The sequence below is a fragment of the Centruroides vittatus genome, unplaced genomic scaffold (assembly GCF_030686945.1).
Source record: "Centruroides vittatus isolate TY-2023 unplaced genomic scaffold, ASM3068694v2 contig_1743, whole genome shotgun sequence".
Taxonomy (NCBI): domain Eukaryota; kingdom Metazoa; phylum Arthropoda; class Arachnida; order Scorpiones; family Buthidae; genus Centruroides; species Centruroides vittatus.
In genome coordinates this window covers 101,377-208,742 of record NW_027121062.1, presented here as the reverse complement: position 1 = coordinate 208,742, position 107,366 = coordinate 101,377, and the positions used below count along the sequence as shown (strand labels likewise).

At 30.8% G+C, this 107,366-nt stretch overlaps 8 protein-coding genes and 1 long non-coding RNA gene across 13 annotated transcripts; 4 read left to right on the top strand and 5 right to left on the bottom strand.

Annotated features, from left to right (window-relative positions):
• Positions 1-1,490: 1,490 nt before the first annotated feature.
• Positions 1,491-7,979, bottom strand: LOC136969152 (uncharacterized). 2 transcript variants are annotated; one of them, XR_010879777.1, is made up of 5 exons: positions 7,857-7,979; positions 7,640-7,779; positions 1,892-1,991; positions 1,713-1,795; positions 1,491-1,637 (listed from the first exon to the last, which is right to left on the bottom strand). It is a non-coding gene; the product is annotated as an uncharacterized lncRNA (long non-coding RNA). The 2 variants fall into 2 exon arrangements; XR_010879776.1 differs by having other exon boundaries at positions 7,640-7,927.
• A 1,722-nt stretch (positions 7,980-9,701) lies between these two features.
• LOC136969148 (galactosylceramide sulfotransferase-like) lies at positions 9,702-32,694 on the top strand. 2 transcript variants are annotated; one of them, XM_067263242.1, is made up of 7 exons: positions 9,702-9,796; positions 17,329-17,494; positions 21,013-21,108; positions 25,437-25,608; positions 28,736-28,791; positions 30,623-30,770; positions 31,054-32,694. In XM_067263242.1, exons 6-7 carry the CDS (start codon positions 30,646-30,648, stop codon positions 32,126-32,128), a joined length of 1,200 nt encoding a protein of 399 aa, XP_067119343.1. In that variant the 5' UTR covers positions 9,702-9,796; positions 17,329-17,494; positions 21,013-21,108; positions 25,437-25,608; positions 28,736-28,791; positions 30,623-30,645; the 3' UTR covers positions 32,129-32,694. The 2 variants fall into 2 exon arrangements, with proteins under 2 accessions (XP_067119343.1, XP_067119342.1); XM_067263241.1 differs by lacking the exons at positions 9,702-9,796; positions 17,329-17,494; positions 21,013-21,108 and adding an exon at positions 21,277-21,489.
• Positions 32,695-33,559: 865 nt separating this feature from the next.
• On the bottom strand, positions 33,560-46,383 carry Rcd-1 (Required for cell differentiation 1). The gene is made up of 9 exons (XM_067263244.1): positions 46,160-46,383; positions 37,618-37,736; positions 37,373-37,493; positions 37,208-37,295; positions 37,032-37,138; positions 36,563-36,658; positions 36,392-36,490; positions 36,129-36,220; positions 33,560-35,019 (listed from the first exon to the last, which is right to left on the bottom strand). Exons 1-9 carry the CDS (start codon positions 46,181-46,183, stop codon positions 34,845-34,847), a joined length of 921 nt encoding a protein of 306 aa, XP_067119345.1. The 5' UTR covers positions 46,184-46,383; the 3' UTR covers positions 33,560-34,844.
• Positions 46,384-48,826: 2,443 nt separating this feature from the next.
• Positions 48,827-63,966, bottom strand: LOC136969160 (4-trimethylaminobutyraldehyde dehydrogenase A-like). The gene is made up of 9 exons (XM_067263256.1): positions 63,947-63,966; positions 60,273-60,465; positions 60,045-60,190; positions 59,786-59,915; positions 59,473-59,717; positions 57,525-57,752; positions 53,472-53,660; positions 53,159-53,388; positions 48,827-49,334 (listed from the first exon to the last, which is right to left on the bottom strand). The coding sequence occupies exons 2-9, from the start codon at positions 60,430-60,432 to the stop codon at positions 49,118-49,120; spliced, it is 1,545 nt and encodes a 514-aa protein (XP_067119357.1). The 5' UTR covers positions 60,433-60,465; positions 63,947-63,966; the 3' UTR covers positions 48,827-49,117.
• A 4,867-nt stretch (positions 63,967-68,833) lies between these two features.
• Cul2 (cullin 2) lies at positions 68,834-87,870 on the top strand. The gene is made up of 20 exons (XM_067263240.1): positions 68,834-68,996; positions 75,689-75,823; positions 75,908-76,010; positions 76,078-76,272; positions 76,500-76,582; positions 78,413-78,509; positions 82,727-82,837; positions 82,929-83,091; positions 83,334-83,458; positions 83,536-83,643; positions 83,752-83,814; positions 83,887-84,015; positions 84,105-84,191; positions 84,256-84,402; positions 84,478-84,555; positions 84,627-84,693; positions 84,775-84,971; positions 85,049-85,153; positions 85,229-85,348; positions 85,419-87,870. The coding sequence occupies exons 2-20, from the start codon at positions 75,705-75,707 to the stop codon at positions 85,548-85,550; spliced, it is 2,229 nt and encodes a 742-aa protein (XP_067119341.1). The 5' UTR covers positions 68,834-68,996; positions 75,689-75,704; the 3' UTR covers positions 85,551-87,870.
• Positions 86,770-91,191, bottom strand: LOC136969146 (patched domain-containing protein 3-like). 3 transcript variants are annotated; one of them, XM_067263239.1, is made up of 4 exons: positions 90,523-91,191; positions 88,919-89,903; positions 88,026-88,340; positions 86,770-87,962 (listed from the first exon to the last, which is right to left on the bottom strand). In XM_067263239.1, exons 2-4 carry the CDS (start codon positions 89,901-89,903, stop codon positions 86,770-86,772), a joined length of 2,493 nt encoding a protein of 830 aa, XP_067119340.1. In that variant the 5' UTR covers positions 90,523-91,191. The 3 variants fall into 3 exon arrangements, with proteins under 3 accessions (XP_067119340.1, XP_067119338.1, XP_067119339.1); XM_067263237.1 differs by having other exon boundaries at positions 86,770-88,340; XM_067263238.1 differs by lacking the exon at positions 90,523-91,191 and having other exon boundaries at positions 86,770-88,340; positions 88,919-89,974.
• Positions 91,192-92,176: 985 nt separating this feature from the next.
• Positions 92,177-95,395, top strand: LOC136969142 (patched domain-containing protein 3-like). The gene is made up of 4 exons (XM_067263234.1): positions 92,177-92,312; positions 92,672-93,663; positions 93,724-94,038; positions 94,114-95,395. The coding sequence occupies exons 1-4, from the start codon at positions 92,296-92,298 to the stop codon at positions 95,337-95,339; spliced, it is 2,550 nt and encodes an 849-aa protein (XP_067119335.1). The 5' UTR covers positions 92,177-92,295; the 3' UTR covers positions 95,340-95,395.
• A 94-nt stretch (positions 95,396-95,489) lies between these two features.
• Positions 95,490-98,214, top strand: LOC136969144 (probable phytanoyl-CoA dioxygenase). The gene is made up of 5 exons (XM_067263235.1): positions 95,490-95,892; positions 97,350-97,454; positions 97,535-97,753; positions 97,835-97,934; positions 98,003-98,214. Exons 1-5 carry the CDS (start codon positions 95,614-95,616, stop codon positions 98,116-98,118), a joined length of 819 nt encoding a protein of 272 aa, XP_067119336.1. The 5' UTR covers positions 95,490-95,613; the 3' UTR covers positions 98,119-98,214.
• Positions 98,215-98,253: 39 nt separating this feature from the next.
• LOC136969137 (ankyrin repeat domain-containing protein 23-like) lies at positions 98,254-99,424 on the bottom strand. Its single transcript, XM_067263229.1, has 7 exons — positions 99,321-99,424; positions 99,100-99,158; positions 98,915-99,019; positions 98,763-98,814; positions 98,596-98,709; positions 98,420-98,517; positions 98,254-98,319 (listed from the first exon to the last, which is right to left on the bottom strand). Exons 1-7 carry the CDS (start codon positions 99,415-99,417, stop codon positions 98,254-98,256), a joined length of 591 nt encoding a protein of 196 aa, XP_067119330.1. The 5' UTR covers positions 99,418-99,424.
• Positions 99,425-107,366: the final 7,942 nt, after the last annotated feature.

The window sequence follows — 107,366 nt, the reverse complement described above, 5'->3', positions numbered from 1 at the left end:
ACATCGTCACAATGCCCGGCTGCAATTTTTAAGCATATTTTTAATTTATTTAATTTAATATATATGCTCTCCACTCAATTTATTAATGGGTTGTTCCTGTACATCATACTTTTCCTTTAACAAAAGAGTTGTATCAGTCATCTATTAACTGCTTTCAGGGGAAGTTTTGAATTGAAATGATGTGATTTTTGGTTTGTATTGGGAGTTCATATATAGTTAATTGGGGCCTTGTGCCCCTAAGGTTTCCCTTGCTCCTATCCGGTCTCAAATTTCATCTAACTCAGTTCTCAAGATTAAGGAAAGACAGACGACAGTGAGAATTTATAGGTCTACAATTTTTTAAAATTGCAGCCCCAAAAACATATAAAACAAAAATTGAAATTTATTTATATTTACTTAGGATATGAAATTTACTTTTACTTTCCCAGCTGATATACAAGATGGTTCTCTCACTAGAAAATCAAGACATTCCTCGGTAGCTTTTCTATAAAGCAATAGGAGCTATTTTCAACATTGCTTTAGGAAAACCTCGTTTTGCAAGATACAAGATAAATTTTCTGGTAAAAAAGTCATGTCAATTTTCGTAAGAAACCATGAAGCAAGAAAACAGTTATTGAGGAATGATTTAGATTCCTCAGTGTCTTTGCACTTTGCAACATTTTGACACTCCAGGAACAAAAAAGAAAAAAAAGGATACAAAAGTTTGTGTATCCTGAGATTTATACACAAAAGACAATTGTCTTTTGTGTATAAATCTCAGGAGTGGATGAACCAAGAATTTTGAAACTTGGCAGATTTATTTCTATACATGAGGCATTGATGCTATTAAATTTTGGTAGTAAAGATCAAGGGGGTAGGGAGATAGAAGAGGGGTCATGTCATATTTCAAGTGAGATCAGACCTAACAAAAGTTTACTTTTCTTAATTGGAAACCATGTCTTTCTATTTGGTTTATATCACACAATCAAGTGTAGTACAATTGACACAAGAAAAGCCTTGTGTCAACTGTGCTACGCTTCATTGTGTGATATAAACCAAACAGAAAGTTTACTTGTTATATACAATTTCTTTATAAATTCATTCCTATCCCAAAAAATAAGCCATTGACCTTTTTGTAATAATCAATAATATAAAAATTATTATTTAATAATATCTCGTAATAGATGACAATACACATAACTTTATAATTTATCAGTGTTGAGAAAGTCAAAGCAAGAGCCCTTGCCAGCTTTTTTATCTGTATCTTTTTAAAAAGTATTTAAAAGTAAATTTCAGAACAAATAAATAAAACAAATTATTTATTGTTTCTAATTTGAAACAAACTCTGTGGAGAAAATTGAAGTTAACATTACTTAAAATAAATAAATAATTGTGTTTTAAATAACTACATAAAAGATTTTATAATTTTTGTAACCTAGATAAGTATTATTACAAAAACTTTTCTTATCTACTGGTATTATTTTACTAATTAGTAATATTTCATAGAAACATAATATATCAGCTTATTTAATTTCTTATTAATAAAACAAATATTGCATCATAGATATATGGAGGAAGAAATGTTCATTTAAGTCAACCTTTCTGTTTAAGGACATATCCAGGTACCTTTTCCTATATTTGATTTCTGTTCTTTCTTCCTAAAAAAAACATTAAAAAATAAACCCACTCATTATGATTATTAAAATTTAAGAATTTCAAACTTAGACAAATACAGCAGGACATGCAACTTAATGGAATAATTGTAGAAAAGGGATGTCTTCTATCAGTGGCAGATCCAGGAGTACCCAAAGAAGAGCTAAAAAATAAATAAATAAATATTTGAATAATCAGTAAATACCTTTCATTAACATATTCCCAATGATTGCATTTCAAAAAACAGTCCAATATTTACCATCATTATAAGTGTTTTTAAAACTTTTTTCATCAATGGAGAGGGCTTAATCCCCTGTATCCCTCCCTATGTATCCACCATAGTCTACTGTTGCCAAAGTCTGTTAAATCAAATGTATTTTTTTAAGGAATATTAATAACAAACTTAATGTATAGAATATATTAAAATGTTATAATATATCACTATTGATAAATTATTATAATAATTTAAATGGAGTAATTTATATTCATTGACATGATGACTCAACCTTTTATGTTTTCTACTCATGAATTAAATTTTTCCTTTAAGATAAAAAATTTTTGTCTGTTAAATAGGGATCCATTAAAATGAGAGCCTGCTGTAATATTAATTATTTTTGTTCCACTATCAGAATTATTGATGAACAAACTTTTCCTTTAATTTTAGTTGTAGCCAAAAACTATTTTATCAACTATTTATTTTCTATTATCATTTACATATAATTGAATTAACTTGTATCATTTATGCCCGAAGACAAGTTATTCTTAAAAAGTTCAATAGCAGAGTGTTATTTTATATTAGGCTTTTTATTTCATTTAATTATTAATGAGCAAATGCAGCAGTATAATGATATTACAATGTAAATTATAATTAAAGTTTGACAAATTAGTTATAATAAATTCTCCTTAAAAGATAGACTTTAGAAACTTTAAACTTGTTTATATGTAAATTTTGTAGCTACAACTCTAAATAATCAAGAATCCAGTAACAGTCTTAGAACGGCAACTTTAATCTAATTTATTCCGCAATGCTTTTCGATCTCTTGTATATGAACGCATTTAAATTCTTAATTACTTCATTTATTCAAAGAAGAAATCTATTATATTTAAATAATTTTTTGTTAGATAATTATCAACATTTTTAAACTTTTATTTAAATTACTCTTTTGATCTTATACTGATAAATAAATAAATTTCGTAAAACTTTACAATTTTATCATTAAGAAATTATCTACAAAATAGTTTTAAAATTTATTTTTATATGTAATTCTGTTTATAATATGAAGTCAGTTGATTAAAAATTTACTAAAGCCTACTGAGAACTTTAAATCTGATTTACTATTTTTAATCTTTCAGTTAATTAATTATTTAATTAAAAAATATACAGGGTGACCCAGACTACCCTACATCCATTTTTAAAATGGAATCGAGAGTTTCTTCAAAAATCCTAAAAGTTTTGATGAGTAAATTGTGTACACTATCAAATTGTAATATTTCAACTGGTACTGGCTGCAAGACAAATTTTTAAATGAAACTTGGTAATTTTTGATTTAAATTTGGATTAAACTCGAAAAAATAAGTTCATTTAGTCTCAAACATTTTCTCTGAAAATACCTCCATTACCCTTAAAACAATTGAAATTATGATGCATAGAGAAAAATGACACTGTGAAAATAAGAAAATATCTTATGTAGTCAAAAGATAATAAAAATGTTGGCACAATAATCATATGTAACTGATGCTGAACTACGATAATAAAAGTCGTCATTACTGCTATGTAGGATTTTTCTTTGTTTAAACTCTTCTGGCATAACCAACTTGGCATTGATATTCATTGTTGTTCAATCAAAATATCCAAACTGAGCACTGTTCTTACCTATACAAGCATCTACTCTGCTTGGAAAAGAATTTATTAGTTGAAGAATGACTACATAGATCACTATGGCAAATCTGATAGGTGAGTAATGAAAACTTGCTTCAAGTGAAAAAGTAAACATGAGTGTAATGTTTACATTTGTCAACCCTAAATATTCAGCTGGCTGAAAAATATTGCAACAAAATGGTTTATAATAAGGTCGTGCCAAGAAGAGTTCATTGTGTTTTCAAGATATATAATAATTGATAAAAGAATTTTCAGAAAAAATGTTTGTTAAAATCATCATCTGATAGTGTACCCCAGTGTTTCTCAAACTTTTTGGTCCGCAACCCCCTTTTGCACTAAAAAATTTCAAAGAACCCCGAAGAATGAGTATGTGTAGAAAAACATCTAAGAGGTAGGGGGTCAATTTAAATTCAGGAGTTAATTTCTTTTGTTTAATTAATCTATCCCATGTTGAAATTTCTCTCTGTTGCATGTTGCTTTGCTAGAATTTTTGTCAATGTTAAAAAAAAATTTTGTTAGTCTTAATTATTTCTTTATTTTTCACAAACAAAATAAATATATTGAAAAATATAAAAACAAAAATAAAGTTATATTTCAGAAGTTAATCTAGTCTCAAAACGTTCTGATTCAGCACAACAAAGTCTTCAGAAAAACAAGCAAAACTTACCACTCACAGTGGGAAAAAATTCTCGTTCAAATACTGGCGCATCCTTAAGTACCCTCTCATGGTCGCGCCAGTACTGCCAGCTAAAAATGCATATCAACTAAAATAATATCGGAGTATCCCAAGACATAGCCAAATATTATAGCACCACAGCACTAACAAAAATTCGAATTTGCTGACTGAAACGCTTTTGGTTGATCAGTTTTCGGATAATAGACGCTCTACTGTATTTCTAACTTGACTTGCCTACAGATGCAATGCTGCTAGCAAACGCCGTTCCAAATGACAATGTTGTTCTACGATAGTTTAGGCGGAGAGTGGAACTCTGGAGATTCCCCAATAGCGCACAAATTTATGAATGTTATATTTAGGCTTGTATTAAAATATTTATATTGTTTTTATTGTTTATATGTGCAATTTATTTAAGTAAAAATTATTTTATGTATATATTTTTTCTATTATTTCTAAACATGAATCCATAGTAAATTTATAAAATATTTGAAAAAAAAGTGACCTGGAATCAATTTTTCAGCAACCCCCCCAAATATTTTTCACAACCCCCACTTTGAGAATCACTGGTGTACCCAATTTACTTATCGACATTTTTAGAATTTTTGATATCATTCACTTCCATTCATTTTAAAAGGGGTGTACAGGTGGTCTGGGTCACTCTGTATATTTATTTTATATTACAAATCTCTATCTAAGTTTTAATCTTAAAATAAATTTAATTTTTGCTCTGTTCCAAGAGTGCAATATTGATTCATGATTTAAAAATCTGCTGAATTATATTTAAGAGTAGGGTAGATGTACCAGTTTTGGCCAGTGTACCAGTTCTGGCCAGAAAACAAACTTAACTTAAAAATATAATCACCACATATTCAAATCTGTCCAATGAAACAAACTTTTATTGTTAACTGTTCACACAGTTAACAATAAAAGTTTGTTTCATTTGTGATTATATTTTTAAGTTAAATTTGTTTTCTGGCCAGAACTGGTACTACACTGGCCAAAACTGGTACATCTACCCTAAATTGTAAATTATAAAAAAAAAATTAAACTCATATCACTCAGTAGTGAATAGGAAATTTTTATAACTTGAAATAGCTTCTATACCTTGATGGAAGATTAAGATTCTTCCCTAATATTATTTTACATAAGTGATTGCTTAGAAGTGGAAGAAAAATAAATATCTTCTTAAATTTGATTATTTCATATATCATCTTTCCAAAAATTACCATGATTCTAAAATAAACTAAAAAATAAAATCAGATCATCATACATTTCTTTCTGTATAAAAATTAATATTATAATCCAATTAAACAAGTCAGCAACAACAAAAAATAATCATCGGCTACTTTAAAAATTTACATCTTATTTGTATATTTGAAACAAGAGAATCAAGTATAATATTGTCAATAAAATTAATTCAATTAGAGAATATTTTCACAGATAAAACATAATTCAACATGAAATAAAGACAATTAACCTTTGAAATTAAATTCATGAATCATTTGTCATAATACAAGCTACATATATATTTTAAAGTATAACTTATTCAAGATCGTAGACCAAATGATGCTGTAGTCCTCTTCTTGTCTACAGCCTTGAATATCTAAACAAATATTTTAAATTATTTAACAATTATATTAATTTATAATATTGTAAAACCATCCAAAATGGAACGAGATTGCATAAATAAGAAAAATTTTTGATAGTGCAGCAATTTTCTGTATTAAAAAAAATTGTTTGAAATGGAAACCTGCCAAACTGGAAAAAATATTCAGTAACGTATAAGTCCATTTACACAGGTTTTTCTGTAATTACTAAACATCACTAATTATCAAATTGTTTTTATTGTACCGAATATTCATTATACAATTGTATGTATAAATAGATTAATTTCTCTTCTTCCACTTCAATATTAATCTTGCATAAAAATACTAACTGTTGCTGTTGCATAAAAATACTATGGTTAATCAGTTGTATGTAAACTACTTTTTGTGTGCTAATATGTAATAGTAATGTGTGCACTGATAGCATATCATGTTAAGTCAAACTAAATATTGATAATAAATCTCATAATTTTGATGAGTCGCTTTGATAAAAATTTTTAAAACAAAAAAACTAAATATCCAATTCACACCACTTTCCTTTGACTTTCCTTTGAATATAACTTTTCTAGAAAACTCAAGCACTTTTAAGTATATATCCATTATCAGGAGTAAACAAAGAAAAGAGTTTACCCTGACAAAATAGAGTGAATTCTTGAATTAATTTACAAAGCAATTGAATTCAAAAACATAAAAAATAAAATTATAAGTTGTACTTCTTTCAGACTTAGATTCATTATACAGACTGATTATAATGGAAATTAAATTGTTAAACAAATATTATCATTGTTTTTTAAATTTGAGATAGCTTATGTATTGGATTTACATTTGAGTAGTTTCCTTATGAATATTCACTTCTTTATATATATAATTAGCAGCCATTTGTTAATTACATGTATAGTAAGGGAGAGAAAAGAAGGCACAAAGAATAATATCAATATATACAATGGAGAGGGAGACCAGAGGAAGTTATAACTTCACGGGTTCCGGGCAATTTTAATTATGAGCCACATGTAAAGCGACGACTACATATATTTTTCTTAGAAAGAACGTTCTTATAAAAGATCAGTTTGTGACCCCAAGCAATTGCCCTTTTTTGCCATCCAGGGAAGATGTTCAATGTACTATTTATGTGGACTCTTTTAATAGTATAAGTGGCATACAAATTTATTTTTATAAGCCCACTTACTAGTAGCAGTCACATGTATAAACTGTTAGTTAGAGGATTTTTCCAAAACTTTTTAAAGTCATTTCTTCAGTTTGTATGTATACACAGTGTGGTATGTGTAATGTAAGCACAAGGTCTGCAGAAAGACTACCATAGTATACAACAGAGGAAAGGGCCAGAAGTGTTTGTTTGTATGTTTATTTTGTTAAGCTACAGCAACACAACACTGGGCGATCTGCCTAAGGGCCTACCGGGAGGTCTTTTTAAGGATAACTGACCCCTATTCAGATATTACAGACGTGGAAAAAACCTGGAAAACTCCACGTGGCCAGACCATCCTGGTGAGGTGCAAACCCATGACCAAACTCTCAGCGTTCAGGAAATGGAACCACTTGGCTGGGTCAGAAATGGCTCAAAAACTGTACACATAATTAATACATACACGTGAATAATAGGAAGGAATAATTATATATAATTGATAAAGCTCTGTTTTTATTGTATTATTATTAATAATAAATAAACAATGTTGATATAAATATAAACATTACATAGATAGAGTTACAATGGAAAACTATGAATCTGTCATGGTAATTACCATCAACTAAATATGTAGAGAGCTTAATAATGGAGGTGTGGATTAAGGCCTTTTTTTCGAATTAAGTTATAAATTGATTACTAATTACCGTTATAATATTAAAACGTAAAGTTCACGGTCTCGTTACCATGGTAATAAACAACGTCACGTTTGATGCAGACGACATCACGCACCTTCTACTGTATATAGCCATTACGTGTACGAATTAAAAATACATGTATACGTTTCCTCTAATCATTATTAAACTTCCCGTTATAGTAAAATTATTGGAAATTAAAAAACAATTAAAAATAATAAACTCTAACTCTTACGAATTATATACGAGTATAAATCTTTACGCTTGAAGTTACAGAAATTTCAGTAGACGTCGGTGTAAAACATCAGTAAATAAAATTTACTACACCTTGACTCATCTCAATTAAATCGTATTATTACTTACAGATATTAATAATGATAATAAAATTTAGTAATAATTATTAAATTCTTTGCTAAATTTCGAATTTATTCGTTTATTTTTAATGGATTTCCAGAAATTTCAGTAGATTTAAAATTTTGACAGAATTTTAATTTCTTTCTTTCCTACAGTACTTCATTATTTATACTTTTTTTGTGTAAATTATGAGAGATTTCCTGTAATAAGAAATTATACAATAAATTAATTCAAATTTTAATCCTCAATTCATTTGTGTAATTAATTTAAAATTAAAATACTGAACCCATTTTTTTCTTTTTGTCATAATGTCTTTCGGGTAATTATGAAGTTGAATTCATTTGAATTAATTAGTGTATACAATTAATTAAAATTTATTTACATGTAAAATTCTATAACGTTGGAAAGAGATAAACGATTATTTTTATTAATAAAAGAAATTATTTCACTGCTAACAGAGGGCACAATATGTAATATATATATATATATATTTCTCATTATGTTTATAAAATAACAAAAAATAATAAATAAATATACAAGTAAATAATCACGTTTTTCTATTTACAAAAATATCGAAAATTATCTATCATTAAACCAATGTTATTATTTACGTTATTACGTACGGTTAATGTTATTACTCGAGACGAAAAAATATTTTATTTAAAAAATTAATTCGAATTATTTATAAGCAATAATAAGAAATTTAAAATAAGATTTAACAAATGATTATTTATATTCAAAAATTTTGTTTATATACGTAACCATAGCAACAGATTGTTTATATTGATTTGGCCCTAATTGTACGACGAAAAACAAAACAAAAAAAACGAAACTGTCAGATGATATCAGTAAGATAATAGAGTTTATTTTTATTATTTTTATTTCATTAAATGTACAGTACAAACTTAATTAACAGTTTGGAAGCAAAGTTTTCGATTTGTAAATTATAAATCAGGTAAAACAAAGATCATTTTAAATTTGGCGCCATGTTAGCAATGGTCATTAGGCCTAATTTATATAGTTTCTATCACATCAAGCTTAATGAGTATTAATGAATAATGCTTATCAGTGGTGGATTAAGACCTTCCGGGGTACCTAGGCATAGAAGATTGCAGGCTCCCTCTACATAATATTACATTATAAAGTAATTATGGCCTACATCTAATTGTTATCTATAGAATTATTTATAAATTATGATAACAATTGCTATATATTTTCCAATTTGTGGTCCCCAGAGAGCCAGGTCTTCTAGGCACAGAAGATTGGTGCCTCTCTACATAATATTACATATTATATATAATTGTAGCTATTGAATTATTTATAAATTTATGATATACAATTGCTTTATTTTTTTTATTAAATTTCGAAGCCCCACAGACCCAGGTCCCCTAGACACCGGGCAATCCGGCATTGATGCTTTTAATAAACTTATAACAAATAAAACAACAGGTTAATGCTTTTAAGGAATGAAATATTAAGTATAATTTTAAAAAACAGCGTGAAATTCAAACACTTTATATTAATATTTCATAAAAATACGTTCACATATAACATTAATTTTAAAGCAAATTAAATATAAATTTTATAGATTGAAGTTTGAAAATATTTTACCCTTTATAAATTGCTAGTTAAAACAACTAATTTTATTTATTTATTTATTTATAAAACTGTGTATTATTATTAGAAAAATTTTTAACTTTGAATATTTTTATTATTTTAGGTCTTTTTTAATGCTTGTTAGAACATGTTTCTAGAGCTGCTGCATACCTTGAAGACCTGTAAATAGAACTAACGAAGGGGGAGACTGGAGGTGTGGTACGAATCTTTCAGCGTATTTTCCACTTCTTACTTTCTCTCCCTCTTTTTTTTTTTCCTTTAATAAATCGTTAACGTTTTTATATTTAAGAGTCTAAATTTGTATCAATTAGTGATAAAGTATTCAGATATTATGTTTCCAACTCTTAGAATGGTTAAAGATATTCATACAAATCGCTGAAGGAAAAGTAATTTGGAATGAGTGTAGAAAATTTATTGTGTGGACGAAATTTTTAGGTTTATCATCTATAAAATATATTAATAATATGCTTAAATCATGTTTATTGACTAATATTGAGTAGGTTTCTTGTATTTAACACATAATTAGAATTAATTTAGTTGAAATTGTTAGAGTAAGATAATTTATACAGTTAAAAAATACATCACAGTAGAAAGACCTCTTTGCAAAATTAAAGAATAATTTTGTAATTCATATGTTAGTCCATTATCTTAATCTGTAACACATTTAAAAATATTAATAATATCATTAAACAGATAAATAATCATTTAGGGTGGATTTAAAGAGGACAAAATTAAATTTAAAAATTTTAATGGCTATTTTTGAACAGATATAATCACTACAACGTTAGTAAATGCTTTCTAAGTACTAAATAAACGTATAAATAATTTTAAGTATAGTTTTTTACATTGTAATACAATAAAGCTTTAGCTGAAGCTATGTATTTATTTTATAAAACTAACAAATTTAAAGATGACAGCAGGTGTTAAAATAAGCAGTTTGAATTGATTACAACAGAAGTAGCATGAGTCATAAGCGGAAGGGAAGGAGTGGCAGTAAAAATAAAAAATAAAAAAAAAATATTTAAGGAGAACGTGCATGTTACTGTACATCTTTATAAAGCTTGACTGTTAATGGATGGAATTTTTAGTTTATATATTTGTAAACTGTAGAGACATATAAAAAGTTCAGTTGAAAGATCTCGTCACATACCTATTGGCTAGTTCTATTTACAGGTTTCTTTAACTACATACTGTTTATAAGGAAAATCCTTCATTGGTCAAAATATATGAAAGAAAAAATGGTTAAATTTTAGCAAAAATAATTTACATTTTGGAATATTTTATTATTTACTTTACCTGTTTAAATTACTGTATTTAAAGAATTATTTTAAATCTACTGATTTAGACACTGCTACTTTTATTATTAATACATATCTGTTTTTATCGCTTTATTACTTTCTCTGCTTTGTTATATATAACAGAGGAAAAGTATGCGACTGGTCAGAAATGACTCCCAAAATTTCTACATTTTTGGGCTCAGGAGACCTCGAAATGTCGACAAATGCAAAAAGCGGGTTTTTTTCCCTGTGTGTGTGTATGTGGGGGCACGATTTCGTTCGCCCTGTTTGAAGTTTAATAACTCCCGTGCTTTTTGTCAAAAATTTCTGAAATTTTGCAGGGATGTTTGGGTGTTAAGGGATCGATGCTGATAAATTTTAGGGGTTAAAGGTCAAAAGAGAGTTAGAGGGGTATCTCGAGTAGGGTCGAAGTTAATGACGATTTTACTCGTTATTAACATTTACAGTTTTTTTAAATAAAACCCATCCCTACTCTCAAAATCAAGCTTTTTGCCATTTTATAACAATTAAAAATTTAAAAAGTTTCTAATAAAATATCGTAACAGATGACACAGTTTTAAATGTTGCCGGAAAAGTTAAGTAACTCGTTGCTGGATTTTATTATTATTATTATTTTGTTGAATTAAGTGAGATATACTCGGTTAACACCGGTGGCTGTGTACTATGCCGGACCAAAGTCAAGGCATAGTAACCAAAACAGAAATTAAAGAAGTGTATCAGTGTGTGTGTCTGTATTCAGGAATTTTCTCACAATATGACATGTATTCAATATAGTGGCCTTCTGTAGTGTGATGTATGTGTTTCTATTCAATTCTAATGTGCCCAGGCTTTTGTGTAGTGTGTGTGGTATGACACCTGTAGAGGAGAGAACAACAGGTACAATAAGCACCTATCCATCCTCCACAGATGCCTTATTTCCTGGGCGAGTTCTGTGTACTTGCTAATTTTTTCAGTGCATGCGTTTTGTATATTGTGAGTGTTTGGAATGGATATGTCTATAATGTATGTGATTTTATTGTGTTTGTCAATGAGTGTGATGTCTGGTCTGTTGTGGTAAATTGTTTTATCTGTGATTATGGCTCTGTCGTAGTACATTTTGTGCGTGTTGTTTTCCAATACTGTCTGTGGAATGTATTTGTAATATGGTTTGTGGATGTCTGCTAATTTGTGTTTCTTTGCAAGCTCTTGGTGTATTATATTTGCTACTTGGTTATGTCTGTGTAAATAATCTGTCTGTGCCAAGAGCTTGCAACCAGATGTGATGTGTTGTATAGTTTCTGGCATGATGTGACATTTTCTACATGTGTCATTTGTGAGTGTTGCATCTTTGACTATGTGTTTTCTGTAGTTTTTAGTATTTATGACCTGATCCTGTATGGCAATCATGAATCCTTCCGTCTCCCCAAAGAGGCATCCCCGAGCTAACCAGCTGTTTGACGCAGTTTTGTCAACAAAATCCTGGGCCAGATCGTAAGGATGCCTGCCATGGAGTGCCTTTCGAGCCCACGATTGCTTAATGGTGTCTATGCTTTTTATATGTTGTGTTGTGTCCATATGATGTGAGTGTAAGTTTAATGGTGTGTTATTCGAGTCTGCTAGAGTTACTGCTTTATGTAATTGTGATGTTTCTTGTTTTTTGTAGAAAAACTCTCGCAGTGACTGTATTTGTTTGTAGTGAAGGTTAACTATGTCAATCAGGCCACGTCCGCCATCTTTACGTGGAAGGGTTAATCTTTCTGTGGCAGATTTAGGATGATGTTGTTTATGCTTAGTAAGTGTTGTTCTTGTTTTCCTTTGGAGTTGCTCAAGATCAGTGTGAGTCCAATGTATAACTCCAAAAGAATATGTGAAGTACTGGAATGACATATGTGTTTATTGCTTTAACTGTGTGTTTTGCATTTAATTGTGTTCTGAGAATAGCATTTAACCTACTTTGGTATTCTTTAATTAATCTTTGCTTTATTTGTGCATGTTCTGTTAGTTTGGCCTGTTGGAATCCTAAATACTTGTAGAACTCGCCCTCTTCCATGGATTCAATAACGTCTCCATTTCCAAGTGCAAATCTTCTTTCTTCAGGATTCCTTTTTCTATGTGAAGTGTTTTGCATTTATCTAGGCCAAATTCCATTTGTATGTCCTTGGTGTATGAATGTGTGATTTGTAGGAGTTGATGAAGTTGTTTTTGTGTGAATGCATAAAGTTTTATGTCATCCATGTACATGAGATGTGACAGTGTATACTGTGTTGTTTTTTCGTGTCTGATATTGTAACCATATTGCGTGTTGTTTAACATGTTGGATAATGGGTTCAGGGCTAAGCAGAACCAGAGAGGACTCAAGGAATCTCCTTGAAAAATTCCTCGCCTAATAAAAATTTGGTTTGTTTGTATGGAAGTGTTATGGGCCCTGAGATGTATTGTTGTTCTCCAGTGCTGCATAGTGTTTTGAAAGAATGCAATGAGTGATGGATGTATTTTGTACATGTGTAGGATATGTAGCAGCCAACTGTGTGGAACACTGTCGAATGCTTTTCTGTAGTCTATATATGCCATGTGTATGTTTCTGTGTTGTCTGTGTGCTTGCCGTAGAATGACTGAATCTATGAGTAACTGTTCTTTGCATCCCCTGTGGTTTCTACGACAACCTTTTTGTTGTTCTGTTAGAATGTCGTGTTCTTCAACATGTTTGTATATTTTGTTTGCAATACAAGATGTCAATAATTTGTAGAGTGTTGGAAGACATGTAATTGGTCTGTATTGTGTGGGGTCTGTGGTATTGTTGTTTTTAGGTTTCATGTAGGTGATGCCCTGAGTAAGAAAATTTGGCATGTCTTGTGGATTGATGATGATGTGTGTTAGATGTTTAGCTAGTTCCTGGTGCAGTGATGTAAACTTTTTGTACCAGAAATTGTGAATGTTGTCTACACCAGGTGTCTTCCAGTTGTGTGTTCTGTTAACAGTGTATTGGAAATCATGTATGTTTATTTCAACACAGGGCATAGTTGGTATGTTGTGCAAGTTTCTGTTCTCCTCCTCGATCCAGCCTGCATCAGCATTGTGCGTGACAGCACTGGACCAAAGAGAAGACCAATATGTTGTGAGTTCTTCTTCTGTTGGTGTGCCACTGTGCTGTGTATCAGTGTTTGCTTTGTTATTAATTTGTCTGTAAAAGAGTTTTTCATTGTTTGTAAATAATTTATTTTGTTGTTTTCGTAGTGTACATGTTTTGTATCGTTTGAGTCTACGTGCTTTGGCAGCAAGTTTTTGTTTTAGTGTATCAATGTATTCTGTAATGCTGTGTGTTGTGATGTTCATGTTTTGTGTGTGTTTTTATTTTCTTGAAAATGTTTTTGAGCTGTTTCCTTAATTTGGGTGTTATGTTGTTTTTAGTGTATTGTGTCAGCCTGCCTAATTGCTGTCTAATGTCATTTATTTGTATTTCTATTCTTCTCTGCCAGGCAGGCTTGTGATAGTATTGTGTTTTCTGTGTATTTGTCTGTGACTGTACTTTCAGTCCATGGTGTGTCACTACTGTGACTGCCCCAGCATAAACTAATGTATGAATGTCTGCGAGTGTAGAAATTGAATGAATGTAGTGTGGTAGTAAGTGAGTGTTTACATAATTTAGTGTTTTTCCTACTTCCTTTGACGTGTTGATTTTTGGTATTCGTGGTCGTTGTGTGGGATCTGTGCCTGTATATTTAGTGAGTGTTTCCTGAAATATAAGTGAGAGCGTATTAACTAAATCCAAGTCTATGTTATCAGTGATGGATGAGGAAGTGTCTGTAGTATCGTTAGTGGTAATTGTTGTATGTGTGTTATTATCAATGCTTGTTCCTGGATTATCCTGACAGGTTACATGATCTTCATTAATGTTAGATGTTTCTGTCTGTTGATGTATTTGATCAGCAACCTGTTGTTTGATAAGTTCAAGTGTTGTTTGTGGAATAAGGTTGTTGTGTATAATTGTTCTTTTTTGATCAACAACCCTTTGTTCGGTGACAGTGAGATGAGGATACTGTTGTGTGAATCTATGGTGTAGTTGTTGTCTGTATGCTGTCATGTTTGTTTCGAGTTTTGTGATGGTGTAATAAGTACGGATGATAAACTCGTTCATTTCTACTGTCCATTTCATCCGTTGGCGTGGTTTTCCAGCCTTTGTGGTCTGTGGATGCATTGCCACAGAAACACCAAGGCTGGGTTGGTTCCTCACATCTGTTGAGGGCATTGCAGTAGCCATGCTTGGGCCGGTGCTGCTTTCGCCACCGGTAACCAAGAGAGACTGTGACCTATTTTTCGAACGTGAGCCTCTGCCTAACCCACGAACGCGGACCTTGTTAACCCGGGCGACGTCCGAGCCGGTATCACACTTTGATCTAGTTATCACCATAATAAATATCTCCACTGAATGTGGGTGTGGTCACTCTTAGCTTCATTTCTCCCCATAGACCTTACTGGCATGGGTGTCCCTACCAGGAGCTTGTGCTCCAGCCTGCATTGCCCTATGGATCAGTAAAATTACTGGGCTCTCCCACCACGACCAGGTGGTGACCACGGGAGAGTTATTATTATTATTATTATTATTATTATTATTATTATTAATTCTTAGATGTAAAATTTGAATTATACTCTTTATTTCTAAGTGCACGAACATATATTTAATTAATAATTAATGCTAAAAACATAAATACTAATTACAAAGTTAATATTGATTAAATACATAAAAAACTGAAAAAAAGTAAAATTCACGGAAGTTTAGAATTCAGTGCAGTTCTGTCTTTACCATAAATCTCAATTTTATTTTCAAAAATAAAATAAAACTTTGAATTTAATCTTGTCAGTGGCACGTGACTCTCGTTTATGATCAAATGACTAAATTTTAAAATTAAATGGGGGGGGAAAATGTGAATATATTCAATGTATAAGCCTTATTGATCCAAGTACGAACACGAAATGAATGGTAAATATTTTATATCCGATTTCCTCGAGAAAAATAATAATAAATCAATATTTAAAAGAAAAATATATATTTTTCTAAAATACTTTCGTATAAATTTCTATGAAAAGACGTGTAAAAAATGTAAGAAATTCACTTTAGAAGATTGTTTTTTACATTATTCATTTCTTTTATAAGTTAATAATTTTTAGAGAAAATTAATATATATATATATATTTCTTTAAAATTTTTAAAATTACTTTCATAACTGTAAATTAAAAAGTAAAAATGAATCTATCAACGAGTTGCCTAACTTTCCCGGAAAAAAGTTAAGATTGCGTGTTGCGCCATCTACTAAGAAGCTATCTATAATAGTAATTATTATAAAATGATGAAAAAAAGCTTAATTTTCAGGGTAGAGACGAGTTTTATAAAATATTGTGAATGCTAATAACCACCCCACTTGAGATACGGCACGTGACTCCGTCTATCTCCCCATCACTTTGACCTTTAACCACCAAATTTTAATAGCATCAATGCCCCTAATACACAAACCTCCATACAAAATTTCAGGAATTTTCGACAAAAGGAACAGGGGTTATTAAGCTTCAAAGAGGATGAATAAAATCGTACTAACATTTATATCAATACACAAAAGAAAAAAACCCAATTTTTTTGTATTTTTCGACGTTCTAAGGTTTCCTGAAACAAACAAACAAAACAAAAAAAAATGTAAAAATCTTGTGGGAAGGTTAATTTTTGATTGATCGTCATACTTTTTCTCTGTTATATACAGTATAACAGTCAGGAAACTAAAAATAATAGAACTATTAATATGATTAAAATGACTTAATTATTAATTATTTTGTTCTGTATTTTCTCTAATTTATTTAAAATTATTTTAAATAATTTAGGAAATATGAGAGAATTAATGATTATAATTAGCTGTTTTACAATATTTATATGAATTTCAAAAAATAAATAACTATAGGCTAAATAAAATATCTGAAAACATTTAAAATTTAATATTTTCTATGATCGAGTAATTAAAATTGTCTCGTTTTTATTGTTGCTATTATTGTTTTTATAATAAAAATAAAATTTATACCGGAATAAATTTTCTTGTTGTTATATTAAAATATTTATGAAAAATAATTATCATTATCCTAACATTTTCAATTCTTTTCAACCACCTAAACCATTATTTAACTAATTAAAACTTTTACATTTTTAATAGGGGTTTTTCTTTTTTATTTTTTAAATGAAATTTTTATGTCTGAATTTATTCTGTCACGACAAAAATCATTAGTTTAACTCTCCTCAAACATATCAGAAGAATTTTTGTTATATTACAAAAAATTTCACTACGAAAAAAACAGCATGAGACTAATGACATGATTCTTCTTGACAGGTTGAATATAAGAGAACAAAAGATGACACATTTGTTAAGATAGAAATCAATTGAAGACATGAATTTTTCTTTTTTTTTTCATCAGTAGAAAGAAAGGACAGATTGGATTTTGAAAATCTTGATAAAGAAGACAAACTGATAACTTATTGATTTGGAAGTAATTGAACCTGATAGAAAAATTTGTACTGTAACTAAGCCTGTGCCTGATACAAGTCTATGCTTTCTATATTAATTAAACACGAGGAATTTTATAGGTAAATCTTATTTTAATTATTTTAAAGTATTATTAATTCTTTCTTAGTTATAATGTTATATTACACGAAAACTTGCGTATGAATAAACATAATAATGTACACAAGAAGACCTTTCAGGAGAGCAAATATACTCCAATTTATACAATAAAAAGTTTATTTACATAGTAAAGTTATTAGTATTAATATTATCAGCTGTCGAATAAAATTAGGTCAGTATGCAGATTACTTTTTAATTATTTCTGTCTGTCGTAAATTCCTTGCCAAATGCATTCGTTATCCCTATGACATTCGGCCCGCATTAAATATGTAAAAATATTTTTCATGTTTTGATGCGGGACAACTTTTCCTACGAGTTACTATTCAAAATTTAATAATAATCAAATTTTTTAATATTAAGTTTTTCAAGAAGGTGCCAAAATAAACTTTTTTTTTTTTTTTTTTTTTTTTTGCTATATTTATATCTTAATTGCTTTAATTAAGGTTCATTTTATAAATTCGTAATTTTCATCTTTGGAAATAAGTTTGGTGTGTTGAAAGGCCTATCAGAGGTCAAAAGTGACTTATTTTGACCTCTAGGAGGCCTTCTTATGCCAAATTGCTCTTCTAGTTTTTCTGTTAGGAGTCGATTAGTTTACAAACTTATTTTATAATTTAGCCTACCTTTCAGAACAGAATTTTACTATAATTTTCTCTTTTAATTAACATAATGAAATATTTCTGTATATCCTGTGCAAAGAGCTTGTAAGAGCGAGTCCCTTTTTTGAGAGCGGGTTAGAATTGACCTATTTTTTTAAATGAAATAAGTAGACTGTTCCTTTATTAATAAAGAGCAATCTTAAAGATATTATTTTTTTGTTAGTAAAAATAAGGTTAATTTATAGGAGTAGGACCCACTAAGGGCCGCTAAGTTTTCTCCTAGCTTCTCCTCTCAACGGCTCTGTGTATGTCTTTATCTTTATCTAGTTACATCCAATGATTTTCTAAGCGGTTTTAAGGTTCCAAATTTGTGATATTTAAGTATAGATTTCTATTTTTCTTCTTTTTTGTTGGAGTAGCTCCATATTCGCATCGCAGAACGTATCCAAAGTTGAAAGTTTTGAAGGCTAAATGATTCAGTCAATCAAATGAGACAGCATTGAGAAACAAGAAGGAAAGTAAGACATGCATGAAATATATAGAGATGCTTGTTTCTTTCATACCGACCGAAATTATTTGAAAATGATATATTGCCTGCATTATTTACAGCGATCAATAAACAATAGAAATAAACATTATAAATTGTATTTTCAATCGATGAAAATATATTTATCAGAGGAAGAAAAATAAAGATATATATCATTTAATTTCCTAACGTTTGTATGTATTTAGACTATGCTTATGACAGATTACTATAGTTCACACCGTGAAAGAATTGCTGTATTTAAAATATGTTACCGTCAAATTAAAAGTAATAAAACTGTGTGTTTATTATAATATTATTTTAATAAACATCCATCCAATTTGATCGAATGGACATAGAAACTGTATATAAGAATACTGTACAGCTTATTATCAGATTAAAAATATATGCGTAATAAAATTTTATTACATACAACTGTATCTAGACATAGTATTATTAAGAATTCAAGAATTGCTATTCAACTTCATGAAAAAAGAGAGAAAAAATTATGATTGATTCTATATCCATTCGCTTGAAATACATGGAACTACAAAATTTTATTTTTTAAAATAATAATAAATACTATAAAAGCCTTTTTTTAAAAATGGGTCAATTAAATACTCGTAAATTATATCTGACTCATAATGTAGAAGGTCAAAAAATAATTCTATCATACATTACTTTCTGCTTCGACTTTTTTTTTAGCATTTTCACATTAATCTCTTTAAATAACACATTTGTAAAAACCGTATGCAACATAATTCTGACATTTAGTGTTTATAGGTTTATACTTATAAGAAATACAAACTTCTCCCATTTCTTTAAATTTTATATATATTTTCTACGTTAATTTTTTCAACGAATTTCAATCTTTTCTAAGAAAAAATCAAGCAACAAGTTGCGTAACTTTCCCTGCAAAAAGCTTAATTTTGAAGTTTGAGATAAATTTTATTTAAAGAAAAGAAAAGAAAAGAAAATGCCAATGAAGAGTAAAAACCTTTATTAAGTCCGATCCCACTCGAGATATGACACGCGAACCCTCTAACTCGCCACCCCGTTGACCTTTAACCCCTAAAATTTACTAGTATTGATCCCCTAATACTCAAACCTTTTTATAAAATTTCAAAAACTTGACAAAAGGCATGGGAGTTATTGGGCTTTAGAGGGAGAACAAAATTGTGCCCCTCACACATACTAACTTCCGTACACACAGAAAAAAAACACCCAATTTTTTTCACTTCTCAATATTTTAACGTCCCCAAGTCCAAAAATGCAAAAATCTTCTGGAGGGAGGTCATTTTTTGATCGATCGTCATACTTTTCCTCTGTTACATATAACAGCCAAGAAAGTAATTGCTATGGGCATTACATTATGTCATATTAGTGTTTTATTTTCTCTTCCTATTCTTTCCAGTTGTAGGTAGGACTTTGTTTTATTGTAGAGAACGCTGTCCGACCACGAAAAATACTTTAAAATTTTCTAAAATAATAATTTCAACATTTATTTTCATATAATTTAGTAATTTTCCTTGTGTACTTCCCACAATTTATTTCAAATACATACAGAATGGCACATGCGTGATCCATTTGCTTCTCTTCATTGGAAGGTAAATTAATCACGAATGATAACATGCAGCTGTTAAAAGCTGGTTTTAACCAAAATTAATGCTAAAATAACTCTGGTTAATAAATTTTTGGGCCACTCTTTATGTTTAATACTTAAACAAAAATCATAATTTTTTACAAAGAGTTTTTAAGTTATTGCGCATTAATTGTAGACGTTAATAGAGAAATGCATAATTTATGAATATAGATATTTATTTCACAAATGAAAGTAATTTCATCTGCCTCTTGTATGCTCTAGGACTACAGGTTAAATATTTAATAAATGCAATCATAGTGATTTAAAAATTTAAGATAACGAGGAATTTTTACCTTTAAACTAGTTTCTGGAAGCATTAAATAGTATTTTGTGCTTTTAAATTGTCTTATCTTTAATAATTTATTTAGTTTTTGAGTGCAACATTTTTTAAAACCGAGATTAAATTACTTCCTGTAGATAAAATAGTTGTAAATAATTGTACTATTATAAAGATTTTTAATAAATTCAAGGATTTACCTTGATACAATGTAAATAAAAATAATGCTTTTATCATTTATTAAAAGCTTAAAATATTTATAAAATTCTAAATCAATCAATATATATTATTATAATTCCATTTTTTAAGTAAGAATATATAAAAATTTAATCCATTAATCAAATTTTCTAAAAAAACCATGTATATTTTAATCTATGAAATTACTACTAAAATTACTTTTAAGCAGAACAATATTAAATTTTCTTTTGATATTTTAACAGGTTAATTTTATGGGAAAGATAATTAGAACATAGAATGGGAATTACGTTCAAGCCAATAATGGGAGGAGAAACAGAATTCAGTCGTCCTTGAATAGGGTATGTTTAGACTGATCATAGCGATTGTATTGGTCATAGAACAATGATTTAGCCCCTTTTTATCTTATTGAACTTTCGATAAAAAATTTATATAGATTATTTTAATTTTGCGATATTTTATTATTATTATTAAGACATCAACACTTTTCATCCAATGTTTTTTAATATTAAACACTTTCCATATACATTCTATGAAAGTTTTACACTTAAAATGTAACGTCGTTTTTATGTTAATTACCTAATTATCTGCATTATAGATTAAATTATAAGTTAATTATCCATAACATAACATTTTTGAAGGTCAAAATGAAATGAAGCTTTCCGTTAACAGTTTTTATTTTTGAAATTTACAAAGGAAAGGTCGTGGTTTCGACGATAAAAGTAAGTCAAAAACTTAATGAATATGTACTTAACAATAAAATTATAAAATACGTAAGTAGTTAGCACTTTCTAGATTGTAAATTTTTCACACTATGTGAGTGAAACTTTCATTAGAACATATAGATTTAATTCTAATATCATCGCATGAAAACCGCTAAAAAACCTGTCCAACTTTCCTCATTTTTAGTAAATTTAAGCATGTTACACCGAATAAATGTGCAGAAATGTACATGAAATTGAACCCATTCGAAGGAGGATTTTATTAAATCTCAACAAAATTTTCATCTCTTTTCAGTTGAAGTGTATCAGTGTTGTTTATATGAAAAATAATTAAGTGTACACGTGTCTCAGATAAGTAAGTAATAATCTGAGGTGTTTAAGTAAACATTGAAGTTTTGAAATATTTAACAAAACTAATAATTGTGATGGCACTTCCACAGCCCAATTAATATTAAGAGTCTCAAATATCAAATTTTAATAGATAAATGACAAAATATTACTCAATTAAGAGAATCAATTTAAAAAAAAAAAAAATTAAGTTTGCACTCGGATTACTCGTAGTTTCAACTAACAATTACACAAAATTGCTTCAAACAGTCACGATGTTCGAATTTGTCACAGTGTAAGCAATTTTACGTGATTGTTTAGCCAAAGATGGCCCTAATGTGATTGAAAACGTTTCCATCATTAATTAAATTTTTTGAACAAGTACTTTAAATCGAGCAACAGTTAACTTATTTATCAAAACGATGCCAAATTTTACTTGATTTTTTTAAATTAAAAATTGATTTACTTTTCCAGTTTTTAAACAATTTACATGTTTGTTGTTTGTTTCTTATGAGTTAAAATAATTAAGAAAGTTTGAATTCATGCTCTACGGGCAATATAATATTTAAGAATTATTTGTACAAGAACATTGCTTATAAACGACCTTTCATAAGTTTCTTATTTGTAATACAGTAATAACAGAAATGTCATTAGAAATAACTTTTCTATCAACATTAACTTAACTTGGCAAAAACAGATTAGAGAATCGAGATTGAATTTTTATTAAACAAACAAAACTTGCAAACTCAAAAGTTGTAAGTTTCATTTGTTTAATAAAAGTAGACAGTTGTACCGAACAATATCGATCAATATTCATTTGTAACCATTCTTATAATACAAAGGATTGATTAAACTTTCTTAATAACATTTCACGTAAGTCTTTCAAATAGCTTTTTTTTTTTTTTTTTTTTTTTTGTTTCGTTTATATGTTTATTGAAGGATGTGAATTCAATTGATATTTGAAACAACTTGATATTGTGCTTATAATAATAGAAGTAATTACTTTTATAGGAGGGAATGCATTTAAATGCAAATTTCTCATTCCCGCAGAGAATTCTAGTGACATTAATGAAGATATTTCGTTTCGTTCCACCCTATTCGACACGTTAGAACTATTTCGTTATAACATATCTTTTTCTGGAGCTACGTATTTTTCTTATAGCGTAAAAGTTTGCTTTTCGTGCTTAGTGTTTTTCAGACTCCACCCGAAAAACATAACTCCTAAAATTGAAATCAATTTTCTGTAGAACTATTCTTTAATTTTACTAATGTACTGAAGCAGTATTTTTCTGCAGACTCCAGTTTAAATTTATTTGTTTATTTTTCCTTTTTATAACAGAATAAACCTTCATAATTTAGTTTTCTAGTGTAATATATTGTCAAATATACATTTTAACGACGCTGTGTAGCATAAACATAACGTTGACTTCTCTATTATAGCTCAAATGTTAGTTACATGTTTACATCCCACTTAATCACTTCCTATACACTTCACCCTATTCGTATCGTCCCCTTGAGGTCAGGATGCTCCACCCTAATTGTAGAGCTCCCACAATAAACACAATAAGTTATACACATTCCATTTATCTCTAGAATTTAAATACTTGTCACAAACTGAAATAATATAATAGTAATTGTTATTTTTTAATTATAATTTTAAGCTCGGTTTTAATAGGCAAAATCTGCAATTAATTTATCGTAAAATTATTTAAATAATAAATAAAATATTGCAATTTACATATCCTAAAATTGATCTCATCAAAAATTCTGTTCGAGCAAATTATAACTGGTTAATTAAATTGCTGTATAATTATATTATGTTTCGATTATAGTTTAATTATTTAAAAGTTTAAAGATATTTTTAAATTAATTTATGAAATAAATACACTTTTGTGACTTCTAGTGACATATAAAAGATCTTGAACCGTCAAAATATCTTTCTCTCTCCATAGAAACCAATGTCAAACAAATCATTGAAGCGAGTTTACATGTTACACATCACGTAAAAATATTCTAGTCGCACATAAAATATTTATCATAATTAATTTTGATCGTGATATACTAGATACCAATATTATTATCTCCGTGGAGCTGCATTTATGCTTTAAGAAAAAGCCAACATTACAGGCATCGAAAGGGAGGAAACATTACATTACTTAAGAAAAAAAGAAATTAATTCTTGACAGAACAATTCATAATTTAAATACAAGCCAAAAATCTTTTTTATTTTACTCGGTTGGTTGGAATAAATTTGAATATTTTTGCAAAAAAAACGAAATTCTTTGTTACTGTTTAAGCATTAATTAAAATTTAATAAAAATTTAATATTAACAGAAGGTTTAAGATTTCGTTTATAATTTCAAATATTTTAAAGTGACTCGAAAATCTGGCAGGAAATTAAATTCTTAAGGATCTAAAAAAATTCATTTGTAGTCATTTTATCTTAAAACTATTATCTGACTTGGATGAAATATTCTCGAAATCGATGTTTTTCTATAATCCTTAGTAGAAAGATTTTATTTTATCCTAAATTTTAAATAAAATATTTGCACATTTGTCAAGTAGTTAAGGTATATTTTATAAAAAAGAATTGTTTAAAATATATTTAAATATAGATACAAGCTTTCAACAAAAATGAAATTATTCAGGAGAAAAATTGTCAGACACTTAACAAATTTGTACAATTTATATAATATATACATTTTAAAAGAACATTTTAAATAATTTACATGAAATAACTAATTTTTAGGGCAGAAAATATTTAGATAATTTACATATTTAAAATAGCAAAGCATAAAATCAATCAATAATAGAATGTGATATATAGAGATGAGGATGCTATAAATTCTACCAGTAGTTATATATATATATACATAAATTCCAACAGATTGGATTAAATTAATTTTTAATTAATTTTCTGTTGTTATTTATAGCGAACAAACTTCTAAAATTATTTCCATAATTTAAAAATTTGATTTTTCACGAATTATCCCATTAAATATACATAAAACCAGTGTCGTCGCCTTAAACTGTAGTGTACAAGGGGCTCTTTCTTTCCACTAAATAATAATTAATTTAAAAGGATGAGGCTGTACACTGTAGCATATGTAAGACTGATCGTATATAAGACTATTATGTAGTACAGGGATTATGTACACACTAGATGTTTTAATTACGGACATGGTACTTGATAATATTAATTTAAAAATCTATTTAATGATGCGAATTAAGTTAATTCATATTATCTATTTTAACTACATTTATACAGTCCACAAATTAATTTATTAGACATAATAACTCCTTTATTCGCTTGTAAATTCCCAGACATTTTATATATAGAAATACATCATAAAATAAATTAATATACGTATATTTATATATGACTAATTCTAGTAATACAAAAAGAAAATTGTTTAGTAATGCCAGGAACTTTTTATTAATATGTTTAACTTTGATTTACGTTTATGTTTATCTCCGACGTTATTTCTCATTGATAGTGAACGAATTTATGTTTATTTTAAGATAAAATATCGTTAGAATATTGCATAAATAGTAATATATTTAAGTATAATATATAATGATATAAGTATTTCTAACCAATGATTTTCGTATATTCTTAGTTCTCCCTCGACAGATGTCTCCAGTCGATATATACCGTGCACATGCGCTTTGAATTGGTTGTGTAGTAAATGAGGAAAGACAGGGTAGTCAGTAAGCACGTGCGAGACTGGACTGGATCAGAGGCGTATAAATGTATCTAAGACCATGAAGTGTCCGTTCACATCCGTTCTGGTAAGTGTTCTCGTATTACTAGGACCTAAGACATTTTAAAGGGTCAGGGGTAGATGGGAGAGAAAATTGTTCGATACATGATGGCTGCTTTATCAAATCTTCTTGTGTTGGTATTTGGGTTGCGCAGAGATGAGAATTCTCCAATTTTTTTTCCATCCAGTTTTATCTGGATCCACTAATTTAGGGGAAATAATATTCGAACATTAACAGCTTAAGTTTAAAATACTCGAGTAATAGAGTGTCTGGAATTAGTGGTCTGCAATTTTTTTTTTTTTTTTTTTCATTTATAACTTAGTCATTTACCGTTAAATTTTTAGTACAACAATTTTACTATTGCTTTCTAAATAGTTCCATGAAAATGGATTCTTTAAACGCAATTAAACGGATATTAAGGGAATTTCTGTTAAAGGTTTTCCACAACTCCACCCTAATAACGTGATTAAAAATGGAAAAATGTTTTCTAGGCTGGAATTAGTTAGATTTTAAATGAGAACACTTAAAATTTTACATGTTTTTAAAGTAAAATTTCCAGTAAAATCCACTACTAAACTCTAACGGATATCTGAGCCTTCTGAAATAATAAATTTCCTCTTATCTTGATATACTTGTGGAACGTAAACTGTAATATTTTATTTTTTACTTCTAGAAAATTTTAGATAATTTATTATTTTTTTCCTCTTGCAAAGTTTTTTTTAGCTGTATTATAATTTTTGTAAACGATCACGTATAGTTTATGACAAATTGATGAATAATTTACTTGACATTTACTTTTTTAAGCTTTTAAAGAACGTTTTACAGATTCTACAATTTCTCTATAATATCTAATTCGGAAGCATATAAATTTAATTTTCCATCTGCAAAATTATAACATTTTAATTCCTTATGAAACATTTTACTCACGCGATATGAATGTTTGCCTAGTTTATATACATTAATAAATAATTGATATTTTTTTTACAAAACTACATTTATATAAACTGGAATTTATCCTAAACTTAGTTTAAACATTTTTAACTACACTTTAAACTTTAAATAAGCTCTTTAAACTATACATTATAGATTTTTAAGAATTTTTATAGCTACACGATAAAATTTAATTTCTCATATAATTCCAGAAATTAACTGAAACCACACGAGAAATTCCTATAGTTTCATCCTCCGCATATATATTTTTTTAAACGTAGTAAAAAATCATTCTTGGAAGTACAAACTTCATACGTTAATTTGTAACGTCTGGAGTTCTAGATGATAAAATTAACAAATTAGTCCTCTAAAATAGTGTAGTGGTGGGTCGCGAGAAAATTTTTCGGGGTCGCCAATTTCAAAGAAATTTATTTAACAATAAAAATTATAAGGCTTTTCCTCAACAAGTATCAGGTAACAGTAAAATAGTGAAATGAAATTATATTATTTATAAAAACTATAAGAAACTATTTATAAGAACTATATTTTTTTTACGAAAACAATTGCCTGTAATAGTATAGGCATTAGGTACAGACCTAATGCCTATACTTCGGCAACCAGCAGGCGAACAGACATAGTGATACTGATGACGTTGCGGCAACAGAAACAGAACAAGCTGCAACAGAAATACGTTGACACACGCATGTATTTCTATGACTATACAGTTGCAGTGCAACAGTATAGTCACAGCACAGTAAACGTCTACCGTCTATCCAGGGATCGTGACAAAATTTTATACAAAATGGGGGGTCAGAAATGAAAGTAATTTGCGCACCATTGCTCTAAAAGAGTGTAGATGCGATGTACACCAAACCGAAATAATTATCAGAATAATTTGATAGAAATTACATGATCTATATGAACTTATTGTAAATTATAACTCAAACATTAATTATGATTGATATAATTTGTTTTTGTTTTGTTTCTTCAAGTTAAACGAAACAGATGATAATTACATATGAACTATTATAATCACTCACAAGCTCTCATTTGCTAAATGAATCGTGCTAAAAAGACTCATACCAAACAGCTGCACTTGACTGATTAGTCTGCCAGTTTGAATGAAGCAAATAATGATTATTACAAACCAGAATAATAATTACAAACATATTTAAAAAGGATACTAGACGTTCGAAAATCACTTCTTATCCATTCATTGGCTCTTGTACAGATAATTTTTTCTTACACAACAAATTTCGAAACTGTAGTGATTCAGCATACACTCCATATAATAATTTATAAGACCTTTAACACAAGTGGATTACTAATAAACACATTGGCATGCATCGTCTCTCACGATGACGACGATGATTTTCGAACCGTACAATTTTCCACTCCTTAAAGCTTCGTTTATACAGTTTATTTATCCTTAGTACAATCAAATTTGTGTCCTTAATCTTTATAACAAATCGTTTTTTTCCCTTTTAATTTAAAGTATCGATGACGTTGAAGATAAATAACGTCAGCGTGATAAGACAGAATTGTGCAATTTTTATATACAAATATGTATTCGTTATACATTATTAATTGGCAATATTTTTTATATTTATATACAAATTCTTCGTGTAACAAAGAACATTTAAATTAGAATTTTAAAACAAATGGAACAGTAAATTTGAATTTACTTCTCTATTTAGTTTTATAATAAAATTATAAGGTATTGTAGTTATTATTTTTTTAATTGAAACTATTAATTAATTAAGATAAAAACTTTTAAATTAAATAAAAGTAAAAGAAAATTTAATCAGATTTGCAGATTTTCAAGCTGAGGTATACATTTAAAATTAATTTATATCATTATTTAAACATGGGATTAGTCTGTAATTGTAAAACAAAACCACTTTTGGTCAGCACCAACAGAAATTGTTATTCCAGAACATCTCTTTTGTCAAGTGCTGAACTTAAAAAATATCGAATTTCCAATCTCGATTTTTAGGTACAGTAAAAAACGGGGGTGTAAAGAAATTTCTGAACAAGCCAAGGCGCCATTATATTGATCTGTCAGAAGATAATTCGATAATTTTAGAGTAACAATTTTCAAATTGAACACGCGACGTCTTCGTCTACTTTTCCACTAGAAATTCTTGTTATTTAAGCTTAAAATTGTCTGCCTTTTCTTATATATATATACGGTATATACGCACACATTTTTTTTGTTTCCTAGGAATGAATGCATCGAACAAGTAAATCTATTATTCTGGAATCATGTAATTGAATTTGGTAAGTTATCGATTATTCTTTAATTAAGAAATAGAATTATAGTATTATTACAGACACATCAGCACATGAAATTCGTAATTAAGCGTTAAACCTATGGATAATAAGTCATTTTTCTGCTTATTTTGCTTTACAAAATTATTATTATTTTCATAAATTCTTACCCGTCCGTGCGTATATCCGCATATGAGTTTGTATATTTTACATCCACATTATCACTCATAATTGTATATCCCCTTTTATTGCATTAACTAGTACTGTAGTATTCATTCTGTTAGATATGGCAAACCTTCGTAGCTCATTCATAAGTGGTAATTATTAAAATATAAATATTATATTCCTGCGATCATCATCTCGTCTAAATAATATAATACCAAACCAGATTATCATCGTGCGATCGTGGTTTATATGTATAAGCTTCATTTATTATTATTTATGTAGCAACAAATATTCAAATAACCCATCCATTCGAGAAAATTATATTTCAATTCCACGTTTTTTTCGTCAATGGAAGGAAGAAAATGTTAAATTGAACATCTGTAGTCTTCTCAAAATCCTCTTCTTGGAAGGATCCCAGTGAATTATTTTCTTATTATATCGAGTGACGACAAATCTATGATGTAAAAAATGATGTAGCTGTTATTAATCACATGGTATGGCTAACATATGGATGAGATTACAAGGGAAGAAAGCCTAAAATTTAAAGTGATCGTTAGTTCTTCATTATCGGGACAGTATAAATCATACTGTAGCGTATGCACATCGTTTCTTAATGGATACCAACCCTTAATAAATGAATTTCGGTGCATTGACTTTTATCCTGGCCAGTTCCTATCACTCTCTGCGGAAGTTCAAGTCGCATGAGTGGAGTTAAATAGCTCTAATGACTGTTTCCTGCTAAAATTCTAACATCAAAGCTGCACAGTACTACCAGGCTATACACACTCACGATCAAAGTATGTATCCTTAAATATTTATAGAATATATGTATCTGTCTCTCTCTCACTTCAGAAAAATACAGTTTCGTATCATTTACGTAATTATAAGAGGAAATTTATCACCTGGAATTATATATAAAGTCAGTGGCGAGTTCCATTTTCTCTAATCGAAACGTGTTTGGCTGTAACGATTTTGCTTCCGAAGGGACAAACTGTATCGATTTTGTAAGGTTGCAGTTTTGAGTGACGATATTGTAATTTTCAATTATACGTATTTACTTTGTTAAGATTATATCCTAGCACGTACCGTACAAATTAATTGAAACTTCCCCCATTTAAAAAATATATATTATAGTACATACATAACGTATCATGCTGACGTAACGTGATTTATCACTTTCTTCCGAAAAGTGCTGTTAAGATGTCAGCTAATCAGTACATAACAGATTTATGAATTAATCGAAAAGTGCGGTGCGTTGTCTGATGATAAAATGGGACTACAAGATGCCATTTTTCTTACTTGCATTTCTTTTAAAATATTCTCTGTTGATTGAAGTTTGTGTATTTTAATAGTTACTCGCACCCTGAATCCTGTCTGTTTTTTTTTTAGAATTTCATGACCTTAACTCGCCATTAAAATGTGCGAAGTAGAAATGTACTTTAGTTTTCAATATTTGCTTAATTTCCCCATGCACATACGTTATAGTTACAGTATCATTTTTAACAATTGAGTTCGTTGGTGTCCTTGATGCAATGGCACGCTATCTTCTTATATTAGGAAGTGGATTATTTTATCTCTCACATCCAGACGTTCCTTTCCTTTTTTTGCCCCCCTCTCGTTTGTTACAGTGAGAGCGTTCAATATTTTACATAATTACATTTTTCTTTCATTTCAGATCAATAAAAGAAGAATGTGGAGATGACTTTCAATTTTGCGTTTAGAATGTGGGTTAAAACTTTTCATCGTTGTTATCGCAAACCCACTGTTTTAGTTCCTCTGTGCCTTATCACTGCCTTAGGATTAGTTTTCAATTCTAAAATGATGTAAGTATAATTTTTATTTTTGTAATTTAAGAATTTTTAACAATATTTAAATATCCAAGACTGTTTCCCTCTCTCGTCCATCATATTTTGTCAAAAAATAAAAGGTTAATTGTATGAGTAACGCCTATTTTTAAGTGTTTGTTTTTCGTTTAAAATCCTTGAACCATATAAGAGGGCTATTCTATATTCTCGTGTTTGTTTACACTAGCTGCTTCATTTTCAATTATAACTTTTGATAATTGTGATTTTATTATTTTACTAAATATCCAACGTGCTTTTACAGATCTTTAGTTATTCCACCAAATCTCCAAAATTTAAGAAAACCCGAAATAGAAACAATGAAGTGCGTACCGAAAACGAACGTGGTTTTCATGAAAACCCATAAATGTGCCAGTTCAACTATACAGAACATATTCATGAGATACGGAGACCTACACAATTTAACTTTCGTCCTTCCGGCTAGTAGAAACTATTTAGGACATCCCGCGCCGTTTAAGAAGACTATGGTCCCGGATCCATCCAGGTATCACGTGACTTACAACATCCTGACTCATCATTCCAGATTTAATTATAAAGAAATGAAATTACTAATGCCAAACGACACCGTATTCGTCACCATAGTAAGAAATCCCGTCGACTTATATGAGTCACTTTATTCTTACTACAATTTAAACAATGTTTACAAGAAAACATTATTAGAAGCCATAGACAAATTGAGCCACAATGTACTAAACAGACGAGTTTACGGTCGAGTGGGAGCTAATCAGATGCTCTTCGATTTGGGGTTCGAGTCCCACAGAAACATCAACAGCACTCACGTTAAATCCTACGTTAAAAGCCTGGATGCAATCTTTGATTTGGTGATGGTAGCCGAAAGAATGGACGAATCTCTAGTGCTGTTACGTCATCTGTTATGCTGGGACCTGGATGACGTAGTGGCATTTAAAGTGAACGCACGAAGCAAAAAATCGAGCAATATAACGAACGAAGTACGCGACAAATTGAAGAAATTAAACTGGAAAGATCAACTATTATACAACTACTTTCTCCAACGTTTCGAGGAAAGAGTTGCGAAATTCGGTGCGTCGTCGCTAGCGGAAGAAGTGACGCTGCTGAACGAAAAGAGATCTTCCTGGTATAATCATTGCGTCAAACGTAGTAAACGCGCCAATATCATCACCTACGAACAAAAACGAGATTCGAACTCAACGTGTGCTGCATTGACACGATCGGAACTAAACTACACAGATTACCTCCGTAAGAGGCAGAAATATATGTTCCCTATTCTGAAACAGGGACCACACCGGAAGGGGTTAAAGATTCGTAGGAGAACGCCTTTCAAAAGAGGTATAGGATAAGGTAGCGTGTATCTGTGATAAGTTTGTTTAAAAGCTCAAAAAACAGAACATTTCCTCCGTCCCTCCAAGTGCACTTGTCTGACGAACGCGGTTGTGAGTTTTTCATGTTAAAGAGTGCCTTTTTATATCATCTCGAGTAATTCTTCCTTTCATTTTCAAACACTAGCCATTTCTTTATGTAAACATGTTGCGGAAATGTAAACAAAAACTGGTAATTTGTATATATTTACCCCATTGTACATATATTTACAGCATACATATATATACATATATATATATATATATACACATACACACACACGACTTTTGTTCTTATTTATTATGTAAATAGCGGATAGGCGACGATGGAAATTTTTTGCACCTGTTTTTTGTATTTGTACTAGTCAGCTTATATTGTAATCATAAAAAAATGGCTTGTGCTACAAGATTTAAACAAGTTCCGGCATTGTTGCAATCGTATAATAGGTTTTAAATGCAACACGTGGAAAAATCTAGTCTGAAAAAAACATGTATAATAAATGTTTCACTAGTCTGAAAAATTTTAAATAAACGACTTTTATACTCAGGCCCCCTGGTTTTTATTTTAAACACAAGGACATGACGTTCCATTTTACGACTTGTGACGTCATGCAAAATGGAGTACACTGTTTATTAATTAACTTAAATTCCCATCTAGGGAAGCAATTTATGATAATTAACAAGTAGGGATGCTCCAATCAAGCTTATATTTTGAACAAAAGAGAGATTCGTTGTAAACAATGAGATTTCGAGTAAAGGATAAAGGTATCTTCTGAGGAACGTGTTTATTCAACAAAACAATAGAAAGTTGGATAAAGGAATTGTATTTTAAGATCATAGAAGGAAAACAATTGTTTAATACGTTGTTTATCTCAAAAATTGATATCGAACGGTTCCTTTAAAAGACATTTGGAGGAGAATACAATACATTTTTAAATAATAGTTTGTATAAATGATACAAATAACGATATACCCTTTTTCCGTATTTTTTTAACCTTCACGCTATTCTCTCGTTTGTTGAGAACAAAAAACGTTTCATCTGTTCAAAAATGGAGTCGTTTGCGTGATTCTAGAAAATTGTCTCGTTCTGAAATTGTTTCATTTCACGACTAGATCCTTCAAAAGTTTTCGTATTTCGTATACGAAGCTGTAAGAACTTTTAAACGTCCCCTCCGTAAATGTCAAGAAATAAATATAATCTCGTCTCTGTGCAAGGAAGAACGTGACTGATATTTCTAAATATGTAAAAATCGTCATATCCGAGTTTGCACGCGAAAACACGGTGCTGAATTATTCCACGAATAAATTTTTTTGTATATTAATGGAAATAAGAAATTCTCTAGATGGCGCCACTGAAAACGTAGACATTTGTGACTGTCCTTGCGAACAGGGGTGAAATAATAATCCTTAGAATATAACATGAAAATTCCTTTATTTGTAAGGACTGTTTAAAACTACATCCTTAGCGACGGAAGAGTCCTTAGAAATTATCTAATGACTCCCCCTACCAGGCTATGGAAATCTATACATTGTTACAGGTAATGTCCAACATGACAAGTAAGGACCACCTCAATAACAAAAGAACAATGCAGTACTAAACTTCGTATTGCATTTCAAAACACCAGTACGATTTCTAGTCTCCATGTAGAATCCCCATTAATTTGGGGGAGGGAGGGGCATTCCAGTTAACATTGCGCGCGCTGGAAATTTAAATACCTCCAGTGGGCACACAAAGCGGTCATTTTATGGTTTATGTTTCCGCTCAATTACTTTTGAACATGAATACACTTCCCGATTATTCTATTCATAAATTTACTGGGCATTTTATATTTTTATTGATGTTTGTTCGTGAGTTATTCCTCAGTAAAACATACATAATTTACATATCTATTGTAAATACATGTATTGAATATACAGTATAAAGCGCTTCTTTAAATTCACGCATTATCCGTAACAAATGGCTTTAAACAATTTGTTTTTCTTGAAAAGCCATTTTCAAAAATAGTGGCACTGGTTCAATTTCATGGCTTTCAATTTTGTCATACAGCGCCATCTGTTATGTAACAAGCCAACTTAAATTCAGCGGTTTGCAAACGACGCGTGGGCCATCTGCGGGAAGACTTTACGAGAAACTGGCCCTTTTTAGGTGAAGAAAACCAGGAAAATTCCATGTGGCCGGGCGCGAAGCCACGACCGACCACTGGTGTTTAGTTTTATTTAATCGACCACTAGAGGGTAACTCGGCACTAAGAGACAAAAGTGCTTTAATTTGTCAATATTTAAAACAGTTTTTCACTAATCAACATTTATTTTTCGTACGAATTTTTTTTAAAACAATATAATATACAATTTTACTAATTACATGCGGCCGTAATATAACGGAAAATAGTAAACTACTTCAGCTATATGTATATATATATAATGTTTGTGTATATTTTTTTTGATTTTTGTTTTTTAAAAAGAAAAGCTCTTGTAGTTTTTTCTCTTTATACCAAAAAATATAGTTAAGCATATACAAAGCTGAATCTATCCCGATGATTTATACATTGTAACGGTAGTACATAAATATTATAATAACTTTTCTTTTTATGAACCATACAAAGTTTGTTTTATGTCAAAAATTTTACACTAAAAATGATTATTTACATGTTTCTTTTCTTCGCACGTGTACAAGATTAGAAGTCGGCGGTCCTCGGTCCTACTGCTGCTGTAGGGTAGACTGGTAGGGAAGACGCGGAGAGACTGAGACGGGCTCCAGGTTCTTCAGAAGCTGGCTTAGCCAGTGTTTGGTGGATTTGTCGTCTTTCAGACAGTTGGCAAATGTATTGTCTTTTAATTGGTCCGGCAGACACTGGCGGAGAGCCTCTCTGGCTCTACAGTAAAAAAAAAAAAAATAAAAAAGTGGAAACAGTACACATTAACCTTTAAATCCCTCATGAAATACAACAAAAACCGGCATACAAATTTAGACTGGTATCTCAGATTGGTGGTTCTCAACCTTTTGAGGTGACAGAATGCCATTCATAGATTGAACACACATGTTAATGTTCCACATAATAAATTCAAAGACCTACATGCAATTCAACATTTAATATTCTTGCAAAATGGCAAGGCAATAAACTAATAAAACTATTGAGTTGAATAAAATAGCAAACGTGGAATTGTCCGTGAATAAAGTAATATGTTGGGATACATTGAAATAAATTTGCAATAAAAGCTTTAAAATATTTTTATTTTGCAAAACACTTGGAGAAGGTTTGTGAAATGCCAAGTTCTGCATAACATGAGTTGAAAACCACCGTAATAGATCCACAGAATGAAATATAGTGTTACATGATAGATTATATCAATTTTTTAATGTTAAGTGTCATACAACATATATATGAACACAATTTTTTAAAATTCTAAAAGATTACAATACATTTGACATATTCAAACAAGGCTTCAAGCTATGTAAAGCTTTCAAGCTCCATGTTCTGTTTTTATACAGTTCATTGTTTAAATATTATGTTGACTTTGTAAAAGGAAACATACTACTGTTTTATATTACTGTGTTAAACCAACATGAACTGTAAGAATGAAAGATCAAAAATACTTGTCATATAAAGTTGTATGCTGGTGTAGAAGGTTAGTTATCTATATTAATTCATTATTAAATTTATTTTGGCAGAACACTCAAGAAAAATCTGACTCTCTGCAAAACAATCTACTTTATTCGATCCAGAAATAAAAATATACAAGGTAGAGATCTACCAAAGTCAGATCTACTAAGAGCCAATCAAATCCATCTTTGCAAGAACTTTGCATTATGGAACAACATTCTCGGAACCAAATTTAAAACGTTCAAGTTCTAAGAACTTTCTGAATAATAAATTTTTCACTAAACCAATCTAAATATATCTGGACAGAGCCAATTTCAGATGCCATTAAAGTAGATTGTTTTGAAATTTTAATTACTCTTTAGTTAAAACAAGTAAAATACCTTGGATTGTCAGATAGACGGAGATAACATCGAATGACATGCTTTAACAGGCGTGCAGATTGTTCCTTTGCAAGAGATAATACCATTTTCCCCTAGAAGAATAAACTATGTTCAATATGGTAGAGACAACAAAAGAAATTTATAAAAAACTAGTTTTAAATCTTTACGAATCTCGACCATAGAACATTCGTCGATCTTCTGATTAGAAAATACTGGAATTAAAAATTTTAAAAATACAAAGAAAAACATTTTAGTAAACTTGCCAATATCATAGCAACGTGAGAGAATCGTTCATAAGTTTGACAGATGTATGACAATCCGGTTTCGTCCAGCAGTATTTTCTGAAGAATAAATGTGGCAACCTACAATAAAAATTAAAAAGTTTAGATGTTACGAAGCTACGGCCAAATGCCATAACTTGTAAATATTTTTACCGTTTTTGACAATTCGCTTCCAGATTCCATTATTCTTAAACACAAAGGAATAATCTCTGTTGTTAAAAGGAAATTAATCACTTCTTGTTCATCTGTCTGAAAATATGAAACCACCATCTGTATTATCATCATATGCAAGTATTAGATTGGTGATTCCCAATGTTTTGTACCATTATTCCTTTTATTAAGAACCATCATAAAAATATTTACAATGGGAATGAAAAAGCTTTCTGTCAAAACATATATTTGAAGCCTTCTAACCAATATTTTCCAATCAGACTCCTCTGTTAGTGTCATTGTTCATTATCTGTCACTATCCATAAATGGTTTTCTTGAAATTGGGCTTAACATTTACATTGTTTATAATTATAATACACTAAAATTGCCTTTCTCTGTCTAAAACATGTTCAAGAACAATGATATTTCATTAGGAAACACCAAAATAAATAATTTGATTATAATTTTTTACCTTAACTAATGCTCCGATCACGCCAAGACTAGTTAATCGTAGATATTCAAATGGTCTAGTTTTACTAACAGTATGGAGGAATGGGTATAGAAATAGGGGTGTATTGGCTGGAAGTGAATATACAATTACATTTGAATTTCCTCAAGTTAGAAATATATTTTAATTTGGCATCATACCTTGTAAGAAAGCAGATCTAGTTTCTGGATGGGAAGCAACACACTGCAGCAAAGCTAAAGCATTACATACCCTATTGGACTGATGAGCCTTAATATCAGAGGGAAAAAAATGTATATAAAAATTGCTATTAACATTGTAATAAAATACATGTCCATTTTACTTACAGTAAGTGTTGGAGGATTAATCGCTGGATAAATGTTTATAATCTCTTGTAGAAGAGCAGAAATTGTTCCAAACGAGTTCCATAGCATAGGTGCGAGATCAGGTACAACTTCTCGTTTTTTACTATGTTAAAAAATATATTTTGTTAGATAAATTTTAAAAAAAATGAATTTAGAGCGAGACAAAATCGTAACATTAAGATTTACTACAAACCCCAAATTCATCATTTAATAAAAATTTATATCACCTGAGTTCAAGCAGAGCATTTTCTCTTGCTTCCGAGCTGGAAAGTTCTATTATCCACTGATAAATTTTCTCCCTTTCCACTGTCTGAAGATTGTTATGTTGAGGGACACTCATTAAGCGCTGTTAAGAAAAAGCAAATAAATAAAGAAAAATCAATCTTTTTACTGATCTAAAATGAATAAATCAATATTCTTATTAGTGATGGTAATTTGTTATTGAGCCAATTAAATTCACAGAATTTTTATTTATTTGTCGTCAATCCAAACGAGTGGTCGAGCAAATAGAAAAATTCTAAGACTAAAATCACCTACAATTTTAATTAATAGCAATGCAGAAATCGGCAACTTACTTGACATTTCGATTAAGTCGCTAACCATTTGTAAAAAAAGAATATAAAATATCATTGTCACACTTGTTAAAAAAACACCACTCAATTTAAAAAATAGAAGAAGAAATTGAAATTTTCCTCCACTCACAAATAAATCACAAGGTTTTACAAAACCATTAAAAGAACAGGCTGCGATGGCAACATTGATTCATGCAACCTTCGAATCAAAGTCACGCGCCATTAACCTTTACGACGGAAATAGATTCCATTCTTACTGTGTCGTAACGCAATATCTCGTTAATGATTTATAATGCAAAAACGCACTCGTATTATATTTCTTCTCCAATTGCACTTTTTATTTCACTTGTCATAGATGGAGAGTGTAAAGAGTAACAATTCCTTTTTTAAAATAAAATATTGTTGATAAAATTTTAGGTACCATTGTTATAAATTCTCTAAAAAGGTCAGATTGTCTAAAGTAAGTTGCCAAAATTACTGTGTAAATTCCTTTCTAAAGAAAGAATAAAAAATAAGTCATTTACAGTTTGAATAAATTCCAAATTGGATAAAAGATAAATATTCTGGTCATTTTAAAAAGTTCAGAAACCTTTTATAATTAGAGTTGTGGAGATTTGAAGTATTAAATTTGAATTTCTAAACGTTTAAAATTTTGCAGACTCTTGATTTAGTCGGCATTAACTTACGAGAACTGATCAACAATTTTATAAAGTAAGAAGTGTGTATAAACAAATTTAAAAATTAATAAAATATAACAAATAAATAAGATACTTGTATGTAAAAACTATTGCAAGTAATATCTGAACATTTAAATATCTGTAAATTATCAAGTAATTGAATCAAATATTCAATATTTTGTAGAAAATCAACTTTTTCATAATAATGTTTACTAATTTTATGTATTCGTGTTAAGATTGTTGAGCTTGGCTGGTTTAAAATCTCTTCAACAGTAACATTGTGTGTACTTTTATTTAGTACCAAGGTTATTAATATTTTTTGTAGGTTCATAATCTCTACTCCATAGTTGAAGTTTCCAAATTGGGTATCCATTCGGGACCATTCTTTGATTAAGTTCCATTGTATGTGTGTTGTTCTTTATATTATATATTCTAGTATGTATGAGTACAAATGAAATTTTTCACATTATTATGCTTTATATTTACAGTATGAAAGATTCAAATGATTTACTCTTAACTGAAAGATATTAGAAAGAAGAAAACAGAAAATGTAAACTTTATATTCAATTCTAATATGTTTGCTATTTTATACAGAGAATGATGCAAAAGGCAGTAGCTCCAGTACAGTTCAAGTCTTTGGCCCTAGTGTATTGCACAGAGTGAGTAAACCGCATCAGTAGAAAGCAAAAATTGCAGTCTCACATAACAATACAGGAATGAGAAATATTGCCAGTCACACAATTGTCAACATTGACATTGCCATAACATGCTGGGCATTCCTAAACAAGATTCAACACGCACGGCCATTACAGATGTGATGGATGACCATTTTCTGCAATAGTACCAATAGTCGTTGGACCACAGCTACTTTTTTGTGTGCCACCTTGTATTTTCTATATTATTTTAAATTCATTATATATTATAAGAATATAGTTAGAGAATCCTTCTTGTTAGTATAAGAAATAATATACAGTAGAGAGTCGAAAATCGGAATCAATTGGGGACTGGGGTTGTTCCGATTACCCATTATGTACGAAAAAATACATTAACCTGTCCGATGTTCAAATTTTTCTCCGTTGCGTGTCGCTTCGTGTTGAATTTTTCTCCGTTGCGTGTCACTTCGTGTTGAATTTTCATCGATTTTAAGCCTAACGAAAATTTTTATAATAATAATCGAGGCTATCGTATCGTTAAAAATTATTTCTTTATTTTGTACAAACAAAATAAATATATTGAAGAATATAAAAACATGAAAATTATACTTTAGAAGTAAATTTAGTATCAAAAACGTTTGATTCAGCACGACACAGTCCGACTGAAAATCGTGCCGATTACCGGCGATTCTGATTACCAGTGTTCCGATTAACGACTCTCTACTGTAAATGTTTCCATTATTAGCTCTGCTACTTTCAAGCCAATAATTCTTTACAATGAAATTCCATGATCTTGTATAGAGTAATCATTAATTTAAAACAGTTATTTTTATAATAAAATTCAATTAATTCTAACTTCCAATTCTCTACATTTTCTAGACATTTCTTTTTTAGGGTTCTATAAAAATTTAAATTGCTTATTCATAATGTTTTTATATTCTATTTAAAATTTAGAGGATTTATTGTTAGAAGCCATACCTTTCCGTCGAGAGTAATAACTAAAGAGGGAAGATGATAAATTCTCTAAGTGCATTTTACATACTTACATGAAAGGAGTGTGCACATCCCAATAAAATTGCTTTCTTTTTAAAAAACTGCATTTGAGTTAATCTCTAAAACAGTCTTTTCGAATATCTCTCTAAAATTATAATCAATTATAATGTACCAACATCCAAAAAAATACTGAAGTTCTAGAGTATTTAATTTATAATTTATGGAAAAAGTGACTAAATGTAAATATTTCACACACAGATTTAATGTCACAATTTACAAAAAATATATATATAATAAAATGCTTATTCATAGAAATCAAAGATAAACATCTAAAGCCATAAAAAGTACATTTTCATATGAAAGGATTTTTACATAAAAATTATTCATCCAGGCATTATCTAAATTACAAATGCAAATTCAACTTTGTTTCAATCAGTTAACACTAAGCACAGAAAGGATTATTTACATTATTATATTTTTTTGCAGATTATTTTTGGATGGACACCTTTTGAAATGAGTTTCCCCCTTTGTTTCAATAGAAATATATATATTTCTATTAAAACCTAAATTATTAAAATATATATATATATTTAACAAATATTTGTTATCTAAATGACAATGTCGAGTCAATTAAAATATTACAAATGACGAAAATGTAGAGGTTACGATTGTGTTGACAATATTTGCTGCTCTATTATTAATAGAAATTACACAACCGATGATTAAATTTTATTACACACACAAACTTTAGCTAATGTAATAAAGTTAATATATTTTTGATTTAATATATTCAATAAATTTAATGATACTCTTTTTGTAACACAATAGGTATATTATACCATTTTTATGCTGTATATGTATGTTACAATAATAAAGAATTAAAAGTAATTTTAGATTAAATGGAATTTACTTTTACTAGTTCATATATAGATAGAAAAAAGGAGATGCCCATTCTGTCAATATGTAAGAGCAAGATAATCGGGAAATGCTTGCTTAGCATTGTTTTGCCACTCTTGTAGAAGCACAAAAATCACTATTATGATATTAGTCAACAATAAATAACGTAATCACTATTAACTATCTACTAATTACAGTTGTGGAATTAACTCCTTGTTTGATCAAGGTCATTGCATTTCCCAAGTGTACAAAGGCAAACCACTAATTATATCACAGATAATGCTTGATATATAACTGAAAAACTGTGAGAGAGAAAGATAATGCATACAAAACAATGCACAAATTTGCTGTGTATTTAACAATCTAGTAGACATTAATCAGATTTATAGATAAATTGATATTTGCATTCAATTTTGTTAAAGGGTAAATAACTTAATTCCATATTATTAATAAGTAAACCTAAACTCTAAGTGGTTAAAAAACTCTCAGATCATTGGTACTTTTGGCTCACAAAAATAGATCACATCCCATTGTGTTGGCCAAGCCTGCTCAATCCTAATTATAAAAACTTCATGTATAACATTATATTCATAAATGTTTTTGTACAAACTACTAAACAATTGTATCTTTCTCGAGGGGACATACATACATCAATACTTCTTGCCTGAATCCATGTTTGCACTTACCTAACAAACTGCTCAATACAAAAGATAAAGATGTGAACAAACTGACTTGGAAGGGACAATCAAAACATTACCTGTAGATGTTTATTGCATTTAATTTATAATTAAATTACTTACTTTCCTAAAATTACAAATAAATTTTATAAATTTAAAAATCTAAAACAAAGTAGTAACTTTAACCATTTCGAGTCTCAAGGTATTTTTCCAAAGACTCAAAGCAAGAAAAATTTTCAAATTTCCTAAAAATTCCAAGGATGAAAACCCGAATTACAAACAATGTTTTTAATATTCAAGTAATGCATGTTTAACTTATAAAACAAAGCTAATTTGGTCAGAACTATACAAAAATAATAGTTTTTTCCTGTAATTAAATGGCTAAATTGAATAATATAACACAAGTAGAAACAAGACAAAAGAAATAAAAAAAAAGAAATTTCATTAAGTTACGCTGCTTTATCCACTATCAATAAATTCAGTTTAAACAAGATTAAATAATTAGAATTTTATGAATGTTGTTACTCATTATTGATTAAGAAGTACCAAAAAATTTCAAATTACTATCTAAACTTGGATGTGCATATCAGAGGAATAAAAGTCATTTTTAATTTATTTAATTTAAAGTACAGGTAACCTCTGTATAACACAGGAGTTACATTCCAAAAAATTGCCGTGTCATGTGAATCTGTGTTATACGAAACAAAGAACTAGTATGAAAAGAGGGGTTAGGTTCCAAAAGTTAAAAAACATGCTATTATATTTTCATAATTAAGATAAATATCTTTATTAAAATTTTCGTAAGTGATACATATTAATATAAATTAAACAATGTTTCTTTGTCATCACTAAGCACTGTTAACTGAGGGCATTTTCTTTTTGGCAAGTTATCCTTATCCTCTAAGCATTTTTCTGCATTATCTTCAGATCCATGCTTTACCTTTTGCAAAAAGTATGTAATTTTAGATTGCTTGCTTTTAGTTAAAAGATCTTTATAAATTTCCTTATATGGTGCTAAGCACTTATGAAGAATAAAGCAAGTATGGAATAAGGAAAAACATCTGGCAACATCAAAAGCAGAAGAGTTGAGATCTGGCATCATTGAAACAAGTTTCGAGAAGGACCATGTGTATCGACAGAAGGTGGGTAAAGAAAATTTACATACTTAAGTACTAATAGTTCACGAAAATTATTTTTGTGAACTATTAGTACTTAAGTATGTAAAAATTTAATACATTTCATGATGTACGAGGGTTTCACCCAATTCTCGAATCGTGTCAGAGTGAATCCATGCTATAAAAGTACTGTGTTATACGAGGTTACCTATATATTCTCTCTACCTCAAATTAGTAGTGGCTTGCCACTGAACATCATACTTCCCCTTTAAGAATAGAGTCATGCTGGTCATCTATCTAACATCTTTCATAAGAAATTTTTTGAACTGAAATAACATGACTTTTGGTTTATATCAGATGTTCATATACAGTTAATTGGGGTATCCTGCCCCTAAGGTTTCCCATACCTGGTCTCGTCTTTCATCTATCTAACTCTGTTCTCGAGATTAAGGAAGACAGATGGACAACAGTGGGAATTTATAAGTCTACAATTTCTTCAAATTGCAGCTCAATGAATAATACTAAGAAATGCATGCATTCAGAATGTAAACCTTATTCAATAGCGTCAAAAGTTGTAGTAATAAACTAGTGAGAAAAAACAACAAAAAGAACTATCAAGGTGATCCAGATTCTGAACAAATATATTACTAATATATTAAAATGAAACTTAAAATATCTAGAAAGACTAGTAATTACCTAACAATTTATGAATAATTTTGCACAACTGAATCATGGAATAGTAAACAGATAGATCTTGGGCTTTAAGAAAAAAAATTTGATAAATACAGTAGTGCTTCTCACTGTGATTATGGACATTGGATACATTCTGGCATGTATCGAGCTCAGCAACAACTGGTGAATGGTTTAATAAGCTTTTACCAAAATGTCTGGCAAACTAACCAGACAGCAGAAGCAAACATTATTATATTGGCATTCACAGACTTATTTTGTCAAATTAACTTTGGGTTGATACAGACAAGTAATAAAAACTGTGTTAATGATATAACTGTGGTGCCAACTATATTTCTTCATTGAAGCCTGCCACATCCACAACCTGACAGGTGCAAACAAGCATTGTCACTGCAATGACAAACTCGTCGGTGAATACAACAACACATTTTAGTACATCACAATTCACCAATGTGCTGTTTGATGCATATTGGAATGTACCCATTGTAATTAGTTGTCTAATCAGAATCAATATATCCCAAAATATATAAATTAAATAACATTACAACACTTTTGCTTAATGTAATCCAAAATTCGGCCACAATTTGAAAAAATTGTATACCTATAAATTTCCATCACTGTCCGTCAGTCTGTCTTTCCTTAATCTCAAGAACAGAGTGAGATAGATAAAAGAGAAGACCAGATATGGAAACCTTAGGGGTAGGAGGCTCCAAAATACAAACTTCCAATGCAAACTGGAAGTCATGTTATTTCAATTCAAAACTTTTCCCCCAAAAGGTGTTAGGTATATGACCAGCACTACTCTATTGTTAACAGAAAAGTATGATATACAGGGACAAGCCACTACTAATTTGAGATGGACAGCATATATTTTAAATTAAATAAATTAAAAATTGCAGCCTGAAATTGTGATGATATAATAAATAATTGCTCATTTTACACTTAAAAGTAAATAAATATATATAACTCAAATTGCCAAAACTATCTTCAAATATATCAATATATCTTACTATAAAATAATACAATTTTTAAATGTAAATGTACTTGATATAAATTAGCAAATTGTCCCCATCCCTCACCACCCAGCTGCTGACAAAACCTATAATTTGCTTGCTAAAAAGAAGTCCTCTTAGTGCCTGCAGGTGGAAAGAGAAGAAGTTATGATTAAAAACAAATATACAGTACACTAAGCCCAAATTATAAATTAATCATATGATAATGTCTGATTCATCAGATCTTAACTCAGCTAATTAAATATATAGATAAAGTAATTTACAAAAAGAAAAGTAGATGATTAAGTTGCCATCTTGTATTAAATTTAATAATTAGAAATTAACTAACTTAGAATATTCCAGAAAAAAAAAATCCAATTCAGAGATAGATGCAAGTTCACAACTCCCACTTACCATGCAGATACATTACCAATTACAATATCTGAACCTACATCTAATCTTCACTTCCACGAAAAATATATTTAGAAAATACAACTTTACTGGGCACCAAAATAATTTTGTTAATTAATCCAGCAATAATGTTTATAGTTGACAAAAAAAGAAAGAAAATGCAGTGGCACATCATAGCTTCATGGGAAACAGGCAAATCTGAATTAGGGGGTCCTACATACGGCATCGACTTCAAACATTTTTGTGGAATCTACGGCATCCTGGTTAATTTTTTAACACTATTTCCTGCAGGTTAATTTCTGCTCTGCACTAGTGCACCCTGCACTGTACAGGTACTCTAGGGTTTCCAAGTACGGCCTAAATTTAAATTTTGACATTCTTACTACAGTAATAAGTTTATAAAAGATTGGCTCAAGGCCCCAAGGCCATTGCCCGTTTGCCTGTAGGAAAACAAGCCACCGGGAAAATGAAAAACATTAATTGAAACAATATCCACAACGGATATGCAAGTATTATTATATACAGTATACGAATAGGTCATCTCCGAACAAATAAGAACATCTTTAACATGATAAATTCAAATTATTTTAAATCACTATAAAACACGCCATCCAAATCGACACCGACCCGGAAGGGCCAGTATGCACCTAGATGTTCCAACTCCGGGAACTCCCAAAATTACAGAAAAATATATATAAGAAAAGCAATTTTACCATTGCAATTACATATTACACCAACATTTCTACAACTACAAATTAGTTTGTCATAAAAAAGGGGCCCCCAATCTCGTGCCAAGAGGGCCCCAGCAGGTAATCCACCATAGTAACAATGGATTATGCATTTGTTCAAATGGGAATAGAAAATTAACTTCATGACTAAAAACAAACAAAATCAGATTGAAGATAATGAAAACACTCCACAATGCATTTGGAAATTTGCATACAAAATGGCCAACATCCGTGAACAAATAAACTCATTCTTTTACACAATAAACTAAAATAAATGTTGTGTTATTTGTATAAAGAATCAATTTTATGTGTTTTACGTCACAATTGCTTAGCCACAAACATAATTAAACGATGTAAACCTTACCTGTTGATTGCTCAGTGAATTCATAAGGACTAATTGATGATATTTGTACTTTAATTTCGACTCCTTCGACTTGAAGTTAACATCCGATTCGTTAAATAATTAATAGAAAACCGAGGAAACTTCTGGAAGAAGTCAGCTTTATAATTTCTGTTTATAAAAATGGCAAAAATAGTAAACTCTGCAAACACTATAATCTTTCCCGATTTAGCCGTTGGAGGTCGCCTCTTGTTTTATTTTGTGAATATTTTTAAAATGCTTTTAAAATAAATACTCTACTCGACGCCAATACGTAAAATTTAACTAAGCATTGTGCGCATTTCTATTAATTTTTAAATTTTAGTATGATTAAAATGTGAACATTAAGCTGTAAATTTTGAATTAATCTTCTGAATGGTCGTGGCGGCTTGGTCTCGGCATCTTTTTTTTTTTCACTTTTGCCTCCCACCGATGGATAAAGCCTCTGATCACTAGTAATTGGTCACAGCGGCCGGATGGTCTAGCGGTCAAGGTTAGAAGCCTGCCGCCCTGGGGGACCCAGGATCGAATCCGGCCGGGTCGAAAAATCCCCAGGAATTTTTCGGGAGGAAATCCGTCCGAACATGTCGGTCCCCGTCCCTCACCACCCGGTCGTCCCATTGTGGCCCTGGCCGAACTCATAATGGGCTTGCTATAAGAGGCCCTCTTAGTGCACACAGGACGGAAAGTTACAAAAAGTAATTGGTCACGTGTCGGACGTTACCAACGTGGAGTTTCCCTGCTTTTTCGTGTATCTAACTCCTAAATAGGGGGCCAAATTCCCATAGAAACTCCTACCGGCAAGCATACCCCTAGATGGCTGAGCGGTTAAGATGGCAACTTACCGTTCTGGGGGACCCGTGATCGAATGTGAACGGGTCGAAAAATCTCCAGGAATTTTCTGGGGGCGATCGTCATAAAACGAACTCTTGCCCTGCCCCGCCTAATGACATCACAAGGTTATAGAGACTAGGCCTTAATCATGGGCTATGGTCGGATACCCAGTGGGTGATCTTGGACATCTTTTGTTTAGTTGGGCCACCGAGAACTTCTCTTGGACTCCCATCCGTCCCCTTAGGCCCAACTCACTAACTTTGGCATAACTTTTGCTTATTGCGCAGCCTGTTCTGCACTTTTGACTAGCTTTGTTCCCTTTTTAGCTCGTAAATTTCGAATATGTCGGCCCCCGTCTGTCGCCACCCCATTGTGGGCTTGCTAAATGAGGCCCTTTTAGTGCCCACAGGGCAAAAAGAGATTTTTAAAAAAAGCATACCACTGAACAGATCGTACTGTACACGTGTTGCGTTGCCGCATCCCATCCTACAAAACCAATTTGATACAGCGAATAGAAAATAGGGCAACTCGTTAATGGTTTACCACAAATGGAAAGAAATTTCAACATAAAACGAGTATTATTAAATTTGTAATAAAATGCATATATGTAAAATAAAATCAATCTAAATATATAAAATTCCTTGTCCTGACTGATTGATTCATCATCGCCCAGAGCAAACCGCTGAACCTAAAGAGATGAAATTTGGTACACAGTTGGGGTACGTCATGAAAACGAAAGGATTTTTCGAAATTTCCCCGGGGGGGAAAGGGAGAGAATTAAGGCTTAATCTGAAGAACAGCTTCTACTGTACTATTTTAGATGCGATTTTTTGTTTTTAACTACGTTTAGTCTTCATTGAGTACTTAGGTGTATTAAATTGATAACATTTCCGACGTTGTTATAAAAATTTTAATATATTTCGATTTTTTAACCAAATGTTCGAATCGTTTTAAATTCGAATTTGTTATTGTATATTGGTTCGATTATAGAACGATTGTAAACGTTCCAGAAAATTGTTCAAATTGAAAACAGTTCGTTTGATTCTCGGCAATTCTTATCATTCTCAGCGGTAGGTGTTATATAACAATTACAATGGTTGTCGAAATACTGAATATAAATAGTGTTTGCTTGCAAAATCCGCGCGGGCGAAGTCGCAGGTAACAGCTAGTATACGTATAAAATCATTTCCTTCCGTAAAAATTCTTTATTAAAAGGTGCAAAATCGAAAATTAACGGTTTACACTCTACTAGTCCTTCCAGTAGTTAAGAAAAAATTTAAATACTATAAATTTTGACGTAACTGTCTTGCCATATTTGTTCTTTTAGTTTTGTATCCGTACCTCCCTTTATACAATTATGACTACACATTTCAATATCGAATTTTTGACAGATTACATTGTGAAAGCTGTTTCAGCAGAAGAGGGTCTTTTTCGGCAAGTGTATCGGCCGGGTGATGGATGAGGCTAACGTATTCTGACGGCCACCCTCCTAAAAATTCCTGGGGTTTTTCGACCGGCCGGAATTCGATTCTGGATTCCCCAAAGCGGTAGGCTACAAGATAAAAGGGCCTGCTCTATCTGCAGGCCCCATACAAGCCCTACACACCCGTTATGGAGTCATTTCTCATTTTAAGAGATTACTTCACGCATTATTTTATAAATTACATGGTTGCTTTTTTCAAACTCTCCACCTTGTGGGCATGAAGGTCGTTTTGCATAACCATTGTGGGTTTGACCAGGCACACAATGCGGACAGCTGGGTGGTTTATATATATATATATATATATATATATTTTGAATAAATGACTTAGAATAAAATACAAAAATTTACAACTTTTAATAAATCTTTTCTTACAAGTTTTCTAGAAAAATACAAAAATAATTTTTTATAATTTTGAATTTTTTTTTTAATTTTACATTCTCTGTATATAAAAATCAGAAAATAAATGCATAAATCAAAAATAAAATTTGTAGTTAGCCCGAAAGCATATTCAATAATATACATTAACTTAAATCTCTATATAAGTTAACTTTAATTTAATAATTAAAAATAAAACATCTGATATTTGGAATGAAATATTTACAATCTTTATATTAAATTACACAGTTTTACTCCTTATAGATTGGACAATCGATGCCATTCATCTCTACGTAAATGCTTTTCAATTGAGAAAAATCGTCAACGGCCGCTAGACCATTTTCTCGACCGAAACCAGATTTCTTATACCCACCGAAAGGTATCTCGGGAGGAAAGACGTTGTAATTGTTTATCCAGACGATACCGGCCTGTAGACCGGAAGCTACTCTATGGGCTTGCTTGATATCCCTAAAAATATAACAACAGTGAAATTTAAACCATTCAAATAAACACTGAATTTAATACAATTATTACAGATAACTTGGGAAATCTTGATATTTCAGACAGTATATAGTATCTACCAAATAGTCATTGTCCCACTAAGAAATCAAAAATTACTGATAGGCTGCTTACTCTGTGCCCATTTCTTATTTTAATATACATTATGTTTCTTTTGAGAAAAATAAATTAACAAAGAAAATATAAGCACTGTCTGTTGTATTAAACCAAAGAAAGTTTTATTTTAATTCAGGCCGAAAGCTGCCATACTATGTTTCACAGGAACTGACATTTGGCTCAATATGATGTGCAGGGCCGGATTTACCAATTCAGGGGCCCTGGGCACAAATTCGGTGGGGGGGTCCCCCTTTAAGAGTAGGCAAATTTGATGATTTAGAAAATTTACACAAAATACTGTACTTTCAATTAGATTTGAACTAGGAAGTTGTAAATTTCATTTAAAATAAGGTTATTGTAAACATACATATATTTTATTGTGTAAAACTAATTATTTTAATTTAACTGAAAAATACCTATGTGAAATTTTTTCCCGAAATTTTCCGATGTTTCATAGGTTTTTTCCCGGGTTTGGTTTTCTCTGCCTGTTGCCCTCATGATTAGGCCACACTAGGCTGTCGCGGTAATAGAAAAAAAAATTATGTTTAAACATAATTTTTTTTTCAGTTTTGTGGGGGCCCTGGGCACAGGCCCCAAATGCCTTTATGTAAATCCGGCTCTGATGATGTGAATTTCTAACTTCTAATTTGAAAATAACTGATCTTAATTTGAACTGTAGTCCACCATGATTTTTTGGACACTTTCCAATCTGTAGGCACTAAGAGGACTTTTTCCCCAAGCCCATAATGGGACAGCCAGGTGGTGAGGAATGGAGTCTGACACATCAACGACAGAACACCCCCAAAAAATTCCTGGGAGTTTTTGATTGCCCAGATTTTATCTGTAATCCTTCAGAGAGGCAGATATTAATCATCTTGACCATCTGGCTGGCAATATATATATATATATATTACCAGTCAGATGGTCAAGATGATTAAGGTATCAGCCGACCTCTCTATATCAACCATTACCATCATCTCTCAATTGTTTACTCCATCAAGGTTTAACCCATTTTCCTTCTGACATCAACATTCTTCTTTCAACTGTAGGTAACCAAATATAGGTCTATATTTGGTATATATTCCCAGGCTGAAATTTGTTGCCACTCTCAGACACATTTTATTTCTTTACTTTTCTATCCTGTGGACATTAAGAGGGCCTTTTCTCCATATGCACATTTTGGATTTGGCCAGATACACAATGGGGATGACTACATGGTGAGAGATCAGATCTGATATATCAGGACAGACCACTCATGAGTAATCCCAGGATACTCACCTGGATTCAATCCTAGAACCTCAGATCAGGCTAATCACTGTGCTTAATGCTTTAATCACTGTAACCATGAACCATATTCTATTAAAAATGTTCACCTTATATACATTCTAAAGTGGAACAAACATGGTATGACTTCCTTAAAATTCATAACAATTTATGTCACAGCTAACATATGTACATGATAAAAATTGCAACAATGTGACTAAACTGGACCAATAAAAATTGTACTCTACTTTTAACTGTAGCTAACAGAATCAGAGGTTATTCAAAATCAATCAATCACAAATAATTCACTGTGGTTATTCAGCTGAATTAATCGATGCACCTTTAACAGTGTATGAAGTTCCGTTGTCATCCATGGGGTCTTTAACAATCCATAGGAGACAGTATAAAGCTTGGTGCATTGATACACTTTGCATTTATTATTATTTATGATAGACTTGAGGATAGATTGAAGGATTTTGGAGTTTTTGAATGTGGAGGAGGAGGAGGAGGAGAAGGAGAAGAAAGACTTACATTTTGATGTATTTTGGATGAAGTGGCAAAGTTCTCAATGAGGTGGAGGATGCTGTGCTGTTAGAGGCCAGTTTTTATTGCTAGATTGATGATCATATTTGGCTCCAAATTCTAATCTGTGAGAGTAAACATGCCTGACCAATGTGCAGAAGGCTGCAATTTTATGGATGAAACAGTTGAAAGAGAAAGTAGGGATATTGTGTGATTGGAAGGATGGCTTTAGACAAACTTTTGTATGGATTCAGCCTGCATGAGCGAAAGATTGATGTCAGAAAGTTAATGTTATCTGTAACTACCTGATCCATTTGTAGGGTTAGTGATTCTCAATTACTGTGCCACGAGATTTTTGAAGTGTGCCACCACTCCGAATACCCATACGATATCAGGCAAGTAGTTCAATTGGTTCTACCTTCCTAGGGCATGTTTGGAAATTGTAACAGGTGTTACTGGTATTTACCAAGACTTTTAGAAAATGTTACCTAAATAACCAACTGTGTTTAAAAATCACTGTTATGACAACCGGACTGATATACGGTTGTCCTGCGGTACTTACCGAAGTAACTGCGTGTGCCACGAAATTTTTAAATTATTAAGTACTGTGTCGAAAAAAATGTTGAGAATCACTGGGTTAGACTATAGAAATTATTATTCCTTAGCCAAAAAAATCATCAATTTCAGGTTGTACTTTCAAAGGATTAAGACATTATCCACATATCATTCATTTATAAGCAAACAATGCTAAGCGAGAGTTGAGAGAAATATAAGCTCTAGTTCTGTAATGACAAGACAACAAAGTAAACCTAGACAGAGCTTTCCATGGAGGTACACCTTTGTTCTGCTTTTAGATCTTATATTGAAGGAGAAAAAGGATGAATGGAATATTAAATCTCTAGCTCTAGGATATCAGAGAAATATTGGTAGTAATTTGGAATATGGGATAGCAAAAAGTCTCTAATGGTACAAGCAAGATAGAGAATTATAGGCTTGTGAAATCAAATGTATTTGCAACTTAATCCTGAAGTAATCCAGTGACTATTTTGATTGAGCTGGTGATTTAAAAAGTGTAATCCTTGAGGTGAGGGGAGATAAAAGCTTAAAAGTGTTTTTCTAGTAAATACATGGATGAGCAGTACTTTTCAGTCACTGGTCATAACTTCTTTCCATCTTTGTGGATTTTGGCAAATGAAAACACCTGTGCCAAAATCAACAAAAAAATTTAATAAAAATAAACCAGCAATGAGTTGTTCAACTTTCCCAGAACAATTTAAAATTTTGGTGGTGTCATCTGTCATCATATTTTATTTAAAAAACTTTTTATATTTTTAACTATTATAAAATGGCAAAAAGCTTAATTTTGAGGATAGGGATGGGTTTTATAAAAAATTGTAAATGCTAATAACGAGTAAAATTTCATTAAGTCCAACTCTACACACGACCCCCATTGTCTCTCCATCTCTCGACCTTTAATCACCAAAATTTAATAGCACCAATCCCCCTGTTAAACAAACCTCCTGCAAAATTTCATAAATTTTTGCCAAAAAGCATAGGAGTTATTAAGCTTCAAAGAGGGTGAACAAAATCTTGCCCCCTCACACAAACATCCATACGTACAGAAATTACCCCCAAATTTTATGCGTTTCTTGAAGTTTCAAGGTGTCCTAAGTCCAAAAATGTAAAAATCTTGGGGGTGATATTTTGACCGATTGCCATACTTCCCTTCTGTTATATATAACAGCCAGGAAAGTAAAAGTGAAATAAGTTTTATTAAATCATTTAAATGTTAAAAAGTTACTATAATTAAAGATAACTAAACTAAAATAAGTGAATATTTATATGCAATTTAACATTTCTTTCAAAATAAGTAATTGATACTATCAACTCACTTTGACATGACACCTGCAGCAAGCCCATAAGGAGTAGAATTGGCTCTAAGAAGAGCCTCCTCTTCAGTCTCAAAGGTTAAAACCGACACTACTGGACCAAATATCTCTTCTTTTATGACTGTCATATCATCTCGACAGTCTATCAATATGCAGGGAGTTATGAAAAATCCTTTAGACAGTGGCAAATTTTCAAAAATTATCCTTTCTCCACCACACAACACATGTGCACCCTGTGCAAATGAAAAAAAAAAAAAAAAAAGTAATAAGCCATGGTTTAAATTAGCAACTGTCTGCATTTAACATTAAATATTACCTCATTCTTAGCAGTTTCAATATATTTTAAAACTTTCTTCCCATGTTCTTCCGATATCATGGCTCCTACTGTTGTTTTTTCATCTGTTGGATCACCAATGATCATATTTTTTGTTGCATTTAACAACTGATCAATAAATTCTTTGGATATGGACTTTTCTACAAATACACGGGTGCAATTTGAACATACCTGTTAAATTTATTACAAAAGTCATCATTAAAGAATGATAAACAGTACATAAAACAAGTGTACATTTTAAAACACTTGTATTAATCTTACACTTGTATTTAAGATTTTTATTAAAAATAAAAAATTATTTTGCTAATAATCAATAAATCAATCCTCATTATAGCTACAGTTTACATAAGTTGCAATAACTTCTATGTAGATCTCATTAATTCTTTTTCTTCTTGTAAGTTTCTTGTTCCTTCATATATGAGTATATTGTTATAATAATTTGCAATATAATTATTCAATAAAAATTAATAAATTAACTTTAATTGTAACTTTTTATTTCATTATATAAAAATTTGCAATCATCTCTATTAATTTAAGTATTTATGAGTTGAGAGTTATAATGAATTTTACACCATAACTCTCAACTCATAAATGCTAGTGAAGTTATAGTGAATACATTTAAACAGATCAACATACAAAGGATCTGAACCAATTGTAAACATTAATGCAATCCTGGATAAAAAAATGTAGTTCTAATTAACTAAGTTTCTGCATTATCCAAGTTGTATTGTGGGAAAAGTATTTTGTCAATAGAGATGCAAGATCCTAATACAGTACAATTTGTTTCAATAATCTTGGCTGTCAATGTGCCATATTAAAAAAAAGATTATAGAAATTTACAGAGAATTTACTCTGGTGACTTCTATGGCAATACAAATTTTAAAAGGTTAAAAAAATTTTAATTGTTATCTTAGGTTTACAATTGTTTTAATTTTAATTAAATTAACATTTAATAATTAATTTAGAAGGTTCAGGAAGAAAGAATTAACCATTACAGGACTTGAACCCTCAACTTCTCAATGTTTTAATTTTATTTACAAATGTTTTATTGTGTACTTTAAAAGTCATTATGTTAAACAAGTAAGCTTGACTTAAAAGTACAGCACATTGTACACATTAATGTACCTAAATGTAATTTATTTAATGATTTACTAAACAATCTACATTAATCAAACTTTTGATTATCTGAAATATCCTTGGTCTGTCTAAATTACTCAATAATAATCAGGTCTTGTATTTGGTTTAAAATGTAAAAGAAAAAAGTTATATACAGAATAATTACAATGTTTTGGCCTTGGCCAACAAAAGACTGATGGCTGAGGCATCACCCTACCATTTTAAGGAATCAAATTTGAGTAAACAACTCCCCATTATTTTGCGGGGTAAGTCCCGGATTTGTCAGACCCCATCTCTTACATTCCAGCTGCCTAGCTACAGGTTTAATTTATAACTTTTAATAATGTGATAAGGAAGACAAAGTAAAACGATATTAATTTCTAAAAATTATTTATTGTGATAACTTCTGAAGTTTTAAAGAGAATGCTAGAAATATAAAAATTTCAAAATTCAGCAGAACTAGCATTTGTAAAACAATTTTGCCAAATTAAAATTTGTCATAATTGTTTTATAAATGCTAGTTCTAATTAATTTTAACCATGTTTAAAAGATAAGACAAAAATGCTATGAAAAATTTTTAAGCACAAATTAAAAAATAGTGTTACTTTCAGCCAGTGACTTAAACCTTATTGTGAGAAGGAAGATATAGAAGATCAACTAATAGAAATGGAGAATTCTCCCATTCATAGGACACAGGGAAGCTGCAAAGGATGTGCAAATGGCTGACTCAGAAAAACGGGACTTGATGGGGTAACCAACAGACTGGCCATAAGGAGTTTTCCTAGTTTTCTTCATTTGCCTGATATCTAAACAGGAGCCAGTTTCCCACAAAAGTTCTCCTGGGTGGCATTAAATTAAGTACACCAATCTTCCAGGTTCGCAAATAATTGGGACTGAGTTACCCTTTACAAACATTGAATTTGAGTTCTATTTTCAATGTTAAATTTGTAATTCATTCCAAAATTTTTTGTCAATGGTGGCCAAACTGTGGATCACAAGCTGTATGTGGCTCTTCAAAACCCTTATCATGGCTTTCATACACTTATACAATTTCTTTTTATAAACTTGATGCATAAACTTTATACTACTTACACATATGTACTATTTTTCTAAGTTTACTGACTACAATCTCTGTGTATATTACATTATTACATTATGTAAGTATAACTCTTAACTTGGACTCAAACAAGCAACTGAGAGTTTAGAATATATACATATAGTTGAAGGAGTTAAATCAGGGGTGTCCAACCTTTTTGTTTCTCTGGACCACATTGAAAGAAGTCATGGAGTTTTGGGCCACAAGTATCTTGTATATACTTGAATGATGCAGATATACTTCCAATGTGACCTAGAGACTTATGTTAATCCTTAAATATACAAGTATATTTAAGGATTCTTCTGTCTAGATTATAGTAATAAGTATTAAAACTTATATCAGGAAAAAGGATATTTAAAAAAATTACTTCTACAGACACTTTTAATTTTTACTTAGAAATAAATAAATTCATTTATTATAAAGGAGACAAACAAAAATTTATTTGAAAAACACAAGTATTTGTTTTATTTGGGTCTCTAATTAATAAAAAATGACGAAACACCATTTTAAAGTGCATTTTTATTTGACTAATATATTTATAAATAATATGTAGCCCAAAAAGTAGCCAATGCGTCACATGATATATTTTATGCCAAACTAAAAAATGGGTAGCCAAATCTTGCAATGCTGGAAGAAATACTAAATAAAGCTGAAGTTGGAACTCAAAGGATTATAGATCCAAATGCAAGGACAAAAGATAAAGAAGTGAGGAAGGTTGGAAAATTAAGGATCAATATTTGCATAACAGAAGGTCTATTTAATCTTTGTCACTACTTTTTATCTTTTGGCCTTTCTCTCCATTCCCCGAATTTGGATCTATAATCCTTTGAGCCACAACTCCAGCTTTATTTAGTATTCCTTCCTCATTCACACATTTTCAAGTATTTGAAAACATTTCCTTTCCACTCAAAAATAAAATATGTATAAAGGTTTATGGCTTTGTGAAACTTCTTTTTGAGTTTATGCCGTTGAAATGAATAAATAAAAATAAAATGAAAAAATTTGTCAGTTTTGTTTACACGTTCATTGGGCCACATTGGAACTTGCCTTGGACCACATGTGGCCCATTGGCCGCAGGTTGGACACCCAAGTTAAATGATCATTTACTTATTCAGTCAGTCATAAAATATGAGTAAAGTAAGAACAGTGATAACTTTACAACATATAGTTAAAATAGATAGTATAAATAGATGATGTGGCTCTTGTTTATTTCTGATAGGCAGTGTATGGCTCCTATTGTGACAGCATTTATATATCACTGCTGTTTAAAAAAAATTTCAGAAAAATGAATGATTAAATAAATAAATATTAAATAAATATACTGTGCATGGTTTTTATTACTACAATAGTAATTTTACTTGAGCCAAAATAAAACACGATAAAAATAGTATCATATATTATAACAGACACCATATGAATAAGTGAGTGCAGTGATCTTCTAGCACCAGGCCTGCTCAAACATCCAGTTTGTGCAGACACTAACTCCAGTTTACAGTATTCTGCAATCTTCCATTTCCTGAAAGGTCATAACCTTTCATAAAAGTTGAAATTTTGGTGCATAAATTTCTGATCACAAGCAATTGAATTCCCAAACATTGACATCTATGAACACCTAGGGAGTAGTGTAATTTTTGAGTTTTTAAAATTACTTAAAAACCAAAAATTGATTGCTAGATTTTTATAGTCTAAAGATAAGGTAGTAAATTTTGGTAGTTTTGATTAATCCTTGGAATTAATCAAACATTTTTTGCAGCTTAAATCTTTAAAATATTTAATAACAAATGAAAATATGTAAAGTGATATCATTCAGTTATAATACTTACTTCACCTTGGGTTAGAAAATTGCCAAGTAAAGTTGCTTTCACAGCTTCTTTAATATCACAAGAACCAAACACAATAAGAGGTGACTTTCCACCCAATTCAAGTGTCACTTTTTTTATTCCTTCTGCACAAGCTTTCATAATTTTTTGTCCAGTAGAGATACTACCCGTGAAAGTAACTTTTGATACTAAAGGATGGTGACAGAGAATATTTCCTGTCTCACCATCACCCTGTGAAAACAGAGAATAAAATTTATATACTTACAGTACACGTAATTATTAATATACACAGAGTATTCCACTTAAATGACCCTACTTTTAAACTGTTCTTTAAAATCCATTTGTTCAGATAAATGAAGAAAATGTGTTGAAAAATATTGATCAGTATTCCAAATTTCATGTGCATATGCTTGAAAGAGCCACTATTGTTACAAGGTGGCAATTTGGACTGCATTGCCACACAGTCTAGATCTCTGCAGGTCCATTTCTTGGGCTACTGCTCATCCAATAACACCTCTTTGAACCTTCTTTGTGGACATGTCAAGGATTGTGTTTATGCTACAAAAGTGCCAGACACAAGAGCCTCACATATAAGAATTGCAAATGCCATTAACAGCACAACTCCTAACATGCTGGTTAGGATACATTGTGCATCCTAACATACTTGCCACATCAAAAGCATGTGTGGAAATGTACTGATTTAATGTAGTAATCAACTTTTTCAGATGCACTTTGCATTACCATTGTCTACAGTACTATACTCCTTTTTCTTTTCACAAAATTAATGCACAAAACTAGGGACATTTGAGAGGAAAACCCTGTATATTAGATATTCAATTGCAGCCATATTATGTATCCAAATAATCTGGTTCAATTCTTATCTCATTTTTTATAGATTGTGCAAGTTTGAAGTATATTTTGAAGTATATTTTATTTAAATTTTTAAAATATTTATTAAAAAATCATATTTATTATTATTAGAACTATTTTATCACATGTTTAATGACATGAAACTATCTGAATACATTGCATAATGTGAATTTAAAAATCCAAATTAATTGCATATTATTAAGTTTCTCATTTGCATGTAACTCACTTAAGTAGCGAGTTACATGCATATAAATACTTAAGTAGTATTTATATGCAAAATATACAGAAATAGTTGATTTTATACTTCTAAACCTGTATTATGCAGTTTTGGATACATATTTGACATTATTAATTTAAACACGCTTCTTAATAAATAACTTCTTAATTTAAAAAAATGCATCTATGAAATATTTTTATGTTTATTATTTAAGTAAATATTAATATAAAAATTGTCTTATTTTAGAATTTTTTAAAATAAAATTTCAAATAAGCAGCTCTAAATGAGGCAGTTTAGACCTTATTAGAGCTGTAGACCATGTCTGTAGGAGTAAAAAAGTTTAAGGAACTGATGTGATAGTCTACAAGAAACCCTTTGTGATATATAGTGGACCAAAAATCAGCTTATGAGCTGCTTGCTGAACATGCAATAAGCTTAATGGACCATGCAGCATGATTCCAATTGCATCCAAGAAGTAGTTAATGCAATGGTATTTCTCTTGTTTAATAAACTTTTAGAGTAGAAAACAGTTAATTTTTCGCATTGTTTTGAGAAATAGTTCTGGATTTTTTGACTTTAAAATTTCAGATAAGCTGATTTTGGGGAACTTACCTCATGAAGGGTGATATGTAGACTGTTGGTTCCTTTTTTTACTCCTATAGGTATGGTCTACAGCTCTGGTAAGGTCGCAACTATCTCATTCAGAGCTGCATATGAACTACTTATCAAATCAATAATAAATGAAATAAGAGATGGGTCAATATATTTAAAAAATTTATAATATAATGTATGATAAATCGTATTTACTCATTAAAAAAAAAAAAACTAGACAAGAACTATGTTAAATGACAAAAAGGAATAGACCTGTATAACATTAACAACGCCATCAGGAATGCCTACTTCAGTCATGATTTCTGCTAAAACTACAGAAGTTAGAGGAGTTAACTGTGAAGGTTTATAAACAAATGTATTGCCACACACTAAAGCTGGTGCTAACTTCCAAGACATTACTTGAAATGGATAATTCCAAGCACCTATTCCAGCTACAACACCCAAAGGTTCACGAGCGACCATTGCAAAACTCCCACCGGGCAACTGATGATGATAACCTGTTACGTAACACAGAATAATGAAAAACAAAAAATGATATAAATTTCATCAAAAATTTTAAGTTTACCTTTGATTGTTGGGGCCAGACCACCGTAATAGTCTATGACGTCGGCACAACCCGCAATGTCTACTCTAGCTTCCCATATCGGTTTTCCTGTATCTATAACTTCCATCTGAGCAATTGTTTCCAGATTTTCCTACAGAATTAATAAATTTATAAAAAAAAAAAAAGAAATTAATTTTGCCACTGAAAAATAATGTAATTATAACTTCTGATGTGTTTTACAGCAAAAAATTTTATAATTTATTAATTTATAAATTTGTACTCTAATTTTCTGTGCTGCAGATTTAAGTAGTTGACCTCTTTGTTGATAACTGAACCTTGACCAGTTTGAAAATGCAGCATTTGCAGATTTTACTGCTTTTTCTACCTCTTTTTGACTAGAACATTTTAATTTATGAATAGTTTCATCTAGAAAAAAATAAATAAATAAATTTTTAATTTTTTTTTAATATTTTGAAAATAATATTAAAAACATAAATAAAAAGAAAACCTGTTGCAGGATATTTCACTGGAATTTCATCGTGAAAATCAGTCGGATCATTTCTTTTCCCATCGATAAAATTCAATGGTTTTGTAGAAATCATAGATAATAAACTCATATTTCTTACATTCCAATTAATCAAACTATAAGTAAGTTTTCTTGCAAGCATTGTATTTTGTCTTCATTCCTAAAAATGCAGTTACTATAAAAAAATAATAATAAAATACATATTAGAAATTTCATTTTAAACTATGTTATGAGATAAAAATATTTATCACTTATCAAAATTATTAACAACATAAATTATACAAATGAATAATTATAATAATATTTATCAATGCAGATAAACATACTATTACTGGTATAATCAGAGCCTTTGTACCATTAAGCAAAATGTAGGCAATCATCAAGGGGTGGGCAAGTAAAGGGGCATCAGCCTTACTCATAAACAAAACAAAAAAAAACTGCTACACTGATTCATTCTAGCAAAATAATGTTTAATTTAAGTAATAAATTAAACATTTAAAATAGTAAATTGAATTAAATACTGTTTTTTAATACTAATTAAATAACTGTTGTAACATTGCATGATTGCAGCAATTCAAAATCAATTTTTTATAAATATTCTCTACTTCTAATACACTGGGATGGTATACTCAACGTTTTCTCCAACCTATTAACCAGAGTAATAGTTTTCGATATTTGCTAATGCTTTCGATGCCCCTCCTGGGCTCATCCTCAGGATTTCAATAAATGTAGGTGATAAACGAATGCCTGAGGAAGAGCCCAGGAGAGGCATCAAAAGCGTTAGCAAATATCGAAAAGTATTACTCCGGTTAATAGGTTGGAGAAAACGTTCAATTTTTTATGTTCATATCTCTCCAAATTCGGATTAAGTATTTGCAAATGTATGTAATAATTTTTTTCCTGTACAGACATTAGGGATAATCATATATACTGTATATATACAAATGTACTAGTGTTAATAAAATTTTTTTAATGTTCTTAATAATATTATTTTTATAAATAGCCACATGTGTGGGTGTATATGTATGTTTAAGTGAATATGCAAGTATATATACACAATGTATAGAGGAGCCTGAAGTTTCTTTGACTAGGGGTGTCAGATACTTTTGAACTGATCGTGCACATATATACATGGCCAAAATGTTGTTTGCCAAATGGGGTCATCACTGTTCTTATTGTTTTAGATGCAATAATGACTGGAAGTAATCATGCTTACCCAAATACTGAGTGGAGCTTGTTTTCATCCAGGACATTGAATGTTTTCTTATATTTCACTAGGATATTGCCAAAAGTTATTGGCAATATCCTAGTGATCCTTTTTTTTTATTGTGTGGAGGCCATCACAGAACAACACAGAAAGCTGCATGGAAATTCTATTGTCACGGCTCAGACCTATCAGAGCTACCAAGTCTTGGTAGCTCTGATAGGTCTGAGCCGTGACAATAGAATTTCCATGCAGCTTTCTGTGTTGTTCTGTGATGGCCTCCACACAATAAAAAAAAGCTCCACTCGTTTAGGAGTCAGCATGATTACTTCTGGCTGTTATTGTACCCAAAACAATAAGAACAGTATATATTCCGATTTGGCAAGCGACTTTTCAGCCACACTGTACATACATACATATATATACAGAATGTATCAGAATGACGTTTTAAAAATTTGGAGAATTGTAGAGGATGAAATTTTGAACATTTTGATATAAGGAACCATAGCTGTAAATGTGATATAAAGTTTCTACTGCGGTAGGAAGCGTTTGATCACCCTTCACCTTAGTAGCTACCCTTCTGTCCATTGATGTCATGTTATTGTTCTTGACACAAATAAACAACCACTAGACCCGTTAATATATTAACATATATAAATACACACCCACGACCATTATGAATGGGTTACAACCTAGTGGCGCCATCTCTTGCACCAGTTGGCTTGTATGTGCTGGAAGAGGAGATCGTTATTGTTCTTGACTTTTTCCTCTGGGTTATGTAAAGTCCCTTGTGTATGCAACACCTTGTGTAGGAACAGTTCGTGATCTTACAGAACACATCTTTACAGCATTTAATACCATCAAAGGGAAGCGTGGCATCTTACAGAGAGTCGGACAAAACATGGTTCGTCGTTGCACATGATGTAACGAAGTTAATGGTCATCACATTAAACATTTACTCTAAAGTTGTGCAGCCACTGATTCAATGTACTGTTTGATTGTACTCTACTGTTTTGTCAATAAAACTTGTCATAAATACTGTATTCTGCTGTCTTCAGCATACCAACTGCAAAGTGCAAATTGCTGTAGAAATTTTATATCACATTTCTAGCTATGGGTTCTTTATACCAAAACATTCAAAATTTCATCCTCTACAATCCCCCAAATTTTTAAAACATTATTCTGATACACCCTGTATATATCCAAAAATTGAATACAGCAGAGGAGTCTCATCAAATGTGACATAGCTTGAACACAAAAGTGGGACAAGCTGCAGATGTTTCATATATCTAATACTGTAATTACAAAACTAACAATATTACATAAATGTCGAGTAAATTTGATAAAAATACATTTTAATACATTAATGATATCACAGATAAATAAGAACCATGTTATTAAACTTATCACACTCTATTATATTATATTTATAGAAAACAATTGTAAACAACAGATTGCTTCTGACAGGGTTTATTATAGAATCAACTTAATATTTTCAATCATCCTATATAATTGACGATTATTGTTTGTTAAGTTACGGCAACACAACACTTGGGCATCTGCCTAGGGGATGCCTTCCAAAGATCTTTTTAAGGGTAACTGACCCCTATTTGGGCATTACAGACATGGAGAAAACCCATAAATCTCCACATGGCCAGCCTGTCCCGACGAGAGGCAAACCCACGATCGAACTCCCAATGTTTGGGAAACGAAACTGCTCAACCAATGGTGGGCCAATTCCTAATTTAACCCGAAACTCATTTCAATAGTATCAATTGGTGGGCAAATGTGCATAAGTCATAGGTAAACAGACCACAAGTATATTTTACATTCCATATATACAAAAAGTCGGCTTATTTCCATCATTTATTTATAAATGATGTGTAAAATATGTTTGTGGACCCTGGACCCTGAGCAAGCATTAGTTCTAAATTATGCCGCTGCGGCAAACAACATCAATAGCCGGAAGTTGGATTTGTGGTCGAAAAAAGCCCACTCTATCCACGGCCACATACAAGTTCTGTTATTGTTAAAACTGATGGTTTCAATAAATAATTATTAGTGTTTAATTTCATCGATGTAATAATTTGTAATTATGACCAGAAAATACCACAAATCGAACTTCCAGTTATTGGCGCTGTTTGCCGCAGCGGCCTAATTTAGAACTAATGCTTGCTCAGAATCCAGACGGCTCGCGCATGAGTGATTGTAGAGTATATATAAGCGCAAAGAAAGAACACCAATTTTTGAAGATCGTATGGTTCAAAAAATACATGGAATAGTAAACTTTTACCAAAATATGGATTAAAAAAGAAAGGAACGATTTTAAAAGGACCCAATAATTAATAGAGCACAAAGTGATCATATAAAAATAATTCATTTATCATATCAATTTATACATATTAACACTTAAAACATCGAAATTTTACCTATAATAGCAGCTTTATCTTACTTAATAAGCTTATCTTTCGGAAGCATGCGATGCTTGCTTGCTTGCTTGCTTGCCGCCTTCTGGCGGTGAAGTTAGGCGTTAGTTACGTTGGTTATTTCGCCCGGTATAGTTGTTTCTCCAGGTGAGTCGAGTTGGTTTGAGAAACAGATGGACAAATGTGGAGGGATTGTAGGAGAATGCACAAGGGGGTGTGGAGTCTTTGGCCACCCTACTGACCTCCTCTGCATTGCTAACAGTACCATTGGTATTATCATTAAATACACCATCCCCAGTATCGCTACCCTTACCAAGACACAGCTCGACACCTTAGAGCAGCGTTTCTCAACCTGGGGTCGCGAGACAATAATGAAATCATTTTATGAGAAATAATCACTTATTATAAACGTATAGACGTTTTACTTACAATAAGTACACGTGCAAAGAAAACAAATTAATGTGATGGTTGCATTTGTTTTTCATTTAAAATTTTCTCCATACGTGGATCAAATTACAAAGAGCACGTACACATCAAGTTGGAACTTGTAAATTGCTCATGTATGTACACGTCATACATGCATGTTCGTACCCGTCGCTATTAACGCAACGACATAAAATAATAAGAATAGTTGTATTACATTTTTTATACTGTCGGTATTTTCTTAATGTATAAAATTAGTGCAATGTGATTATATAATATTTTTAAAAAATTTACATTTATAATTACAGTCAAAATTCAATTAGTAATAGTAAAGCTTACTGTTATTATTCCTTTGGGTGGGGGTCGCGAAATATTAATTCTATTTATATTTACTATTTGGGAGGTCGCGGAGCTAAGAAGGTTGAGAATCGCTGCCTTAAGGTACGACTATGCAGACGCGAGCAAGAATATGTGGCGAGAAGAGGCGAGACGCGATAAATATCAAAACCTGTCAGATATGTGCGAGAACCAGGAATTGCTCTCGCCAGCGTTATTTCTCGCTTCTCGCTTGTGCATGGTTTTCCTTTGCGAAAACTAAATCGCTCGCAACCTCTCGCTCGCTGTAAATTCGCGTCTGCATAGTCGCACCCTTAGAGGCTATTCAAATCCAATACATCAAACTCAGCCTTGGTCTCCCCATCTCTAACAACAACATCATTACACTCCGCGCCGCAAATAAAACCTCCCTCGATCGACGCTTCCACAAATGCATCATTAAACAATACTGCACTTACATCAAGAAAGCTACTTCCGACCCCCTCTTCCAATCCGTTATTCAAAACATACACACAGTGGAGTAGCGTAGTGGGGGCGGCAGGGGCGGCAAAATTTCACAATAAATAATAATAATACAATACACTGTACAATACACAATAATGATGATTGTTCTTGCCGAAAAGTTCTTTAGAATTACTGTATATTTTAGTCTTTTAAATTGAGATACCTAAATAAGGGGGCGGCGAATTTTCCTCTGCCCCGGGTGGCTGACACCCACGCTACGCCACTGGGTAGAGATAGTTTTTGGGGTAGGTGTTCCATCTGTTGTTCATATGATTCTCTTTGTCGGACTTGATGAGACTGTTGAGATCTTCGGGGGTTATGTAGTGGGTGATATTAGAGTTGAGGGGGTTGGTTTTGGCGAGTTTGTCAGTTTGTTCATTGATGGGAATGCCTTTGTGAGCCGGGGTCCAGATAAGTTTAGTCTGACGGTTGAGGATATGTCTTCGGTTGAGGATGGTGTCAATGATTTGGATTAAGGTAGGGGACTTATCATGTTGAGCGTGGAGAGCGTTAAGAACCGATTTCGAGTCTGTACAAATGATGGCATATGACTTTTTGAGGGTGACATGATGGATTGCTTGAAAGATTGCATATCCTTCCGCAGTAAAAATCGTGGCCTCGGGGTGGAGAGAGAAGTGGGCCGTGATGTTGTTTTTAGAGTCAACAAAAGCCTCTGTCATGGTGTTGGTAGTTTTTGACCCGTCAGTGGCAACTATGGTGTTGATGCTTTGGTGGGCTTCCCATTCCTTAAAGGACTGTTTGATGAATGTGTCGGGAAGATTGGAATTTTGGAAGGCAAGGTCGTCGAAATGGATGTTGTGGTTGGAGGCGTTGGTGATGTTGAACGACTTTGACGGAAGATTGGAGGGTTGAACGCTGTGCAGGAGAAGCCAGGAGCGGGTGAAGTGAATGAACGGAATCTTAGCAAGGGAGGCGCCTAAATTGTTGTGTATGTAGTGGCGTAGCGTGGGTGTCAGCCGCCCGGAATGGAGAAAAATTTCGCCGCCCTCTTATTTGGGTATCTCAATTTAAAAGACTAAAATATACAGTAATTCTAAAGAACTTTTCGGCAAGAACAATCATCATTATTGTGTATTGTGCAGGTGTATTGTGTATTTATTGTGAAATTTTGCCGCCCCCTAAAAGTGCCGCCCGGGGCGGGTCGCCCCTGCCGCCCCCACTACGCTCCGCCACTGGCTCGAGATCGAGTACGAGCGCGAGTGCCTTTTCCGCATGGCTACGTGCGGCGCGTCTTTAATTTTCTGTCGTACAAATACAAATTACACGTAACAAAGTTTTTTCGTTCCGGGTTGGTCGTCTCTACTTCGAACGTTCTAGCAATTTCCGTTAGGATCTAACGCGAGCTATCCGAATTCCGATCCGTCGTGAGCATAATCTTGAACTTTTTCTGCATTAAGTATGTCCGAATTCCATTACTTCAATATATATATTTTTTGTTTCTTTACAGAATGAAGAACTGGCGATTCCGGCGTTGACTGCGGTCCAACAAGATGAAGAAGTGTGAAGGGCGTTCTCCTTCCCTAATAAATGGAGAGAGGGCCTTTTCCCCCTTTGAGCGGGGAGAGGAACTCTCTTCCATCAATTGTGGAAGGGGTTCTTCCTTCACGGGACCGACTTCATGAATAGAAGGTGTCGACAGCATTCTCTGTTCCGCGTTGAACGGAGAGGAGACATTTCGCCATTCGGACGTGTTCCGAAAAGTGAAAAGTCTCCGTGTTGACGACATCATCTTTGCCGCACTGGGAGTGAAGGAATGTTTCGATCATTCCTCCCTTTTCCAACGAGTGTGATCCTCGAAGCGTCGTTTCGCAAGCGATGTGAACGACTTTTTCCTTTGCTATTTTAAATTTAAGGTTTTAGTTTCAATTTACTAACGTAAGGTAAGAAGGCTAGAGGTGTTGTATTTATTTTTTTCCTCTTGTCATACTAACATTTAAATTAAAACCTTAAATTTAATTTATTACTAACCTATATGTAAGAAGGCAAAAGGTTTTTTTATTTTTCCTCTTGTCGTACTTACATCAGTTTACTAATTCACATCCATGCACAGAAAAAACATCCCTCACGCTAAAACACACAGTTCAAACAACGACACATTCTTCGCATTTAATCACAAACGATTCCATTCACGTGCACTATAAAGAACACGTTTCGCAACACGAACATGCTTCCCAAAATCCAACCTCTGGGTCCACGTCCCGGGAAGCGGTAACATCGGTCGCAACGACCGATAGCCAAAGAGGCTCTGGTAACAATTTACTTTTGATATTAAAATCTGAATTTGAATTCTTGTATTGAATCATTTAGTTGTATCCAAATGATTTCAAATTATATATCTGCAAAGGCTTCAAGTAAGTATGAGTATATTAAACATTAACTAAATATGCCTTTTCCGAAATCATAAAAATAAATTCCTTACGCATACGACTTACTATACAAATATGCTATTGCTTCTTTGACTTTTCAGTCAGTTATTTTTTCTAATTAACAGTTACATAATTTTTATAATTGCTGAATAATTAAAATTAAAAATAAAATGTTTTGGGGCCCGACATATCCGGTCGGATATGTCTGGCTCCGTCTCTCACCATCTTGTCGCCCTTTTGCAAGCCCATTATGGATTTGGCCAGGCCACAATGGGGCGGAAAAAGTTTAAAAAAAAAGACACCCGGAATTTAACTAGAGCTAGCTATGAATATGTTTACACAGATAACACAAATTTTGTTTTTTAGATAAAATTATTTTCAAAAGCAAAAATTGAATAATATAAATATTAAATTTGGTTAATTGAAAAAGAAAAAAATAAAAATCTTCTATAAACCGAAAAGATGGCAACGTTTTATGTTAGTCACGTGACTGAAATGAACAATTTTGAAAAGTTGGAAGTGTCACATGTTGATTGTAAACAATGGTGGAAACTGAAAACCGAGAAAAAAATTCATCTGGTGACCTGGATGTCGTCGAATCGGAATGCGGTACAGTTCCTACTGATTTAACAGTTTCTATAGGTAGTGAAACAAATCGATTACTATCAAGCCACTCTTTCGATAGAAAAAGTTGGATTCAAGAAATGCATTTATTAAAATTAGAATTATCTAAAAAAATCTTTTAGTGCAGAATTTAAAAACGGATTTTATGTCGAGAGTCTAAGAACTGGAAGAGAAATTTGCAGATGCTGTTTACGAAAAAGAAATGTTAAAAATCCGATTGGAATTTCAACTTAAGCGGCATAAAGACCAAATTCGATAAGGATACTACAGCCGAACCGACAAACGAAGAGTTTCCTCCCAACAAGTCGGGCGTGGAAGAGCCAGTTCCGGACGAGGCGGAAAAAAGTCTACATCTACCTCAATCCCAGAGAGGAACGTCAGTCACGGATAAGACCCCAAAATATTGGAAAAATTATGTATCTTTCTAGAAGAGAAGAAGTTGTCGTGTCGTGTCTCACCACGGCTTGTAAAGGGTGCGTCAAGCTTACCCCCGAAGGCTTGGCTGTCCGATATATAAGCTGAGAAACCGCGGACACCTTCAGTAAGATTCGTGGAATCTTACAAATAATTAAAAAAATTTAATTACCATCGAAATTTGCTTAATTATAATCACGTTTATATTAATATTTATTACAGAAAATTATTTAAAAATTCTAAATTTCTGATAAAAATATTAACGACGGCAGGTGTCGCATTGTGTGAAATTGGAATATGAGCAGAAGTGTATCTGACGCACTTTAAAGAAGTGGTATTAAACGTGCTTCCTTATAAATTTCATAAATTTTTCATGATTAAAGTTTAAGTAAGTCTAATATTAAATCTTCTTAATCGATTCATGCAAAATCGTAACGCTTAAACGGCAAATATCGCATATAACCAAACCCAACTCATAAGCCTATAGTTTTTTTTTGTATTGGAAGTAACCTGAAGTTCACATCAGATTGTTAAAGATTATTTCATTGGTTAAAATTACTTAAATGATGAGAATTGACCTATCTTGTTTACTGAAGTAATTTTGTTCGTATTTACAGTTTAGGTCGATTGGAGTAGATGAACTGATTGAAATTCGAAAATAGAATGATGTTTTAAAAAAAAGATTTGAAATTTTAACAAAAGAATAACTTAATTACAACATATTTTGGTATTAATTAATCGACTTTTATAGATATTTACATAAGATAATGCCTTTAATATGATATAAATATGATTTATAATTTAAATTTATTTATATATACACATGTAAATGATTTAATACATGCAGAGTTATTCAGGAATTTTTGCTAAAAATCAGGATTTATGTATTAAAAAATTGGTTTGGACATACTTTTTTTGAAAATGGAAAGGAATTTGGTTGGCTTTTATCATTATTTGGCTTTATCGTTGCATAAAACTTGATTGATGTCGAATTGAAACTAAATATAATTATCGTTCTATGCAGCTAGTTGAATGTTTACATCAAAATTCATTAATTATGTGTATAATTTAATAATAGGCCGAATGTATCATTTACAGTCCAGCTGGAGAGAGATTTTGGAATATATAAAAAGACAGAAACATGAATAAAACCAAAACGCCTGCTAAAAGTCATAAAATTAATGAATAAACAAACAAATCTGAGGGTGATCACCCTCAGATTATGTGTAGAGTTTGAAAAAAGAACAAAATTCAAACATTGTTTTTCAAACTCTATATGTAACTCCAAGATGATGGTTCAAAGCTATCAAAAGTATTTGTTCATTAATTTGACAATTTTTAGCTAGAATTTTGGTTTTTTCTGCATTGTTATCCAGTTCTTTTGTGTGGTTTTGTGGGATATAAAGCTGATTGAACTTAAGTTATTTTTAAAAAATAGATTTATTTATTGATCTGTAAACTGATATGTTAATAAAATTGTTTCATTCAAAGATTATTTTCTGCAACCAAATATTAAAACAGGTATAGTCCCCATAATTCAGGCAACAACTTTATTAATAGAGTGGTTTCTGGTCACCCTAATATTATTAATATGGTGATCAGGCATCCACTGTATTTGATAGAAGAAATAATTTTAAATCCGTTAATTGTGTATCTAACCTATTGAAATAAGTAGTTTTTAAAGTATTTAATTAAATGTTTGCTTCTTACTTGAAGTGAAAACTAAATGATGATCAAGTAATCTTTTTATGTGATGTTTTGTATGAAATATTTGTTTTGTGTGTAAAGCTGTTACAGTAAATTAATTATTAATGGATTGTTAATTTCTTAAAATTGTATGAATCAATAATGTAAACTCATGTTTACATTAAGTTACCGTTTGCTTCTGTATGTGAATCACGGCTTATCAACTATATCTGTTTTTTATAAAGATAATTGATGGTAGCAATATATCTGTTATCTTACTATAAGAGGGATGAAATATTTTTGAAGGACAGGTTAAGGCCAATAGAACGTCCTCAAAAGATATTTCAATATTTTATTACTAAATTAAAACTAACATATTATATTGTAGTCTTTAAAGGTACAATATTTAACTTGCAAGTTAATTATATTTAAATCTTATAAGTACAGTAGAGCATTGTTTATCCGAAAGCCCGTTAACCAAAAGCTTTCCAGTCTGACTGTGTCGTGCTGAATCGAATGTTTTTGATACTAGATTAACTTCTAAAGTATAATTTTTTTGTTCTTATATTTTTCAATATATTTATTTTGTTTGTACAAAATAAAGAAATAATTTTTAACGATACATTAGCATCAATTATTATTATAAAAGTTTTTGTTAGGCTTAAAATCGACAAAAATTCAACACGAAATGACACGCAACAGAGAGAAATTCAACATGAAGCGACATGCAACGGAGAAAAATTTCAACATTGGATAGGTTAATATATTTTTTCGAACATAATTGGTTATCCGAAAAAATCAGTTATCCGAACAACCCCAGTCCCCAATCAATTCGGATAAATGACGCTCTACTGTATACACAATATTTCATAAGTAGTATGCAATGTTTAAAAGTTATTAAAAACTATAGGCTTAATCTTTTGTTTGATGATAACATCCAACAGGATAATTTACAGAAAAGTACATTGCTTACTTTCTAAGTCAGTGCATTCTTGTCATCATGATGTTGGGGTGGACCATTTTCTGACAAATATTCTGATCTGAGATAAAATTTTATCTGTAATATAATATTGTAAGGCATAAAAAACTTATAAAAGTTTCAAACTCTGCATAGATATTTATTTATTATGTAAAGGAAAGAGGCTGGCTGTCTGAGAGGACAGTCTTAGCCTAGAAAGAAGGTGAGGGTAAGGTAAGATATGGGGAGTGTGGGAAAAGGGAGTGAAGGTTAGGATGAGTAATATTAGGAGGATTTCCTCCTCCTAATATTACTCATCCTAACCTTTATATTACTATTTATTAACATATCAGTTTACAGATCAATAAATAAATCTATTTTTTAAAAATAACTTAAGTTCAATCAGCTTTATATTCCACAAAACCACACAAAAGAACTGGATAACAATGCAGAAAAAACCAAAATTCCAGCTAAAAATTGTCAAATTAATGAACAAATACTTGATAGCTTTGAACCATCATCTTGGAGTTACATATAGAGTTTGAAAAACAATGTTTGAATTTTGTTCTTTTTTCAAACTCTACACATAATCTGAGGGTGATCACCCTCAGATTTGTTTGTTTATTCTTTAATTTTATGACTTTTAGCAGGCGTTTGGGTGTAGAAAATAGCTGAGGATGAATTTAGAGTAGAGTGAATATACAGTCCTGATATGCAATGCAGAATTTAAAGATAAGACAGTATACAATATATACAACAAGAAATGCCATTCTGGCCAGAAGAATGAATACAATAACTAACTACCAATGAGGTAGCAGCAGACAATATGCATACGTATTAACAAACTGAGAACAAGTAATTACAATGATGATTCACAGTTGAACACAAGTAATGTGATGACACAGTTGCATAGATAGCATTTAATGCACAATAATAATTACCACTAATGCTTTTTGTTTTGTAAGAATATATAATTAGAAACAATCTTGAAATATTATGGACACATCAATACTGTTATATGTATGATTTAGCACTTTCATGTCTATAACAGTTATGTGCTGTTGAGTTGATGCTGACTTGTATCAATCTGGTGGATGGTAGTCATAAATGCTGTTAAGTTACATAAGTTAAGAGGCTTATACCAATTGCTACTGTTAGGGTGGCATCCCATCTTAGCTACTTTATTCACGATACAAGTTTCTATATTATATTACCTATAGTAGAAAAAATTTTATAGTAGTCAAGTGTTTTGTTCAGTTATTTGCCATAATTTCTGTTTTACATTTGTTAAGGTTGAAGCCATTGGTTATTATTCTTCACTATCAAATATATAATCCAAATTATTTTGATGAGACTGAGATGACTTTTTTTTTTTTACAGAATTGTTTTAAATTAAAAAAAATCAATGATTAATTTACTGTGTTCTGATTTATTTATAGTTTAGTTTATTTGTGAAGATATTGGTTTGATATATATAATTTACAAGCAATGATTATTTATTTTCAGCAAATTATTTATTTGTAATCGGATCAATTGGTAATATTTTGGTATAAGTTAACCTAGCTGTTCATATTTTATATTTAAATATGATTTGATCTTAAAATAAATTGTTTATAATTATGGTGTTTAATTTAAACCACAAAAATTTGTTTAATTGATTATTGAATAATTTATGTAAAATTTTAAATTAAAATGTAGCTTACAATGCATAAAAGATTTTAACTTGCTTATGTAGATAATTTAATAGTGGCCAGTTTATTTAGAAAATGCAGAATTGTCCAAAAAATGAGAAGAATTTAGTTTTAAGAGAAAAAGATGTGCAGTAAAACCTTCCTTTGTGTACCCACTTCTCATTTATGACAGACAGAAAAGTTCCCCAAAGTTTTTCCATTGATTTAAATGGATAATTGATCTATTTTGTGACCACCAATGATATGTGCCCACCTCCAATATGTGACCATGTTTAAGTTCCTTCCATACAAATCATCCTCTGATATATGATTATCTAAACAAATCTAGGCATATAGTTATTTCAAAAATAATTTGTTTGCCTTATGAAACTGCTTTTTATGTTCTGTTTCTAGACAGTGACAGATTAAGACCTTTCGGGATCGTAGGAACAGAAGCACCTCAATATTATTTAACATCATCATAAATTTCTAATTTTAGCTACAGAATTATTTATAAATTATGGTATATTATTTCAACTATAAAATGGTTTTATTTTTTTCTAATTTTGGGGTCTCCTAGAGATCCAGGAGCCATAAATTCCAGCACAGATTCTTTAATAAGTAATTTTTGACCTTATTCGAAAACTTTCAAAGACACTTGCAGAATGCCTTCATAAACTTTGAGGGTCTTTGTTTTTAAATTGATTGATTTGATTTGCTAAATCAAGCTATTAATAACACTAAAAAATTTTCCACAAAACAGTAACTTTATCATTAACAAACTACTATTGAAACTTAGTCTTTAGATTAATTGCCTAAAATTTTGAACAGATATTTTACTTTTCTTTAAATTGTTGCAAATTCTGTAATATTGTGTGTTGAAATATATTTAAAGGTTACAAATGATACTCTCCGTTTTGTATTCACTTCCCACAAGTGATCATCTTTGACTTTCCTTGAGTGGTCACAAATGGGAGATTTTAATGTAAATTGTCAAGTGATTTTTAAGGTGATAATATACCAGGTGCCGTGATAACTTACTGGAGTATTTACTGCATTTGTAACGGATTTTAGAAGAATGCTAACGTTTTTGAGCCACTTAATGGTTCATCCTCGGGCACTCCATTTTTAAATTATCTGTATTAAAACTAACTTAAAACTCAGTTGATGATTTTACAAATTTGATGTGTAATTTTACTTTTTAATGAATGCTTGGATTTATACATACCTAAAATATCCCAATTCTCAGGAAACATTACATAATATTGTTATTAATAACAATTAGTTTGTAGATTTTGAAAGATAAATAAATATACATTGTGACAGATGGTAGAATTGTTAGTATTAGAGAGAATTATTTGGTTTACTCATAAAAGAGCAAACAAACCCAGTTGGTCATAAAATTCTATCTTCATTATCTTTGACTATGAGGATGACCACTATATTTTCTCCAGAACATCTTCAAGTTTTCCAACATATTATCAACTGGATTCATTTTTTTTATTAGGGTGCATTTGATAAAATCTCTCTCAAGCTTCTATCTGATGCTCGATCAATACGTTCAACAGTAACAGCTCTATTTTCTTTTGTAGTGTATAGTGATTAACTTCTCAATAACTGCATATTAATAATAATAGTGTATTGGATTTTGAAGTGTATATCATTTTCTAGCTTAAAATATTGTGAAATGGATGTAAATAAAGTTATTAACCTCACAGAAGATTTCTATATTGTAATTTTGTATTTGTTCTAATTCTAAATTATTTAGTTATTTATTTTCTGTTTGTTTTGAAGTATTTCATGAAAATCTATAAAATAACTTTTGTAAGTATTGGTAGAGAATCATCATAAATAATTAAAATTTCTCTTAAAAAAAAAATAAATACATATTTGGAATTCTATCAAAGTTGATATTCATTCATAACTTTTCTTAATAAAAAATTATCAATGAATAAATTTTGTTATAATTGAATTTAATATTTAATATTAAAAATTATAATAAAGGAAAGCAAAATAGCATAAAAATTTATTTTAAGAGCATTTTTGTTTTTTGAAATTAAAAATAGATATGCTGCTCTTCAGACTCAGACAGTATCGAAACTGTTATGAAACTTGTTTATCCAAGTGATTCCATTGTTTGAATTCGTCAAACAAAATCCTAATTTATCAACAAAATTTAATTTTAAATCAAACAAATTTACAAATTTAGAACTTTGTAATAATTTTTTAGTTTAAAAATGTATTTTTTTTTTTTATTATATATTTTAAAAATAAATTTCTGCTGCTATTCGTAAATGAAATGTTGTGTCAACGCTTATAATATTGAGTAAAGTTGACAAATATTTTTATTATTATTGTGTAAGCAGAGATTTAAGGTTTCCTTAATTGTATTCTGAAGCAATTTATTTTATTTACTGTTTAAAAAAGCGGTTTTAAATGAGTTTTTTCTGTTTGTATTTAATATTGTAATTATGATGATCAGAATAATAATTCATTCATTCATATTATATGATATTGAATTTAGTAATTTAAATATTAGAGAGAAGACATAGCTATGGATGAAAATAATAATAATAATAATAATAAGATAAATTTAGAGTAAATAAAAAATTATTAACAATATGCAATTTACTGAATGTGTTTTCACAAATTTGTGTTTTACTGGTTGATTTGGAGAGAGAACCTTTTTTTATTTTATTTTAATTATATGTAAATTAACTTGTTTTCATAATTTAATTAATACTAGTTTGTATTTATTTTATTTAGATTCTTCAATGCCATTATGTCTTTGAGGCCTAAGAGAGTTAATTTTGATACTACGTGGGCTCAGTTGAAGGAGACAGTCGAAGGTGTCGTGACACTCGGTAAAGTGAAAAGACAAGTGTGGAATGATCGTTTTAGATATCCTTTTTGATGAGTTTAATTTTTATTTACCTAAGATTAAATATGCATGCCTTATACTTAAGATTCCTTAATATTTGATACCGATGTTTACGATTTGTGTGTTGCCGTTCCCGAGCCTTTAGGAGATCAATTGTATTACGAGACGAAGTATTTTCTTGATCAGCACGTGAAGTCTTTACACAATGTACGCTTTTGTTATTTTTATAATTAACATTTTTATGATTATATTTAATAATGTCTTATTTATTTAGTCTGTGCTCAGTAGTGAAGAGAAGTTACTGAGTGCCTACCATGAACATTGGCTCCAGTATAGCCAAGGAATAAACTACCTCAATCAACTTTATTTATATTTAAATACTCAACACATAAAAAAGCATAAATATAGCGAGGCGGATATTCAGTTTGGATGTGTTGAAGCGGGTCATCAGATGCTAGAGATAGGCGAAGTAAGAAATCAGTTTGAAATTAAAGCATCTTAAGGACACATTGTCTAGTGAAGCGGCTTTAATACAGCCGGTTAAGCAGGCTAATGATATAGTCTGTTTCAAACAAAATGGGCTATTGTTTGCTTGTGTATTTGGCTGTATTAATATCGCTTCACTGGGCAACTTACCCTAAAAGTCTGGTCTGTAATGTCTTTACATAAATCCTTATTTTGATTTTTGTATAATAGTTAGGGCTAAACATTTGGAAGACAAATATGATCGAACCACTTAGAGAAAATTTAGTTCATTTACTACTTGAAGCAATTAAAAGGTAAAAATGTAACTAAATTTCATTAACTAATATTATTTATTTTATTAAATAGTATCTTTATATTTAAATTGTTTTAATTTGAGGTAAATATTTCTTTTTATGATGGTTGCTATTAAATTTATTGTGCAGTTTTTAATAATAATGAGTGAATATTAAAAAAATTTCAGTTACTAACTCTTAATAATGTAATTAAAGTTGAATAAGTTAATAATAAGTAAAGTAAAACCTGTGTAAACTGGAAACACATGGGACTGAATTATTTTCTCCTGTGTGAACAAGATTAAGTATTTTTTATTCTCATTTTTTAGCTTTAAACTTTTTAAATTAATTTAGAGTGATTTCAACTACAGATGGGAGTATTTGATTACAAGACTAGAGAAGTATTTGATTGGGGGAAGTTTGTATTGTTTCTGAGAACTTGCGTTAGGTATCTGAGTAGCTCTCAAATGCAATCTGCATGAGCTTACATGATAGCAAACAAGCCAATTGAAGTACCACAACTAGTATGTGGCACTACTATTGGAAATTCTGATTGCATTACAGTAATAAGAGAGCAAGTTTATCTGTGATCTCACTTATTGAGGAATTTTTATACTCTATGTAATTGTTCCTTTAGTCATTGTAATTATCAACATGTTACTCAACTTGTTTTGAATTCTTGGCACTAGTTAGTTAGTTACAGCTCCATACAATGCAAATTGGCAGAATTATGTTACCTGCTTCTCATTGTTTTCATTAATTATGTTTATTGCTTGCTCTTGAAAACTCTGTTTTCAGAAATTCATTTAATCCTTTAAAGCTTGTCCAACCATTTTTGACATCCTTCACAATGGAAAGGATGTTCTTAACCAGGATAGACTCCCAGGAGTCTATAACATCCCAATAAAAAATCATAGATGCGATAGAGAGCTCATTTAAATTGGCTCTATGAAGCACTCCTTGTGCATTAGAATAAAAGAGCACATTGCGGACATACAACATGCCAGGACCACCGCAGCTCTGGCTATTTACGCCAGTGATCTTGAGATAGAGCCAAACTTTAACCAGGAAAGAATCATCCTCAGCACATGATACATTGAACATCTAAAGTGGTTGGAAGCCTTATATATCTACAAACTTAGCAATGCCTACATCAACCACAAAGAGGAATTAAATCTGTCTGTGGCATGGCAAGCACTTGTAAACAAAGAGCTATAAATTCTCTTCAATACTACATATATGATGCGCATGCCTAGTAAAACTTCATCAAGTATCACGTATTTGAATTTCGAATAATAATCATATTTAAAGACATTCTAATGAAATTCGTTGCCGCCTGAAGAAGAACCTCGGAAGGTTCGAAAACATTTCTGAAATTTAATTTTTTCATTTTGATGTTAATTACACACTAGTAACAGGCTTTTAGAGGTACATAATTAATTCTTGAAAGCTGTAGATTTTTAAGGATATTCTACCACTGGTTAATTTTAACAAAGGTTAATGAAAACCTTGTAACTGCATTTCTCCTTGTTACATGACCTTTCTCTGACAAGATTTGAAACCTTTCTTTGAATGTAGTTTGTCATGTTCTGTGATGATTGTTATACTTGATGGAACCCTCATTTTCTGCTTTATTCAAGTTAAATTACATTCTTTATATTCAAAAACCTCTTCTGTTTTTGCCAAGGACAAGTTTCCAACTTTAGTAAAATTTAACATAGAATATTGATTGACCAAGAATTTTTTATGTTTAGACAGGCTTCTGTTTCATTTTGGTTTTGTTTTAGACAGGTTTATTATATTTGAACTTAAGTTTTATTAACTTATTAAATATCTGCTTCAAATTTTTAGTGATCGACTTGGAGATAGTCCCACCCAGAGTGTGATCCATGGAGTCATTCATTCTTTTGTGAATGTCGAAGAGTTTAAGAAAAAAGATCCACTACAGGTTTTTTAAATTAACTTTTTATTTTTATTATTGTATTACTAATATATTATTATGATAAGTAATTTGATTTAAAATAAAGATATAAAAATACAAATAAGAATTAGAAATTTACAAATAAATGCCAGAATTTGCCAAATTTTTGCCTAAGCTGGCCAGATAACAATTACCCTGTTGAGAACTGCTGGCAAATAAAGGCAAGAAAATGAAGAGTTGATTCCTGAAAATAAAGAGCAACTGTGGGAATGTATTAGAAGAGTTTAGTATAAAATATTTGAAGAAATTCACTTACTGTATGCTGGAGCCACTGCAAAGCTGTTATTAAGGCTCAATGTCTCTATGAAGTACTATACAGTGGTGTCTTGTGCTTCATACTTCAATATCAAATTTACAATTGATATTGAAAATAATTATACTTAAAATATAATGGTATACCAAATTTGATGCAATTTCCATGGCTGCTATTATACATTATATTTTGGTAAAATCTTAATGTTTTTTGCTGTTTGTGTATTGCACCTAGGCTATTAGAAAAATGCTGTTAATGAGAATGAAACAGAAAATTTTCACTTTTTTATATTAAAATGCATTTAAAATCAGGATTTTTTTTTTATTTCTAAAGAAATTAGATAAAAATTTCTAAACTTTGCCTACCTAAGCTCATTTTTAAAATTTTCTCAGTATATCCTCAAATATCTATCTATATAACCCATTGAATGCGTGTCCGTGTAATGGTATGCCAAAAACGGGCACTAGAGGTGCCCCTATCGTGTGTCATATTTCAAAGATTTAAATTAACAATATAAATTATTATTATTCATTTGGCCAATAAATTATTATTTGGTCAATATAACAATATAAATAAATCAGTATATTTGTAGTAGGAATTTATTATTGTCACGGAATGCCTGTAATGTGCACTAGGGAGCGAGTAACGAAAAAACGGATAGTTTTGAATAGTTTTGAAATTTACATAGTGGACTCCCGGAAGGTAATATTTTTACACTCAAACCTGTTTTTGTGCGGTCTTTTTTGTGCAATTTTTTATATGTGCAATGTGTTTTGTGCAATTATTTTTGTGCAGTATACCAGTTTGATTGAAATTCATATACCACACACAAAAAATCACACAAAACAAATCACACAAATAAAAAATCGCACAAAAAAAGACCACACAAAAAAAGACCGCACAAAAACAGGTTTGAGTGTATATAGGATTTTGTAATGCTGCTGGAACTCCCACTGGGGGTCGTCCCGGGTTACTAGTTTTTAATAAATGAATAATTTAATAAGGAAATAAGGAAGTGACTTGATTTAGATTGCTTGTTTTATTTGCTTGAAAATTACTATTGGTGGTGGAATTTCTTTTAACACACCTTCAACTGAAGTTTGAAACATCTTTGCACCATTGTTGGTAGTTGCTAAATGTTTTTTTTTCATATGCACAAAATAATGTTACCTTTATGACAGGAAAAATCTTCATGAATCAACTGATTGTGTTTATAACACATAAAGCTTAATCATTTTCTTATATTATGCCCTTATAAACAGACTGAGTGTAGAAACCTGCCCAAGAGAATGAGATGAAGCAAAACAGGAATGGAAAAACCAACTTTTTCTAATGAATTGAACACCGGATAAAGCTAATCAGGTGGTAAATATAAGCCAGATGAAAGGCAATTAAGGCATTGACTTACCACTCTACAGATCTGGAATTGAATCTGGTTGAGTAACCCCAGGAATTTTTTTACAAGCAGTCTGTCCAATATATGTCTGACTCGATCTTTCATCAACAGCCTTGTTGTGGACCTGGCCAAACTCATATTGGATATGATTAAAAAGCTTATGTTTTATGATTTTTGGAAAGGATATAATGTCACATAAACAGTAAAAAAAATTTACAATATGTATGGGGAAGGTGATTCTAAATTTCATAATGTCAAATTTGGTTTGAAAAGTTCTGTTTGGGAAATCTTGAACAAAGGATACAAAATGTATGGGACACCCAAAAGCTGTTGATGAAGAAAAGTTTCAGGAAGAAATTGTTAAAAATTGACGAATAATATACAATATACCGTATTTACTCGCATATAAGATGAGGTTTTTATCCATTTTTCACTGCTTCAAAAAACCTAGGACATCCTATACATGCAAGCGAAGGATTCTTTTTGTTTTTGTATAATTTTTGTAAACTGTGTGTTTGCAATTTTTACTGGATTCTTTCCTTCTAGTGTTTAAAAACAAAAGTATTTCATCTGGGTCGTTTGAATCATTCTTGTGTAATGTCAGGAGTAAAGATGAATAGCAATAGGAAAAGCAAAACTTTTGAATTGAATTCCAGAATTACATGGGATCCCGATATAAGTTTTAATTCATTCCCACATGAAAACAGAAGATTATTTGGAAATTAGAATTCGGAGGAACTCATAAGTGTAATTGACTGTTAAGAATTGGCAAAAAAGGTTCCGGATTGTCCAGCTTTACATGAACAAATTGTTGATTTTACAAGATTTTTTTCCTTGAAGTTTAAAATGCCAGTAATTTTTGTGGGATAATGTGTGCATTTACGTGCATTTTATATTTTGTTATTAAACAAAATAAAATTAGAATTGTATAAATCTAATTTTCTTTATTTTGATCTTTAAAGTCACACCTCGTCCTATATGCGAGGTCGTCTTATATTTGAGTAAATACGGTATGTAATCAAACACACAAAGATAAAACAAACAAGGAACCAAAACACGAGTGTAATGTAAGAGTGAGAGCGAGAGAGAAATTGGCAACAGATGATGTTTAGGCTTCAAGCACAATTTTTTGTTGCATGTTCAGTTTGAGTTTTGAAGCATCATTCAAACTCCAAAGTGAATTTTTGTCAAATTTAACATTCAAATTTTGAAGCATTTGAAGCTAAGATTCGTTTGAAGTACGAGTTACCATTGTATACAAAAGAAGGGTTTGTGATTTTAAGCACCAAATACCTCATTGTGAGGAAAGTGTATTCAAAATAGAGTATAGTTATTTAAGAATGGAAAAAATTCAATTCATATGGTTGCTATGGTTACAATAAAGAAATATTCAGCATTTATAAAATGGAAAACATTATTTAAATTTTTGAATTTTGAAAGGGTGATCAGATATAATTCCTTCAAATCTAATAAAAAGTTTACTTGAGGAGAGAAGGAGAAAATATATACTCATTGACAAAATAGTTATGCACCAAGAAAGTGATAATAGAATTGAATGAAACTGAAAGTGCTAATGTAAGGAAGATGGCAATAAGTGATTGATTACAATACTTTTTCTGTTGGGTAATGGTACAATTTAAAACAACCTTTAGTGCATTGTAGAACCTCCTTGTTTCTGGATACCTTCAGTGATTTGGTTGGGTGTGGAGGCATATAGGCAACATAGTTATTCTGCAACAGTTGTACCCATAAATGTTGCAACTGCCATTCCAGATCTCTCATACTGGTAGGTAGGCTGAGACTAGACAGACTAATACAATGAAGACATTTCTGGTATATCCTAGCTCTGTGCAAGTATTATTTTGCTGGATAATGGCTGTTTGCATCCATGCCATGAAAGACAATGGATGAGGGCATGGATTTTCTTAATATATCACTGTGCTGTCAATGTCCTTTGTACCACTACTAGGTGTGACTGACCCAAGATGGATTTCCAGACTATTATTGCCAATAGTAGATCAGTGTGACACTCAACAGTAAGGGTGGGATTGCATTACTAACCAGTGTTTGTGTCGTGACACCTCTGCAATCTAAGCCAATGAAGTTGGGGTTTTAATGGTGGGTGGTTAGCAGTTGCTACACATGCAAATTTACCTCTGCTAGTTGTATGCTAATGGCACAGGATGACTGGCATTTGCAGACTTCCAAACATCCGGTACAGTGAAAATTCTGAATGTAGTGAATATCTGTGATCTTTTCCACAGGATACTGGGGGGTAGCAATTTTAAGGCTCTCTAGTGGCATTACCTGGTGTGCAATTGGATTGTAGCTGTAATCACTTACACACTATCTGAGACATAAGTGTGTGCCAAGTTTTTCACTAATCAGATGAATCTGTCTGGGTACATAACTATTTCTATTGATCAGTGTAAATTAATTGCTTTGAGGTTTGCTACTTGTTAATTATAATAAAATATTTTATCAATAATTAAAATAACATTAAAATTCAGAATTTTTCTTTTTCCATAATTCTAGTTATATCAAGACATATTTGAAACTCCATTTTTAAGAGCAACGGGAGATTATTATCGTCAGGAGGCCAGTAGATTATTACAAGAATCTGATTGTTCCCAATACATGGAGAAGGTAATTTTAATTATTTTACTCAATTTAATAAATAATTAATTTTGCTATGCTTGTACATTTTATATTTTACTATTTATGTTTTGGAACTTAGGTTCTCCAAAGATTAGATGCCGAAAATTTAAGAAGTAGGAAATATCTTCATCCTAGTTCGTATCCTAGAGTCACGAAAGAGTGTGAGCAGTGTATGGTGGCAGATCATTTGCAGTTTTTACATAGTGAATGTAGAGCTATGGTAGAAAAAGAGTTAAAGAAAGGTTTGTCTGCTATAAACCATTATATAATTTTTATAAATTGTATAAATCTGGCCCAAAAGTCAGGTAACCATGATATATATTAAGAATGGTCAAAGTTATTCTAAACTATTTGGTCACTTCCAGTGAATCACAAATAAGAACATGTAACTTTTTTAAATAATGCTAAAAATCTTGGTTAACCGACTGTTGGATTGCTCCGTATACAAGTTGTGTACATTTCTTTACATTATAAATTTCCATAGATTTGCAGAATATGTACATGCTACTAAAACCAATTCCTAATGGTCTCGGCGCTCTAATACAAGAAGTACAACAACACATTACAAAAATTGGTGTCGACGCGGTCAGCAACTTACGCGGCGATAATGTAGGTCCTATTTTGTCAAGCCTTATTTTCAATTACGTAACTTTAATATTATAAATAATTTGTTGTTTCGAAATTAGATTCCTCAGCTGTTTGTAGAGTCAATGTTAGAGGTTCATAAAAAGTATCATAATATAATTAGAGAAGTATTTCATAGCGATCAACAGTTTGTCGGTGCTTTAGATAAGGTAAGTAAATATTTTGTGCAAACGAAACAAAATTTCAATTTTGTTCTTACTACAATATGTAAAATTAAAAGATATTTTGTTTAGAGATGTACTAAATAAAATTTTCAGGCTTGTGCAGCTGTTATTAATAATAGAGGTAACACCAGACAGCCTTGCAGGTCTCCCGAACTGGTAACGATAGATTTTAGCCACAAATATGTTAACATTTTATTTGTTTATTAACGATTTATCTTTTTGGTTTAGTTAGCGAAATATTGCGATTCGTTGCTAAAAAAGAGTTCGAAAGGAATATCCGAATCAGAATTAGAAGATAAATTATCCAATTCGATCACAATTTTCAAGTATATAGACGACAAAGATATTTTTCAAAAGGTTGACTTTTTGCTATGTTATTTTTGCTTTTGTATGCAAAGTAATAGATTAATTATAATAATAATAATAGTATTTTTGTGAAATTACAGTTTTATGCCAAAATGTTAGCTAAGCGGTTGATCCACGGTCAGTCCACATCTATGGATTCCGAAGAAGCCATGATCAATCGGCTGAAGGTATGTTATCTAATTAGATTCATATTATTCGGATGTAATTTTGTAAATGCTTTTGACTTTACAGCAAGCTTGCGGTTACGAATTCACCAGCAAACTCCATCGCATGTTTACGGATATGAGCGTCAGTTCGGATCTGAATAACAAGTTTAATGTTTACTTAAAATCGGAAAAAATAGATCTAGGCATTAGTTTCTCAATATATATTCTGCAGGTTTGTATAAGATAAGCGATTAAAGTTAAAAAAAATGATAAAAGGAAAGAAAAATATATGTGCTTTTTATTTTAGGCTGGAGCTTGGCCGCTGGGTCAGAGTGCAGTGTCGCCTTTTGCCATACCCCAAGAACTAGAAAGGAGTGTACAAAATGTAAGTGAAATTTACCTTAATATAAAAGAAGATTCCATACTTTTTTGTTAAAAGTCTATTTATTTTCATAGTTTGAAGAATTTTACAATAAAAAATTTAATGGAAGGAAGTTAACTTGGCTTCATCATCTATGCAACGGTATGTAAATTTTCAATTTGTTTAATTATAACTAACAGATTATATTACAGATTGTAATGTGGATTGAAAAATTTCTTACAGCCGAATTAAAACTATGTTATTTAAAAAAGCCTTATATTGTAACAATGGGTACTTATCAGATGGCATTAATGCTATTGTATGAGACCGCAGACAGCCTTTCTTTTCACGACTTGCAAGAAAGTACACAGCTGAGCGACGACCAGTTAACAAAACAGCTGCAGAGTCTGGTGGAAGCCAAATTACTACTTGATAGTAACGTAAGTGTTATTATGTAAAATATTGTCGAATTATTAGTGGGCGACAATAGATAATATATATATTATTTTAATTTTAGGATGGCCAAGTAAATAAAAATAGTATTTTAACACTAAATACCAATTACGTTAATAAGAGGACAAAATTCAGAATCACCGCTGTCATGCAAAAGGAGACGGCGCAGGTGAGTTTGTAATATATAGTACTGACGAGACAAAATGGAGCGGACCTCATCAAATTATGCAAAATTTCATTTCAGCAAGAGGTAGATCAAACCCACAGTGCCGTCGACGAAGACAGGAAACTGTATCTTCAAGCCGCCGTAGTGAGAATCATGAAAGCCAGGAAGATCCTTCGTCACAACACGCTCATCGAAGAAGTAAGTGGTTTCATAACTGTTTTGTTTGGCAGTCGATGCGAGTAAGTACACGACACTGCGATTCTTTCAGGTGATAAACCAGGCGAAGAACAGATTCGTACCGAGCGTCCCGATGATCAAAAAATGCATCGAGGCCCTCATCGACAAACAGTACCTAGAAAGGACACCTAATTCTGCAGACGAGTACAGTTACGTCGCTTGAGTATTTCGTTACATAGTTAAATTCCGTAGCTTTCGAAATTGCATTACATCATCATCTGAGTTTTAATTCAACGCATAAAAATTAAAACCGTTTTAATCTTTTGGCTCCGTATCTACAGTTCGAGTACACTTATCGAGAAGGATTATAAAAAAAAGAAAAAAAATGCTCAAATTGATTTTAAACTGTTTGATATTTCCAAAACTGATGTATATAAATTCTGTGCATATTGGTTGTGATTTAAACACATTCTCGCTTTACAAACGACAAAATTACCTATTGTTCTATCATAGCCACTTACCCGAAGAAAGGAACGTTGTTAAATGCTCCTAGATTGCTCTGCTTTAACTTCCGCTTGTACATTTTCCGAAAGCAATTCAGATTTCGAGTGAAAATTAAAAATATTCACTTTCCTTTTTTTTTTCTTACAAATACACTCATTTGAAAGAAAATGGAAAAAGAAAAAAAATTTGTTACATACTGTTAGAACTGTCAATAAAATTTTATATTATTGTAATATAGTAAAGAAATTATATGAAGAAGAAAATTAATTTAAAGTTTTGTCTGCTGTATTTGAAAGACGTTATTATTATAAATATATATATATATATATATATATATATATATATATATATATTTTTTTTGTTTATATACTAATAATATATTAAAACAGTTAATTGAACATGTAATATTCTGTAAAAACTATCTGCAGTTTAATTTATGTCTTTTCTTAGCGCATGAATTAAATTGGTGGTTGAGCAAACAATTTTTTTTAAATAAAAGGGTGAAGCACACACGCTGCCTGCAAAAAACAGAAATTTTTGATTGCATTGTAGATTTAAGTGAAGTTCTGTTTAGTACATCCATTAATGCAACAATTGCAGCAACATCTAAGAGAATGTTAAGCTTAGTGTCACATTTAAAAACTTGTAGCTAATTTGTTTTAATTTATTTTTCTCATTTATTTTGCTTTTCTTTTTGTTGTTGCAAGAAAGAACAGTAAATGAATTTTTATGAAAATGTCTGTTATGTTTAAATTACAGGGTAGTTGTATCCGTTTGATATAAAAATGTGATTACGGATTCATGATTTAAGGTGTATATTATTAATTTTTACTGTTTGTTTTGGCTGAATTTCACCAGAATTAAATCTGTGTTGGAGATGTTTGGAATGCTCCACGACTTCCTTAAAATGTGAAACGAAGAGAAGACGGTGGGGATCACTAGAAGCAGAAAAAAAACAGCGAGGAGGTGATCAGAACGAATGTCATTTTGAAAAATGAGGTGAAGATCATGGAAGGACCCAATCCCACAATGGCCGCAGACAGCATAACGGGAATTGCACTCTTTAGAATGGGCACGGTAGTGTTACTTAGTCGATTGACGAACGACGAGTGCTCTTCGTCGGATATTGTGCAGTAAGTGCAGGTGATGTATACGGAGTAGCGAATTACCAGACATATGACGAAGAGGAGATTGATTACGGTGGCACTGTTTAGATTGACGCTCCATAACGATAAATACGCAACACTTCCGTTGATGACGAACATTAAGCAGGAGGTCGACGCCAGCGAAAAGAGCATTCTTCCGGATAGCATAAACGTCATCAGGAAGTACACCGTGAGACACACGCCGAGAAGATTAAGAGAAGTGTTTGCCAGTGTTAAGAGCCTTTCCGTGTGAGGGAATCCGTAGCTGTAAATTACAACGGGGTACGGAGAATTGTCGGCTATTTGTCGCAGCTCTCTCGTCATTTCTTTTTCGCCTTCGCTCAGTGTGACGTCGGCCGCTTGCAAAACAAATCTAGCGGCTACGATGTCACTTCCGTCTTTGCTGAATTTGACGTCGTCGTGGAATATTTCTGTAATTGGAAGGCGAAGAAAGACGTCTTTTAAACCTATATTGAAATCCTTTTTAGTTTTAATGTTTAAACCTTGTATCAAGGAAGAGGTCCTGTTGTCATTCAGGAACGTCATGTAATACTTCAACCACGATTCTGTTAGTACGTTGTCACCGATGTAGCGACATTTCTCCATTCGGTGGATGATGTTCTCTACTTGCGACCTCACCGACGAGTTGGAATAATCCAGTGTTGCGTTAATGACCATCTGTACTCTGTACGGATACCTACTGTAATAAAAATTATTCTGTTTGACAAACTGACCGCCGTAAGAATCGTAGGACACAAAATTTGTCAATTCTGCACCGATTTTGATGTTGGTCGAGATACTCCAAGCAGAAATTGCTATGTAACCCAGTGTAACAATTATAATTGTCAGTTTAAATAATTGACTGTGGAATATAATCAAGAGGGTCGACGTAAAGTTTGTACTGTTATTCATATCCTTTTTTACGGTCTTTGTACTGTTATTTGTCGAACATTCTTTAGAACTCGACTGCACTTCCGGTATGTTTGCTGTAAATATCGAAAAATTACTCGTGTGTTTGGATTTTGTCAACCGGTTAGAATGCCACTTACCTTTTGTTTTGCAGCACGTCAGATAATGAAATCCTTTAACTTCTGCTCTATCGGATAACACAAGAACGGCTCCACTGAAAGTTACACTATATGTAAAAGTAAATACGATGCATATACTGCTATACAAACAAAATATCTTCAAAGCAGGGAAATGGACGAAACACAAGGAAACCGTATAAAATAAAACATCAATAATTGTCGAAATTAGAATGGAAGGGAGCGTTGTAGCGTACGTTTCACCCATGTGTTCTTCTATAGTCTTGCGTGGGTCCCTTATTCTAAAAATTAGCTGATACGAATCGTCTATAGTTAAAGCTGGTAAAGAGAAAAGTTTAAACAAATTAAATCATAAGAAAATTAAGATTATTTTTGCAGATTTATAGGAAGTTTTTCTACTTCTTAATCCAGAGTTATTTATAAATTATCCTATAACTTCACAAGTGGGTGTCTAACGTAACATTTTATATTAATAGAATATGAAACAATAGCTTTCTAAATTGTATAAAAACAGCATTTTATGCTATCCGTGACATAAATGACCATGAAACTTTTTCGAGTGATAAAATAACATTAAATAATAATTTAGAAATAAAACGGTGTAGTTCAGACACTTCCAAAATTTTTTTAAAGTTGCTAAATAGGCTTATGTAAATATTCGTAATTTGTTGGGAGTTTGCTGTATAAAAGCAGCAAGATCCGAACGTGTAAAAAGTCTTATTGTGTATACTCGGAAGTATCCTGGCATAAAATTGAAGGAGGAAAAATTTGAAGATACAGATTTGAGCGTACTTTTATAACAATTGAACATAATTAGGCCGTCTATTTTTGATTTATCTAACTGGATTGCGTATATATGAACGAAAAATTATAATTTTTGATTTAATTATACTTACCCAGCACAATAAAAGATAACATGAAATTAGTAGCGATAAAATCTACTCCACAGTATCCAAGCAAACCGAAAGCAGATACAATCGTTAAGCAGGATGAAACTATACAGCTTAATCCTAACCCAGGTCTTTTTGAGAGGAAACAAAAGACGAAACTACAGATAGACATTATAATTAAGGCCAGACCCATCCATAATCTTCCTTGTTGAGATATCTCCTGTAATTCCGTATCGACTGTCTGCGATGTGTACCTATATACGATGATTTCTTCGAAAATTTCTTGTTCCAACCTGCGTAAGAAAGCCACTTCCCAAAGTTCGTTAGCTTTTTTCTCTTTATCCGAAAGATAATATAGCAATCTAATAGATTTAGCAGATAAAACATTTCCTTTACTGTCGGTTTCTACTCCACCCAAATTCACAGCGTAGTATGTGAAGCGATAAGTTGCTAGATTTATTGTTAGGGGGTATATAAATTTATATTTACCCTCTTCTATTTGTTTTATTCGTTTAGAAAGTGACAGTACGTTGTTTACGTAGCACCGGCGATTTCTTCGTGCGCATAACTGAGAATAAGACATGGGCAAACCTTGATGATGAACTGTGACGTTTTTTACTACTCGATCGACCTTTAACACGTCTTTAAACGTCTTCTCCCGCAGCATGGATCCACCGTCTTTGGCCACCAGAATGACGTATCCGCATTGAATTTCTCGTGTGACTCTCCCGGGATCGAAATTGGTGGACAAATTCATCGGAAACAGTTCTTCTACGATACTCCTTTCTGTTATAAATCTACCATTCGTGGGAGTGTAGAGATAAAGCGTGGATATAATGTCATTTAGCATCACTAATCCGGGTGCTAGAAAGGCTGTAGTGATGATAGGAAGGAGGAGGAAGCAGTAAGGGTTCCTCCCAATTGCACATCCCAATTTTCCACATCCTTTAGTAACGTGAAGCGCAAACCAGTCTGAAGCCATGTGCAACATCTAGTCAGAAAAGAGAAAATAAAATATACCACTATAATTTTCTATCCTTAAATTGCATGCTGCTTTACGTCATGCGCTAGTAAAGCATATTCACACCCTCCTTAAATATAATTTTTTTTCTAAACTTCATTCTACTTTTACGTGTATGTAAAAACTTGCTAACAGGTGAAAGCATCCAATAAGGAAGTTAGATTTAGTGGAAATTATGTCAAGAGGTCAAACTATTATGATCTTCATCCCATACCATTCTATAGATTTTACTAGTTTATGAACTGTAATTAATAAAGCAGCTTTAATTTGATATTGTGTTATAAAATCTTAATATTCTACAGTATCGATATGTACATACGTGGGATTTTTTATGAACCCGTAAAAACTAGTTAATCGATTCTTATCATTAAGGCTTGTAATTATCGGCGCAAACATTAATATAGACAATTTAAACAACATTAAACGATATTACTCATTCTATTTAAAGCAATATCAATTTTTTTTCTTCCTGTTGATCGGAAGAGATGATTCTGTGAATAAATTAAGGATGTGAATCTATGCTAATTACTTCATGCGGAAGTTGTTTACTACTCCATTGGTTAATTAAACAGAAAAATAATTTACTTACTTGTATTCTTTTATTTCTTCAAATAGGCAAGTAAATAGTTCATTTCAACTTTTAAAACAATCGAAACATCTGTAATATTAGAAAAAAAATCATATTAAACATTCTATAAATTTAAATACGACCTACTCAAATACATAGGAAATAGGCTACATCGTCAGTTCGTTTCCTATTCTTCTGTGAAGTGAAGCTACACAAAACTGGTATCCAGACGGCTGGTTAAATCTATTCTAATCGCAAATATACCTCTAGGTACATGTACACTTAAATATCATAAGCTAAGAAAAGTAGTAAAAAGAAACCTGTTCTGTTTGAAGAAGTTTAAAAATAGCGCCATTTTCGAATATTGCCTTAATGTTTGTATTGAACTGTTTAATCTTTTTATTATCTAATTAACTGACTGTTTGTTTACTAATTAACCCACTTAAATACTTCAATATTTTTACGTGGATATTGGAAGAATTTAATCGAAAAATAGTACAAGTTTTTAACAATAATATCTATTCGTTATTCTCATTTATTCAGCTTATCATGTTCCAGATAAAAACAGAAAAACCAAGAGAGAGAGAGTTTATCAGAATTGTTGCCTAAGGAAAAACATATATAAATTATTTTTTGTAGTTAATTAACCATTTTCTACAGAATAATACTTTTGATTTCTGCAATATTTCATTGAAAATATACAGGAATAAAAACTAAGAAGAATGTCGCTTTCAGTTATGTTAGGCCATTTTTATACAGCAAATGCCGGAAGCTAAAAAAATGTAGAACAACGGGTAAAGACTAGGATTTTAATAAGGATAACATGTGAAATAGAGGATAATACTTGTTTCTTATTCTTTAACTATATATATAAATATATATATAAGAACATGTAGTAGCTTGACAGAGATTTTTTTAAATAAATTATAATGTAATTTTAATTTTAAAAGCGCTTTCAAAAATTATAAGGAAGTAATTCATTAGGAATCATTGAGAAATATTGAAGTAGAGTGATAGGCACCTTATGTATTTTCTAGTGTTTAAATATTAAACAATTTTAAATTGGTGAATTATTAAGAGTTTTAAAGATGTTTTTAAAACGAAATTTACGAGTTTCTAAACTTATATATTAAATAATTTACCGATGGCCAATTACAGCTCGATTTAAAATTAGACATACTTTAAGAGACTTTGCAGGGCATTTACAGTTCAAGTAATTTCCTTATAGTGTTTATATTTATTTATTGCTTTTTTTCAATATTTAATCATTTATTTTATGTAATAGGAAATATTGTAGAATGCTTACAACTTATGTAAATTTTACAATATTTATAACTGTAATTTATGTGAAAAAATCAAGATTAAAATATATTAGAAAGATTCAAAGGCTTGGTAATCATTTTTGTTTATGTTAAAAATGAAATATATTTATAAAAAAGTGTTACACACTTCGCTTCATTATAAAAATAAAACTCTCTTAAGTGCATAAAGATTGCTATAGATAAATAAAATTGATTTTGATAGTGGCAATAAGCTTATATAACCCATTCCGAAACACTAAGTTTAAAGGTTAATATATTTTTATTTATTAATATGTTAAAAATTATAATAAAACGCGATAATCTGTTAATAAAATTTTAATTTTTATAAATTAAAATAAAATGAAACGTCTCTGTATTTTATTATTCTCAATAAATGACGTCGGAGATAAACGTTTATCTGTGTTATGTTTAAAGAATATCAGACTTTGCTCTATCAGTTTTCGTGTCTCAGTTACAATATAAGCCTACATTAATGAGAGAAGACAAGATGTAAGTTAAATTTCTCTTGATTTTGACCTTAAAATTAAATTATGCCATTTATAACTCGATTTATAAAATTATCATAAGATGTCTGAGATAATCACGTGTCACATTTAAGTACCTTTTTTTTATTTTTTAAATATATAAAGTGATTATATATATATATATATATTTAATATATGAGATATTTTTATTAATGTAAGAAAGTTTGACACGTGATAACGCTTCCTCATTACTTCAAAGTTTAACTGATAAATTAATATCCTATTTTTACAAATGTAAAGGATGACGCACGTTACACTTGGCAAAAAGAATGTAGAACTTTCATTTTAGAAAGTGCTTAACTGTAAAATATGGAATATTTTCAGGTGTAAATGGGATATAGGACCCAATATGTTAGCCAAGAAGACTTCGAATTTTTATCAAATTTTAGGAAGACGGATAGCCAAAAGTCCAGGATATTTTATCATCGTTCCTATATTTGCAGCGGCTATTTTGTCGACGTCGATACCTTCAGCCAATTTCATTAGCAATCCTGACTATCTCTACACTGTGATCAATTCTGTATCTAGGATGAATAAGGATTTCATAGAAAGGACGTTTGTACAAAACAAATCTGAGGACTACGATATCAGGAGGTCCACTAATGTTCCTAGAGGAGTGTGGTTGATAATTACCTCACCCGAAGAGGAAACGGTGTTAAAAAAGCACATTTTTAAAGATATATCGGTGATAGATAAGTTAGTTCAGAAAGTATGGATTAAATGGGCTAAGAAGAAATGGAATTATGATTCCTTGTGCGCCAAATACAGGAGGGAGTGTTACAAGAATACCATATTAGATCTTTTACCGAGAATGAAAGCTATAGAGGATGGTCGGAGGATGCTGAGATATCCTATCGAATCAGCTGATATCATTACAGGTTTATATTTAGGTGGAGTAACTGTCAATGCTAGCTTCATTACCAGTGCCAAAGCGGTGTTGCTTTATTATTTCCTAAATACCACTAATCCCAACGAGACTGCGAAGATAGTTCTATGGGAGGAAGAAGTCATGAATATGTTATCTACTAAAACATTTACTAACATAACAGTGAGAAGAGTGTCTACGTCGTCATTTGAGAAAGAATTACACGGGGTGATTAAAGAAGTTTTGATGCTTTGTATTCCTTTAGTGGCTATTATGATTACTTTAGCGGTATTGACTTCTTTCACAGCAAATTTTCGAAAAAGTTTACCATTTTGCGCAGCATTAGGATGCCTTTCTTCTAGTTTAGCCGTTGTTACGGCTTTCGGATTAATCATTTACTGTTCGGGAGAGATAACGGACGTCTGCCTGTCTGTACCATTTTTAACTTTAGGTGAGTATTTATTATACCATAACTCGTTATTATTTTTATTGTAATAATATCTCATTTCAGGTGTTGGCATGGACGATACCTTTGTTATGTTGGCAGCTTGGAGGAGGACCGATCCAAATAAGAGCGTGAAGGAAAGATTAGAAGAAACGTATTCCGATTCGGCTGTTTCGATTACTATTACTTCATTAACCAATTTTACTACCTTTTGTATTGGACTGTTTGCCTCGTACAATGCAATTCGACTCTTCTGTTTATACGCTGCTATTTCTGTATTATTCACTTATATCTACCAGTCTACGTTTTTTGGTGCCTGTCTCGCCTTGAACGCTTATTACGATTGTTATTGCGTCATGGAAACTTATAAGCGCAACAGACGTAAGTAATATACTCGGTTATAATCTCATTTACTATTCTAAAAACATTAATAAGGAGAAATTTCTCTTATTTAAGGACAAGAAAACGGATATGTTCCGAAAAGTATAGAGAAAAGAGAACACGTCGTGGCACTATGGTTTCGAGATAAATTTGCCTTATGTCTTATCGACAAAAGAGCAAAAGTGTTTTTACTGTTTTCCTACTTTATGTATTTCGGATTTGTCATCTGGGGATGTACTAAAATACAAAAATATGTGGATGATACGAATTGTTTGCCTGACGATTCGTATGTAACTAAATTCTACAACGATTACAACAAGCATTTTCAAAAATATCGTGAAACAGTGCAGTTAGTGATTAACAAACCGGTCAATTATGCCGACGAAAACGTACAGAAGGATATAGAAAAAATGCTAACGGATTTGGAAGCTTCCGAGTATTTTGCCGAATACATGTTTACGGAATCATGGTTAAGATCATATTTAAAGTTTTTAAAGATAACAAAACATATTTTAATGATTCGTGGATATGATGTGAGAAATAAAGAAGATTTCATAAAAATCTTACGTGAAATTTTCTTGCCCATACCCGAATGGAATCACTTTTCTCAAGATATTGTATTCAGTAGCAATTACACAGAAATCACAGCTAGTAGGTTTCTCTTGCAGACTGAATTAACTGGAAATAGTCCGATGGAAGGTAAAATGGTGGAAAAGATTAGAGAAGTGACGGCAGCATCTAACATATCCAGTTTTGCATTCGGTCCGAAATTCGTTCATCACGAGCAATATTTGACTATAGCCGAAACCACACTTCGTACTTTATTAATTACAGCAGTTGTTGTAATTTTTATATTTTTCATTTTTCTGCCCAACATAGCGTGTGTCTTATCTGTCGGTCTTCTAATAATATCCATAGAAGTGGGTTCCATAGGATTAATGTCGTTTTGGGGAGTTAAATTGGACGGACTGTGTATGTTGAATCTGATGCTATGTATCGGTTACAGTATCGATTACGCTGCACACATGACACATTTTTATGTATATTCTAAAGAAGAAACTATCAAAGGACGTTTAAAAGATTCCATTTATTCAGCCGGCTTACCAATTCTTCAATGTAGCATCTCTACTTTGGCAGGCGTTATTTTATTAGTGTTTGCTCCAGCTCAAATGTTTTCAACCTTTGTCAAGTTGGTGATTTTAGTAATTACCCTTTCCACTATTCACAGTTTGTTCATATTGCCTCTACTATTTTCTTTTCAAGGGTATAGAAGAAAAAGTATACCTGTAGCAGATATTTAATACTGATAATTTAAGATAAAATTTTGTAAATAAAATTATTCATTTTAATAGACTTAGTCTATTTATTATTATTCTCCTTTATTTAATAACATCAAAATAAATTTAACTGAAATATATTAATTTTCATTTTAACGTATTGAAAATGTATTCGGCCATAAATCTAGAACGATTGTTTATGAATAGATCTAATCTGTAAAGATAAAGATGAGTATGCATGTGATATAAATTAGTTAAACAGTCGATTAAAGTTCATAAAGTTCACGAATAAAGAGGAATGGAAAAAATACTTGGAAACAGCGTAATTAACGAATATAGGAAAAACGGAGCAATCTGTCTTAGAAGGGTTTTCGATCAAAAATGGATATATAAAGTCAAATGTGGCATAGAAAAAAATCTGCTAGAGCCAAGCAAATTTTCAGAAAGTTTAAAAGGAGAAGGGGATCCTGGAAATTATTTTAACGACTACTGTAACTGGACGAAGATTCCCGAATTTGAAGATTATGTTTTTAATTCGCCAGCTGCAGAAATTGCTGGCATTTTGATGGAATCACAGGTATGATTAAAGTAATATAATTTTTCTATTTTTTCAATTATTATAATATTTTAAGGATAAAAATATAATAAATAAACCAAGCCGCCAGATTATTGCTTATACTTTTGTTATAATGACACGTCGAGATAGATATTTTAAGTGTAGTTAGAAGTATTAAATTGAATATATTAAATATATATATATATATATTGATGTATATCGATTCAGGATAAGATTTTAAATTCATTTATTTCTGTAGTTTTTAAAATATATTAGTGATTCTATTTAATAACATTTTAATGCTAGTGTATGGACGAATATTTTGTATTATAAGAATGATCGCACTGTATTAACGTTCATCCGAGGAAATATAAGATTCAACTTAATGATAAGAAAATAATCACATCACACGTGTCTTGTACAGTACGTATTCATAATAAATATATAAATACGAAATAAAAACAAAATAATTTTTTATATTGATTATTGATTTCATCTAGGGCAGTGCGTTCTTAATTGATATTTTAAGAGAATATTGTTCATTAAGAATTTAAATATTAAGTAGCATTTATTATTTAGAAACTTCGAGTTGAGTGAGCGTAAATAATAATCAAACTGCTTAAGTAATCTTATGAAGTAGAAAGGTATTTTTATGAGAAATTTTTCCTCTTTATTCAGACATTCATTACTTTTTTAAAGTCATTTTTCCTTATGCCAAGAAATTAAATATCATTTTTAAAGTATTCTATAAAAACTGAAAGCTCGAAAAACGCTTACCAAACTAATATTAAACTTTCATTTCCATTGCAACTGTTATCGATATAACCATTAGATTTGAGTAGAGATTTTGCATTTAAAAACTTTTTCCTGTTAAAGATTCTATTGTTGATAAACTGGAATAAAAAGAGAATATTTATATAAAAATATTTAGTTATTTTTTAGTTTTATTTAGTTAAAAATGCAACAAAACAGTTCGATTTTTAAATATTTTAATACATTTAACATCAATTTAATATCACGATTTAAAAAGTAAATAAATAAAGACATTTTTATGATATATTTCCTTACGGACATATTTTTCGAAGATTATGATATAAAAAAAAATCTGATTATGGAATTCATAATGGTTAAATTTTCTGCAGTCAAGACCTGAATCTTCAGATCGGTATCAGCGCTATTTCCTATCTCGAGTTTAATGACCTATTTTCATGCAAACGTAAACAAGCTGTACTTTCAATATACGTTTAATCTTCTTCCGAAATAGTCATATTTAAAAATTGATAAATAATTCTGTAAATTCAAATATATATATATAGAGCAAATAGATATTTAAACAGTTAAATGTCATCAGAATAAGGAAAATTTGAATTTTTCTATTAGATAAGGCGCACTGTTAATCATGTGAAAATTATGATAAATTATTTGTAAATATTTATTGAATTATAAGAAATTTAGATTCTTTAAATATTAATATATAGTATGCAGCATTTTATCACGAGCACGTGCTTGTAAAAGAACCAGGAGCATTTAAAAAAACTCCGTGGCATCACGATCAGTCATATTATCCAATTGATGGTTTTAAGGTAAGTTTACCTTGACTCGTTTAAGTCTTTTTTATTTTTTTTTTTGTAAGCATTTTTAGTGTAATTTGAAATAATTTCAGGTTTGTTCGATATGGATGCCAGTAGATCCTGTAGCTAAGATTAATAGCCTTCAATTAGTGGCAGGTTCTCACCTTTGGAAAGAATGGTTCTATCCTAGAAAGTTTGCTACCAGCTTGAATTATATCAAAGAGAGTGCGAGTGACGATAAAATATATAGGGACGTACCGGATATCGAATCTAATCGAAACGATTACGAAATTTTAACTTGGGATGTAGAGGTTGTAAAAATTTTAAAAAAATATATAGGTCTAGTTTTTTTAAAAATATTTATTGTTATTCATTAAAGTATTACATTTTAGCCTGGAGATTGTATAGTGTTTCATATGAAAACACTTCATGGTGCACCTGGCAATAGTTCGGAAAATGTAAAAAGAAGAGTTTTATCTACGAGATGGCTAGGTAGATTTTCCCTTCATTTTGAGTTGAAAAGTTTGATAATGCTTTTTTTTAATTTATTTTTTTTATAGGTGATGATGCAACAATGGCAGCTCGACCGTGGGAAGTATCGCCGCCCATTTATGGTAATTTAAATATAGGGGATCGTGCAGTCTCTGAAGAATTTCCCATCGTATGGACTCGATAGTAGTACTACTCTATGTTTAATTATTAAAACATATAACAGAAATGAATAATACGGAAATTAAAACATAGAGAGAATTTCGGCAATTCTTTTATGACCTGCCAATTATAAAGATATAAATATGTCTTTTTAAAATATTTAATAATTTAAGTCTGATTGTATTGGAAGAATTCCCGCTTTGTTTTTGATACTAGGAAGTGCACCTGCACGAAATTAAGTAGATTGAGAAATAAAATTGAATACAATATAATATATAAAAATATACGATAATGTTTTAAATAATTTTCAATAAATCAATAATAACATATTTTAGCAGTTTTGATGTTACTTTAAAATTGCCTTTGGCTGCAGCTAAATGCAAAGGTGTGTAACAATATTCATTAGGGAAATTAATGTCACAGCCTATAAAGGATAAAATCATTTCTTACTCGTTAACGTGTAAAGTAATAAAAAAATAAATGAAACCATAAAAGACTTTACCGGCTTTAATTAATATGTCAAACGCATCTAAATCATTGCCATAAGTAAGATAAGCATATATGAATAAATATAAAGGAGAATCACCATAGCTATTAGTAGTATTGATATTTGCACTTATAAGTAAAAAGAAAAATTTATTTATTATTGTTTAGAAACCAAACTCCTGCCTCTAGTTAACATAAATTCAATCAAATTACGATCTCCGCCGAAACATGCACACTGAAAAATACACATAAAAATAAATTTTATACATATGGTATGATATAAAAGTAAATTAAAACGGAATTTTTTCAAAAGAAAAATTATAACGTCAAAGTACCAAGAAAAGATTGAATTTATCTTCGCAGGTTGGATAATTTACATCGTAGTTATTTTCTCTGATCAATTTTATGCATTTTTTTCTTCTTTCTGGAATATAAGATGTCTGAAATTGTTATTAAATAGGATCTGTAAGATTATTTGGTAAAATGTGTACCTAAATTAGTAAATTTAAAGTGTATTTACCTTGGCCAAATTGCTAACTTTATAAGGAATATCTTTATTTTGAAGACTTGGTAAATTTTCTGTTTAATTAACACGCATAGATTAACATGTAGAGAAAGTATATTATTACTGTTAATTCATTTAAACTATAATGAATTAATAATAATTATTATCTAATAAAATATTTCGACTAAATTATTGATTATAAAGTTTTAATAAGAAATAAGAAATGTATAACTTACTTTTCAATTTTATCCGGTTAGTGATGTATATAATTAAGATAAGTATTAGTAAAGTGTATCCAACTATATATTTTAATTGATCCTCTTCAATGTCCATCTTTGAAAAGACAAATGAATAAAAAAATATTTCTTGCCCTTATAATTTTCATAAGAAAAAAATCTATATAAATGAAATAAAAGTAATTGATGAATGCACTTAATTACAAAACTGTGAAAATATTATATATAAAATTTGCATAAGAGAATATATTAGTCCTTACATGGAACTGTACAAACGTAAATTGATTCAAAATCAGAAATTTCAAAGAAAAAGTAAGAAAATAGAATAGAAACATATAATAGATATGTATACATTGATATATAATCTCACTGTTATGTGTTCGGCATTCTGTTATAAACAGTCATTTACATAAACGTTTATCTCGAATACACTGCACGTATATTATTATGAAGATATTTAGAATATTTACATGTTTCTAAAGTTTTAATAAATGTTAATTCACACTTTATAATTTCTTTCATCTCGCTGTATCGGTTTATTAATCGAAAAGAAATCTATGTTTAAAGTATGTTTAGATTGATTTGGAGACTCACACTAAAAACCATCAGCAGTGAATCAGTGTTTAATTTTGAAACTATTTAGAATAATAATTATAATAATATAGGAGAAACTGGTTTAAAAATGTATTTCCTCATAAGTGATGCTTCTGAATTTTTCGCTTTTAACGTGTATTTTAATTATTTATTCAGCAGTTTAATGGTTTATAATCAATTATGCAATGTTTCTATCTAATTTAGTTTAATTATTTTATGAAGACGACAAGAATTTGTGCCTCTAAACAAAATCATTTCAATAATTAAAGAATTGCACGCGACTTGTTCTCATACAAAATCAGCAATCGATGAAGTCGAGAAATAAACGATCAATTGAACGTAACTCTTACAAAGATAAATATAAACTTTCAAATAAAAATAAGCCTATTCTTTCAGAAAGTGAAGGCATTTTTATGCGCTTTTAGAAACAGCAAATAAAGTTTAAAATTCCGTTTTTGTTTATTTATATAAAGTTGTCAAACAACCACAAATTAAATTTAAAGTGCCATTCCTGCACTAGATAGACTCTTGCTTATCCGGCCATTCTTCTCGCAGATAAGTGCCAGATTAGCGAGAATGCTGGAAAACTGACATTGTATGGGGTATTGTATAATGTGGGTATTAGTATTATGTTTATTTTTTAATATTAATTCTCAAGCAACCAGAAACTATATTTATCCGGCAATCTTTATGAGTGTCCGTCGGTTAACTGTGTGTCTATTGTGCAATGTGAGGTGTGCTGGGAAATCGAGAAGCCAGATTAACAAGATTGTAGTGTATATTTACATTTATATGTTTACTATTTGATATTTGTATTAACATTTGATTAAAAATTTATTCGATATAAAATTCATTAATCTTTAAACAAATCATAATTACATGTTATAGTAACCCGCAAGAGAAGTAAAAATAAATGATTAATAATGGCATTCAATTCAAGAAGATATTGCTTTAATAATTTTAAAAAGCAATATTTTATCTCCTTGACTTTGTTTTTCTTAAATTAATGTAAAGCACTTTTCCAAATGACTTTTAATTATCTAGAACAGAGTGAAATACTAATCCATTTATCTTGTGCTAGTGTAGTTTGAAGGCGGGTTTTTAGGTCATCGTACTGAAAGTCATTTGATAAATAATATTATTGATCGAATATCGAATGTTCTTAGAACAAAATAATCCTAGATGAAAGATTAAAGCTGTTATATTGTTTATATTTTTGTTGCATATTTTGTTTTATACTGTATTTGAAAGAATGTACTCATTTGATTTCTAATTTATTCTCAGTGGAGGCTCAAATTACGTTATTTTGCTTTGGTTTGTCATTCACTTGTTTGGTTTATTTGATTATGGCAATGTTACATGCGAGAGATCTGCCGAGGAAAATACCTCCAGGGAGGATTTTTATAGGAAATTGATACCTAATTAGGTGTTACAAACGTAAAAAAAACCGGAAAACCACGTGGCCAGTCTGTTGGCCAGGCGCGAACCTCAGTATTCCGTGGTTTTATCCACTCGGCCACTGGTGGGCCGGTTTGTCGTTCACACAACCAATTTTCTATTGTTTAAAAAAGTTCTAAAGAATTCCAAGAATTTATTTGCTAACGTTTGAAATTAATTGAATATTATGTTACAGAGTGCTTTAAGTGATAAGTAGTTAGGTAAGCAAACCAATGGCATAATCCGTTTTATATGAAACTTACTAGCCATTTGTTTGCTTACTTAGCAGCTTGGTGCTCTAAACTAGAAACACTCAATTTTTATAAATAGTTAGCATATTTTATCAATGCGTAAGTAGCATTCATACGGCCTATATTGTCCCTCAAACTAGTCTCCTCAGAGAGAGCACACTCCTGACTGAGCTCTTACAGTTAGCAAAACTCTGAAAAATCGCCTCAAATGTTACTGTCACTTGATTCTGAATGTCCGAAAGTCAGCAAATCGCGTTCCTTTTAAGAACCCTTTTGGGTTAGGAAACAAAAAGAAGTCTGCAGTAGTAAGATTGGGAAAGTAGGGTCAGTAATACAAACGCTGACTCAGGAACTGCCACACAATAAACGCAGAACGGGCAGAAGCATTGTCAAGATGTTGCAGTGCGCAGAAGGCATGTAGAATTCAGCATTCGTAGTTCGTTTTTCAGGAAGGAATTTATTATGGCTGATTCCTCGTTTGTTGGTAAACAGGATTAACACAATTTTTATTTTTAATTTTCGGAGACGACTCTTTGTATATCTTAATTAATGACGAATGAATGTAACCTCTATTCTATAGACAGTGGCTTCGTTTATGGGTCGAACTGGAAACACTAAGCCTTGCCGCCTGTTACTATCGATCCCTGAAAGGTAAAGTCAAGATCTCACATGCTAATGAAGTTCCCATCGATTTCATCCTTCAGGATGTGTGGCACAGGTCGAGAACAGATCTTTTCCTTCTGCAGGATGATACGAACTGTTTCTTGGTTAAAGCGCAATTCCTCTGTAATTAATAAGTCACGCGGTCGTCCTCTGATGACTCTTCCCCGCGGTGAAAGGGTAGCCTACAAACCATTCATGTAGGCTACAAACTTTCTCGTTGCGTCATTGCTGTAAACACGTTGCAACATTCCCACGCCGTTTATTAAGGGCAGGCGCACACGTGTTCCTAAATACGTTAACCTACGATAAGGCAAACGCCTCAACTTGCCGCACGCGTTTGCATATCAAACATAGGAGCTTTATACAACCATGTTAAATACTTAAATTTCAAATATTTAGCATTTTTAATGGATCTAATCTGAGCTAATTAGTGAAGGAATTCGACATAGTTATGCACCTACCTTCACTACTCTGTTACAATTAACTATCACTTAGTAACAAAACAATTTTTCAGAAATTAGATAAAATATTTAAATTAAATCAAATCTTTGACCAGATTAGTTAATTCTTTTGTAAAATTGAATTATTTGCTTAGATAAATTGGATATATATTTAATGCAAAAAAGTTTTCTGCCATCTAAATGAGATTTTTAGAACAAACATGTGATTAAAGTTGATCATTTTAAACAGGAGGTTTGAAACAACTTTTCTTTTTTGTGTGTTATACATTACCAGTTTGAAAACAAATTCATCTAATAAATCTAATTTTTTTCGATTTTTTTTAAATAAAAGCAAAACAAGTCGATGAAGTTCAATTGCCTTTTGAATGTCGTGCTTCTTGTAAAAAGAATCCTGGTTCTATTTTCTATCAAGGATAATTCCGCCCTTATACTTTCCGGTTGTCGTCTCTTACTAATATTACTTTCCATTCATTCACACACCATTCCTTCTGTTGTAATTAAGGGTAAAAATATATTTTTCTGTTTCATAAGTAAAGCACATTGCAGAGTTGAGATATTTGAAAAGAATATACGCAGCTCAATCTTATTATATTTCTGAAGCTCATAAACACAACACATAACTTCTTCCTTTTAGGATAAGCAGCCATTATTTAAAAAACAAGTGGTAAACGCCTTTGTATCTTAGTGCTTCAGGAAATTATAATGGATCATTTCTTTTATTAATTACTTTATTTTAAAGCAGCCCATTGCAATCATTCTACTTTCTTCTGTTTAATTAAAGCCTATTAATTCCTGAATGAATTTACATTTCCTTATGTCCAAGATGAAAATTTCCAGCCGTAGTAAATTAGTATTGTTATATTTTAACGAGAGATTTGAATCATAATGACAATACTCGTTACATAATCAGAGCGTAAGTTATAGAACTTAAATTAAACAAAGCATTAATATTATTATACGAATAGAACTGTATAGATTTAAATAAATTGTTAAATTTTCACAATACATCGATCGATTGTACTAAATTTAATTATTTGATTTATAATTTCTTTACTTAAATCTAAGTAATATTGTACGGCAAACTTCCTGAAGACCTGGATGACCCTGATGGCCTAGATTATGAAAATAGAATGACGTTTGGACTACAATAATAATATAGTCACGTTCTACTTTGCTGATTTTTGTATTTGTTAATTGTAACGTATTGTCAAACACCTTATTAATATTATAAATCTGTAATGTTTATGTTTTAGGCGTTATGGATATTATTTAACTAAGATGGAAATAATTACCACGCTGTGTATAAGTACAAAACGTTAAAATCTTAGAAGAAAATATTGAAAATTTCTGTGTATTCATTTATTTACAAATATTCTAAGACAATTTTTATATCACTGTAAGAAGTAGAGCACAATTAATGATAAAAAATAAACTTTTCGAGTAAAGAATCCATTAGAGAATGTCTGTTAAGTATCTGTACGGTTAATAAAAAAGGAAGGGGTTGCAAAAAGTACTGTACATCGTTGTACATGCGTAAGAGGGAAGAGATTTGCTAAAATTACGTCATTGTAAACAACAGGAAAGGAGGGGGTCAAAAGTGACCTCAGAAAATGTACACGTAATTAATGAACGGCCCTCTTTAATATGAATAATTGAAAAAAATTATGAATATTTTTCTTTACTTTTGTATGTGGCTATTAATTAGTACATTGAATTAGCGAAAACTTACAGATATAATCTGATAAGTGATTACGTAATAGAAACTAGTCATGCAAAAGACCTTGCTCTATTTTCTAACGTTTTATTGATATTAAAAATTATCTTATGCATTGTGGACTATAAAGATCAAATTTTCTTATCTTTTCAATAATATTTGAATAAATTAATTGTTCATTTTTTAATTCTAAATTGAAATAATTTAGATGTTAGGATTAAAGATTTTGGTATAAGAATAGATTAATTACTCATAAAGTATTCATAATTAAATAATTAAAAATACATGTAATTTAAATAATACTACAATGTAAAATAACGTCAATTTATTTTAAATTTCAATTAATTTGTCAAATATTTAATTTACTTAATGATTTTATTTAAAAATTTTAGTAGATTATGTTTGGAAATGCCATTTATGTTATTTTACATTATAGAACAACTCTTCGAAATGTGGTTTCGGCCTTTCATTCTGGTTTCTTTTCGCCCTATGGACACTAAGAAGGCCCTTTTAATCATACCCTATATGGGCACAACCAGACCCACACCGGGTCAGACGGGTAGTGAGAAATGGAGCCCAACATAACAGAAACAATTGCCTTGGAATAATCCTGGAGATTTGCTGCCTTGAACTGATCCCGGGTCTCCCGGAACTTGTCATTATTACATAATGCCCAAGCTACATATATGAAATATAACACACGAAATATTATACAATGACTGAAACTATCAGGAATTGTATAAAATACCTGAATAATTCAAATTGCTTGTAACACAAACACAATAAATTATAAACCCTTATTATATAGCGCCACATTTTCGATCATCCGATTAAGAAATTCGATAAGAAATTTTTTAAAATATCTAGCAAGAACAAAATACTAAATAATCAAAGAGTAAATTATTATATATATATAACATTAATATGCAGTAGATATTGATACAACAATGTTTATTTGATTTTAATTGATACCATTAATAATTTCCGCATGCCAAAAACCTGTTATCATTCCTGAGATGGGCATGAATTAATTAAGAAAATTATAACAGAATAAAATGACGACAATACAAATAATTATGAAAATGGAACCGAACGCAAATAGAAAAAAAATAATCCATTAACGAGTTGCGTAACTTTTCCGGCAAATAAATTGTTTGAGAAACACATTAGGAAAGATAAAATTGTGTGTGGCGCCATCTCTTATGAGATTGATTTAAAAAGCTTATTATTATTAGCTTTTGTATTATTATTTATAATAAAATTTTTTTTGAAAAAAATTCGAAACAAATAAATTTATTTTTCTGTAAACTAAAAATTTATAAAAGCGAAAAAATTTCATATCTTGAAAGCTTTCTGAGATATCGTCACCATTTTCTTAATATATCGCGAACCAATAGTCCGTTTTTCCTGAAAATTTCTTGAAAAATTTTCCCGTAATGCAGAAATCTCCCTTTACAATTTCAGAAAATTCTGACAAAGGGCATAAGAGTTAATAAGTTTCAAAGTGGGTGAAAAATCGTCACGCACGCACGCACACGCACACACACACACACACACACACACACACACACACACACACACAAACAAACAAACAAACATCCATACGTACAGTAAAACCACTTACAAGTTTTCTTTGTTATATAACAATCGGGAAAGAAAAATGGCGAAACCAACAGTTTTGATACAGAAGTAGAAAAAAAATTAATGACGATGAAGTAATTGCGTACACGTACTGTATACATTGACATCTAGCGATAAGTATTTTGCACATAGAAAACATTATAATTGCTAGGCTTTATACAAGCTAAATAGAGCAGTTAATCATTTCAATAAACAGAATGAAAATTTTTTACAAGTTGGAATTTTTATTGTTTAATTTATATATATATATATATATATATATATTACAAATTTGCGTTAATCGATTTATAATAATCAATAAAATGAAATTAAATGCTATTTTTAGACGAGAATTGTAATTCGTCCTACAAGGCGATAGTGTCGACATCTCGTAGGTTTTTTTAAAAACAGTATTAAATATAGAGTTTATCTTCTCCAGATTGAAGTCGACCGCCCATTTGAATGGCTAAATTTATTTACTTATTTATTTAAAATACAATTTTTATATCATGAAACTCATTGTTTAAAAATCCAGCATCGAATTGCTTAACTTTTCCGGCAAAATTTACAACTGCGTGTGTGGCGCCATCTGTTATGATATTTTATTAATAAACCTTTTAATATTTTTCTACAGTACAATAGCGTTTTTGTACAGTACATATGGTCTAATTCTTTACTAATACCTATTAATAATTTGGAATAAAAATTTATATAATATTAATTTTACTTAGTATTATTTCTCTGTTATATGTAAGAAAGAGTAAAGAAACAAATTACGATATGTAGAAATTTCATGAAAAACATTACTTATTATATGTTATAATAGCATTTTTTACCCGATAATTTTCAATGACACCAACATGATATACAACATTGTTGAATGGATACGGTTTCTTTATTTATTCTGTGATTATTAGCATTTGTGTAATAATGTTCTGAAACATTTCACTGAAAAATTAATTATATTTAAATACACAATGTTCGTGTGCTGCAATTTTATACTGGAAAATTCAGTCGTTATATTTAACAGAAATAATATGTATTTTAACAGGATTGATTCAATGCTGTCGCGCATTCCAAACAATAGTTTTATTTGAACAATTCGTAGTATTGTTAGAACTGTTTAATAATACTGTAAAAGATAATTGTTTATGTGTTAAGATTCGTATACATTAGGATTACTTTTGTGAAATGCCTGAAACAAATGATGACAAAATGACGACAAATCAAAATTCGACCGAAGAAAAAATAAATAAGAATTTCAACTTAAATACCAAGTAATTTATTTCAGATGCGAAGTGAGTAT

What these genes read in the sequence shown, in the direction of transcription:
- LOC136969142 (XM_067263234.1), top strand. An exon ending in TGTACCATTTTTAACTTTAG is followed by an intron (nt 93,664 to 93,723) that starts GTGAGTATTTAT and finishes ATCTCATTTCAG; the next exon opens with GTGTTGGCATGGACGATACC. An exon ending in AACTTATAAGCGCAACAGAC is followed by an intron (nt 94,039 to 94,113) that starts GTAAGTAATATA and finishes CTCTTATTTAAG; the next exon opens with GACAAGAAAACGGATATGTT.
- LOC136969148 (XM_067263242.1), top strand. Translation starts at nt 30,646, where the DNA reads ATGACTTTCAATTTTGCGTTTAGAATGTGGGTTAAAACTTTTCATCGT. An exon ending in GTTTTCAATTCTAAAATGAT is followed by an intron (nt 30,771 to 31,053) that starts GTAAGTATAATT and finishes GTGCTTTTACAG; the next exon opens with ATCTTTAGTTATTCCACCAA.
- LOC136969146 (XM_067263237.1), bottom strand. Translation starts at nt 89,903, where the DNA reads ATGTTGCACATGGCTTCAGACTGGTTTGCGCTTCACGTTACTAAAGGA. An exon ending in GTTATCTTTTATTGTGCTGG is followed by an intron (nt 88,341 to 88,918) that starts GTAAGTATAATT and finishes TCTCTTTACCAG; the next exon opens with CTTTAACTATAGACGATTCG.
- LOC136969137 (XM_067263229.1), bottom strand. Translation starts at nt 99,417, where the DNA reads ATGGACATTGAAGAGGATCAATTAAAATATATAGTTGGATACACTTTA. An exon ending in ATAAATTCAATCTTTTCTTG is followed by an intron (nt 98,815 to 98,914) that starts GTACTTTGACGT and finishes TGTATTTTTCAG; the next exon opens with TGTGCATGTTTCGGCGGAGA. An exon ending in TGACATATTAATTAAAGCCG is followed by an intron (nt 98,518 to 98,595) that starts GTAAAGTCTTTT and finishes TATCCTTTATAG; the next exon opens with GCTGTGACATTAATTTCCCT.
- LOC136969144 (XM_067263235.1), top strand. Translation starts at nt 95,614, where the DNA reads ATGGAAAAAATACTTGGAAACAGCGTAATTAACGAATATAGGAAAAAC. An exon ending in TTTTAACTTGGGATGTAGAG is followed by an intron (nt 97,754 to 97,834) that starts GTTGTAAAAATT and finishes ATTACATTTTAG; the next exon opens with CCTGGAGATTGTATAGTGTT. An exon ending in TTTATCTACGAGATGGCTAG is followed by an intron (nt 97,935 to 98,002) that starts GTAGATTTTCCC and finishes TTTTTTTTATAG; the next exon opens with GTGATGATGCAACAATGGCA.
- Rcd-1 (XM_067263244.1), bottom strand. Translation starts at nt 46,183, where the DNA reads ATGAATTCACTGAGCAATCAACAG. An exon ending in ATTCACTGAGCAATCAACAG is followed by an intron (nt 37,737 to 46,159) that starts GTAAGGTTTACA and finishes TTTTCTTAACAG; the next exon opens with CGCTTAATGAGTGTCCCTCA. An exon ending in GAAGCGAATTGTCAAAAACG is followed by an intron (nt 36,491 to 36,562) that starts GTAAAAATATTT and finishes TTTTTATTGTAG; the next exon opens with GTTGCCACATTTATTCTTCA.
- LOC136969160 (XM_067263256.1), bottom strand. Translation starts at nt 60,432, where the DNA reads ATGCTTGCAAGAAAACTTACTTATAGTTTGATTAATTGGAATGTAAGA. An exon ending in TCTGGCCCCAACAATCAAAG is followed by an intron (nt 59,718 to 59,785) that starts GTAAACTTAAAA and finishes GTTACGTAACAG; the next exon opens with GTTATCATCATCAGTTGCCC. An exon ending in GCGTTGTTAATGTTATACAG is followed by an intron (nt 57,753 to 59,472) that starts GTCTATTCCTTT and finishes CTGTTTTCACAG; the next exon opens with GGTGATGGTGAGACAGGAAA.
- Cul2 (XM_067263240.1), top strand. Translation starts at nt 75,705, where the DNA reads ATGTCTTTGAGGCCTAAGAGAGTTAATTTTGATACTACGTGGGCTCAG. An exon ending in ACGTGAAGTCTTTACACAAT is followed by an intron (nt 76,011 to 76,077) that starts GTACGCTTTTGT and finishes TTATTTATTTAG; the next exon opens with TCTGTGCTCAGTAGTGAAGA. An exon ending in CTACTTGAAGCAATTAAAAG is followed by an intron (nt 76,583 to 78,412) that starts GTAAAAATGTAA and finishes TCAAATTTTTAG; the next exon opens with TGATCGACTTGGAGATAGTC.